Below are 135,259 nucleotides of genomic sequence, written 5' to 3' on the forward strand. Positions count from 1 at the left end.
GTGGGGTGGGGCTGGGGTCAGATTCCAAGGGAGAACGGGGCAAGTTACACGGTAGGCACAGGTCTTTTGCCTCAGCACAAGGGGGAAACTGAGGCAGAAGCCCCGCCAGAACTGAACTAACAAGATGTAGGTGCCTGGCCTACGGCCCGAGGAACCGACAAATCCAAGTCCCTTCCCAGAAGCAAGGCATAGGCTCCTCACCTGCCACCTGGTCAGGCAGGTGAAGGTTTCAGAATGCAGAGCTCAAGGGGCTGACAGGTAGGAGGCAAAAGGCAATCATGGCTAGGTGAGTGGGGGAGGGGGGGTGCTTCAGAGGCAGCACAGACCTGGGGGACTTTCACCACCTCTGTGGGCACTAAAGTCGCTAACAGTTCTTGAGCATGCTCTAGAAGTCAAGCACTTGGCTTCCTGATGTCTTTTCGTCGTTAACGGTGGCCCTCAGATCGGCGGCCATCATTCCCATCTTAGGAGGGGAGGAGACCAGGGCTCAGAGGGGGAGGCCACTTGCTTAGGATGACAACTGACAAGCAGCAAGGCTGCAGTCCAGTGGCCCGTCCGTCTGACCCAGCACCTCTGCCACGATGAGGGTGGGCAGGCAGAGATGGAAGTCGAGGCAGGTGCCACGGTCCCAGACTCGGACCCCAGATTGCCCCGTAGGCTGCAGGAGCTGTGTGTGGAGGGGCCGTGGAGGCTGACCCGACCGCGAGGAGTGGCCAGAGGTGGGAATGGTGGCACGAGGAGAAGGCGGGCGGTAGAGGGGAACGCTGCTCTGCCCCCAGCTTGGGTTACATGGGGACGGGACAAAGTGCCCTTCCTGGCCCAAGATGCAGGAGGCAGGAAGATGACACGGCCAAGATGACACGGCCCTGGGGTCAGATGTCTCTGGGAGGGGTCTAGGGAGGGGCTCTCCTCGTGCCGGATGATCTCGGACGAGTCACTCGACCTCCCTTGGGCCTCAGCCTGACCGTCTGTCAAATGGTCCTCATGCTAGGCCCACCTCACAGGGCCGCTGCAAGGATCAGAAATGATGGTGCACGCACATCACATAGTACAGTGGCGGGCACACCAGAGGGCTTGATGGACTGTCGGCTGGATCTTACTCATTTATTCCACAGTTGGCCCTGCCAGGTGCCAGGCCGCCCTGGCTCTGGAGATGCATAGAGAAAACCCTGGCTGCCCGTCCAGAGGACCGTGGAGGGCACTGGGTGCGTGGGGGCCACCCCCACCCCCACCCGCACATACACTTTGCCTTGGCCCGGCTCCCCACGGAGCTCATCCCCAGCCCAGGGGTGGAGAAGGCGGTCCATCAGACCCCGGGCTCCCGCCTCCTCACACGAGCCACCCTCTGGATTATTTGAAAATAAAACACAGGCGCCGTCTCACTTGGCCCGTAAATCGTCCAGCAGCTAATAGATGAGGAGGACGTGGTTTTCACACCCGCAAGGCCGTCGTCACGCCTCACAAAACATGGCCTCTGTCAACCGTTAGCGATACGAGGACACATTTCCGCTCACCGCGTCGGGCCGAGGGTTGGGACTTGGCTTCTCTCACCTTCTGCGTGGTGAGGGGCTCTCGGGGAAGGGGACGGGCAGATTCCCATGGAGCCCATCACCCTTCTGGGCCGGGGCTTCTTCCTCCCTAAAAGTGATCCATGGGGGAGAGGGTCAGGGAGAGGGGCCGCCCTGGGGGGCCCCCCGCTTGTAGTCACTACAGCAGCACCGTCTGTCTGGAGAGTGTGACCCGGGGCTCCCCACTCCCACAGGACTCCCCAGGGGCCACAGCCACGCGTGTTGGTGGATGGGTGTGAGTGCCTGTGTGTGAATGTGTGTGAATGCGTGTGTGTGGCGGGGCGAGGTGAGCACAGGGCCTCTAGCGGCTCTGGATAAAGTGGGTGTATTTAGAGGGGACTCTGTGCCTGAGGACAGACTGTTCCTGGCTCTGGACAGAGTTCTAGGGACAACCAGATGCCTGACTCTAGAGGCGGCTGCCTGCCCCCAGCAGATCGTACCCCCCCCCCCCCCGCCTCGTCCCCAGCTGCTCCTGACCCTTCTCTCTCTCCCAAAGGCTGTGGGGGAGCCCGGCCCAGGCAACGCTGGCCAGGAAGCAGCTTGGACCGGTATTTGGATGCCTGACCCTGGGTTTCCCAGGCCAAGGAGAGAGGGCAGGCTGGGGCCTGACTCCCTGCTCATCGTGGGACCCAGCCCCAGCTCCAGCCGCTGGGAAATCCACTGGGAGTGTCTCGTCAGAATCAGATATAGCACAGGGTGGAGGTCAGAGTACTCGGCAGAAGACCCCACTTGTCAGTCTTGGGCGCCACGGCGCTCCCTGGGCCTCCGTTTCTCCACCTGCCATGTTGGCAATATTGTTCCCTGTCCTGGCTCCTGCTACGACTGTTAGGAGCACACATGGGGCCACAGAGCCAGGGAAGACATGGGCCTGTGGCTGGCCGGTTGCCTGGCCCAGCCTCCAAGCGTGGGGGCCCAGCGGGAAGAGAAGGGCCATCACAGAGCGTGTCCACTGCGGCCTGCAAGCATGTCTTGATTGCCCCGACACACAGGGATGCGGCGGCCCCACATCACACATTCCGGGAAGACAGTGGTTCTAGGAGCCTTGTCTAGGTCACACGGGGGGCCCAAGGGCTCCCGGTGGTGCTGGAGCTGAGATGGGAAGGGGTAGGGTGGTTGAGCGCGCCTGGTCTCCCTCCCCTGTGTCTGGAGCAGGCACTGAGGGGGCTCCGTGCACCAAGGCCTGGGGGCAGGGTGCTGCCTTGGGCTCAGCCCCAGTTCTGCCTCCACAACCTTGCCCTGGGAGCGAGGACTCGGGGTTCGAACCCTGGCACCACCACGTGCCCACTGGGTGGCCTCGGGCAAGCCTTCCTTCCTGGGGGCCTCAACTTCGCCCAGACAGAATTGTGGGGGGTGTGAGCGCGGGGGGCGGGGGGGAGGGCAGGCGCAGGCCCAGAGCTGGGCCGTCCTCTCCTGTCCCCTGAGGTGGACTCTGCTCTCCCCGGGCCCTTGCGGCCAGCTGCCTCTGGACATGGACATTAAGTCTAACCGGAAATCCTTCCTGTCCAGGGGAATTACTGGTTTCCACAGCTCCGGGAGATGTCGAAATGCAGGCTGTGTTTGCCTCGGGTTTGTTTTCTTTCCACGGAAAACAAAGCAAAACAAACACAGGGGCGCATGCACACTGACACACAGGGCAGATCCCCGAATGTTAACCTTGAAGCCTCAGCCCCAGCACACAACGGGTGCCGAGCGTGGGAGGCTTGGTTCCCCCCTCTGACTTCCTGTGTGATCTCTGACAAGGTGTTTCTGCCTGAGCCACAGACAATGGGAGCAAGAGATCCACGTCCCCAGGGACCCCCTTCCCCTCCCCCCCCCACCGGTGGCAAGCCATGCACTGGGCCTGGTGCTCACTGAGCCATCCTATCTGCATACTATCCCTGGGGGAGGTGGGGCTCAGAGAGGCAGAGGAACTTCTCAGCTTCGCACAGCCGGGGGAGGCGGGGCTGCTGGGCACAGGGGCACTCTGACAGACCAGGACTCCAGTCCTCAGACCTGTACAGATCTGCAACGGGGAGGCCAGCACCCCTCTGTTGCTGCTGGCTGGGGGGAGGGGGGTGCCTACTGCTGACAGGTGAGAACTCTCTCCTCCTCCTACCGTGTTGGGGTTGGGTCCCCTCTCCACTCACCTGCTTGGCTGTAGGGACACCCACCAGCCAGTTCAGGCTGACTCTGGCCCCGCCTGCCACTTCGCTCCCCCCGAGGGCGGCATCTGGGGGTGAGCATGCCCATAAGCAGCAAGAGGAGACTTGGTGGCTTCTGGGACTCACGGTGCACTCCAGATAACACAGGGGGAGCATTCCCTGCTTCTGGAGCCGGGGATCTCTGCTCCTGCCTGCTCCCCGCTCCTCCCCCACTGTGGTCCCCGATCCCAAGGACCCACACTTTTTCTCTGCTCTGTCCCAGAGGCTGCAGTCTGGAGGCAAAGGCTAGCCCACAGACACACGACTTGACCTATGTACTATTTAAAATTTCAGTAAACTTGTTGCCAAAATTTAAAATTGGAAAATTTCACATAACAACCTGGGTTTCCAGCCCAAGTGGTTTATTCTCAGATGGCAGTAATTGGCTGGAGCTGTGGATGGAGTGCGGTGGGAGCGTCTGCCCACCAGCCTCCGCGCTGACATCACCACTGACCCCACAGGACCATGAGGGACCGTTGCTGGCATTTCTTGGCCTTGTACATTGGACTCATCTGGGGGCTTTAAAATCCTGAGGACACAGGCCAATTTCTCAAGCATCTCTGGGGTGGGACTGTAGCTCCCATAGTGACTCTGGTGAATAGGGAAGGGCCCCCATGTGCAGGTGGCTTCTTAAGAGCCATGACTTCCCGTCCGTGGCTCTCAGCAAGAACCCCACCTTGTGACAGCCCGGCCTCATCCTGACCTTGCTCAGAAGAGAGACCCTCTGTTCCCTCTCCTGGGGACTTGCCAAGAGGCCCGGGACACTTCAGATTTCTCATGGTGTGATGCCCAGTGTGTGAGTCCCGAATTCTGGTCTTGGCAAGAAGCCCCAGTGTGGTCACGGCCGTGGGGCCTAGGGCTGCTGCCTCCAAGGGAGATTCACTCCTATATATGGTCACCCGGGAGTCCCATTGCTGAGCTAACGTGTGACCTAATGTGCTGACAATCTCGCCCAGTCTGGGGCCCAACTTGGGGAGGGCCCTCCCTCTGGAGAGAGCATCTACTGTGGGGCAGAGGGGCTGGGAGAAGGCAGATCCACAGCATGGAGGCAGGGCAGGGACAAGATGACCCAGATTCGGGACAGCAGAAAGGCAGCTAGAAGACCCCCCACCCACCCACCCACTTGACTTCACACATCTGTGAAAACGTCCAGCTCCCCACCGATGCTCTGTGTCAACAACAAAACCCATGAGCCTCTCTCGCTTTTAAAAGTTCTTTTAATACAGCATGAAAAGGCTATATTGCTATAGGCAAGCTGTATACAGATTTTCGAGGAATAAGGCACACAACGGAATGCCATCCCGAGGGCAGCCCTTCAGAGAGGCCGGGAGCCTTCTCCACACACCCTCCGAGCTGGGCCCACGGGTTCTGTTTGTCTCTTTAGCTGGACACACACATATTAACAGATACAGACACGGACAGGGTCACCACACGGGAGTGGAGGAGGTCCAACGGCGAGGCTGGCAACAGACAGCGATGAGCCCTTCTGCCACCAGCCCCTGGGGGACAGCTCAGCCACCTCCCTGAAGGCCGGAACGCCTCCCAAACTTCAGGGTTAGTTGTTGCACTGGGCTACAATGTAGTGATGTTGGATTAAATATTCATTTAGAGTAGATTCAAGTCTATTAGATGTTGGAGGGCAGGTGTAAGGGCTCCGGCTGACAAATCCAAGTTCAAAGAGCATGGGGCCCAGAGGCGTGGCTCAGACGGCAAAACTCCAAAGAGGGGCATCCAAAGAAGTCTGCCTCCTGCTTCGTCTTCCCTGCTGGGCCCTGCTGACCCGAGCCCTCCACCAGGCCAAGGAGGCCATCTTCGGCTCTGGCCAATCACGGAGGGGCCGGTTAGTGATAATATGCTGGCTCTGTAATACTGATACGCCCCTCTTCCCCTGGCCCACTCCCTGCCCCCCTACAAAGTTAATAACCATAATAACAAGATAATAATAAGAAGGTGCAAGAGAATGGATTACAATGCTGTGTTTGTTATCCTCAGCTGAAGAGGCTCAAAGGGGTCACTATTCCCTTTTCGGCTATGTTATCTAATAATAGCTTCCCTTAAAAAAAAAGCAATACTTTCCAAAATACACATATGTATAAATACAGGACACGAACATATTAATAAGTCTAAGCACTTGGATAATATGCTTGGCTACTTAATACTGATATTTTCATCCAAGGAAAACAACACAGAATAACAACAATATGGCTTAAAGAATTGCAAAGATTTTTTTTCCTCATCAGAATTATGTACCAACTTCATATAATATTCTATGTAGACAATATTTCCTTCTTAATGTAGTTCAGTTGCATACTTTTTACAGATCAAAGCATAGTAAAAAAAAAAAAATCAAACCAAAAACAAAACGAAACAAAAAACCAACAACAGGAAAAAAGAGAAAAGTTATCACCATAAATATTTTCTTGCAGCTCAACCAGAAAGGTTTGCAAAATACTTCCAGAAATCTTCGTTTGATATTCTACTGCCCTCCTGAAATCTCCAAAGGTTTGAAAATGCCTCTCTTTTTGTTTTTTTTTTAATCTCAAAGATCAAGCAATTATATTTTTTCTTTTTTCTTTTCTTTTTTTTTTTTTTTTTTTTTTAAAAAAGGCCCCTCAAATATATACAGACAAAAATCACTGTCGAGATTTTTCGGGAGAAGGTAACAAATTCAGTGTTGTGAGAAAAATTGGTAACCAGAAAAAATTTTAACATCTATGAATTTTCTTTTCAAAATACACACATAGTATTTTTCTTTAAAAAAAAAAAAAGGAATCGTGTCAAGTATAACTCAAAATAAATACAAATTCACAAGTAGAGCTATCGAATACTTCATACGGGTTAAACACTGTTCTCTCTCAACTAGATCACTAGATCTACTAACTGCCAGCGATTGTCCCTTTTGAACGTACAAACCACACGCTTTCTTGTCTCCTGGGCTCCCAGGCCCTCTGAGCACTTCGTCCTCGCAGTACCCGGCCTCGACAACAGTGGCTTCTGCCGCCCATAGAGAGCTCCCCAGTTCAGCCAGAGCCGTGCAGGAGCAGGGGGTACACAGAGAGGCTGCTTTGGGGCAGGAGGGCCCGGCCCCCACGCCAGCCAGCTCTGCATAGAAGGCAGGGGCAATGACTGCCAGCTGGATAAGCCCACTGGAAAGGTCACTTTGGGGTGATATCCCATTTCCTACTGGCCCATGGCAGGCCCGTGGACTCCAGCGGTCTGGAGCCTGGGTTCTTTTTAGGGTGTGGGCCTTCCCCACCACAGTGGGACAGTCGGCAGGCTCCGGGCGTCCTAGGGCCAGGGTCCCCCTCTGGGGCCAAGTCCCCGGAAGGGCTGGGTCCCGGTCCTCACAGCAGAGACGAGCTCACTGCCCACCACCGCGGACACTACCTTCAGCAGTGCTCTAGAATGACAGCAACAGCTTCTTCCTGGGGACAGAGAGCCTTGGGCCAGGATGACTCCAGCTCACCTTGACATCATGGAGAAGACAGGAGACAGCTGGGAGGGATCCCTCAGTGGCATTCCCAGTGGAAGGGGAGGGTGTTCACAGTCGGTTCCTGGGCATTCTGCCCCTGTGGGCGGCAGGGAGGCGGCTACAGGGCTCAGGCTGGAACTAACACACTCTTGTTAAGTGCTCAGAGGGCATGGCCCCCTGATATCTACCCTGCAGCCCCCCTGGCTGCAAATACACTCACTCCGTCTCTTCAACGTGCTCCCTGGACCCCTGGTTAACACTTCACTGTAACTCCTCAGTCGTACACAGCATTTTCATTTGAAAACAAAAGGCGATTGGGCACCCGTTGGGTGACCTTGAGCCACGGTAAACACTGAATTTCAGGCCCATTTCATGGTCTGATTTTTTTTTTTTTTTTCCCACAGAGGCATGATGTTGGGGCAAAATCAAGTGACCCAGTCCTGACAGATGGCTCTCTCCCTCTCCCTGGGAGAAAGGAAGGATGATGGGACAACAAAATTAGGACTTCTCACCGGGGGGAGAGAGAAGAGAGGGGAGCGTGATCCCTCCCACCAGCCAGGACAGTGTTCTGACCAACGTGACTTGCCCAGAGGCCTCCCTGCTCCCTTGGGAGGTAGGAAATCATTGTCCCCATTTTATAAATGAGAAGTTCTGTAGCTTACATCGGGGTTGCCAAGTGTGACAGGGGATCCTTCTCCCTCATTTTTGCAGGGATGGGGGACCTCAGGCGGGGCGGGGGTGACAGGGGGTGACGAGAAGACTGGCGCCCCTCAATTCTCACCTAAGTGACTGATGGGTGGCGGTGTGCAGTCTGGGACTTGGATGGCCTCTCCAAATAAGGCTCCATGTGAATCCCAGCACTGAAACGGGCCTCTGCTCTCTGGAGTCACTCTCTCACTTAACTAGTGGGGAAACTGAGGGCCGGAGATGAGAAGTTCTTCCCAAGGCTACGTAGTGTGTCAGCAGCAGGGCCAGCATTTGAACCCAGGTCTCCAGGACACCAGGCCTGCGTCTGTCCTGCCAGAGTGCCTTCCCCACTGGGCCCTTCAGCCTCGATCAGGGGGTGGCCCCTAGTGTTGGGGGAGGTGAAGGAAAAGGGTAGGGAATGGGCCTGACAAAATCCAAGCACAAAATCCAATCCCAAGTGGAAAACACGTGTGGTGGGGGGCAGGGGAGGCATTGTCTGATATGCCCCAGGTCACACCGTGGAACGCTGTCCAACATTCAGTGCCTCCCTGTCCCTGACCTCTGGGTCTAGGGTATGCAATGTTAATGATGTCAGAGGCAGTCGGGTTTGGGGCTCATGGTGGGCAGGGGGCAGAGATGCCCACTCCCCAGCAGCTGCTAGAACCGGTGTCAGCTCGCCAGGATTGCTGACACAAACAGGACAGAAAAGTAGGGCTCTCTGAGTGGCTTTGCACTCAGGGCAGACTGGAAGGTTCTGGGTAGAGAAGGAGGCCTGGGTAGTCCTGGGGAGACAGTCCCCTGCAGGCTTTGGGATTCACAGTAAATTTAGTGCACTTGTGGCCAATGCGAGGCTGCTCAGCCCAAAGGGAGTCTCAGAGGAAGGGACCCTGCAGGGGACACCCAGGGCTTTATGGGGTCCTGTGTACTGACCTCCGCTCACCCTTGCCCCTTCTGCACAGACCCCAGGCCCACCTGTAGAGAGTCCCAGAGACCCGGCTTTCTGTGGGGGCAGCTATGTCAGTAACACTGTTTGTCAACACACGCGAGACAAGAACCTAAGGCTGCGAGGCCCCGCCCCCACGCACGCCACACAGGGAGGGGGCGTGGTCTCTGGCTGGCAGGAAGGTGGCTGTGGGCGCAGCGGGCTGGCGGCGGCTCATTGCACTCGGCGGCAGTAGTAGCCCAGCACCTTGCACTTCTCACAGAGGTGCTGGGGGTGCTCCTTGCTCTGGTCGGACACGTCCAGGCCATCGGGCTTCTCCAGGGGTCTCTGCAGAGAGGAAGGAGGGAGTGGAGAGAAAGACAGAAACACAAACAGAAGCAGGGAGAGTGAGACAGACGCAGCGAGGGACAGCACCAGACAGACAGACAGACGGGGAGGGGGTGCCCAGAGAGCGAGCCTGTAGTCACAGAGGTTGTTTGCCTAGGCGCTTGGGCCCTTCCTGCCTCTGGCCTGTTGCAGGTGCGTGTCCTGGGCTGGGGCTGGGCAGTGGGAGGGGCTCCTGTACCCGAGCGACTAGTCTAGACACCACCGTGCCCTCCCCCAGGACTTTCTGAGCAAGCCCAGGACAGAGGTGGGACAGTGGGGCACAGACATCACCCAGGTGAGGAAACCGAGGCCCAGAGCAAGGAAGACCCAAGCCCAGTCTCCTGATTTCCAACACACCCAGTGCTCCTCGCCAGGCCACTTGTCACTCCCATGCTTCGGGGTTAGGGTGGATGAGACCTCAGCTCCGTGAGGTTAGCAGCCGGTGCCCCTCATCCCAAGGCCTGGTACTGTCCCTTGAGTGGCCAAATGATCAGAACTTCACTATATGATTTTAAGGAGCCTCAGTTGCCGCACCTGTAAAGTGGGCCATCACTGCACCTCGTCTGTGGGGCCGTGGGAGGAATCAGATGTCTGGATGTTTGTACGCTAAGCAGCGTGAGGCACGTACGAGAATACGTCTGTGACATAGGGAGCTTCCCGCTCCCTCTCACTCTCCTGTCCTGGTTCTCAAAAGCCAGGAAAGATTTGTTCCCCTGGAAATTTTACGGAGGCTATTAGGCACACCTCTTGAAGCAGATAGTTTCGTGGCTGGCAGGTGAAGCCTCAGCCCAGAGCCCCCTCCTGCAGAACAGTGCCCTGCATGGATCTGGGGGGACTCAAGGGAAGCCAGCTGGGACCCACACGCTGGGGACAGGGAGCAGGAACTACAGGCTGGTGTGAGGCCAGGGAGCCTCGGTGCCAGTGACCGTGACCAGGGATGGCCCTGGAGGGAAGCTGAGGGTGAGCACTGCCTCCTGGGCAGACCACGAACCTCTCAAAAGTAGTGCACTGGCTTTACCCAATACCTGGCCCGAAGCTGACACTCGCAGCGGTCTGGGAAATGGAAGAGTCACGGGGGTCTAGGAGATGAGCACGGGGACTGCGGATGGGCAGGGTTCTGCTCCAAGGGTCATAAAACCCACCTCTGCACTTTCAAGCCTAGAGCCACACAGAGAAAGCCTGCAAAAAAGGACGGGAGCCTTGGCCTTGTCTCAAGGGGTTTTGAGATGACTGGCTTTCCTGGCCAGGGGAGAGGAGAAAGAGTTTGGCTTTGTGTCAGATACGGGCTTGAACTACCTACAAGCTGTGTGACCTTGGGCAAGCCACTGACCCTCTGATCCTCAGTCTCCCCGTCTGCAGAAGGGGGCATTGATAACACTTTTCTCATGGGGCTGTTGTTACATCTCAGTGAGTAGAAAGAGCATAGCAGATAAAAACTATTAATGTTGCTTGTTATGATTATAATGGGAAGGGGATACCACCAGGTAAAGAAAGGGTCACTGAAGCCACGATTCCAAGCTTGACGGCCTATGAAGGCCCCATCACCTGCTCTCCCAGGCATCTCATAAATACCAACAGCACCCCATGGGCGAGCCAGGGCCGAGGACCTCCCTGCTGGCCAAGCTCCCTGGCTGAAAGAAGGGCTCCCTGACCTTGAGCTGAACTCTGGGTCCCTATACGTCCACCTGTCATCACAGCCACACAGGGGCCACACACTCTCCACTTGGCTCCCACAGGCCTGAGAGAGGTAATACTGAGGTCTCCCCTCGTCCAGATCAACTCAGCCTGGTTTCTAGCTCTCCTCCCCAACTCTTCATGCTGGCCGGGGCCCCTCCTTGAACCAGCCTTCCAGGTGGGGCCAGAGATGCCACAATAGGCAGGCCTGAGGCCACTCTTGCCCCCCATGGTTTATACCTTGCAAAGCACTGCCACACAAACCATACCATCCAACCTGACAGCCTGGCTGGGAGGGGCACATTACTCTCCCCATATGTTACAGATGAGGAAACTGAGACTTCAAGACATTAAGGGTCTTGCCCTGGGGCCTGCAGCTTCACCTATCTGCCCAGGGCTGTTGGACAACAACTTTCTCCTCCGGAGCCTCAACGTACCCTTCTGTAACCTGGGCGGGAGGTCAATAACATATACCGTATGCGTGATAGAGAGAGAAGTCGGTGTCTTAAAGCACTGTATAACCATCAAGTCAAGCTCTGCGAGACTTAGCAATTGCTGTGTGACCTCCAGAAGTTCCTTAACCTCACTGTGCCCCAACGCCCTCTTCTATAAAATGGGGCTAATAAGGGCACCTACTTGTAAGGTGGTTGTGAAGAGTAAATGAGTTAATACATGCCAAGTTAGCTGGCACATGAAAACCAAAGTGCTGGCCAGTATTAATATCACATATCATTGTTGCTATTATTAGTATTATGTAGGACTGGGGGCAGGCTGGGAGCGAGGGATCCAGCTGAGTCCCCGTGGAAACGCCCTTGCGACACCCTCACCATCCCTCCTCCTTGGCCGTGACCCTATCAGTGTCCCTTTCCCTTCCCTCCATGGGTCGGGGCTCCGCTGAGTGGAGGAGCGCAGGGTGGGGGCAGGGGGGAGCCGCCAGGATGACTCCCCTCTGTGGAAGGAAAACCTTCAGCTGCTGGGATGGATCACCCCAGGGCCGCCCCCACCCCCCAGCAGGGAGGCAGAGCCCTTCAGTGTTTTCTTCTCCTAGGGGGCAGGGGAGCCGCAGCCGGAGCCTGACGGGAAACAGATGTGGCAGGAGAGGGAGGAGAGGGAACCGGAGGGTTCTCAGGGGATGGATGCCCCACAGGTCAGAGCCCAGGGGGCAGAAGAAATAAAGCAGCTCCTCTCCACCATGGAGGCCTGGGGTGGGGGGTGGGCGGCGAGGGCCCCAAGTCTTCCTCTGAGCTCTTCCAAGGCCCCTGATTGCTGGGGAGTCGGGTGGGGACATGCCCCTCCCCACCCAGCCTGCAACCCCTCAGAGACAGAGGAGCCAGGTGAAAAGTTCGTAGAGCCCAGGAGAGGAGATTGGGGATGCTAGGTGCTGGGACACTGGGTCCTAGGCCCCCTTAACATTGCCTGGCTGAGGGGCTTGCTCAAGCCCTGTGGTCTCTCTGGGCCTCAGTTTCCCTACTGCACACAGCAGGGTTCAACCAATAGGGCTGACGGACGGAGAGGGGAAGAGCAAAGCCACATGTTTCCGGAGGATCCTTCTGGGTCGGGTACCAGTGCGGAGACTGAGCCTGAGTATGGGGGTGCCCGTGGGGGGCTGCGCTGAGACTGAGTGTGGCAGGATGCTCCAAAGCACAGCTGGCCTGGGGATGGCGGCTCCTTCCTCGTGGAAGGAGCGAGGAGCCCTGCCCTGCCAGATGCTAGAGCAATATAGGGGCAGGGGCCGAGGAGGCTGGAGCCACTGCAGGGAGGCTGGCACCCTGGCCTCAGGCCTCTGGGCGAGGCCGTGCCTCTCTGCTCAGGTTGCAGAGGGTATGGGCATCATAAGGACCAAGTGAGCCTCCCAGACCCCCAGCACCGACCCAAGTCCTGCCCTGACCCGCACAGCTGAGCCCCTTGGGGGCTCCCCAGCCCAGCCCGCCACCGTGACGTGGCCTCCGTGCTCCCCTTTCCCTCTGGCCCCAAACTTGATCCCTCTTCATGAAACCCAGCTTCTCTACGGACCTTGAGTCAATCACTTACACCCCTTGCCTCCCTTTCCCCCTCTGTAGAAAGGAAAGACAGCAGTGCTGACCTCGTGGGGTAGCTGAGAGGATGACGGGTATTAAGTACTGTTACAATTTTCCCATCCTTGCCCTCTCCCATCACGGGGACCCACCTGCAGCCTCCTCTCTCCCTCCTGCCCCCAGGAGCACGCTGAACCCTTCGCTCCGGCACACCCAGTGCCTGTGCAGCTGAGCTGAGACACGTACTGACTCCCTCCTGGCCTCAGGCCTGGGCCCCCCAGCACTTCAACAGACCGTCTCCAAGCACAGAGGCAAGTTCAACCCCATTTCCCACCCGGGGACCTTGGGAAGAAGACGGGGCTTCTCAGGGCCCTGCTTCTCCTCCCTGTGAAATATGGATGAACAGAACACCCCATCTGAGGACACAGTATACACGAGGGGTGTGTAGGGACTCAGCAGATGATGCCCAGAGGATGATTCGGGCCAGAGTTTCCCTAAATGCCAGTTGCTAACCCTGTCCGATTGAATCCCGTCGCTGCAGTTGGAGAAGGGAAGGCCTAGAAGCCCTGAACTTGGTCGTCCTTCAGCACCTGCACAGATCTGGCCCCGGAGGAGCCCTCAGCCAAGTGGGTCCATGAGAGAAGGAATGAACCTCTCTGAACAGCACTGGCCATGCCCCAAGTGCCCCTGGGAGCGCGGAGTTCAACCCACAAGGTAGTGTGATCATTGTCACACATGGTGGGAAAGGTGTTTTGGACTGGCGTCTCCGACCTCAGGAATTGCCAGGAAATCAGGAACCAGGACGCCTTGTCTCCTTTGAACTGCCCACTCCTGGCCCCATTCCCTGGATGTGCTCCCCAAACACTAGGCCCACCCACTGGGTCACCAGGCCTGTCTTGGCACTGCTGGGCCTGGGTGCCCCCCTCTTTGCCGTTAGGATGTTAGTCTCTGCCCCTAAGGAGACCCCCGTCTGCTGGACCTTGATGGCCAGCTTTGAGTCTCCTTGCCCACCTGTCATAGTGTGGTTGATGGGAACCACAGAAACCCTTGGGGGAGGGGGTGGGGAGGTCTGCAAACAGAGGCAATGGAGGCCAGCATGAGGGTCATAAAATCACAAGATGTTTCAATCAGGAGAATCCTCTCAGATGGCTCCCACGTGCGCTAACAGGATAAAGCCCAAACTCCACACCATGGCCTCCGAGCCAGTCCCAGGCGCCCCCCCCCACCTCTGCTTCACCCCTCAGCTCCACCAGTGCTCTGTGCCTGACCCTGGCCTCCCCACTTCGCACATGCTGTTCCCTCCAGCTCGGCCACCCCCACGCAGCCCCCTGCAAGCCTCCACCACAGCTCAGCCAACATCAGTGCCTCACAGGAGCCTTCCCCAAGAGCCTCAAAGCCCACCTCCCTTCCTGGCCCGCCTCTTCCACCCCTCTGCTCCTGCCATCCTTCTTGGTGACTCGGCCCACACGGGGAGGACTGGCCCTAGCCCTGGCTCCTTAGTGCCCCCGCGCCATCGTCAACGTGACCTTCTCTCCCACTGCCCCCTTGGCCACACCCTGGACTTGGTCTTCAGACCAAGAGCTGCTCTCTGTGCAGCTCCACCCGGCCTGGGCCCCGCCTCATCCTCCCTTCCCATTAGGGCCCTTCTGGCCTCCCTTCCCGGCCATCCGGCTGACATCCCAGGACCACGCACGATCACACTTCTCCAAATATGCCAGCTCTTCAGCCTTCCTCCCTCTGAATCACTGTCCTGGCAAACCTCTGCCCCCGTCCACTGACTCTGGCCCACGCCTGCCCCGTGACCCTGCTGGAGCAAGTCACAGAACCAGGCTGGTGGCACCAGTTACAACCTCACACCTCCCCGGGCCTGGGACGCAGCTAGATTTCTCTAGGAGGCCCATGTCCTCCGTCCTTCCCCGAGGCCACCACATCCCTCCTCACTCTCATTTCTCCTGAAAACCTCCTGTCCCATTTCAGAGAGAAGACGGAAGGCTTGGAAGTGAAGCTCCTCTTCTTTGTGTCATCAAACCCACCAGCCTTCCTGACCACTCCCACGTCCCCCCCCCCCCCATGCCATGGTAAGGCATCACCCCCTTGCTCCTGTATCATCAGCCCTTTGCTTCCTTCTGGATCCTTCTCACTTGCCTGTAACATGCTCCAGGACTTCCCGTCTCCATAACACCCACCTCAATGCCACCTGCCCTCCTGTGGCTACTGCCCCATATCGCTGCTTCTCTCTACAATCAACCCCCCTTGAGAGAGTAGACAATGAAGCCTGGCCCAACAAACCCCTCCAACCCCCGTCATGGCTCCGCAGCCACGGCCCCAGACAACACGTCCACTAAGAATCGACGTCTCCACTCTGTCCTTATGCCTGACCTGCAGGGCACCGGCTTAGTGGTTCTCAGACCTTAGGTGCAGTTCAACGAGATATGCATGTAAACGAGATATGCAGTTAAACGAGATATGCACGGGCACCCCGTGAAATTTGAGGACCACCTCCGTGTTGCCAAATCTCCAGGGCACTTGGCCATGGCCATTATACCAGACATCTCTGCACCAACCACACCTGCCCACTTGAACGGTACACCACCCACCCCCCGACCTCCAGGACTCCATGCTCCCCGGTTCTGCTCTGTGATGGATCCTTCTCCTCCAGCTGAGCCCCCAGTGCTGGGATTCTCCAACACATGGACTGGGGAATTCTGTCTCTACTTTGTGTACATTCTGTAGGAAATCTCATCCACTCCCTACATACCTCTAAGTCCATGGTACCCGAGTATGTAGAAACCACTGTGACTTCTCATATGAGCTTCAAAGTAACAAATCCGACTGCCTTCTTGACGTCCGGACTTAGATTTTTCAGGAACATCTCACATGTAACATGTGTATCAGAGGACTTTTGCTTTTATCTGGGATACCTAGGTCTCACCCTGCCCTGCCCCCAGCCCAGGATGCCCACCTCAGTAAGCGCACTCCATCCACTCAAGGGTGATAGTTCTCCTGGATGCCTCTCCCTCACCTCCCACATCCAATCCGGTGACATTTGGTGTTGGACTCAGGTCCAAGGCCACCTGCTAGGTTCAGACCTTTCCCAGCGCGCACGGGACGGCATGGCTTTCCCACTGGACTCCCCACTGTTGATTAGCCAGCCCCACCAAGACTAATCTCTGCACACACCCAGAATAATCATCTCAAAGTAAAGCTGAAAGTGTTGTTCCTCGTGGGTTTCGAGAGAGCACCCACCCCACCCACCCTATTCCTCTTGCCCTGCTCTCCTGATTCTTCACTTAGGTTTGGGCCTTGAGCACCCAAGTCCTTAAGGCCACGGGGCATTTGCACCTGCTGTACTGTCTTCTTTGGATGGCCTGTAACAGGTCTGGCTTCCTCCCATCCTTCAGGCACCGGAGTAAACGGGCCTCCTCTTTGCAGCCTGCAGTGAGTACATCCTCCCTGGGAGGACACCTCTGTCCCCCAGGCCCCAGCATGCCCACGTGTACCTTGGCCACCAGCCCCACGCTCAGTGCCTGGTACACTGGGGCCGTCCTGTATACATGAGTCAACTGAGTGAGCAAATGAACGAGATACGTGTTCTCTGGAGTGAGTGCCCTGCTGCCTCCCACATCCCCGCTCATCTCACAACAGCACCCCGAGCTCATTAGTACCGAAGAATTCACCGGGGGTCTGCGGTCTCGAGGTCTTGGTGAAATTGCCCCTTTACCCTCCTTCCCTGGGGAAATGGTGCTCCCTCACCCCCATTTTGGATGAGAACAACAAAGGGCCAACGTGGAGAGATCTGGTCTCCTCCTTGTCATATGAAGGAGTAAACCGAGGCCCAAGAGGGACAAAGTCACCCTCCCCCACACCGGAGGCCCTTCAGAGAGCCCCTCCCTCCGTGGCTCCCGCGCTCCCGGTGCCCGCAGCTCACCTGCTTGTGCGGGTACACGTTGATGTGGCACTTGATGCACTCCTGCCCCATGTTGGCCCAGGAGTTCCCGCTCATCCATTTTCTCTTGCACTTGGGGCACTTATACTCGCCGAAACAGCGCTTCTTGCCCTGGTACGGGGTCAGACCCTCGCCTTTGGGGCGTGCCTAGAGGACAGGAAGCAAACGTAGGGCGTTGGGGTCCACTGGCCCAAACTGACGCCCCTACAGGGGTCGCCCGGTCTTCCCCTTCAGCCTTCACACTCCATGTGCAGACACCTTTCGTCCCCATCCAGGGAACACCGGGCGACCCCCAGATAACACCCGGGATCCCAAGGCTGGGAGAGCCACACAAGGGAGACAGAGAACAGAGGAGACGATGGAGGGTACACATCCTTTCTAGATTTCGGGGACCAAACTGTGTGATGGTGGCCAGGAATTCCTTCTCTGACTCCGATGTCGTAAAAAGGCAGCCAGTGGTCGCATGCACCCGCACACAGGTGCTCTTTGGCCACACGGTGGTGTGGTTCAAAGGGTTATTGGGGGGGGGGGGGGGCGCCCGGGTGGCTCAGTCCGTTGGGCGTCCTACTTCGGTTCGGGTCACGATCTCGCGGTTCGTGGGTTCAGGCCCCACATCAGGCTCCGCGCCGGCAGTGCGAAGCCTGCTGGGGATTGTCTCTCTCTTCCTCTCTCTCTGCCCCTCCTCTGCTTGCGCTCTCTTTCTCTCTCCAAATAATAAATAAACTTAAATGGTTATCGGAGAGGCAACGCAGGCACAACGTGTGCAACCCGGAAGGTGTATCTCCCCTCCCCCTGGTCCCGGCCACAGCTCCCCTCGTGGAGGCCTTCTTCATTTCCTTTACACCACCCTGGGATGGCTTCTGCATTTACAAACATACACACCATATAGACACACACTCACGTCCCCATCCCTCACTCGAGGGACACCTTACACCTTCCGTTCTGCATCTTCCCTTTCTTAGCTATCTCGGGCATATTATTATTGTGAGATATGCAATAACACACCTCTTCCCTGCATCAGTACAAACGGCCCTGCCGTGTTCTGTTTAACAGCTGTATAGTGCAGCGTCTATGCGAGCTCTGCGGCGCTCGCCAAGCACCACGACAGAGCACCTGGGTTCTCCCACTCTTCCGCTATCGCAGTGCAACAATGCATAATTGTGTGTGCATGTGTGTGTGTGTGCGTATCACATTTTGCACGCGTGAGGGGATGTGTGGGGGATAAATCCCCAGAGATTAAACCGCGGCGTCAAGGGGGATGCGCACTTTCAATTCTGAAGGATAATGACGCGTTGCCCCCGGCCCCCGCCCCCACCACCCTGCAGGGGTACCAACTTAATGTCCCATTCCCTCGCCAGAATCGCTGTCACTGTTGCCAGTCTAAGAGGTAGAAAGTCTTCTCAGAGTGGCTTTGACTTGTCTTTTATTGCAAGAGAGAATTCCCCGTGCATTTAAGAACCACTGTGCTTCCTTGGTTAATGTGTCACGTGGGTTGATGTATGTCCTTTGTGATCTTTTTTTTTTTTTTCTGCTGGGGTTTGTTATGTTTCTTGTTGACTTGTAACTGCACTGTACCTATTAAAGAGACTAATTCTCTCCTGCGTGGTGTTTTTGGTTTTGGTTGAAGCAGCTTTAACAAGATATGATTCACAGACCCCACATTTCACCTGTACGAGGTGCACAATTCAGTGGGTTTTAGTACACTCACAGAGTTTTATATTAACCCTCACTGCAATCTAATTTTAGAACATTTGGTTGTCCCCCCCTCCCAAAAAAAGAAACCCTATATCCATTATACCCTTCTCACCCTACCCAGCCCTGTGCAACCACCAATCTCCTTTCTGTCTCTAGAGATTTCCCTGTTCTAGATGGTTCATATACGAGGAATCACACAATAATCATCCTCTTGTGTCTGGCTTCTTTCATTCAGTGTAATGCTTTTAAGGATCATCCATGTAGGCGCACGTCTCAGACCTTTATTCCGACTTGTTGCCAGATACTATCCCATTGTGTGGACATGCTGTATTTTATTACTTATTCATCAGATGATAGACATTTGGGTTGTTTCTAATTTGGGGCTATCATGAATTATGCTGCGATGAACATTCACGTACAAGCTGCAAGGTGTTTTATAAACTTGGATTAGTCACCTCAGTATTTGAAAATGGGACACTTCAGGGGCGCCTGGGTGGCTCAGTTGATTAAGCGGCTGACTTCGGCTCAGGTCATGATCTCGCGGTCTGTGAGTTCAAGCCCGGCGTTGGGCTCTGTGCTGACAGCTCAGAGCCTGGAGCCTGCTTCCGATTCTGTGTCTCCCTCTCTCTCTGCCCCTCCCCTGCTTGTGTTCTCTCTCTCTCTCTCTCTCTCTCTCAAAAATAATAAACATTTAAAAAAATTAAAAAAGAAAAAGAGAACGGGAGATTCCACCTAGAAATTGGGACCACATTCGTCCAGAAATCTCTCAGGTGACTATTCACTGAGGCTGAGGAGTGGCCCCATCACAATGACTGCACATCTCCCGTGTCGTCTCTGTTCCAACCAGCTGCTCCCTGCATTTACGTCACGTACTTGGCACTTGTAGGCTTTGGGTCTGACACAGGCTTAAACACACATTCTCCACTGTGGATATTCAAAGTGTGGGTCCTAGACTGGCATCCGCAGCATTACCTGAGAGCTTGTTATAAATGCATGGTCTCAGGCTCCATCTTAGATGGACTGAATGGGAATCTGCATTCCAACAAGAGCCCCAGGGGACCCATGTGCCATTACGTTTAAGAAGCTCTGGGCTACAGGGTGATCCGTCTCTACAGTCATGTTTGGGCAATTGCCCACTCACAAAGTAGCACATAAAGGTTAAGAGCACAGACTCTGGACTGAAATCCCAGCTCTGTGATCTCACGCAAATTACTCGCAAAGGTAATGACACGAACCACCATCTGACTATTCTGAAGATCAAACGAGATAATACACGTAGAACACTTAGAACAGTGCCTGATACCTAAAACAGCAGTATTCGTTATTATTGTTATTTACGAACATAGAATAATAGCAGCATGTAAAGCAATAATTTCTTCCTTCAGGAACCGTGTCTCTTATTCTCAAGAGCCAATACCACCACTTGGTGACAGCCTACTAGAATTTCAGGCAAATCACTGAAAAGGGACATATTACTGAGTGTGTAAATCTAAATTTAGCAAGTGACAACAATACTGCCCTGATCTTTTGGGGCTGCTGCCTAATGTCTTTAGATCTTTATTGGCCTTCCTGGCGGCCGTTACATCCTGGGGAGGACGTTCAGTCTGAGCTCCAAGGCAGGGCTGGCTCTCAGCACTGGCAGGTCTGTGAGGGAGGCTGGTTATGCCGAGGGGAGCACTCAGCATGCAGTCGGCATCCGGGCTCCAGTCAAATTGCGGTAGAGGGGTCAACTTATGCTTTGAGCTCTGTTGGTCTGAGGTCCGTGGGTGTGCAGTGATCCTTCTGACCCCTTCTGGTGCCACCCTTCCTACCTGGTGCCTGGTACCCGCAGCTTCGAAGCAACTCTAGCTTCTATGGCCTCCCTTCCCAGTAATCCTGAAATAAACGCTAGCTGCACTCTTTCCCTGGTGTCTCCATTCATAAAGGCACCTACATTTAAAAGGTGCCTTTTAGGATGGGTCGGCACGGGGTGCCTCACCCATGGTAGCCTGTGAGACTCCTTGATTGAAGGGGGAAATGTGGGGGCCATCACCAGTCAGGCCCACTCTGGGATCTGGCCCTACAGACTTCTTGATTCAGAAACTGACAGGCCCTGCAGCTGGGGCAAAGGGCAGGGGGCAGGGTATCAGAGGGAGGGGGCAAGGCATCCTGGGGTCACTCAGCAGAGTGAAAGGTGAGGAATGGGGCAGAGGCGACTATTTGGTTCCCAAAGAGTCTCTGCTTCAGAAGGAAACCCACACGAAAAAGATGATACAGAATGTGCACCAAAGACAGAAGCAGGCAGATGAGAGGAAGGAGCGAGGGGAGGGTCGGAAAGCACCACCACACCGTGTAATTAGAAAACCAGCCGTTCTGGAGCCATCCATCAGGGAGCGTGAACTGCTGGGCAGGGCCCAGGGACAGGGGCTACCGCCTCCTGCAGGACCAGATGTCCTCAGCACCCCATTCCCACCCTGCCATCAGGCCAGGCACTGGCACCCCGCTGCGTGGGACATGGCTCACACCGTGGATGCCACGGCCAGGTGCCGGTGATCACATTCTGCCTCTGCTGGGACTATCTGGGGGACCCCGAGTGAGTTACTCAACCTTTCCGTGCCTTGGTCTCCTCATCTGGAAACCAGGATCGTGGTGAGGGCCCACCTCCCCAGGCTGCTGGAAGGATGGGAGGCATTCATGCATATGAAGGTGTTAGCTGACAGCTGGACATTACAAGTGCTCACTGAGCATTAGCAATTTCAGGATGATTTTTCTCCTGGGGCTGGTGCAGGGAGGGGTAGCAGCTGCCTTCGGGGCGATGCAGAGGCTGGGGCTGAGACCCGGGGGGGTGTAAATCATAGGTGGAAAGCTCCCAAAGATGGGAGGGCACCTGGGTAAAGGGTGGGCCCACTATCCCCAAAGATGGAGGAGGTGGCAGGCAAAACAGGGACTGCATTAGGTATTTTCACCTTCTGGAATTTTCAGGGAAGAACCAAGAAAGACAGGGGAAGGCCGCGGAAGCTCTGTGGTGCTGCTGGCAGAGAACAAAGGGAAGAGCAAAGAGGGGAGACGCTTACAAGGGGCCACCTGTGTGCGGGACTTTGCGCTCAGGGCTCCACAGCCTATCAGGCTCCCGCTCGACTCTTCCCATAACCCTGTGGGGCAAGGAATATCATCAACCCATTTAACAGATGGCAAAACTAAGGCACAGGGAAGGGGCAGGACTCGCCAAACAGCTTCCAGCGTCTGAGAAGCAGGACTAGGCCCGGCGGGCTTTTCCACGAGGCTACGTTTGGCTTCCCTTTTCTGTCTGTCACCCCCCAAATGTGTCTCTACCACAAAGCTGAGGCCTGTACTCAGAAGAAACGTCCTCAGCCCCTCTGCTCAGCCCAGCCTGGCGGCTCTGCCCTCCTGCGGGTCACAGGGGGAGAAATGGCCTGCAGGGCAGGGGTAAAGAGGCAGTGGAAGCCGGGGAAGACAGGCCAGAGGGCAGCTCTCAGCTCAGCAGCAAGGAGCCGCTTCCTGGAAGGACTTACTCCAACACTGTTTATGCTTACAGAGCAGGGCAGGGCCAAAGGGAGGAGGAATTTTTGATGGAACAAAGACTTCTCTACCCCCCACACTTTCCCCCTGCCTCCTCCCAGAAAGGCCAGCCTCTTCTCATAAACTTCAACATGAAACAGACGCTGACTGCCGACGGCTCTGCAGGGGCCGCCACCCGCCCGGGCTGGGAAGGATGCCAGGCCTGACCTGCTCTCCTGACCCGGGCCCCTGCCACGTACGGCTCTGGGGAATCGCATCAGCCCCGGGCACAGCTCACTGGTGCTCGACACCACCCTGGTAGCACAGACAGGCCCTCTGGGGGCCGGAGAGGCAAGATGACTGGCTCAAGGACACACAGCAAGCCAGGGACTGAGCTGGGAGGAGGGGTTGGATCCTCTGGCCTCCAGACCGTGGCTGGAATCCTTGCGGAGGGCAGCCTGGGAAGTGGGCAGGGGGGGCTGCTGTGGGGGTAGAAAGGAGAACCTGGGCCAAGCAGCAGCTGAAAGCAAAGCTGGGCAGGTTGTGGGCAAGCCTCCTGCTTGGGAAGAGACACAGATGATGCTGACACTATCTGGGCACGGCTCCCTGTTTTTTTTTTTTTCCCAACAGCTCATGAGATTTCTTATGGTTGATGGTAAGATGGTGAGCTGCCTGTCACTGGTGGTATGCAAGCAGAGGTTGTGTAAACCACTCTCAGGGAGGCTGCCAAGGGGACTTCTGTCTCGGTCAGACAGTTGGACCAGGTTACTGTGAGGGCATTTGTAACTCTTGTTGCTGGAGAGGGCCAACTAGCAGGGGTGGAGACAGGGCACTCCCAGACACCACCGGGAGTGGGGCCAAACAGGTATATTTCCTGCTAGATCCCTACAGCACAGTTTGGTGAACAGCCTTCCCGCAGCTTTTAGAAATGACCGTTCCCCCAGCAAATCTATTTCCGGGCAGCCGTCCTAAGGAAACCATCAGAGATACGGACCAACAGGGTGTTCAAGAATGTTCAGCATTGTTTATGACGTGAACAGCTACAATGAGCTAAACATTCAACACCAATGCCCTGGTGCCCTCAATGATGTTACACCCCTCGGATGAATGACAGCAAAGCCGTTGAGATGCTCATGAGGAATTTTTTTGAAGGGTTTGGGGAAATGCCAATAAAGAAAACAGGACAAGGTGACAGGACATGGGCTGCTCCCAGAGTAAACCCATAAAAAGGAAAAGGGTGCACGAAAAGGGCCAGCAGGAAGACAGAAGCCTTCAGAGGTTGCCTCCGGGAGACAGGATCCTCTATTCTAATTAAGGAATTGTCTTTAATGAGTAGGTGTGACTTTGGCGGTTCATCCTGCCGCTCCCTGGCCTGCGAGCCCCTCCTGCCCACGAGGGGGCGCCCTATGCTTTCCCAAGGTGGTGGCAACCCATCAGAGATGGCAACTCTACCCATACTTGTCCCCCCCTTTGCCCCTGCAGGTGTGGCCACTGGGGCTTGCTGGACCCTGGCCGGCCTGCTGCTGGTTCTGTTGGCCCGCACTCATGTCCATAGGGTGGCCCTGCCCCCAGCCACCCAGCAGACTTCCCACCTCCTAGATTCCATCCACTCCCTCAATTTTGAGGACAGCTGGGAAGTATCCGCACCTGTCACATGACATAGAGCTTGGCTGGTCAGTCTGCCAGTCCCTGCCCCTGTTTCCTGGAGTCCCACCCAGAGTGAGTAAGCCTTGAGGGTGAAGCTTGCTGTCCTCTTGCCCCTTTTAGATGGAGTCCCTTTTGCAGGGAGAGGACACTGTCGCCTTTGGTAGCTTGTGGCAGAGAGTCCCAGGGACCCTGGGCCCAGGAGGGGGCAGCAGGGTGGGCCTGCTGAGGCTATGTCCCCTGCATGTCAGGACTCCATGCCGGGTTCTGTTCCCAAGGATGCACGGGCTCTGCTCCCTGGATATAGGGCTCTGGCTGTGGTCCCAGCTGCAGGCCTCACCCCAGCCCTGGCCGCACCACCTCTGCCTGCCTGGGAGAGCAGCCTACGCCCAGCCAAGCTCTGGGACAGAGTAACAGCCACACTCTGGTCAGGGCCTTTGTATTCCTACAACCCCTACCTTATGAGCTAAGTATGATCAGTCCCAGGTTCAGACAAGAACACTGAGGCACGAAGAGGTCAAAGTAACTTGCCCAAGGCCATACTGCCAGCAAGTGGTGGAGTCTGGATCTGAACCCAAGCCATCTGACTCAAGCCCACTCTCTCAATTGCCCTGCAACATGCCAGGATTACACACAGATAAGGAACCCGCCCAGCCAGGATGGGAAGAAACAGGAAACGGCTGCTACTGTCATGGGTCCTGGCATGCTGGGTGGTCCTGGGGGTGTCCCTTCCCCTCTCTGGGCCTCAGATTCTCCATCTCCAGAGTGAGGGTGGCACTGACCGCTAGGCAGGGTCCTCTCCGAGGTCCATAAGTCAACGTGTGCCTGGCAGGCCCATTCCCACTCCCCTCTCTGCTGTGGAGCTCTAGGCCGGCCCACGGTGCATCCAGCTGAGAGGCGAGGGCCGCAGCCAGGAGGAGCAGGGGGAGGAAATAAGGAACAGATGGGCTCCTAACCGGCTCCCTGTCCCACCCTGTCTGCATGCTTTCTTGCAGCCGGGTGCCTGGGTACTCCTGGCCCAGAGTTGGGAGAGGAAGAGCCCCGGGTCTGAGAAGTGCGAGATGCCCTTCCCCACAGAGGCTGAAGGGGCAGGGGTGACTGGTGCATAGTCCCAGGACCCCTTGTGCAGTTTTGCTGGCCCTTCCTAGATAGTTCAAGAGGGTTCTGGGGGCTCTTTCTGGATGCTAGGGCCCCCCCCCCGGAGGGGGGCACTGCCCCTCTCCTGGATCCCCCTCTGTTGAGCCCCCCAGCCTTTCTCAGGCCTACCCTTTTGCCCTCCCTACTGTCTGTCTCGAGACTGGGACAATGGGGAATGAACAGGGGCTGTGGCCAGACGCCCGGGTTTGGGCCCTGGTCCTCCCATGCTCATCTCCAGTCTCTTCGCCTGCAAATGAGGGGGCTGTTCTGGAGAAGCTGAGACACTGACATTTAGTGAGCACTTAGTATGTGCCAGCTGCTTCCCAACGGCAGCCTCTCCATTTGATGGAATTGCAAAGCGAGGCCCAGAGAGGTCAAGCAACCTGTGAGTCGAGACTTGAACCCAATCTGCTAGCTCCAAAGCAACGCTTTCCTCCTTCTGCACAGCCGCTCCATGAAATGGCTGTGAGAAAGTTAGAGAACAGGCCTGTTCCCAGAACGACCCCACCTCTGACCCCCAGCCCCTGGCCATCAGCTCAATTACTCAGTCATTCAACTAACATCGCCTGAGCACCTACTCTGCGCCAGGCTCGGTGGAACATTCCAGGAAGACAGATGAGGAAGGTTCTCACAGTGGGGCCTGCCAACAGGGCCAGCCCTGCGACCCTTTCTCCAACCGTGGCCCACACTGGTTATGGACACCGGCAGCCACACGCTCTGGCCCAAGTGGGACTCAACACCTGCAGAAACAGTCGTGGACCCATGTCCTCAGGCAGAGACCACATTTCACCCTCCAGGTGACAGGCACGGAGCCAGTGCTCGGCACTGGAGATTATCTCTAATCGATGCGACAGCCCTCCAAAATCATCACTCGTAACCCTAATGGCAGATAAGGAAACTGAGGCTTGGGAGAGGGGCAGCGACTTGTCTGAAGTCACATAATGAGTAAGCAATGGGGCCAGGTTCTGAGCTCAAGTCTGTCCAGTGTTGACACCCACGCGTTTCCTTCTCCTGTGCTCTGGGACACTGCTTTAGGGACCCTCCAAAGCCCCCCACACTCACATGTCCACACACACACACGGCCCACAGAGGCAAGCAGGACTGGTCCAGGCAGCTGCAGGCTCTGCGGAGGCCCCAGAGGAAGCAGGGATCAGAGGGACAGGTGGGCTGGGCCACACGGCCTGTGGGCTGCCGGGAGGGAGGGGGGACGAGGCAAGAGGCCACCCTGGGTTTCCTCTGGAGCCTCAAGGGCCCCCTTGTCTGAGCACAGGCGTCCTCGTCACCTCCCCCGGGGCCCCCTCCCCTTTTCTGGGTTCCTGCCGCAGCACAGCATGCGCCCAGAAAGCCCAGCCTCTTGTCACCCCTCCCACCCCGTTCCCAGCCCAAAGCCACCGCAAAAATGCCATCCTGATTCCACAACACTAGGGTTTGTCAAAGTGCCGGGGAACAATGGAAGCTTTCACAGTGCCAGGAAAAGGTCTCAGGAAAACCCTGGGGAGGGGGCATGGAGTGGGGGTGTGGAGAGGAGGGAAGCGCCGAGAGAGAGAGAGAGAGAGAGAGAGAGAGAGAGAGAGAGAGGAGAAAACAAGGGGGAGGCAGAGAGAGGCAGGGAAGAGAGGTGGAGTGACATCAGGAAGAGGGACAGGGAGGGTGGGGAAGGGTGAGAGTGAGCAGGACGGAGCAGAGTCTGGGAGAGGAGGGCCACAGAGTGACAGGACGAGGTGAGAGAGGAGGCGGGAAACGAACTACAGCGGAAACGGACACCCGGAGACCAAGCCCCTCCGGGCCCCGCACCCCACCCTCATGTCTCCAGCCCGGTGCCTGTGCCCTGAGGAGCCCTGGCAAGGAGGCGGCAGAAACCCCTCTCTCCAAACCCCACCCCGAGGCCAGGCAACGTGAAGTGCTTGTGGGCTAAACTTTTTGGAAAGCCAAGACTTTTTAATCACATGAACAACCACTCCCTGAGTTATCTGTTTCCTGCTTCTGGCTTTCCTCCACCAGCAAACCACATGGATCAGAGCTTAGGGGCGGGGAGGGGAAGAGGGGCCGGTCCAAAGGGGTGAAAAACATCCGAATCATAGCGATTGCAAAAGATCTGGATTTTCCTCCCCTCCCGCGGCTGCAGAGAGAACCACTGCCCATCCCGCGGCCACTGTAGGAGATGATTGTAAGACCCGCAACCGCCCTGCGGTTTGCCCATAGCTGGATGCTACTGAGTCGGACAGCCATTTGCTCCAGGTCCCTGCACGTCCCTGTTTGGGTGGCCCATTTGCTCTGCAAGCCCTTTCTTCTGACTGCCGCCTCTCCCGCTCCAGCCACAACCGGGGTTCAGCCAGGCAGTCTCCCTGTGGTTTAATGACCACAGCAGGCTGGGACACCCCCACTCCCTGCCCATCAACCTGCAGGACGGAGGCAAAACACCAAAGGCTCCTTCCCCATCAGGCCCAGATGACCTTCTTCTTCTTCTTCTTTTTTTTAAAGGTTTATTTTTTTTATTTTGGAGAGTGAGAGCGAGAATGATCGTGAGTGGGGCAGAGGCAGAGAGAAAGAGGGAGACAGAGGATCCGAATCAAGCTCTGGGCTGACAGCAGCCAGCCCGATACAGGGCTCGAACTCATGAAACGGGAGATCATGACCTAAGCGGAAGTCGGGAGGCTTAACCGACTGAGCCACCCAGGTGCCCCCCCCACCCAGATGACCTTCTAACCTCGGTTACTTGGAGGCAGCTATGCCCGCCTACAAAACTTACACTCAACGACAACAAAATCATTTTTTTTGCAAATGCTGTGTCCTTCTTGCTCCCCACCCCCCAGGCCCATGCGTTTGCTCCTACTGTTTCCTATGCCCCAAATGTTCTCTACCTCGTGAATGCCCAGGTATCCTTCAAGGCCAAGCTCAAAGGCTCCTGCCTCCCCACTCCTAGACAGAGTTAACTGCCCTCCTTGAGGTGCTTACTTCATCTTCTGAGTCCCAGGCTCCTGCACTGACAACCCTCCCCCAGAGAAGGCCCCAGCTCCCCAAACTCCCAGGGGACTCTGCGGTCTGCACCACTGGCTTGGCTGTGGGTCATGTCCCGCCCTGACCCTGCCTCCAGCATGCCACAGATTTCATCCTGAATTTAACCATTTCTGCCTTCTTATTTCCCATCAGTCTAGAAGGGTGCCGTGGGGGGCGCCTGCGTGGCTCAGTCGGTTAAGTGTCTGACTTCGGCTCAGGTCATGATCTCGAAGTTCATGGGTTTGAGACCCGCGTCAGGCTCTGTGCTGACAGCTTGGAGCCTGGAGCCTGGAGCCTGTTTCGGATTCTGTGTGTCCCTCTCTCTGCCCCTCCCCCGCCTTCAAAACATGGTTTAAAAAATTTTTAGAAGTGTGCCACGGTCAAGCGGAGCACTCCGTATCTCCTGCTTCCCTCTGAGCACCCTGGGTGGGTCTTAGAGCACATGGACCGCTGAGGGGACACTGGTATGAGCAGTGCCCGTGATGGGTGAAGCATGCAGGCCGGGGCTGAGGTCACACGCCAGAGGTGGCAGTGCTGGGGCTGGGCCTGGTGTGGATCCTCCTCTCCCAGAATGCCCCTCCTGGGCTGCACTGACCACTCTGGAGGGCTGCCTCAGGCCGGCAGCGCCATTCCCATAGGCTGGCTGGTCCCCAGCTCTACATCTGAGGCCGTCCCTGGCAAGGCCAGGCCACATGTGACCAGCCCAGCCCTACCTTGCTGGAGGAAGGCTCTGTACTAATCCTAGGGGAGCTGCTGGGGACAGGAAGGCGGTAGGACACGAAGTGGCAATCTTAACCTGGGATGAGGCTTCGGTGTAAGGGCCACGGCCCTGGGAGGAGGGGACAGGGGAACTCAGCTCAAACTAGCGATGGGGAAACGTGTGGAGGGTGGCTGAGAGCCAGAAAAGAAACCTGATCTACCCTGGCCAGTAAAACGCTAAAGTCAGCAGTTTGGGGTCACTCTGGCAGGGGCCAGGGCTGGGGATCCCTCGGTTGCCTGGAGGGGCTGTCCTCACATCAGCCCCTCCTCTCTCTGGGCCTCGATCTCCTCATCTGACCACAGAGGGGTAGAAAGAGAAGTAAGCTGTCCACCTCTGAGAGCTCAGAGCAGGTGAGTGCTGGGGCTTGAGTTGCTCAGGAGACCACAACAGCCACAGACAGGAAAGGACTGTGCCAGCGCTGGCCATGCACCTGACTTGCAGGTAAGCTTTGTTGTGACCCCGTTTCCAGATGAGGAAACAGAGGCCCAGAGGGGTTTAGTCACCTGTCCAAGGTCACCAAGCAAGTAAGAGGCAGGCCTTGAACCCCGGTCTTGCTGGCTGTTGTCCAATTCCCTCATTGCCAAGCGAGGTCCAGAAGACCATGGTTTCAAGGTCACCTGTGGCAGCTGTGATTGGACAGAGCAAAAGTTAAGAGGCTCCTGGGGGCCAGCCCAGGTATCTACCAGCTTTTACTGGGGTTCCACTGCGTCAGATGGTGTTGGAAATCAGAGAATGGGCTACGGGCGGAAGGGTGGGTGTGCCTGTGGACACGTGAGTGTTTGTGTGCAGGCACGCATACGTGTGCCTCTCCTGGTCGCTGCCAGGCATCAGACCACAGCACAAACCTACCTGTGGTCTTCCTCTTCGGGGTGGGGACCTAGCAGAGGAAGAGCTGCTCTTGTGTGACTTTTCCAAACGTTTACAAGGAGGCAGCAAGCCTTTCATTCCTCACCCCCACAGCCCAGGCCGCAGCTGACCTTGCTTTTCCACCCAGGGACTGAAAAAATCTTCAAAACCGTCCCTTCCCCACTGTCCCCAACGGCAAGGGTGCTCAGCGCAGTGTGGCTCTGCACGAGCTCTGCTTTGTGCCCCCAGGTGCCCCGTTCCCCTCCCCGGGTCCCAGGTTCCCCAGCTATACAAGCCTCCCAGTTCCTGCCTATGTGCAGCGTAACCTCCGCCAGCCGTTCTATCCCCGGTATAACCCCTACAGACGGGGAAGGCACAGAGAGGTTGGGAGATTTGCCTAAGGTTGCACAGCCAGGAAGTAGGAGATCCAAACCCAGGCCTGGCTGACTCCGACAGTGCCACGTGCCTCCCAGAGAGCCTCCAGCTCTGATTTTTTTGGGGTAAAAGTGTCCTTGCGCTTGTCTGTGGGCAGCCCCACAAGACAAATAACCCTTCCGGTGCCCTGAGAAGGGAGGAAAGAGAGTGTGTACCCATGTCAGGAGAGGGGGCCTAGCTACTGGTACTCCTCCTCACGTTCAACTCTGTACACACCCGTCTTGCCATCCGGAACACCTCGTCTCCCAGCCCAATCCAGGGGGGGCTTACCCCCTGGAAGCCTTCACACCTGTGAGGGAATGCGGTGTACCTGTGCCCTGCAACCTGTGCACGGGCCCCTCTGCTAGGGCTCTAGGCCAGATCCTTTGAGGCGCTGACACGGTGGCATGAGCCAGACAGACGAGGGACCTGCCCTCAGGGTGGTGTGGGAACCAGGCTGACCAGTGCTAACTATCTCACTCAATCAGCAGAGTGGTCGGATCATCGACCCATTTCCTTTACCGGGGAACGAAGGCTCCTTTCCAGGGTCACACAGCTGCCTTCCGTTTCCCTGACTCCAGATGCCCAGGCTCATAAGTCTAGAGCACAGGTTGTTCCTCAGGCTTGAGCGTGCGTCAGAGCCCCCTGGGGAGTTTCGTTAGAACACAGGCTGCTGGTCCCAACCCTGGGGGTGCAGAACCAATAGGCCTGGGGCGGGCCTGGGAATCTGCATCTCTAACAAGTTCCCGGTGCTGCTGCTGCTGCTGCTAGGCCGGGGACACACATTGGGAACCGTTGCTCTAGATGCGACTGCTGCCAGTCTGTTAGAGGAGCAGCGTCCATCGACACTGTCTTCTGTACCCTGCCCCCCCTCCCCACAGGCCCCTTCTACAGCCCTGGAAACCGAGGCACAGAGAGAAGGCAAATGACTAGCGCAAGCCATGCGGGGAGTGAGGGTCAGCGCCGGGAATGGAGCGCTGGGCTCCTGACCGCCGGAGCTGGGCTGGCTGCGGGACAGTCAGGCTGCTGGGCTGGAGCGGGGCGACGGCTCTTTGAACATGGGACTGGCGGCGGAGGTGGTGGCGGGGTGCTGGGGGAGGGCTGGCCTGGCTCTCCTGGCTCAGCCCCAAACCTGGGGCTCCTCGGCATCTGGAAACCATCATGGGGAACAATGAAGGGAGCAGGGGGCCTGGCTGCTCAGGGCTCCGGCCCCGTCTGTTCAGGAGAGCAGAGGAACTCGGGGCCTACAGGCATCTCCTCCCCGCCCCCCACCACGGCTGTCTGCCTCGGCCCTGGCACACACAGCTCCCAAGGGGCCCGGCTATCAGGAAAAGTCAGTCCCTGAGCTACAGATGTGGGGGCGGGAGGCCAGGTTGGGTGCCCAGAAGTCAGGAGATTCTGGCTCAGCTCCCTGTCCAGGTTTAAGACTCCTCTGTAAGCTCACTACTGTGGCTCTCTGGGTCTTGGTTTCCCCACAGGAACCTCAAGTACCACCCTGACCGGGCTGGCGGCTTACCATATACTGGCATGTATGTGACCAGCTCAGTGGCTGGGCCCAGGCTGTCCCTGGGGGTCTCACTTGTCCTCTGCAGGCCAGTGGGGGCCAAACAAGCGGGCTCGGAGTGGGGAAGGGACTGAGGAGGAATGGTCTCTGCGTGCATTTACCCCTCTCGCCACAGGGTCCTCCATTCAAGCCCTCAACACTTCATGTATCGAGTGCCAACTATGTACAAGGCACCGGAGCAGGGCGGCTAACAAGACAGCTGGAACCCTGGCCCCCAGGAGCTTACCGTCAGGTAGGAGAGAAAAGACCAGCCATCTCGTTCAAGGAATTACATTTGGGAGAGAGGTCTGGTGCCCCCACAGACTGGAGGCACAGACCGGCGGGGCCTCTCCTTCACAGAGGGGAGCCACACGCCGGGTCTGCCCCAGCCGCTGAAGCCTCATGACTTAGACCGTCATCCCAGCCTCAACACGCCGCACCGACATGCTCTGTGGCCTGAGACCAGCCCTTTCCCTCCCTGGCTCTCAGTGTCCCCCTGTGTCAATGAGAGGAGGGAACAGCACCAGGAAGGGCCGGTGTTGCGTGCTGTGTGGCCGCTCCCACCACCTGCTACCAGAGGACCGTGCTGAGAAGGATTCTGCAGCTGTCCCCTAGCTCCGCTCAACAGGCAAGAATGGCGTGACTGGGGTGATGACCGCCTCGCGATGCCCACGGGCTGGGAGTGACAGGCCCACACAAGTTGGCATCACTTGTGTGCTGGCATTCCTGGACTAGGTGGTCCCTGAAGATCCTTCCGGTGCAAACGTTCCACGGGGAGATAGCGCACAGGATGGAGGAACAGAGAGAGTTCGAGTCCCGGCATGGGCTCTGGCTTGCTGTGAGGCCGAGACCACAGCTTCCTTCCACCTCTGGGCCTATAATAGATGCTAGTCTTGCCCTGTCTGTGCCACGTGGCTGTTGGGCCTTCAAAACGTGACCCCGGATGAAGAAGTGCTTTTTTTTTTTTTTTTTAACGTTTATTTATTTTGAGAGAGAGAGACAGAGAGAGAAAGAGAGAGCACGTGCAGGGGAAAGGCAGAGAAAGAGGGAGAGAGAAAATCCCAAGCAGGCTCTGGGCTATCAGTGCAGAGCCTGCTGTGGGGCTCGATCCCATGAACCTGAGCCGAAGCCAAGAGTTGGATGCTGAACCGACTAAGAAGCTGCCCAGATGCCCTGATGCAGAAGCACTTTACGACGCTTCCTGCAGGAAGCCTTCCCTACCAGCTCTCCCGGCAGACATACCCCTGCCCACTGCGGGCCACTGTGCTTTGCACATCCCTGTTGGAGGTATTTAGGATGCCCTGCTTGGCTGGTGTGTCTGTTGCCCCCTCCTCTGTCCCCTCCCCGGACACAGAGACCGTGTGGGATTCTTCTCTGATCCCAGGGCCCAGCACGGGTGTGGCACAGAGCAGGGAGCCTCTGGGGAGGAGGGTGATGGACAAAGTGACCATTTTGGACATTACTCTCAGCCTGAAAAAAGTAGCTGGAGGAAAAAGTCAGAAGGGGTTGGGGAGACATGGGGAGGGGGGCGGGCAGCAGCCTGGCGACTTCCTGGACAAGCATGCCGGCTGATGTTCCTGGTCCTCAGTGTGGCTATTGTCCCCGCCGGTCCAGAGACTGAGCTCAATAGGGCCTCTGTCCCTCCTTGGGCAGGCCGGCCCTCTCGGTGGCATCCCACCCGGGCAGCTGGGAGGCGAGGGCCGACACTTCCTGTCCCCACTGCAAGTGTTCAGAGGGGCAGGGGGAGGGGGGGTTCAAGACAAGTGCCCATCTATGTCCCCCAGAGGAAGGCTGCCCAGCTGGGGGAGGAGGTGGGAGAAGGGAGACCAGTGCTGGGGACTTGCTCCCTCCTGTGTCTCAGCCCCTCTCCTCCCAACCAGCCCTCCCTCTGAGCTGGAGCTGTCAGGAGGGCCACTCTGGCCTTCCTGCCCTTCCTCGAAAAGGCTGAGCCCTTCCTTGCCCTCCCTCAGGGCCTCTGTCCCTACTGTTCCCTCAGCCAGGACTGCCCTTCCCACAGGCTTCCCCGATCACTTGTTCCTTGCTTCCTCTGTCTCTGTGCAAGCTGTCCCTTCCTCAGAGGGGCTGTCCCTGACGCCTTCTCTGGACCTGACCTAACCCTACAGCACATCCATTTGTATCGATTGTCATCGATCATCCCACAACAGTGGGATCTGTCATCCCACAACTGTGTGAGCTGCATCCTTCTCTTGTGTTTTTGTTCACCACGGCATGTCCCTAGCACCGGGAACAGTGCCTGGCACTCAAACACACGCCAAAATCAACTGATAAAAGTAACACACTTGAACGGTGATCTACATGTTGAGAGATGGGCTCTGCAAGAGTAGAGCCCTGTGTTTGGGGAGGACGGGACCAGGATGGCTGGGGAGGAGGCCACAGGAATTCAGGAAGAGCCAGATGCAGATGAAGTGGAGTGGGGTCCCTGTGAGAAAGGCATTTGGGGCAGAGGGCCGGGGTGGCAGGAAGCACAGGGGCTTCCCGAGAGCCACACCACACAGGGTCCTGGGGCTACACTGCAGAGTTGGACAGGAGTCCAGGAGCCATGGGGCTCCGGGGAAGGGTTTAAAATCAGGGGTGGCAGGACTAGCCTGGCATTTCAAGCAGGTCTCCAGCAGGACGCATGAATAACGGATTGAATGGTGGGGGGAGGGACCAGATGTGGGGACACCAGCTAGGGAGGGGCTGCGGCCAAGCGCTGGTGAGAGGAGTTGCTGGTAAAGTCTGGGGAGGGGTGGCAGAGAGGAGAAAGGTGGGGGGCTCTGGAGACAAACAGGAGACAGGGTCCCCCCTGCCCCACCCCGACTTGGGTCAGCCCTTGGGAGGGAGAGAATGACTCTGAGGTTGTCTGGCCTCAACCATCCTGTATGGCTATGGGGGTCCACCAGGGGCCCCCTCTCCGCTGATGGTTGGGGGAGGGGAAGAGGGAGGGGAGGACCAGGGGAGGGTGATGGCAGTGCCCTGCGTTGACAGTGATGGATGGAAGGGGGACTGGCCGTCACTGGGCAGAAGGCTGTGGTAGATGTCACAGCCTCGTGACAACTATCTGTCCTGGCTCTTTCCCAGAGGCCTACCCTTAAGAGTTGCCTATAAACCTGTCACCTGAGCCTGTGTAAGGTGCCCTCGGGGATAGGGTCCACCCTGTCCCAGAGCTGATGTGGAGGTGGGGCCAGCTACCCCGTGGCAGTGCTAAAATTACACATACACACACACACATACACACACACTCACACGCAGATTCCCCTGCCAGGTGAGCAAACAGGCTCAGTGCAGGAGGGGCCACACTGGAAACAACCAGACCGCGAGAACTCAGGCCCAAGGCGCTCCCACTGCTCCAAGTTGCCTTCGAGGCCCCAGAACAATTGATTCTTCAGAGCCCAGAAAGAAGACTCAGGGGAAGAGGTGTCGAGTCTATAAAAGGGGAGAAGGCCCAGGAGGAAGAGAAAGAGCTGGGGTCCAGAGGGAAAGGCACCCTGGGCCCACAGCCCACGCGGCACCCACAGCAGGTGATCACCGGGGTCTCCGGTGGGGGTGAGGTGACCTCCAGCGTTGCACAGCCTGTGAGTGGCAGGGCAGAGAGCAGACTCCCGACCCGGTCCGGCGCTAGGGGAAAGTCTGAAGCAAACACAGAGAGGGAGGGAGGAAGGGCGGCCACTTGCAGACAGCCCTCCCAGCACCTCCTGGAACCACCTGTCAGCGCTGGCACCCCACCAAGTTCCCTGAGAGGGCCTCTCAGAGAGCCGCCATGCCACAGGAGAGGGCTGTTCAATCTGACACTGGCCAGGAGGGCATGTCGCCCTCCCCAGGGATGACAGCAGGGCAGTAACTCCGTATAGGCAAGGCCCCCAGAAGCCCACCATCCCTGGGCCCTGGAGCTCACCCACGTGTGCTCCTTACTTGGTTCCAGACCACCTCTCCCACCCTCGCCTCACTCCCAGGAGCCCAGAAGGCCAGAATCGCAGGAGTGGAAGGAACCACCCAAGAGATCCTGGCATGTAGGAGTCCTGGAGCAAAGCCTCCTCGCTCTGCCCGCAAAGGCGCATTGAGCCTGCGCACTGAGCTGGGCCCCGGGGCAGCCACACGTCTGCAGACACGCACGCGCGCACACAACCCGCACAGGGAACACCACGTACTGGCACCGCTCCAGGGCACGCACCTCAAGATGACCTGACCTGCCAGCTCCATTTTAAGTCAGTCGACAGGGAAGCGAATGGTCAAGAGGACAGCAGTGGCCCTTTGCTCCAGGACTCAAAGCGAGGCAAGGTCGCCAGGCTCCCTGTCAACCTCCAGCTCCCTGGGGCGTGGTGGCAGCACGCGGCAGGATGAGCCTCTATGCAGTCGCGAGCCCCAGCGCATCGGTGAGGGGTGTCCATGCCGGCGCTCTGTGTATGGGTGCTGGGCCCGGGGGCTGCACAGAGCCTCCTGCTCTATGCCCATCTCCACCAGCTTCAGTGGATCCGGGGCAGGGCCAGCCACAGGCGGCTCTGGATTTCTCAAAATGACAAGAACTGCCTGGAAAATCGAGAGAACCCTGCTGAAGGAAGGAAAAAGGCAACCACTCTTCTCTGTTCTGGAAAATGTCTTTCTGCACCCCGGCTGCACGAGGAGGCAGCCACTGTCTATCTCGTGAGCCAGCCAAGTGCAGAGTGAAAGAGGGTTCCGGCTAGGCAGCTCCAGGCCCTGGATTCGAGTCCTGCCTCTGCCTCTTGCCAGGGCAGCAAGAGCTTCGGGAAGGTTCTGAACCTCTCTGAGCCCCGGTTTCCCATCGCTCAAGTGGAAATAATGACATGTGTTGGGTGGGGAGTTGAGAAGGTTTAATGAGCTTGTGAATGCAAAGTGCTTGGCCCAGAGTTGGAACTCAGTCAATGGTAGACCTCACCACCCTCATCATGACTATATGGACACCTGCCTAAAATCTCAGATGTCCAAGGCCTTTGTACTTTCTCCCCTATCTTGCCAACCTTGTAAAAACCCAGGAGAGCACCTGAAATCCAAAGTCACGCTCCCCCAAGTGAATATAAATGAGCCCACTCGGTCTCCTTCAGCAAACACAAGAAACGGGCAGGAGCCAGGCTCTGTGTGGCAACGGATGGGGCTGCCCCGTCCCAGTCTGTCAGATTCTCCTGTATAGAATCTCGCTTAATCCTTCAACCAAAAAAAAAAAAAAAAATCTTAATCTGTGAGTTAGGATCCACCAGTCTCTAGTGTGGAAAGGCCCAGAGAGGAGCAGACACTTTCTCAAGATCACACAGCGGGTATCTCCACCCCACTACTCCCAGCCCACCCACCTCTGCCTCCTGGTCTCCAAGACTGCCACGCGCTGGCTCATGCCAACACCAGTCCTGGGGGGATGTAACGGAAGACTGTGTGGTCTGGCAGGCAGGAAATGGCCAGGGGAGGTCATGTGGGACAGGGAGAGCCGCCCCTGGGCCTGGTGAAATCTGCCACACGTGTGATCCTGAATTACTGGCCTGGTCCCTGTCACCTTAGAGGGACCCAAAAGTTGACTCTGTCCTATAGAAGGCCAATGATTCTGTACAGAAAGCGAGCCTAAGAACGCCTGGCTGGAAGGCACCTGGCGGTAGCTGGACACTCACAGGAACGCCGGTTTGGGGCACCCGCTCCTTCCGGGCCTCAGTTTTCCCATCTGGAATCAGGGTGTGTGCATGTGTGTGTGTTGGGGGGAGGTGCTTTGGATGTGATAGACTTTAACGTCTGAGCCAAAGCTGACACTGTGGGAAGTGACAGGTCATTTTTGAGATGGGGCCAACGCACTGAGGAAGAAATGTTGCTGCCCGGGTAGCCCGCTGCCCTTTCTGCTGCATGGTCGCACACGCCCTCACATCTGCCCTGCCCTCCACTCCCCCACCGCAGTGACAGAGCTAGAGCCAGCGCACAGACAGCTGTGGGGTCTCCGCTTTCCACACCCCCACTCTTTCCCCCAAGAGAGGCCGTCCAGGCCACACAGGGGAGGGGGCATGCGTCCAAGCCTGCACAATCACCACCTTGTCTTGGGGAGACAAAGGCCAGGCTCCAGGCCTTGGCGGCCAACTGCATGGATGGAAGGACAGATCACAGAGTTGCTGAACTTAGAATTTTTTGAAATGTTAGTACCGTAATAGCTTAGATTCTTAGCGTCGTTAAAAGTCAGTATAACAATGTGTTAGAATCAGAGCGGCAGAGAATCTTCATTTTCAAGGACAACGATAGCAGCACATTGAAACACACACACACACACACACACACACACATAAATGTGGATGAGTTCAAAATCACACAATTCACATATGGAACGATTATAGAACCTCAGACTCTTAACGTCTGACAACCAAGTGTCAGAATCATCCGTGTGGAAGCCTCGTTCTACAGGATAGTAAAACTCCGCAATCACGCGATCTAAGAAAGCTGTGTGACTGAACACCGCACAGTGTTAGCAGGCGGCCCCGAGAATGTTCATCTCCAAGTTTCATGGAATCTTGTCATCGTACATTCCCAGGACCTCAGAAGGACAATGGTGGTTGTCTCACCTGCAGAGGCCCTCCCCCTGCACCTGCCTGAGCTCCCCACCACTTCATACCTAGGCAAAGGTGCTTTTGTTCAGCTACACACCAGAATCACCTGGAGAACTGAAAGAATGCCATGGCAAGGCCTACCCCAGATCTACTGAGTCAGAATGTCCAACATCAAATGTTTAAAAGATCCTCGGGGTGCCTGGGGGGCTCGGACGGTTAAGCGTCTGACTCTGGATTTCAGCTCAGGTCATGATCGCACGGTTCATGGGATCGAACCCCTTCACGGGCTCTACGCTGTCAGTACACGGCTTGGGATTCTCTCTCCCTCTCTCTCTCTCCTCTCTCCCCCACTTGAGCACGCTCTCTCTCTCTCTCTGGCTCAAAACAAATAAATAAACAAAGATTCTCAAGGTGATTCTAATGTGAAATTCCAGTGGAGGACCACTGATCTGGTCAACTTTCTTCCACACTACAGACGAGTAAACAGAATACAAGTAACTGGTCCAAGGACACGCAGCCATGGTCCCTACACCAAGGTCAAGCCCCTTGGCCTTCACTTGCTTCCTCCATGTGGATCCCCTTGTCTCCAGGGGCCCCGTTCCCAACTTGCTGTGTCTGCCTCACAGACCCCCCGTTCCAGGGGTGTTCCCAATGGTCTCTGGAAACTGGGGTCTCCCAAGTGGCCCAGGATACAGTGCGACACCTGGAGGTTGCGAGGCTCACCAAACCAGCCCCTCCCTTCCCCCTACCCTCAAAGCCCTCCACCTTGTTTCAAAGCGGGGCTGGAGGGCCACTTCGAAGATCATCAAGGTCAATCCCCAGCCTCCAGAAAGGCCTGTAATAAAGAAATACCACAGGCATAGGGAGTCAGAAGTCTGGGGTGCTCACTGTCACTGGCCTGTTGTATGGCCTTAGACAAGTCACCTGGCTATGTCAAAATGGTCTAAGGCAATAGCTGGACCAAGAACCTCGGGAAATCTCTTCCGGCTCTGCGTTTTGACCTCATGCAACATGGCTCCACATTTAAGGGCATGAGGGCCTTCATCATCCTGGGCTGGCTCATTCCCAATTAGTAAGTTCCTTCTTCTATCCAACCTGAAACATTCCAGCCACCGTTTCACCCTTTGCCCTTCCGCAGGAAGATAGAGACCATCTGGGCACAGATGCCCTTCACCTGCTCAGAGGAAATCCCCAGTCCTTGCACCCCGGCTGAGACGCACCCCCCCTCCCCTGTTGCAAGCATGGCCGGCCTTGCGGGCTCAGATGGGGGCTGTACTCCTAAGCAAGCGGGGGTGGCCTCGTCAGGGGCTGCCCGGAGCCACAGAGGCTGCCAGAGCCTCTCTGCCCATTCCCAATTTTAATCTGATGTGCTCCCGTAAGAAGGAGTCCTGCTGGGCCAGAGCGTTTCCTACAATGAGATGGGGCTTTCCACCCAAGAACCCCTATCAGGCTATGGGAAGGAGGCCCAAGAGGCAGCCTCAGAAATGGGGAAATGGGAGCCCAGATAGTCCTCAGACCAAACTGTAATGTGCCTAAGGGTCACCTAAAAGCTTATGAAAAAAATGCCAATTTCTGATTCAGCCAGTCTGGGGGAGGGCCCAGGTTTCTGCCTTTCTGGCAAGCTCCCGGTCATGCTCCTCCTGGCCCATGGACCACACTCTGAGAAGCAGGCTTGTAGATGTTCAAAAATAAACATCTTTTTATTCCTAAGAGCCCCTTACTTCTGTTCAGCTTGGCTTTTGCAATTCCTTCCAACTTGTTGGCTCACGAGATCCACACAGCAGCTCTGAGGGGCAGACGGGATACCTATCACTGGGTCCACTGCGCAGAAGGGGAAACTGAGGTGTAGCCAAGAGCAAGGGACTTGTTCAAGGCCACCCACCTCCTATGCTCCCTCCTCTAAACTCCTCCTCCCATGGTTGGTTAGAACCACATACCTTAGCAATGAGTGGCCTCACCCAACGACTCCCTGTATAGACCTACCACACAACTGTATAGACCTGGGGGTAGAAGCCAGCTCCTCTGTCCTGAGGCCTCTCAGGGGTCCCTAGGGGCCCTCACTCAACTGTGCTGAACGACGGCGGGCTGAGGTGGTGGAACGGAGGCTCAGGAATCAGCAAGGCTACAGAGCCACGTTCCTTGGGCTCAAATCCCAGCTATGCCCTTGGCTCCTGTGTGACCCTGGGGGAATTTCTTGATGTCTCTGAGGTCACTGATGATGTGCAAGGAGTCAGCACGGTCCCTGGCACATGGAAGGGGCTCAGCCTCTGTTAGCTCCCTGCCTTCCTTTCCTTCCCCACATTCCAGTTCAGTCTTGTTCATTTCTTCCTTCCTTCCTCACAAATTTATGGCAGCACGGCCTCTGAAGCAAGACTGCCTGGGACTTTACCTGTGCTGTGTGACCCCGGGCAAGTCACTTACCCCCTCTGGGCAATGGGGAAAATGGGCTCCCCAGCCCAGAGGGCTGTGGCAGGAAGTAGATGAGTCAACATGTGTAAAATGACTAGAGCAGCACCCGGACACAGTGAAGGCTCCCTGCACATGCAGCTACTGGCTTTAATGCCCCTCCATGTGACGGCCCCAGCTCTGCGGCAGGTGCTACAGTCGGCAGAGGGGGATACGGTGTCGAAGCAGCAGAAGCAGTTCACATTTGCTGAGCGCTCACTGTGCACCAGGACTCCCTGGGCCCACCGGCCCCTGCCCCGAGATCATAATCAGAATACAAAATACTAAGCTGGACGTGTGAGGATCTTTGGGGGACACAAAGGAGGGAGTGACTGACAGATGAGAAGAGCTCAAAAGGCCTGTGGGAGGAGGGGACCCTTGGCCCAGTTTGAGCTTCGTGTTCCCCAGCAAGGGGCAGAGGGGCTCGGGCTTCCGTCCGCTTTGACTCCTTGTCATCATGCGCATGCCTTGGAAACACAGCCCCCTCCTCACCATCACCCCAACTTGTGGCATGAGAGACACCGGCTCCCAAACAAAGCGTCCCTCCTTAGCCAAAGCCAAGGAAGTGCCAGGAGGCGAGGCAGCGAGGAAAGCCTGGGGCAAGGGCAGGGGGCAGGCTTTCTCTGGAGCCTGATCTCTGCCCAGGTCAGAGCACAGCAGGTGCATCGTGTGTCCTAGTGGATGGACCCGTTCTTGTGGGCAGAGAGGGGCAGTGGGAAAGGCTGGGCCCCTGGAATTGGGCAGACTTGGCCTGATCCTAACCAGCTGTGAGACAAGTTCCTTAACCTCTCTGTGCTGCTTTGTTACGAAACAAAAGAAGGAAGAAAGGAAGTGAGGGAGAGATGAAGAGAGAGAAGAAGGGGGCAGACGGACTGCAGAAACAGTCCAGGCTGGAGTGAGAATCCCGTCAGCCAGTGATGGAGGCACTTGGTAAGCCAGGCAAGAGGGAGGTCTCATGTCTGCCGGCTCCCCACCCCACTCCATGGGCATTCCTTCCCTGCCCCCACTGCCCCATTTCTCTGCAGCCCAAACCTGAGCATGGGGGGCCTGTGGGGAGAGAGCCCAGCTCCTACAGGCAGGCCAGGTCAGCCGTGCCAAGTCCCCAAAACCAAAGCCACGGGATGCAGGAGAGTCCAATGCAGTCTCGGTCCCCAGGTGTCACCCCAGATGTGGTAGGAAGGGACGCTGCTGCTGTCCCAAATGTATCTCCAAGACCGGGCACAGAAGAGGGCAGGGGCCAGGGCAGCCCCCAGGCAGGCATGCAAGCCCCCAGAAGCCCACGTACCCTCACTCACCTCTAACCATTCCGGCAAACATTCTGTAAACGGCTGCTCGCTGGGTAGATGGGCAAACGGCCCGACTTTACAGTTTTCCAAGCATGTTTGCCTGCCTTGCCACCTGGATCTCACAGAGGCCCTGACACGGCTTTCTGGCTGGCCCAGTCATTCAGAGGCTCCAGCAGTGTGTGGGCTCAAGGGCAGGACAGACTGAGCCAAAGCTGAACAGCCACTGAGGGGCAGGCCTGGGACGGGAGCTCAGGACTTCTGACCCCGATGCCCATGCTTGCCCCCTCTGCAGCCAAGCAGACACAGACCCTGCCTGGGGTCAGGCCCCCGGAAAGTAGGAGAGAGAGTTGTGTGAGGACCAGCCCGGGGCTGGGCAGGGCTCAGCAAGGCAGGGGGCATGGAGGGGCACAGGAGGATGCTCAAAGGAGAGGCTACATTTGGGCTGGGCTGGGAGAAGAAGATGGAGAAAACGAGAGTGAATTACCAGCCGAGGGCACGGCACAGGCAGAGTCCCGGGGCCCGGGAAGGCTCGGCAGAGCTCAAACGGCAAACGGACGGGGACTGCCTCCCGGAGCCGCACTGGGGCCACATTCCAGGACTGGGGCAGAGCAGAGCCCGCATAATGAGGGGAACTGTCTGTCCTCTGGGAACTAGACAGAGAGGCAGTACAGGTTGAGAGGCCACTGAAGGCCTGCGGTGGGGAGCTGGTCATGAAAAGTGGGGCTCAGAGAGAAGAGCCTAAGGGTCTAGGATGGCTGGGGAGGCGCGTGAGGGAGGAGGGTTCAGGCTGGGCTCTGAAAGAGGGTACGAGGGAAAAGATTAGGGAAGGGCACTGCTGCAGGGTCAGGGAGGGGGGAACGGCATGAGCAAAGGCAGAGGCTGAGAGTCCCAGGTGCGCATGTGGACATGCAGGTGTGGGCGTGCACCTGTGTGTGTGGTTAAGCGGCCTGGCAGGGGTGAGGCGGGGAAAAGGAAAGAGGAAGGTTCGGTGCCTGTTTCGTCTCAGGCTGCTTCTCATCTACCTCACACCCACCCTGTAAAGCCGGGCTCTTTACAAATGAGGGCAGATAAGGCCCAGGAGGCCCAGCGATGTCCCAGGTAACACTAACAAGAGCTGTCATTTACTGGACGCCAAGCTCTGTATCAGTTGCTTTGCTCACACATTTCCCACAAACACCCCACAAGGTAAGTGGGCCCATTTTACAGATGCCTGGGTGCAGGTGTGCGGTGTGCACAAGGACCCGCGGCCGGGAAAGAGCAGAAGTGTGGTCCGAGCCCAGCTCTGTGAAATTCCACTGCCCTGCACTCTCCTGTCCTCAAGGAGCGTGAGGGGGTCAAGGGATGACCTCGTCAGAACCTTCACAGGGCCTGGAGAACCACCCTGAGCTACCCCAAGAGGAAAACAACTGTATGTGAGGTGCAGGCCAAGAGCCTGGCACACAGGAGGCCATGGGCAGGTGAGGAATTAATGAGTGAGTAAATGGGGTCCTTTGGGCGTTGGGAGGAGAGAGGTCCCTTTGAGCTTGGAGGATAGGAAAAATCAGAGAAGGCTGCCTGGAGAAAGCGACACTGGGGAGCTATTTCGTCCAAGGATGCAACTGCTTGGCTCCAGGCCTCCATCTATTAAGCCCTGCAGGTGGTTCAAGGACCACAGCAGGTCCTGGCTCCCAGTTCTGCCAGCATCCCTGCCCCTCCAGCCCAGGGGCAGAGGATTGAGAAGGTAAGGCCAACTGACATGGCACGATTGCTGGGGGCTCCGAGTCACCATCTGTGGTCCACTTAAAAGGAGAACTGACAGCTGAGGATGTGAAACCAGCCCCTTGGACTCTTTCCTGCCAGGCCCGGGAGAGCAGGAAGGATGTACAAGTGGCTGCCCAGGGAGCCCCCACGCCCTGCACCCCACCCCTCCATCCCTCCCCACCCCCCGCAGCTGCTCCCACTTGTCTGTGCCAGGGCCAGCAGTCGGCTGCCTGGGCCAGAGGGGAGTTGACAGCCCACAGGAGGCCTTGGGCACCTTCCGGCCAGCCCCAGTGACCTCCTCCTGGAGCTCCTACTTGGGCCAAATGGAGCTTCCAGGACCCAGTCCCTGCCTTCCTGCCCCTCAAGCAAACCTGGGTAACCCAAAGTCATAAGAGCCTGCCCCCGCCCCCATCCAAAGGCTCCTGAGAAAGCGCATGCGTGACGATCACACGACCCCAGAGGCAGCCCCCTCTGTGGGACCAGGGCGGGATGGGGGGACAGGGTCCCCTCTGATAAGCCCACAGCCCTGAAGCACTTTCTCAGACCTCTGGAATGTCTTAAAACGGTCTGAAACAGCCGAGCTGGGGCTTAACAATAACAATGGTCAATAACACCACCGCAACCACTAACACGGTGCATGCGAGGTGCCAGGCTCTCTGTGCAGCAATTCAGATAAAAGTAACTCATTTATCCTCACAACATCCCACAATCTTCATCTTACAGAGGAGGAAACTGAGGCCCAGAGACATCCCGTTAATTTTCCCACAGACGCGCAGCTAACACAAAACAGTGCTAGGGGTTCAACTCAGGGGGGCTGGTGTCGGGAGCTGTGCTCGGAACTACCATGCCGCAAGGAAGGGGACTCAGAAGGCCACCACACTGGGTCTGGGGTCCTTCTCCAACGTCAGCACCTGTGCCAGTCGGGAGCCCCAACACCATCCCCCACCCACACCCATCCCGGCTAACATTCCCCGAACGCTTGAGACATTCCGGGTCCTGTGCCAAGCGCTGGAACATCACAGCCCAAGCCCCTTGGCCGCTCAGCCAGCCCCAGGGTTTGGCAGGAACGCTGCGATACCTGTTATGTGCACACGCAGGCCAGCAGCCGTGGGCCAGCCCTTCCTCGCTGGAGTCACAGAATGACACTGTCTTGCCTTCCTCCTTACTTTCTTCCTTCCTCACTCTATTGATCTTTCATAGCATGTAATCCTGGCCCTGTGCTGGGAAACCTCAGTTTCCCCACCAGCACACTAATGGTCTTGAGCCCAAGGATCTGCAGGGAAAATCCTGCGTACCTTCCGTCCCTCTCTGCCTGTCCCCTCTGGGCCCAGAGGAAATCCAGGCTTGCAGTGAGGTCAGGACTGGAATGGGGGGCTGGAAACCCCAGGTGGAGATCAGACATAGGCTGGTGGCCACAGCCCTCCCTGCCTCCTTCAGAACCCCATGGACACCAGTCTGCTCTGGCCTGGGGAGCAGTCCAAGGTCTAGGGTCCAGGAGCTGTAGAGATCGGAGTGGGGGAGAAGGGGGCCTTGACCAACCTTCCCCTTTCCCTTGCCTCTTGTCCCTCACTCGAGCGAGACCCTGAAACTATTCACATCCCGCCTCTAAGGTTTCAGCTATCCTAGGATCGATTCTCTCCCTGCTCTATTTTTCTTCTTCTTTTGCAATCTCCAAGTAACCCGAGCTGCCAGATGGGTGGGGGCGATGATTGTTTTCTGTCTGACATCTGGATTTCATTAGCAGCCCTGGGCATGCTGACTCAGGAACAGCAGCTCCCCTGGGCTCAGGCCCTCCCCAGACCCCTCATGGCGCCTGGTCCTTCACCGGACATGGGAGGCACAGGTGATGGCACCCCTCGGGCCTCCCCCAAAGGTATAAGCAGCCCTCCACCCCCACAAGAACATCGTGGGAGTGACAGAGCCTGAGAGCTTGGAGAATTTCTGCTCATAGCTCAGTGCCTGATGGGAGGCTGCCAGGCTGAGTGTGGCCGGGCCTGACTGCCATGAAGTGTGGACAGAGGGCTTAGAGATAGGACACTGGGTCCTGGCTGTACTGCCCTCATCGACACCCCAGCCTCCGTTCATACAGAGACACTGAGTGGGCCATCGAGGCAGGGAGTCCTGCATGGCCCCAAATCGCAGATACACTTTGGAGAGGAGGAATGGTGGCCCAGAGTGGGCACCATGCCCCAGAGATGGTACTTTCTGACAGTGTCTGGAATTTTTCCCCCCCACCTCCAACCTTTGCTCACCCTCCCTTGTCTAATATCTGGTCTTATCATCTGTCCACGTTACTGGACTGGTTTTGTTTACAGTCTTGCTTCCTCCAGCCCGGCCTCCAACCTGCCACCAGTGAGCTTTCAAAATGCCAATCCGAGCATGTCACCTAAACCGTTGGATGGCTTCTCCCTGCCCTCCAGATAAAGTCCAAGTTTGTGCAGCTTGGCACACAGGCCCTTCACCACCTGCTGTGGCCACACCTCCCTCTCCTCCCCACAGTCACTCAGAGCCCCAGCCATAGCCAAGGGCTCGCGGTTCCCGGAAAGCATACCCTCGTTATTTACACGCTTGCTTGGAAGCCTTCCCCGCCCCAGTTCTAGACTCCTCCCCTCTGAGGTTTCACATGAAACCCCAGGCTGAGCTGGTCCTTCCCTGCAAACCTCAACCATGGCCCTGGTCACCCTGAACAGCCAATAGTGTTTCTGTCTATCCCACTGAGGACAGAGATAGGGCCTTATCTACAACTGGTCTGGCATACAGGAGGAGCTTAGAAAGGGTCAGGCAACTGAAGTGTGGCCAGGGCCCAGCTCCATCCTGGACAGACTATATGTCCTGGGCAGAGGTGGCACCGAGCCAAGCCCCCACTACAAACACACATACTCACGCAGGTTCACGTGCAGCTGGCTCGGAGCAAAATGCTACCACTCACAGCCTGCCACGCTGGTGTGCAGAAGCCAACAGGAGACGCACAGATAACCCTGCAGGTGGGCCCAGCAGACAGCAACCGTGCCTCTCGTACAGCCAGCTGGGATTTTTGCTCGCACCACAGCTGCAGCCCTAACCCACTCCGGCGTTCCTGACAGACTCCCTGGGGCTGGGCCAGCAGTGCGATCTTCCACACACAACAACGTGGCCAGACCAGGCCTATTGTGGCCTCTGCTCATCTCATCCTTGTCCCTCCTTATTTCCAGTAGCCCATCTTTTTAAAGAACCCCAACTTTCTGAGAGCGTGGAGATCAAAGTCTGGACGTTAAGGCCGATAGATCATAGAACCTAATTTAAAAAGCATGGGCTCTGGCATGAAGAAGGCCTGAGTCCCAATTCTATCTTTGCTGTTTACTAGCTATGTGACTTTTGACAAGTCATTGGGCTTCTCTGGGCCTCAGCTTTATCATCTGGCAATTGATCGGATAGAGTTTTGGAGAGAATTAAGTGAGTTAATACATACTGCACATCTAGCTCAGTGGTCAACTCAATGCTTACAGACTATTATCATTGTTGTTAATGTTGTTGTTGCCCTTGAACTGGAGGCCTGGCACAGGGTGGAGACAGCAGCAGGGGCAGGTTTTTCAAGAACCAAATGGCAGACTTTCTTGACTCCTGGACCTTCCAGGGCCAGTGCTGACACTGGCTGGAGAGGGACCCTGGCCCAGGCACAGCCCCACCCCACAAAGAGGGGCTGCCCTTCAGCATCACTGGTAATTGGTTTCCAGCACCTTCCGCATCCGCTTCAGGGGGCTCCCAGTCTTCCTGTAGTGCCCGATCCCCCTCACACTGCCCCTGGGACATATGAGAGGCCCCATCAGTCCAATGGCTGAACTGGACACCTCTCTCCACCCTTAAGGTTGGAAAAGAATCAATTAACAGAGTACCAGGTTCCTGTACACTCAGTAGCATGTCCTGGGCTCAGCTCTGCCCTGGGCAGATTATGTGTCCTGGGTACAGAAGGGGCACTAGGCCAAGCCCCCACCACAAACACACATACCCACGCAAGCTCACATGCAGTTGGCTCAGACAAAGTACTGCCATTCAGGTCTCTGCAGCCTGCCACACTGGCTTGCAGAAGCCAACATGAGATGCACAGATAACCCTGCAGGTGGGCCCAGCAGACAGCAACCATGCCTCTTGCACAACCAGCTGGGATTTTTGCTGTCATAGAGCTGGCAGCCCCTACCCATCCCGGCCTTCCTGACTGCACCGGGGGCCCCAGAGTATCTCCTGGTTCCTGTCCCACCACCCAGGCCATTGGCAGTGAATGCCTTAACCACGGTCTCACTGCTGTCTCACTCGGAGACCGGAGCTCCACAGGCGGCTTCAGGACCTAGGCAGGGCTGCCTAGAATTCTCCACATTCTGCTCCCAGTTGGACCATTTAAGATCTTAAAAGCATCAGGTCACTTAAAAATCATTCCACAAAAGGAGAGGAGAGAAAAGAGCAGAAAAAATATTTGAAGAAATAATGGCTGAAAACTTCCCAAGTCCAGTGAAAAACTTTAAGCAACACATCCAAGCAGCTCAATAGACTCCAAGTGAACACGAAGAGATCCACAAATAGACACATCATAGTAAAACTGCTGAAAACTAAAACAAGGAGAAGATGTTGAAAGCTGCAAGAGGAAAATGACATGTCATTTACAATGGAATTCTAACAATGTTAACAACTGACTTCTCATCAGAAATGATGGTGGCCAGAGGGCAGTGGGGTAACAGTCAGTGTGGTCAAAGATTAAGAAAACAAAACAAAAAAACCCAAAAAACAAAAAAAACCCTGTCAGCCAAGAATTCTATACCCTGCAAAGATATCTTTTAAAAAAATGAAGGGGAGATAAAGACATTCCCAGATAAACAAAAACACAGAATTCATTGCTGACACACACTTTCAAGAAATACTATAGGAAGTTCTTCAGGCTGAAAGCCAATGACCCCAGACATAATTCAAATACACATTAAATAAACAGGAGTTCTAGTAAGATGATTATGTAATTATAAAAGATAGCACATCTGCATATTTCTTGTCCTTTCTTCTCTGATTTAAAAAGCAGATGTAGGGGCACGTAGGTAACTTAGTCGGCTAAGCGTCTGACTTTGGCTCAGGTCATGATCTTGCAGTTCGTGAGTTTAAGCCCGGCATCGGGTTCTGTGCTGACAGTTTGGAACCTGGAGCCTACTTCAGATTCTGTGTCTCCTTCTCTCTCTGCCCCTCCCCCACTCACGCTTTGTCTCTGTCTCTCAAAAATAAACATTTAAAAAAATAATAATAAAAAACAAATGTAGAAAACAGTATGTACGTAATGTATTACTTGTCCTATAACATATAGAAATGTAAGATATTTGCCACTAATAGCACAGAGAAGGCAGGTAGAAGCAAATCTGTCTTGGGCCAAGGAAATTACTCCAGGTGATAAACTGAGTCCACAGGAACAAATGAAGAGATCTAGAAACTGGAAATAAAAAGCTACCATAACAAAAACTGTGAACATACAATTGTTCTCTTTTCTTCTTCCAGCTTCTCTAAGATACATAAAATTATATAAAGTAAGAATTATAACAAGTATCGTTTAATTACAACACACATAGATGTAACATGTAGAACAATAATGCCACAAACATCAGAAAAAGAGAACAGAGCTATAAAGGAGTGATATTTCTATATCTTATTGGAATTAAGTTGGTATAAATCTGAAGCAGATTTTATAGGTTAAGATATGTAACATAAGCCTGAGAGCAGCTTTAAAAAAAAAGTGAAAAAAATCATTAAAGAAATTAAAAAGTGTACATTAGAAAAGTATCACTTAATGCAAAAGGAAGCAGTACAGGAGGAACAGAGGAACAGAGAAGACATGAGTAATTCAGAAAATAAAAAGTAAGATAGCAGACCTAAATCTGACTATATCAATAATCACATATATAAAAAAGAGCATTAATTGTTGATAATATGAATGGATCAAACAATCCAAACAAAAGGCAGGGATTTTCAGAGTACATATAAAAAGTAAACCAAGATCCAACTGCATGCTGTCTACAGGAGACACAACTTAGATCTAAAGATATGAATATAATTTAGATCTAAAGGTATGAACATATCTTCATATGAAGATATGAAGTAAAATGATGGACAAAGATCTATCGTGTACACAGTAAACATAAGGAAGCTGGTTATACTAACATCAGACAAATTTGACTTTAAAGCAAAAAATGTTGGGGCGTCTGGGTAGCTCAGTCAGTTTAGCGCCCAACTTTGGCTCAGGTCATGATCTCGCAGTTCATGGGTTCAAGCCCCGCATTGGGCTCTGTGCTGACAGCTCAGAGCCTGGGGCCTGCTTCAGATTCTGTGTGTATGTGTGTGTGTGTCTCTCTCTGCCCCTCCCTCACTTGCGCTCTGCCTCTATCTCTCTCTCAAAAAGTGAATAAACATTTAAAAAAAACTTTTTTAAACAAAAAATGTTACTAGAGATAAACAGGGACACTTTATCACGATAAAAGGATCAATTCATCAGAAATTGATAGACACAGATGTAGCTAACAAGGGAGCACCAAAATACATGCAATAAAAACTGGCAGAATTGAAGAAAAAAATAGTCAATTCAACAATAATAGAGATTCCAATACTCCTATACTTACAATAATGGATACAAGAATGAGGTAGAACATTAGCAAGGGGACAGAAGACATGAAGAACATCACACCAACTAGACCTAACAGACACCTACAGAACATGCCAACAAACAACGACAGGACTCATTCTCTTCTCAAGTGCCCATGAACTGTTCTCCAGGACAGCCCAAAGGGTATGAAACAAACCGCAACAAATTTAGAAGCACTGAAATAACATAAAGTGTTATTTAACCACAATGGAATAAAATGAGAAATCATCTTTAAAAGATACTTGAGACACTCGCAAATAATGTGGATATTAGACATCACACTTCTACACGACCAGTGGGTCACAGAAGAAATCACAAGAGAAATCAGAAAATACTCTGTGATGAATGAAAATGAAGACACAACATACAAAATTATGAGATGCAGCTCAGAGGAAAATTTGGACCTGTGAACATCAATATTAAAAACGGAAGAGGGGCTCCTGGGTGGCTCAGTCGGTTAAGCATCTGACTCTTAATTTCAGCTCAGGTCATGATCTCATGATTCGTTGAGATTCAGTCCCACATCAGGCTCTGCGCTGATAGCACAGAGCCTGCTTGTGATTCTCTCTCTCCTCTCTCTCTGCCCCTCCCCCGCTCACACGTGCACATGCACTTCTATTCTACAAATAGAAGAAAGAGGGGTGCCTGGGTGGCTCATTTGGTTGAGCATCCAACTCTTGGTTTCAGCCCAGGTCACAATCTGGGCATGGGATCGAACCCTGCATTGGGCTCCGTGCTGAGTGTGGAGCCTGCTCGAGATTCTCTTTCTCTCTCTCCCTCTGTCTCTCTGCCCAACTCATGCTCTCTCTCTAAAATAAAATAAAATAAAATAAAATAAAATAAAAATTTTTAAATAAAATATAAATAGAAGAAAGATGTAAAATCAGTAACCTAACTTTCCATCTTACAAAACTGGACAAAGAGCAGACTAAACCTGAAATAAGTTGAAGGAAGGAAATAATAAAAATTAGAATGAAAAATTGAAAGCAAAGACTCAGATATTTGCACACCCATGTTCATAGCAGCATTATTCACAATAGCTGAAAGATGAAAGCAATCCAGGATAGATAAATAGACAAACAAAATGTGGTCTACACACACACACACACACACACACACACACACACACATACTATTTGGCCTTTAAAAGAAAGGAAATTTTGAAACTTGCTACAACATGACTGAACCTTGAGGACATTATGCTAAGTGAAATAAGCCAATCGCAAAAGGACAAATATTGTGTGATCCCGCTTATGTGAGGTACCTAGAGTAGTCAAAATCATAGGAACAGAATGTAGCATGGTAGTTGCCAGGGAATAGGGGAAGGAAGGAAGTGGGGGGAGATTATTGCTTAATGGGTACAGAGTTTCACAAAATAAAGAGAGTTCCACGGATGGATGGCGGTGATGGTTGCCCAACAGGTGAATATACAAGTGACCCTTGCACAGTGTGGGGGCTGAGGTGCCAACCACCAAAATAGTCACAAATATGTGTATAACTCTTGACTCTCCCCAAACTTAACTACTAATAAATAGCCTTACCAATAACATAGTCAACCTATATTTTGTATGTTACATGCATTCTATACTGTATATAATCAAGTTTGCTAGAGAAAAGAAACTGTCATTAAAAAATCATAAGGAAGAGAAAATACGTTTACTGTACTGTATGGTTTTTACTGAAAAAAATCCATGTATAAATGGACCCACACAGTTCAAACCAATGTTGTCCAAGGGTCAACTGTATTTCATGCCACTGAATTGTACATGTAAAAATAGTTAAGGTGGTAAATTTTATGTTGTATTTATTTTACCACAATTTTTTTAAAAGATTACAGGGGAAAGTAATGTAATAGAGAACAGAAAAAACAGTACAGGCAATCAACTAAACCAAAAGTTGGTCTTTTGAAAAGTTTAACATAACTGACAAACACATAGCTAGATTGACCAAGAAAAAAAAAAAAAAAAAGACAGAAAAAGAGAGAGAAGGCTCAAATTACATGAATCAGAAACAAAAGAGGGGGACATTATAACCAACTTTAGAGAAATGAACAGGATTATAAGAGAATATTATGAACAAGTGTATGCCAGTAAATTCAATAACTTAGATGAAATAAACAAATTCTATAAAGAAACAAACTACAGAAACTGACTCAAGAAGAAATAGAAAACCCAAATAGACTTATGACACAAAAAAAGACTGAATTCATAATTTTAAAAATCTGCCCACAAGAGAAAGCCCAAGTTCAGATGCCTTCACAGGTGAGTTCTACCAGACACTAAAGAAGAGTTAATAGTAATTCTTCACAAACTCTTCCAGAAAATAGAACAAGATGGAACACTTCCCAAATCATGGAACTGATAAATGCTATTACATGGATGAACCTTGAAAGCAATATGCTAAATGAAAGAATCCAGTGACAAACAACCACACATTATATGATTCTCTCTGTGTGAAATGTCCAGCATAAGCAAATCCTTAGAGATAAAAAGTAGATTATTGGTTGCTAGGGGTTGGGGAACCAGGAGGTAGTGATAGCTTAAGAGTATGAGGTTTCTATTTGAGATGATAAAAATGATGTAGAGGGGCACCTGGGTGGCTCAGTCGGCTAACATCCAACTCTTGATTTCGGCTCAGGTTATGATCTCACCATTAGTGAGTTTGAACCCTGCATGGGCTCTGCGCTGACAGAGCAGAGACTGCTTGAGTTTCCCTCTCGTTCTCTGCCCCTCCCCCGCCTGAACTCTCTCTGTCTCTCTCAAAATAAATAAATAAACTTTAAAAAAATGTTCTCTAATTGGGGTGCCTGGCTGGCTCACTTGGTAGAACATGTGACTCTTGATCTTGGGTTCCTGAGTTTGAGCCCTACATTAGGGGTAGAGATTACTTTAAAAAATACGACCTTTTAAAAAAATATCCTATAATTGATTGTGGCAATGGTTGCATGGCTCTGTGAATATACTAAAAATTACTGACTTGTCCACTTTCAATGGGTCAATTATAGGGTATGTGAATTATATCTCGCTAAGCGTGTTACCAAAACAAGCATTCCCATTCCACTTTTAAATATTTTATATATGCTGAACTCATAGTATCCCATGTGACAAAAGCCTTGCCCACCCATTCTGCCATTCCAGAAGACCTGTACTGAGCACCTGTGTGTGATATCTCGGGCCAGCATGGCGGTAGAGAGATGAATCTAGCCCAGCACCTGCCCCTGGAGCTTGTGGTCAGGTGAGGGATGGGAAGCATCTAATTGTATTCCAGCCTGCCAAAATACGTAGTACCTTGCCAAATCCCTTACCTGGTACCTCTCCACTGTGACCCAAGGGAGAGAAAAAAAAAAATAATGCTAACCAACATTTATTGAGCGCTTACTGTGTGCCAGACATTGTGCTAAGCACTTTCCATGCATTAGTTCCTTGAATCTGCACAACAATCCTATGAGTTAGTGTCCTCATCAGCTTCACTTTACAGATGATAAAACTCTCATGAAAGGTAGAGGGAGGTCCTCAGGCCCGCAGGAGTCTCTGATAGAATCCGGTTTGAGAGGGAGCTGGAAGAGAGCCTTGACCCGCTCAAGAGGGAAACTGAGGCCCCACAGGGCCTGGGCATCTCAGCCTGGGTTGGAATGAATGCTCAAGAAAGCAAAGAGCACTGGGGCGCCTGGGTGGCGCAGTCGGTTAAGCGTCCGACTTCAGCCAGGTCACGATCTCGCGGTCCGTGAGTTCGAGCCCCGCGTCAGGCTCTGGGCTGATGGCTCAGAGCCTGGAGCCTGTTTCCGATTCTGTGTCTCCCTCTCTCTCTGCCCCTCCCCCGTTCATGCTCTGTCTCTCTCTGTCCCAAAAATAAATAAACGTTGAAAAAAAAAGAAAAAAGAAAGCAAAGAGCACTGAAGTCCCAAGACTGGGGTTCTCATGTATATTCTGCCCTCTCCTCAGCACTTCACCTCTTTGAGACTCGGTTTGTCCAGCTGTAAAATGGGTACTCCTACTAAACTGTAAGATCAGCACTCCCACTTCTGCAGGCAGAGTTCAGAGCCCCGCACGGGCTAAGTGAATATACTGTGCAATCCAGATAAAGGAATATAGAGGAAGAACCAGGTTTTTCACTGTGCTGGAAATCGAGAGGCACTGACACCGAGGTCAGGGACACTCTGCCCCCTCGTTAGAAGAGTTCTGGTGCCTTCTGGAGAGAGGGTTGGGCATGCGCGCGCGTGTGCACACACACACGTTCCTCCACCTCTGCCTCATCATCCCTTGCCTTTGGATAGTGGTCACCCTTCTTCCACCAACCCGCCAACCCCACTCAAGCCCTCCTTCTCCTGGAAGCTTTCCCAGGCTGCCAGCTCAGCACAGGCACACCTCCTTAGAGCCCCAAGAACCCCTGTTGGGGTCTGAATGCCACCTGCCTGCCGGGGTGAAAATTCCAGCTCCTCCACTGACTGGCTCAATGATCCTGTGTGAGTGCCTGACTCACACAAAGCATCACGTAACATGAGGCTAATGAGAGACCTGACATGCCGGGTAGTTGTGAGCAAAGGCTGTAGGCAGGAGATGATGAGGTACGGTGAGTGACTGAGAGTGCTCTCACAGGGGCGCAGCTGGGGAAGTTACGAGGGGCCGCTGCCCGGGTGGGCCATGGGCATATCCTTGAGGAGCAACCAGATCCTTAGCTGCCTGTTTGCCCCTGGACCCATCCAGAGAGCCTCTAGGGAGTGGGGGCCTTACCCTCTGCTGAGATCCCCTCGTGCCAAGGGCCCCTGGCTTACTGCGTACGCTGAGGCAGACGGGGCCCATTGGAGGGTGGGTCTGGAGGACAGCCGTCATGGGCCGGCCCCCATCCGCAAGGTCTGGGGTGGGCCTCTCTTAACCAGGGGTGGGGGGAGGGGGAGATCACTGGTATCCACAAATCACTGGGGATTTTACTAAAATGCAGTTATGTGGGGGGGGGGGCACCTGGGTGACTCAGTCGGTTGAGCGTCTGACTTCAGCCCGGAGCCTGGAGCCTGCTTCGGATTCTGTGCCTCCCTCTCTCTCTGCCTCTCTCTCTCTCTCTCTCTCTCTTTCTGTCTCAAAAATAAACATTAAAAACATTTTTTTCATAAAAAAAAAAAAAGATTCTGCATTTTTAACAAGCTCCCAGGCGACACTGATGTGGCTATGCCTGGCCACACTTTGCGTAGCAAGGACCTAACGCGGGGCACGGCTGTTTCTGAGAAGAGGAGGAAGCAACAAGCCCGTCTCGGCCTCCCACTGGTCTGAAGGCACCCAGCCCCACCCAGCCACTCCCCAGGCTTCCAACATCTGGAGGGTAAGACTGCATGGATTTTCTGAGTTTCCAGGATCCCATTTCCATCACATATGTAAAATTAAAGTAAAAATACACATTATGAAAACATTAGAAAGTACGAAAAATAATAGGAAAAAAAATCACGGACCACCTTGTAACGTATTTAAAACAACGCTAACCTCTCTCCCCAAGATGCCAAAACCATGTCGGTCAGAGAGTCCAAGGTCGTCTCGTGAGTGGGATCTGACCCGCCCCGTCACAGCGAAGCACTGAGTGGGAGACAGGGGCTGCTCCCCACACTCTCCACCTCCTGGCACCCTTCCCACCCCGAGAGAGAGATATGCCCAGCCTGCAGTGCCTGAGGCCTTCACCCAGGCCTACCCTGGGGGGCACAGAGCCGGGGGCAAGGCCCTCTCAGCTCCCCGCTCCCAGGCAAGAGACTGAGGAAAACTGCCACAGAGGACGGGAGAGGTGGGGTCGGGGGGAGGGGGTGCACATCTGGATTCCTGGCCCAGAGCCCGCATTCCTTCCCTGTGAGTGTGAGGAGATGGGGGTCTCTCTCGGGAGAGCTGCGAGGAGGCGGCTGGCCCCGCTCCTGCCCCACTGTAACAGGACCCACCCTGGCAGGAAGACTGGGGACGTGAAGGCCCAGAACCTCATCTGGGGGCCCTTTACCCAGATTGCTCGCTAGATGGTGCAGGCTCAAGCTGGGGCTCTGTCCCATCCACACCAGCCAGCCCTGCCTCAGACATACCAGAGGGGACAAAAAGGTGGGAGACCAGAGGCCCGCGTGGCCACTGGTTCGTGGAAGGGGGCTCCGGGTGGGGGGCGGGGCACTGTTCTACCCACAGAAGCTGGGCGGCCTTACCTGGGGGCAGTCCTTGATGTAGTGTCCTTTGTTGAAGCACAGGTGACACAGGTAGTTGGGTGGGGGCCGCTTGCTGGGCTTGCGGGTCTCAGAGGTGAGGGTCAGGTCAGAGAAGTGCTCGGTGAGGGAGCTGAGGCCATCGGCGATGTTGTTGAGGGAGCCATAGGGCGAGGCGCTCTTGTACACACTGCTGCTCAGAGCCTGTGGGGGACAGAGGCTGTGAGGGCTCCCAAGGCCTGGGCACACTCGTTTGCAGCCGTGGCCTCGGGGGGAATTTCCGTGGGCATGTGCACTCACATACACGCTCGTGAATTCACACTGACTCTTTAGCTGCCCCTGGGCTCTGGCCGCCTGGAGCCTGAGTTCCGTGGGCAAGCCAGTTAACCACTCGGGGCCTCAGTGGCCCTGTCTGGAAAACAGGAATAATGATAGGTACCTCCCAGGGTTTCTGTGAGGCTAACACGAGGCCACAGATGTAAAGCACTTTCTCTCCCACCTGGCGCTTAGGAACCCCTGAGTCCATGCTGCTGACGGTAACGACGATTAGAGTTAGTTCTTTTACACACTGCCAGGAGGTAAGAAGGCGTAGCAGAGGGCAACCTGTTAGATTTGGGGCTTTGCCACTTCCTGGTGGCGTAACTTTAGACAAATCACTTATCTCTGAGCTGACTCAGTATCCCCTTCTTACAGGAAAGTGGAGCACCAGCTTACAGCATTGTTTCCATTGTACAGAAGAGAAGACTGAGGTTCAGCGCTCTGCCTGGTCTCCTGTGGCACGAGGCCTGTGCAGACTGCGTCCGGGGAGCCCTCGGGCCGGCCCAGGCCCGCCCTCTGGGAGCCCAGGAGGAAGTGGCCCACTTCTCCCACCTCCAGCTGACAGGAACCAGATGTCTTGCCTGGCTTCAAAGCAGACACGGCCCAGGCCCCCTCCTGGTGTATACAGCCTCTATTTATAGGAGTCACGGGCTCTAGGCAGCCAGGCACACTGGAATGTAGCAAAGGTAGGGCCTGTGGTGAGGCTGGCAGGGAACAGCCACGGTACCCCCTTCCCGAGGCAAGGCTGAGGCTGGAAGGAGGCAGCTTCCCCGGGAGGGTCAATGACAAACCTGGGCATGGGGCTTGGGCATCCCCTAACCCCAGCTCAGGTATCAGGAGCTCCAGGAATGAACTACAGACCTCGGGGAGCCTTGGATCTAATAGGAAGACAGCCTTATTCCTAGAAGTCCCCAGGCTGCCAGGGGAGGAGAGCCCCTGAGAGGAAGTTGCCTCAGGCTCCCTTACAAAGACGGGGCAGATGTGGGCCCAGAGTGGGGACAGTCCTTTCTGTGTTGCCTCAGTGTGGGCAGGGAAGGAGATGAGCTGAACGCAGGCCCCAGGGGATCAGGCACCCCTCCCCCCAACCAGGACAGACGTCACTCCTCACACGCGTTTACCTCAGCCCCCCTACTGGGTCTGTCTCTGGGGGTCTGGCACCCCCCCTCCCCCACTCCTAGAGAACACAGCCCTCGCCATCTAGGGGCCACCACTCTTCTTGCCTCCCTGGACACCCTGCTATGTGGACTGAGGCCAGCCCTTTCCCTCTCTGGGCCTCTGTTCCCTCTCGTGTAGGTTTACGCTGGGGCCTGGGGGGAAAAATGACACAGACACCACATCCAGGGCAGCGCAACTAAACACGCCGTCAGCCTATGGTGCCTGAGCACGGACCTCAAAGTCTCCTGATGACCACCTCTCTCCAGTGCTACCCAGGACCGGTAGACGATACCACGCAAACTTGCATTCAGTGTGAGGGTGGTTCTCCAGCTCTCAGATGAGCCAAGACAGAGTGGTTCATCCTGAGAGGCAGAGCCCCCCCCCCCCACCATCCCTGGAGGTGCGCGAGCCAATTCTGAGCAATCTTAAGGGGTGCGGGGAGGGGTCCAGTGGCAAGGGGATTAGATACCAGTCACATCTACTGAGCGCTTACAATGTCCCAGGTACTGGAAACTTTACACATATTAAGATAGCTGGTGCTCAGCACAATCCCATGAGTCACTGTCCCCATTTTACAGATTAGATGAGTATGTCCAAACGTGTGTTGCATGACTCGAGAAACTTTTAACAAATACGGAGTACCGGGCCCCACCTCGGACCTACCAAGGCAGTCACCTGGGACCAAGGGCCTGGAATCTACACCGTTCTATTGTGGTTAAGATCTACGTTACAGAAAGCCAACCGTTTTAATTATTATTTTTAAAAATTTTTTAATGTTCATTTATTTTTGAGGGGGGGGGAGGGGCAGAGAGAGAGGGAGTGACAGAATCCGATCCAGAGCTCCAGGCTCTGAGCTGTCAGCACAGAGCCCGACGAGGGGCTTGAACCCATGAACCCACATGAGATCATGACCCGAGCCGAAGCCGGACGCTTCACCGACTGGGCCACCCAGGCGTCCCCGTTTTTATTATTTTTTAAGTGTGCAGTCCAGTGGCACCAAATACATTCCCATTATTGGGCAAAATCACCACCATCAACTCGAGTACTTTTTCACCATCCCAAACTGAAACCCTCTCCCCAGTAAACACTAACTCCCGGCTCCCCCTCCCCCCAGCCCAAATCTGCTTTTTATAAGCTCCCCCAGGCAGTTCACTACAGACGGCCCAGCCCTACCTGGCCTTGGGAGCACCTGGACTTTCCAACCACCGAGGTCTCTCCTTAGCTTGACTCGAGGCCTCTCCCCACCCGAACCGGCCTGAGGGAGAACAGCATCACCACAGCCTCCCAGAGAAAAGTTCATCCAAACAAGAAACTCCAAGCTCCAAATGGTGTGACTCATCCTCATGGCTGGGAAACGCAATTTCACAAATAACAACCCTCTTCGTTTCCCCCCCCCCATTCTTTCTTTTCTTTCTTTCTCCCCTCCCCCTGCCACCCCCCTCTGGAGAAGATTTAAGCTAGTCCACAGGAATCGGGACTGTTTTGGTAGCAGACTGTCCAGAGGAAGGGGAAGTTTGGTGGGTGCCAGAAAGTACATTAATTACACCCTGAACAGCCTCTCCCCCGTTTGTGGCCACACCGTCCTGCCCACGGGTGACCCCGCGGGTGTTCCTGGGCAGCCAGAGGCCTCTGAGCAGCCTGTCCCGTCCCTGGCAGCTTGACGCCCCCACCCACCAGCTCAGGCGCTCACAGCTCGTGTCGCGCCGGCAGCTCCAGGTCAGAGAAGCGAGGTCAGAGCTCCTCACAGCCTCTCTCACCCCTAGTGTGCCCTGGCCTGGCCCTCCTGGCTGCTCCAGCTCCCTTCCCCCAGCCCCGGTTCAAGACGACACCACCTGAGAGCTGAAAGGACAGAGCAGGCAGCTGACTTGGCCACTCTCGTGTTCCAGATGGAGAAACTGAGGCCCAGAGAGGCCCAGGGGCACAGGCGAGGGCACACAGCCAGGCCTGAGGGCCAGGAGTCCTGCTTGCCGGCTGGCTGAAAGGGCGGGTGAGGCTGCAACCTGTTTCCTCTCCAAAGACCCAAGGAGCTGGGGCCGTGGAGGTGAAAGGCGAGTTGCCTCTTCCACAGCCTATGGCGACTGGATGGAGCAGAGGCCAGGACACGCGGTGCCCCCTCCCCTCCGGCTGCGGAGCGAGGCCTGGCCTCTTGGGCTTCCCGTCTGTAAAATGCAACATGGAACAGGGAAGGCGGGCAAAACTGGTGATCCCTGCAGTCCTACTTCCTTAAGGTCCAGACACCAGCTACTGAAAGACACCCCCGGAGCCCGCACACAGACGGCACTCAGTCGCCGTGGGCCCACCTGTTCCGAGTCCTGCTGCCTGGAGCTGGAGGGCAAGGCCCGGCAGGAGCAGCCCCTCGTCAGTCAGCCCCTAACTCCCAAACAGCCCCAGTGTCCCACGGGGCATCCGCTGTCCCCCCTCTAGTTCTGCACTTACTATCCCCACCCCCGGGATGCCCTGTCTGTGTCCATCCAAACCTCCTCCAGGACCTGGCTCCCAATCTGGTTATAACTTTAATGGTGTGGCCCTGAACCCACCCCCTCCTCCTACTCAGGCCTTGGGCTCCACGGGACAGTGTGAAAAGCACAGACTGAGGTGCTCCTGAGAGACGCCCTGCCTCCTCCGAGGGCCTCCTGGACTCCCGGCCGTAGCCCTGTCTGTCAGGACTAGGCCTGGTAGGGATCACCCCATGACTCAGCTGCCCTCGGCTGAAGGAGCTCTGAGGTCCCTCTCTAATCTCTTCACGCAGTAAGTCTCTTCGCTTCCCCGCGAGGCTGGGCATATCCAAAGGCAAAGATTCTGCAACGTCCCATCACCCCAGATTCCAGACTGTTCCTGCCGCTGCTCATACCTACAACTGTCCTGGGTGCAGATAATCACAGGCGCTGAAGGGCCAGGGGGCCCCACTTGACAGAGGAGGTAATGGATGTCCTAACACCTTAGAGATATAGGTTGGGGTGTCCAAGTTGCCATGGACAAAGTGAAAGACACTCTCACCCCAGATTAAGCTGCTCAGGGCACTGGTTGAGGGAAGCCCCACTACTGTGCTGAGTGGAAGCCTCTGGGCCCAGATCACCATCCTGGAGGAAGAGACCACCTTGCCCTCCCCCCTCCTCCCAGCAGCCAGCAGGTAGGGTGGGGTTTTCACACCATATCTGGGGGATAGAGCATCCAGCTTCCGCCCATTGCTAGAACTTCCCCAAGGCTCTGGCATGGCTGTTGCAGAAAAACAGAGGGGAAGATGCTAAAATCTATTCTGATCCTGCTTGTTTCGTACACTCGGCTGGATCCTTCCCCTTTCTTGGTTTTCTTATACCTGCAAGAACACCATTTGGATGGGCATTTTTGGCTCCGTTTTACGGAGCTGGACACTGAGGCTCAGAGAGGCTGCGTAACTTGCTCAAGGTAAAACAGCCACCATGTGGCTAAGGGGAGATTCACACCCACATCAGTTGGCCTGTTATATTTCGGCTCCCACATGGCCTCCAAGGCTTAACTTCTCCTATGTTAAGGAGAGCCAGAGGAAAAGAACAGGTGTGGACCACTCTCCTTGGGCCTGTGACATCGTACTGTCAAGCCTCTTGGCCCTGGCAAGATGAGACACCAGCTTTTCTGGGCTACGTGAGGGGTCTAGGTCCTCAGGCTGGGGGTTCTGCGGGAGTGGAGGCAAGGATTTCCAGGGCTGACTCCCCACTCCCAGCCCCCAGGACAGTAAGAGGGCCTAGCAGGAGGGGGGCAAACAGGAGTCAGGGCAAGTGCATAGAAGCTTCCAGAGGCAGCCTAGAAGGAGAGGAAACCAGTGCAGAGAAGAGAGGAGAAACAGCCAGCAGAGATGGAACCATGCCCACAGAAAACAACGCAGCGATGGGCAAGGGCGAGGCAATGAGAAGGGGAACATCCGAGGAAGTCCTGCCCCTCCCAGGCCAGAGATGGCCCTGAAGTGGGGGGACTCTCTGATCCTAATCCCCAGCTCTGTGGGGGTTCTTTCAACAGCTAGACAACTGCTTTCTTATCCCCAAAAGCCACCCCTATCCCCTGCTTCCATACACACAGATACGTGCATGAAAACACGCGTATCCACGTACACATTCACACCCCTGTCTTTAACACAAGAAACCACTCATTTCACAAGTGACTCCGCCCCTTCTCCAAGGGGATCCGCACTTCTTCTCCCCCAGGGTCTGTCTGGGGCTCTCGCCCCCAGAGTCCCACATGAACAGGGAGAGGAGACAACCTGTTGATAGGATGGGGACTTGGCCAATGGAGAGTGAATTCACATGTTTACTAAAGATTTCTCGGGTATGGTGAGAGCCCAGACCTGCTCCTGTTTCCAAGGTCCGAAGCTGACCTGTGGGCCAAGAAGGTGGCAGGCCTAGCCATGCCAGAGCAGCAACCCCTCACCCAGAAACCCCCAGGGCGCCACGGCCTCCCGGAGGCCCATTCACCCACGCGTGCAAAACACAATCCCTGTCCACAGCCAGAGCTCAGTGAAAGATTCTCACTTAAGGAAACAGTCCATGCTCTTTTTGGCAGGGCGAGTGGGGAGAGAGAAACGGGGAAAGGACCTGGAGAGGGAGGAGCACAGTGGCAGCAGGGCTCCGCTGAAAGGACCCAGGAAGACCCTCCCTCCCCATCCGGTCCCTCCTGCTCCCGCCCAGGTCACCGCTCACCTCAGAGGTGCTCCCATTCTGCAGCCATAGGCACTCTGTACAGCCAGAGCGTAAGCACTGGGGACCAGCTGTCTCTCACTTCTAGAATGCACTCGTGGAATGAGCACAGAAAGCATGAATTTGACAACCTAAGGACTGAAAGGCACCCTAATATTTAGCCAGTCTGGGAGTACCACCGAGGCTTGCAGCCTCTATAGAAGGGGGCCTTGATCTGAGATCTATTGTCGGCACGTGGGTGCCATGATCTCCTTGAAATCACACGCAAGGGCGCGTGTCTGTGTGTGCCCGCATGCCTGTGCTCTGGGCACTCGCACCTCGGAGAAGAGCTTGCGCTGTCTCCGATTCTCGAAGAGATCCACTACCACAGAAGGCAAAGAACCATGAGCACACCTAAGTTTCTGCTCGGACACCTCTAGCGACAGGGCTTTACTATCTCCCAAGTCAGCTCTTTCCAAGTAATCAAGCAAAATCCATAAACATTTTCCCTGTAAGGCGGAACAGGAGATGAGGTACGGGGACACACATCATCACAGGTCTAGAGAGGGAAGAGAGGGGGAGTAAGTGCAATGCAAATCATCCATCCACCCATCCACTCAGTGACCGAGCACCTAGTAAGTCCCAGGCGCTGCCTGAGCATCGGCTGCTAGGACTTACAGGTTCGAGAAGCGTGCTGACGACGTAGCTGTCCAGACACATGCAAGTACAGAGTAGGTCCCTCAGCAATAGCAATGGTCATGACAGCCTCCCCGGAAGCACGCACGGCGTGTCTGCCACGGGCCACAGAAGCCAGAGGGAGGTGTGCGCCCCGTGGCAGCTGGGGAAAGCCTCTCGGAGAAGGGGCAGCCACGTGCACCAGAAAGAAGTTGGAATCTGCCAAGGTGTTGAGGGCAGGCAAGACCCAGGGCAAAGCTTAGCGTCTGCACTAAGCTTCCCAGCATGGCCAGAGGAGGACAGAATAAAAGATTATACACCACCACACCCACGCCCACATATACACAGCGCAGATCAAGCCTCCTGAGACCTGAGCTGGGGCCCTGGTGCTGTCACTGATCCCCTGATGGTATCATCCTCCTGTTGGAGAGCCTTTTCCCCACCTGGACAAGGGGGACACTGCACACAGGCTATGATATGAGACAAAAGTGTTGCCAAATGCTCCGTGCCCATCGTCTGACTCTCGCGAGCCAGGGCTCCCTTGGACTTCCGTCATGGCTTCAGGGAGCCCCGTGCTTGGTTTCTGGGGAGCGGCTGGAGCAGGGACACAGCAGGAAACCTGGTACCCGTGACCAACGCCTACCACTGCTCAAAAGGTTCGGGATCAGGGACAGAATATCAGAGGCCCTGCGGCTTGACAGAACGCCTCTGGAGACTGGCCGCCCTGCACTGGGGCCCAGAGAATGATCGAGGTGACAGCCAGCAGGATGAGCCACAAGGGACAATTGTAGCTGGAGCATGGAAGAGTTCCAGACGCAGCTCTGCCACTGACATGCTGGGTGACTCTCCAGGCCTGTTTTCTCTCCTGTAAAATGGGAGCTATGAAAAAAAGAGATGCCAAGAAAAAAGCACTCCCCAAGAGTAAGGGATGGCTACTCGAGACCATCTTCCCCTCAAGGCCCCCCTTTCGGTGCTGACAGGGCCTGGCCCTCTGCCTCTGCTAATTACAAATTACTAATCCTGCCTGCTTTCCTCCCTCCCACCTGACTCAGAAGGTCCACAAGGTGTGGCCTCCCCTCTGAGTCCAGGCCTGCCTAGTCAACTCAATTTGATGGAGGGAGGGCCAGGCCACCTCAGCCTACAGGCCCTCGGATGACGGTCCTCCTTGCCTGAGTCAGAGCTCCTCCCAGGACTTGGTGCTGCCCCCTCCCCCCACCACACGCACACAAAGGCCACAAACGTTGCTAGGAACCAAGAGCAGCTCCAGAAGCCCACTCTCAGTTCCACTGAGACAAACTCCATCCTCACACAGATATGTGGCTTTGCCAGGGCAGCACAGGTGACACACAAAACCTTCAGAAGACTGTCAAGACCTGGGGGCCCTTTAAAGCAGGACACCTTAGGTGCTCCTCTGAGGGTCTAACAGCCAGCCCTGTCTGCAGAAGGGCTGAAGCCCTGTCCACAGAGTCTTGTGATAGCATTACTGCTGATCTCCAAACTCCAGTGGACAGACCAGGGCAGTGAAGGGGGAGGGGGGATCTCTGGTGCCGCAGAAGTTAGTGCCGGGACCCGAGGTGGGGGTAGGAGGAGGGCGTGGGTTAACAGCCAAAACCTCCTAAGGGTTGGAAGAGATGTCCTTCAACAGAGCAGTCCCTGGGCCGGGAGGTGTTCAGAAAAACGCTATCAAAGGTTCTAGGCCGAAAGCATTCTCTGGTCAAATAGTGATGGAACTGTTGGGTTGAAGGAAAGTGAACAAGTTTCACACCACGGGGCTTTCTCAGCGCCTTCATGGTGCTGGGGGACACTGTGCGTCTCCAAGGGAAGGACAGGCCGCTCTGCTTTCCAAACGTATTTGACCCCAAAGCCCTGCCCCCGGCCTCCACAAACCATCGTTTGACTGTAGGGCCACATCTATCTCTCCCTGGAGGAAGAAGGAAAGATAATGGCCACTCTAGGATTCTGACCTGGAGGGGGACAGCTAGATCTCCTCTTGAGGGGGTACAGGGACTACCCAGGAGGTGTTCTGGACATCCCTCTGAGGGGCCCAAGAGCTAATGCTCAGCAAGGAGGGGTACCTCCCCATTTCTGGAGGTGGAGTCCCACAGCCCCCACACTGCTGTGAATTTAAATTCCAGGCTAAACTTGGCAGGGAAGATCTCCCCACGCCACCCAACCCCCACTCCCTCTACGAACAGCCCTCCTTCCTCGGGTAAGAGAGGAGGGGTTCAGCCAGGAGCCCCAGGAGTCTCCCTCCAGAGACATATAGTTGTTGCTACAGATCAGGGGTTGGAACCGAAGTGCACAGGGCCCAGACTCTAGACCGAGGCCTTTTTAAAAAACTGCCCCAAAGTGCCTGTGCCTGCTTTGGCCTGGCATCCTTACCACAAGCTGAGAAGCTGAAGAGCCCCCACCAGCGCCCAGGTCACCTCCTGGTGCCCGCTCCTGGACTTGTACATGAACTCTGCCATCTCTCTCTGCTCCCAGGGCCACTGTTCCACTCAGAACCCTTGGCTTATCTTCAGCTTCCAGAGCTGAGGTTCCAGGGGCACAATGGGCTTCTGTGCCCCCATGTCCTCAACCCCCCCGCCCAAATCCCAGCTGCATTCATGGTGTTTTGCTATTGTGGTGGGAGCAGCCTGGGGGTGGTGCAGGAGGGGGTGGGCTCTTGGCACAGGGACTGGTGCAGACAGGCCATGGTCAGCGGTCAGCATGCAAGTCACATCCGCAGGCACTGCCACCAGGCCTGCCAGGCCTTGCACAGAATGGCGATGCTCCTGAGTCCCTGGGTCCCTTCATAGAGTCCCCTCTGGCCTGCCCATGATTTGCTTCTTCTCCAACCAGCCCCTTGGTGGCATTCAGGTGGGGGGTATTTTTTCATGCCTTCTCTGCCAGTTGCTATTTTGGAGCCATATTAGGTCACTGGCTAAGCCCTGGACACAGGAAAGCCCAGGAGCACAGCTGGGGCTCCAACAGGGTTTAGGAGGCGAAGCGGGTGAGGGGTGAGAATGAGTGAGTCTGAAGCCAAGAAAGCCTTCCGGAAGTCAGCAGGCACAGACCTCCAGCCCCTCCAAGGAAGCCACTGGCCTGTGAGTGTAGGAGAAGCCCCTCTGACCTGTCTATTTGCATCTCTCTCAAATCCCACGTAGACCACCCCAAGGGACAGCAGAGACTAAATTCAATGGATGGGTAAACCGAGGCCCAGACCAAGAAAGACAGAGGGTTCCCCCAAAGTCAGGTCATAAGAGACTCTTTTCCACCATTGCTCTGCATAACTTTTACCAGCTGCTTTTACACTTGTCCCAGAGAAGGAATATACTGCTTCACGGGGAACCCGAGGTGAGTGGTAGTGAAGTGACTGGAGACGGGTTTCACTGAGATCCAGCTGGGATCCTGGATGTCAGACATTTCCAAGAGAAATGTCCTACTCCTGCAAGAGACTCTGGATGGCCCCCAAACTCCCAGGCCTCTCAGCAGGGACCCACATTTGGGGAAGAAAGCCACCAATGGTAGGAACAGAGGGAGGCCTCTCAAGGCCGATTGGGGACCCCCACTTGACCTGTGAGAGGCGAGAGGTCATGGTCATGTGGGTCATGATCACCCTTCTCCCTTGGGATTTCCACAGCACCCCCATGAAATCACCTACCTTTCAAATTGTATCATCTCATCTGTCTTCTAATCTGGGGCCCCCACTGGCCTGTTCCTGATTCCTAAAGGCCCCACACATCACTCAACAAATGTCTGGCAAAATAACAACTAAAAAGACCCAGGCACTGAAGAAACATCCACAAACTGTACCCCAAAGTCACTGGTCACCGAAGCCAGTTCCCCGAAGAGATGACAAGGTCTCTTATGAGAAAGACAGATTCCCAGCCAAGAATGATTCTTCCCGTGGAGAGCGTGCTCTATAGTTTACAAAGAGCTCTGGTATACAAATGCTTTTGCCTGGCACCAAGGGCTGGCTTTTCAGACTCATCTCCCGCGACTATGCCCAACTGGCCCAACACAGGCCAACCAATCCTCGTCTCAGCTCGCCTGGTATTGGCCCACCTCTAGGCCTTAGGCCAGCGTTTTATATGCCCATGTCCTCCCTAGTCGGTACTGGCAGAGTTGAACACATTATGGGACCAAAAAGGGAGACCCTCTGCTTTCCCCCTCCTGTCCCCAGCACACTCACGCATACACAGGCCCTTCTCCCCGACCCATTCAGAACCCTGCCTCTCCTAAAACTAACTGCTGTGCTCGGGTCTAGAAGGAAAAGGAACCCTCAAGTGTGTCCTCTCCTCCACCCCTTCCCCCCTGCACTTTTGCAGGGAGAGCTTCCAGAAGAAGGATGAGTGAAGGCCACAGAAGGGTATCTGCAATTCCCAAAAGAGGTATGAGTAAATGGGACTGGGGGAGGAGGAGGAACCCAGCTGAAGAGACAGAGGAGGGGTATCTAGGAAAGCTCTGGAAATGACCCCTGAAAAAAGGCTCGGAGGTCCTGGCAATCTGTGTATTTATCTGGCTGGGGAAGATGCCCTGCCCCTTCCACTTTGTAACTGAATCCCCCAACAGGCAGACTTTGCAAAGCAGCCGTCCCAGGTTTCTGGAGAAGGCACTGGGCAGCTGAAACCTCTCCCCCTGGCTAGCCCCCCTCCAAGAGCTCAAGAGGATTTCCCTTTCATTTCCTTCCAGGCTGGGAGGGCGGGGGACAGCGCAGTCTGTGGGGTCAAGCCCTCAAAAACCACTTCCTATGTGGCTGGGGGAGGGCAAGCAGCCGGAGGATGTATCTGGGGGTCCCTGCGTAAGAACAGCAGGAAAAGCCCTGCTCTCCAGGGTGCCCCTTGGGTCGGCCACCACCGAGGTCGGCGGAGGACAAGATTTTAGGCCCCTGCCGAGGAGCTCTGAGCAGAATCTGCACTCCCGGTCCCAGCAAGCGGTGGCCAAGAGGGGGGTGGGGTTGGGCGTGGGAAGGACACTTGGAAGGGGCTCTCCGCCCTGGCCGCGCCCCGGCTGTCTGGAGAGAATCCGGAGCCCCCCGCCCAGCCGGGACTCCCCCCGGGCCCCTTTCAGCAGGGCGCTCCAGGCTGGGAGAGGGGGCAAGAGGGCCCCGCCCGCGCCTGAGCTGCTCCGAGCCGGGCTCAGCCGGGAGGTGACGCGCTCCCGGCGCCCCGGGGACATCGGGCGGCGAGTTTGGCAGAGCTGAGCGAAGCCAAGCCAAGCAGGGCCGGGCAATACGGAGCCGGGCCGGGCCAGGCCAGGAAGAGCGGGGCGGATAGGAAAAGGCCCCGCGCCGTCGACGGAGGGCGGGGGCGCGCGGGGGCACCCACCTCTCCGCGCTGCAGCTGGAAGAAGCTGTTGAGATAGCTGGAGTGCAGGGGCGAGCCCAGCTGCTCCGGGCGGCCCTTCCCGAAGGCCAGCTCAGGGGGCGCGGCGCCGGCGGGCGGCTCCGGCCGGAAGGCATCGAAGGCACTCGCCTGGTGCGTGTCCTGCAGCGACAGGTAGACCCAGTTGAGCAGCTGGGCGGGTTGGTACACCGAAGCGGCGCTCGTGTCGATGGCCGACAGCAGGCTCATTTTGCGGCGGCGGTGCCGGCCCCTCCCCGGGCGCCCGCTCGCGCCCCCCCCTCCGCAGCGGAGGGGCGGGCACCGGGGAGCCTGCGCCCACTGCCCACCGCCCGAGCCCCGACGGCGATCGCCCAGTGCCGTGCGCCCAGCGCGCTGCCCGCAGCCGCCGCCGCCGCCGCCGCCTCCCCCCGACTGCGGCCGCAGCGCGCGCGGGCGGAGGAAGGAGGCAGCGAAAGTTGGGCAGGAAACTTTTGGGCCCGCCCCCTCCGCGCCGCCCGCCCCGCCCCGCCCCGCGATCCGCTATCTGCCTCAGTGCTGACCCCTCTGGCGGCCGCTCCCGAGGTGGGGTCCACGGAGGCCCCGCCCTTTCTGCACCGTCCTCGCCTTCCATTGGCCGCCTCATTGAATATGGAGTAGTGGGGCAGCGCGAGGGGGGAAATAAGGCACCCCTGCGTTTGCAGTATTCTGCTGGCCCGCCCGTGGGCGGTGCCCTCCCAGGCCCCACCCCGCCCGGCTCCCCGAGCCTTCGGGAGCTCAGGGCAGCCCCGGCCTAATCAATCTGCTCTCGCTCTGCTCTGCGCTCTTTGGTCTCTCGTTCTTTCCAAATCCTCTGCGATTACTTCATTTTTACTCGTTTCTCCTGTCCTTTTTTCCTTCCTTTCTCTTACTGTCTCCGCTCTCTCTCGGACGAATACCTCCTGTGCCCCAGTCTCTGTCTGGCTCGTCGTCTTTTTCTGTGGTTCTGTTTGTCCAAGTGTGTGTGTGGTGTGTGTGTCGTCTTTTCTATTTCCGTCTAGTCTGGTGTGTTTGTCTTCTCCCCCTCCCCTCCCAGACACGCGCGCGCGCGCGCGGGCACACACACACACACACACACACACACACACACGGCTCCCGCCCCCCCCCCCCGCCCCTCGCTATCACCGTAGGACCCTCCCCCTCCCACTTAATTCCTTCCATCTGCGGAATCGCTTTGCGGGCCAGCTCCGCCTAGGGGGGCCCGGGTTCCTGCCCCAGGAAGGACTCCCCGCCTCCTTCCCTCGCGTTCCCCCCTCCCCCTCTCCCTTCTCCTATTTCTGCTCTGGGCCGGCCTTTTCCTCCGCCCCGACCCCCGGCCCCAGCCCAACCCGTTGCTTCGGCGGGCCGCCAGGACCCCAGATGGGGCTGGGGGAGCTCGGGAAGACGACTGTCACCCACGGTCCAGGGTGACCCAACTATTCCGAGTATGCCTGGGGGATCCTCCGCCTGACACAGCCCAAAACCCCGGGGCCTTCACCCTCTCAGTCTGGGGTAGTCATCCGGCGCCTGCGCTGTGCCATCGCCAGGAACCTGGCGGCTAGGCGCCTGGAGGGGACCGAGTCACCTCTCCCACCTCACCCCTTAGCTCTGGAGCCGTTCCGCCCCGGCGTTCAAGTGTCAGGTTGGCCACCCTCCAGCTCAGTAACCTCGGTATGGCACCTAACCTCTGAGAGCAAGCCTATTTTCTCTTCTGTAAAATGAGGACCGTAACCGTCCTACCTCTGGGTTTGTGAGCTGTTTGTAACCTGATTAGTGTGCGTTTGCTAAGCAGAAGACATTCCATAAAAGCTCTCCACCACTCCCCTCCTCCAGGATTTCTCCCACTACTGCACAGACAACATCTGTGGGTGCGTGCTTGGACCTGAAAGGCCTTCAGGGATGTGCCCCCCTTTCCCACCAACCAAGAACCCCTTCCAAGCTTTTGTCTCAGATCACTTGATGATGTTTTCAAAGATTCTGTCTATCAAAGAATTTGCAATTATTAATACAAATGATAGTGCATATGCCAGTCACATCTCAATGTATTTTTATTCGTCAGAGACCTACGTATACAATACCCTTTATATTTCAAATAAGTATTAAATCTATTTGTTTAAACAGGGGTATTATATTTCAAATAAGTATTAAATCTATTTGTTTAAAGATTTGTTAAATCTATTTGTTTAAACAGGGGGTACACATTTGTTAGAAATAAGTGTGATAACCAGTTTACTACTGGAAATAATTGGGGTCATCTCTGGAACCCTGCTGCTGTCTTTGAGGTTCTGAGATGGGAGGAGAAAGAATAGGATTTGAAACCACTGGTTTTGATTTTCCCTGGACATTTTAGAGAAAGCCGCTGTTCAGAGAGGGGACATGTTCAATTGCACAAGCAAGCAGTTGGGGAGCCCAGATGAGCCTACCTAGGCCCAGCCCAGAGCTCTCTGTCTCTGCCCCCCTCCCCCAACTCTCCTCCTTGGTGAAAGTAGTCTTGTTATGTTGCGGTGCTGGCATTTTTCCCCTAGTGTGGATGGCAAATTCACATGGCTCGAGGGGCCAGGCAGGTCCCACCAGGTATAAGGCAATAAATGGGAAGCAGTGGGGCCTGCAGAGAACCTCGGTGCTAGCTACACAAAACCTTTCTGTCACTAGGCCTGAAACTATCTCTGTCACCTGCCTGGAGAGACGTCTGCTCCGGGGTCCCCTGTCTCTTAGTGATTTGATGCTGTGAGGGTTCTTGTCATACCTGGCAACCATGCTGGTGGCCTCTGCCTCCTTTACCCCCTGCCTCCCCACCCCTGTCCCATAGTTCCTACACAGGGCCTGCTGCATAAAAAGTAGGTGATCCAGAACTGTTTGCTACATGGATGGCTGGATGGAGGGTTGGAGAGGTGGCCAGATTACGCTCCCCTTTGGAGCCTGCATGGCTTCTCTGGCTTTACACTTTGCTTCCTCCTCTTGCCTGCAGCACACGTGCCCAACACGTGGACTCTATACCCAGTAAGTAATCAATAAATTTGAGCAACTGACAGGCAGTTTGCCGGGGTAGCAGCTGATTGATCTGAGGTCAGCCCCTCAGCCAGTCCCTCAAGATTCCCTGAAACAGCACTTCCTGTGGGATGGGAGGTGATGGGTGAGGATCACCAGATGGGTATGGGGGGCCTGGCGAGCAGGCTCAGAAGACACACCCAGGCCTAAACTCTGTGCCTCCCCTGTCCCCATAATGTGCACATCAAGAAACCTTGCATTTAAAATGTCAGAGGTCCTGGCCCAAACCTTCACTTCCCAGAGGAGGAGGTCCCATGGCCCAGAGAAGGAAAGGGACTTGCCCAAGGTCACCCAGGAAGCCTAATGGCTAAGCCACCTGCTCATAATCTGCTCCACATCCTCCCTCTCCCCTCATTGGTCCTCTTCTGGAAGTCTTCTGGTGCGGCGGCCCTGGCCCCAGAAACACAGGGAAGACAGGACTTCCAGGTGAGGCTTGGGTCCCTGCCCCCTTCCCTTTCGGGCAACTCTGTTACCTCATGGTCTCCAGAATGGGACAACGGTGAGAAGACAGGATTTGGAGAAAAGAGAGCTGGCCAAGTGGCCTTGGGCAAGTCTCTGCCCTCTCTGTAAACCTCCATTTTCTCAATTACCGACTGACATGGTCAAGTGAGGGTGTGAACAGGAGGAAGGTGCTTTGCTAACTGTGAATAAGCAGTCATTTGAAAGGGAAGCGTGGTTTTGACAATTTCAACAAGAGGAATACCCAATTTACCTGGAGTGGTTGTCGGGAGGAAAAGGGCCCATGTAGGGAAGTGTCTATTCCTAAAGTCCCAGACAACAGTCTGATAGATGTTTGGGGAAGTTGCAAACCAAGGGCTTTGAGCTCAGAGAAACAAGAGAAACTTTGGAAGGAAGAGCAAGCAGAGGTCTTCATGGGGGAATCAGCCTTCGGTTTGGGCTTGAGAGACACCAGACACGAGCAGAGGAAGAAGAGGGGGCTTCACGATGCTGTGCTCATTGATGCTGCTGCTTTCTTCAAAATGCATCACATCGTGACTTACAACGTGAAAGAATCCCTAACCCTCTTGAACCTGCCCACACTCCATGCCTCAGGAATAAACAGCAAAGTGCACCCTGGGAAGGCTGAGTTTGGCCTCTCCTCTGGGCCAAGGCTAGGCATTGGGTTCCTTTGGGCTGTGTGTTGACACAGAAGGTGTCAGCTTACAGCAGTGATAGCAAAATGGCAAATACTCTCCCTGCGGGTGCCACTGCCCCATCCCCCATCCAGGACAGAAATCCCTGAGTGCAGAACTCTTCCCCAGACATGACTTCAGATTCCTTCTCAACACAGTGCTCGGCGTCACCACGAAGGGTGGAGTTGACTCAGAAGATGAAGACTATTTGCCATCTCCTCTTCCTGGGGACGTAGCATCCTTGTGGCCCCGGGCAGAGGACTCAGCGACTGCCAGTTGGATTTCAGCATCTTTGTGCAGTGCTCTGATGGTAAAACCATAGGGACCGCCTGACCACTCCAGGCCCCACCCACGGACTCTTGACCATAAGAGAACCACAAGAAGTGGGGAGATCCCTGAACCTTAAACTCAGCCAGCCACTTCATGTAGGTTCTGAGTGGTGCAAAGTGCCTGGGCCTTTGGAGACTGTCCCTTTCCTAGCTGTGACTTCGGTGAGTTGATTATCCTCTGCTGGACAGTTTGCTCATGTGTCACATCTTCCCACTGTTGCTTGAATCTCAGGACACAGGAAAACATTGGACCCTCCAATGACCTTGGCCTCTAGAAGGCCCTCAGAGATTGCTTGCTTGATTTCAAAGCTGGACACTGTGCATGGGCATGCGGGGCAACGGCCTGGATGTCAGAAGCCTAGAGTTCCCTGCCCTACCCTTGTGCATGGCCTGGGGCAAGCTTGCAGAAGGCCCTGGACCTCTCATTCCTAGAAGTCATAGGGAGCAGGCCGAGCAGGCCCCTACTCACTGAGGAATGACCCTCAGAAAAGTGCTGGGGCAGAGATGGGCCCTTCCTCATGCAGCAGCTATGGGAAACCATGACTTGCCTCCTCTCCCTCCAATTTCACCTCCACTTTAAAAAACAATCCATGCACATTTTATCAATAGCCCCTCAGCAAACCTCAACCACGTGGAGATACCCTAGGTCTCCAGGGCTGGAAAGAAGATGCCTGGTCACTCTGGACCAGTGATCGAAATGTGGTCATGTCTCATTGTGGAGCACGTGGCAGAGAGGGGAGGGAGGGGTGTGGCCCTGGAGTTCCCATGTATTTAGGCTTATGAAGCATCTGTTTTAAAAAACGGGAATTAAAACACTCCACCTAAAGCGGAGTGCACAGAGCTCTCTACGTCGTTTTGGGGAAAAGTCCTGTCTACATCGAAGAATGGAAGAAAGCTTGCTGACGGAGACTTTGGGAGGGGCCAAAACTGCCTCCCCACTCACCCTGTGGCCTTTCTTGCCTGCTAAGAAAATCTTTCCATGGCTGCCCACTGAATACAGTCCAAACACTTGAGCGTGACACATGACCTTCAAGGCCCTTTTGACCTCTGACTGCTGACCACCTTTCTTTTTTTTTTTTTTTTTTTTTTTTTTTTAAATTTTTTTCCCAATGTTTATTTATTTTTGGGACAGAGAGAGACAGGGCATGAACGGGGGAGGGGCAGAGAGAGAGGGAGACACAGAATCAGAAACAGGCTCCAGGCTCCGAACCATCAGCCCAGAGCCTGACGCGGGGCTCGAACTCCCGGACCGCGAGATCGTGACCTGGCTGAAGTCGGACGCCTAACCGACTGCGCCACCCAGGCGCCCCTCTGACCACCTTTCTGTGCTAATTGCAAGTACAAGCTACCTTCCCGCTCCTGTACCACATGTGTACCCCACCCTCCGGCCAAGTGAAACAACTGGCCTTTCCTTCTCATGCAAGGCCTTCCTTGCCTCACGGCTTCACACATGCTGTTCCCTGCCAGGAAGAGCCTCCTCTTTTGCCTCCCTGGCAGTCAGTCTTGTCTCACCTTTCAAAACCTCACGGAAAAAAAATGACTTTCTCAAAGCCACCTTTTGTAATCATAACCCCACTCCCACCCTCATACCCATCCATTCAATATTCTTTTTTAGGGGATGTTCACATGGCGTTATGATATTCGTAAAATGGTCAGTCCTCCCCTCCCACCCCCTTCCAGCCAGCAACACCACTGGGCTATGTGCTCCTTTGGCTGACCCAGCCCTGGAGCAGAGCAGGCTGCCTATTTACTTAAGGAATGAGTGAATACACTCAGAAAGCCTTTGTGGTTTGTGGACTTAGAGACAGGAGACTGTCGAATCTGGTCTGGAACAACTCAGAGCCTCGAGGATGGCCGAAACACAGGGGGGCTCTGGCAAGGAGGGTCACTGGTCACTAAACATCCATGTCCTCCCTCCATTTCCCAGCCTCCTTTGCAGCTGGGGACGGCATGGGACTTGTTCTCAACAATGGGACCGTGAGTAGAAGCAGTGTGTCTCTGATGAGGCAGAAAGAGTAGGCGTGGGTTCTCCGTGTTTTCTCTCCCCCATTCTTTTTTTTTTTTAATTTTTTTTTTCAACGTTTATTTATTTTTGGGACAGAGAGATACAGAGCATGAACGGGGGAGGGGCAGAGAGAGAGGGAGACACAGAATCGGAAACAGGCTCCAGGCTCCGAGCCATCAGCCCAGAGCCTGACGCGGGGCTCGAACTCACGGACCGCGAGATCGTGACCTGGCTGAAGTCGGACGCTTAACCGACTGCGCCACCCAGGCGCCCCTCTCTCCCCCATTCTTGAGGTGGGACGTGAAAGACTCCAAGGCAGAAGAGGCCAGATCGCTCAATCAGCACTGCGGGAGATCTGCGGCAGAGAACCTTCCAGACTGTGATGTGCACTACAGACAAGCCTTCTGGTGTTCAGCCACGAGATTAGGGACTTATTTGCTACAGTAGCGGATCCCGATCTAGCTCAGCTAGTAGAGGGGCTCAAAGATGATCTAGTCCCCAAACCTCATCTCACCCATTTGAAAACTAGTATTAGGAAGAGAAAAATCGCATAGCTTCTGGTTCTGGGGTTTTGAGCTGGCCCCCTGAAAAATTAGCTGGTGGCAGCAGTCAGGTCTTCTGATGTCCAATGCCAACTTTGTCCCTCTCCCCCAGCCCAGGTGCATTGAAGGGCTTTGACCGTAATCCTCACTTTGTAACATTATTTTGTGATTAAATATTTATGAATATAATAAGCTCCTGTGAACAAACCAGCTAACATAAAAAAACTAAAACCTTGGCAATAACATATGTATATATATACACATACCTATATATATATATAGGTATGTGTATATATATATATATATACGTATATGTGTGTATGTATGTATATATATATGTATATATATATATATATAGGTGTGTGTGCGTGTGTGTATATATATATATATATACACAAATGTGTGTGTGTATACACACACACACACACGCACACACACACACACACACACACACACACCTATGAGGTCTACCCCTAGCCAATCCCCCCCAGGACCCCCAACATGACATAATCACCTTCTGGAATCATTTCCCTGCTTTCCTAATTGGATAGTTTTGTCTCATATATGTGTATTCTAAAAACGTATCTTTGATTTGTTGCTTAACATTATTAAAAGGGCATCGTGCAGTTTGAAATCTTTGTGACTTACTTATTCCGCTTACCATAGTACTGCTCAACTTTAATCATGCTGAAGTTATGCTACCACTGTAAATTTGTTCATTCGGATTCCTGTACTCTATCCCATCGTGTAACTATAGCACGGTTTAATCAGCCACTCTCCTATAATGGTTCTTGCAACAGTGCAGTTAGGACTCTTCCTGACATACATTCATAAGAGTCATCTCTTGAGTATATGTATTTGCTGCATTGTAGGATACATAGGTGTTCACCTTTACCAGATACTATAAATGTTATCCGGCATAAGGGGCCCTGTGGGCCCACACCCTCCCCAAACTCGATTCCAAACTTTTTTATTTTGCCCAATGTGTATGCAGGTGGTTCTCTGGACACTGTGGCAGGCTCCCTGAATTCCCCGGACCTCAGTTTCCAAATCTGCTGAAGGGAAGTGATACTCAGAGTGCCCACAAAGCTCCCAAACTGAAGATGATATGGAGACAGGGTGATGTTCGTGCACGAGACATGAAGCCAGGGAGTAGAAAGTTGGCCTTGCTTCACAGCAGACAGCTACTCCTTCTGATGCTGCAGGACCTGGCAGGATAGGCCATTTCAGAGAAGGAACAACTGAGACTCAGAGCTATGTCATCAACGTGCTGAAATATGGGAAGCAGAAGCAGGCAGAACATGAGCGGTCAGGGCTGGGAAAGATTCAGGCCCTCCAGAGTGGCCAGCTCCTCAGAGACCCGTGCCTGGCGGGGGGTGGGGGGAGTGGCGGTTTCCTGTTGGCTCATGCGGTGATATTAAGTCAAGGGGATTGTTTTCCCTGGTCTCTGCCATTGATAAGACAGAGGAAAACAGCTCCAACAATAACACTGATGCCGCCAGCCCTTCCTGCCACTTGCCTTCCTGGTTGGAGTCCTTCTCTCCTGTGCTCTTTCCTCCCTCTCCTTCCAGAGACTGTGATTTGGGTGCAGACACCATGGGGGGGGGGGGGGAGAACCAAGGAGCAGAGGGGGAGGTCCGTTCCCACCTTCGTGACCTCATTGGGTTCGCTGCCCCTTCTTACCTTGGACCTTCAGCCTGTCAGAGCTCAAAAGGCTCCAGGACAGTGGTGTCCTAGAGCCAACTCACACAGACTGGCTAGAGCTGACTGCTGCATGTTTACAGGCTCTGTAAGCCAGTGGTTAAACACAGCATTATTAAATGTTAAATTATATCCAATTACAATTAACTTACTTTGGAAAAAAGGTAATAAATACTCAAAACTCATCGAGTCCTAATTACTTTGTGACATTTTACTGTTATCCATGCTCTTGAGGCGACTTATGTGGAGTATTTTCATGGCGGAAATGCTACATGATACTGTGCTGCTGCGCCTCTCTTCCCAGCGTACGTCTGTCACGACATACCACCTTGAAACTGCGGGCAGTATTTATACCCTGGAAATCAGTGAAGGCTACAAATCGAGGATCTCTCCCCCTCCTAGAGCCAGTTGTTAAACATTAACCAGGATGCCGCTGCTCCTAGGCATTCCCTCAAACCTCCCTCTGAGGCCCTGATGGTCCAGAGAGGGCTTGAGATCTGCCTAAGGCCACACAGTGAGTCATATACACAATATACATATACATATGTACATATACATATACAATATATAGAGTACAGCAATAAAAATTATGTGTGTGTGTGTCCATACACACACACACACACACACATAATTTTTACCAAAAAAGCAGATCAAAACCGGCATCTACTGTTTACTGTCTGAATTCTGCCTTTGTGTTTCAACTCCGCAATATAATGTGGACATCTCTTCAAGTCAAGATTCATCCTTCTCCAAAAGACGGAGTACCTCTTTCCTTAACAGAGGTACATTTTGCTCAGGCAGACTTGCTTTAAATCTCAGCTCCGGCAGGTATTTGCCATGTGACTAAGGATGAGGAAAGTAACCTCTCTGTGCCTCTTCTATAAAATGAAGACAATAGTAACACCTATTCCATTGCATTGTGCTGCGAGTGAAATGAATAAGTGTAATGCTCTTAACACTGCCTGGCACAGAGTAAGCTCTGAGTAGCTATTAACTAAGTTTTTTTTGTTTTTGTTTTTTGGTTTTTGGTTTTTTTTAACCTTAATGTTTCACCATGGGTTGCTTTCTACCTGTTGTGTCCTTTCTTTGGAGCTGATGCTAAGCCTGGAGCAGGAACAATTAAGAGGAGTGAAAGCGTGCTGAAATTAACATCGCCCCAACAGAACTCTTGATTACCTGCAAATCTGCTGCCTCCCCATAGTAACCCCTGTCAGTAATCAGCACTGCTGTTCCCCAGCAATCCAAGCCAAAAACTAAGTCATTACTAATTCCTCCCCCTCTCTCCTTTTACATCGAATTCATTAATAAGTCCTGTCCATGCTGCTTCTAAAATATATCCCATGTCTGCCCATCTGCCTCTGTCTTCACCGCCAACATCCCAGTCCAATCCTCTACCCTTTTGTGTCCAGATTTGTGCAACACCCTCCTCACTGGTCTTCGGGCTGCTCCTCTTGCTTCCCCTCTCCCCCGACAATGTATTTTATACCCAAGGGCCCGAGTAATAGTCTAAAAGCAGGGTAATCTATAGGACACAACCAATTAGTGGGCATGACATCAGTCTATGGGTCATGACCTGATTTTCATTTTAATGAAATAGAAGAATTGGGACTAACAGAACACGTTGCACAAGATATCTATTGTTTTGTGATACTTTTGTTTTATTTTAACATGCTTAAAACACATATGTTTGTATACATACCTGGTGTACCTGCTCATTATGTAACATGTACTCCTTTTATTTTCTATTCTTTCCTTTTCTTTTTTTGTGATAGGAACACTTAACATAAGATCTACCCTCTTAGCAAAATTTTAAGTATACAGTATAGTTAACTGCAGGCACTCTGCTGTCTGGTAGATCTCTAGGACTTAGTCATCTCCTATACCTGACACTTTGTGCCCATGTCCCCCTCCTCTCAGCCCCTGGCAACCATGATCTTCTCTGCTTCTATGAGTTTGACTATATTAGCTTCCTCACGTAAGTGGTATAAGCAGTATTTGTCTTTCCGAGCCTGGTTTATTGCATTTAGCACAATGTCCTCAACATGTATTTCTGAAGCCACTGTTTTAAAACATCTATCAGATGCTATTACAGTGCCATTCAAAATCCTTCAATAGTTTCCAGCCCACTAGAACAAAGCCCAGATTCCTAACCCTTTCCACAGGCTCTTAAGGACCGCCCTCCCTCTTTCAGACACCGGTCTTCGTTTTGTTCTTCTAACACATTCAGCTTGTCTGCTCCTTAGGGTTTCTGTACTAGCCGTCTCCACTGCCTGGACCTCTCAGCCCCAAATACGTGCCTGGCTGCCCAATTCACTTGGGCTTCAACTCAAACATTGCCTCCCCACTCGTGTTTGTTCACTTATTTGTTGTCCGTCTCTCCCCACTCCACCCACCTACAAACCAGGATGTAAGCCCCATGAAGACAGACACCTTGCCCAGCACACAGCATGCTGCCTGGCACATAGTGGGGCATCACTTCATGTTGGTGAGTCAATGAACTGACCCCAGCACCTAGGGCAGCACTCGCTGTCTCCTTACAACCGGAGATGAGCTAGAAGCTCTCCCTGAGCCCCTCCTCAGAATCGCCCTTGTGAACCTTTACCTAACTCACCCCCTCAGAGTGATAAGAGATGCCATAAGGTCACTGAGGGAGTGTACAGAATGACGAGAGCATGACACTGTCCCCTGCTGCCCCCGGGCTCCCCGGCCTGGAGCCAACGGCTTTGTTCTCGAGCCTACTTCGGGCCCCAGCCCTGTGGGAGTTCCGGCTCCCCTGAACCTTTATCGGGTGGTTTGGCACCTTTATTCCTTTTGGCGCTGGTATTTTATTTTACTGTATTGTATTTTATTTTGTCTGTATTTCATTTCACTTCAGCATTTTATAATAACAATCCACAGCTCCTGTGTCCTGGCAAAGGCAAATGATTTACTAGCAGATCCTGAGCTTTGGTCATTTCTCTACTCCCTGCATCTCCCTCCCTCCCCAGTGAAGGCTCTCTCTGGGCGGATTCCCCTCCTCCTGCATCCCGCCTGCTTGGGAAGTAGGCACCATGCTCCCCTCGGGCCTGCGGGGTGCGATTTGGGGCTTGCCACTGCTCCCCCGCCCCCACCTTGCAAGAGCCGATGCCCTCCCCAGAGACCCCCATTTGTGGGCCCCAACTCCAGAGCCGCACAAAGCCTCCCCGAACTTCGGCTTTCTCCTCGGCACTTCGGGTATTGGGACCTGTGCTGTGCTACTTCCTCGGGCTGAGAGGATCCAATGAAAATGACAGGTGTGAGCACCATTTGTGGACTGAGGCTCCAGCTGTTTGTGAGCAAGTGTGAACAGTCATGAGCAGAAAGCATTCTTGCTTACCCCCCTGATGCTCCTGTCCAGAAGCTGACTCTGCTGCTTTTTTTTTAATTTATTTAAATCCAAGTTAGTTAACATAGAGTGTAATAAATGGTTTCCAGAGTAGAATTTAGTGATTCGCCACTTACATACAACACCCAGTGCTCATCCCAACGCATGCCCTCCGTAATGCCCCTCACCCATTTAGCCCGTCCCCCCATCCAACACCTCTCCAGCTACCCTGGAGTTTGTTCTCTGTATTTAAGAGTCTCTTATGGGTTGTCTCCCTCTCTGTTTCTACCTTATTTTTCCTTCCCTTCCCCTATGTTCATCTGTTGTGTTTCTTAAATTCCACATATGAGTGAAATCATATGATACTTATCTTTCTCTGACTTATTTCGCTTAGCATCATACACTCTAGGTCCATCCGAGTCATTGCAAAAAGTGATTTCATTCTTTTTTGATCGCCGAGTAATATTCCATTGTATGTATATACCACACCTTTATCCATTCATCAGCCAATGGACATTTGGGCTCTTTCCATAATTTGACCATGGTTGATAGTGGGACTTTGCTGGTTTTGAGCCCTTTCCCCAAGCTGGCCACTCTCCTTGGTGGATACTCTTCTCTCTGCCTGGCTCAGACTTGGCCCCGCCCTCGCTGCCTCCCAGGTCATTAACCAGGCTCTCTGATTCATACGGCTACTCATCTGCCTTCTGGATCACCAGGTTCAGCAAAACAAAACAAATAAACAAACAAGTGAAAAAAAAAAGAGGCTGCCCAGCTCGTTTGAATTCACATGAACAATGAAAAAAAAATTTTTTTAGTGTAAGTGTATCCTATGCAATAACTACTTGTTTATTTGAAATTCGAGTTTAACTGGGTGTCCTGTATCTTATCTGCAACCCTACTTCAGGGCTTTCCTGAATTTGCTGTGGGGTCAATCAACTAAGTCACACCCTGTCTTGGTTTCATTTTCTGAAAGGGAAACACAATAGATAACTCTGAAGAAAGTTATGAGGCTGAAAAAGAAATGCTTGAGAAAGTCCAAAAAGTATGACTCATGGAGGAGGCTGAGCAAATCTCATTTTCCACCAGGTCTGGAGGTATCGCCTGATCTTCCACTGTCCCCAGACGAGCTTCCCATGCAGACTTCTCTGTCTTTAAAGCGCCTGCCCGGTGAGCTTCTTGGCATTGGTCATGCCACCTCGTCCCACTCTGTGTTCAGCTGCCTGCGTGCCCCATCGGTCCCTAATGGCTTTACACTAGGCACTTCTACTCCATCCTGAGGCCTGCCAGAGGCCTGAGTGGCTGAGCATTAGAATGATCACATGTCGGGGCGCCTGGGTGGCTCAGTCGGTTGAGCGTCCAACTTCAGCTCAGGTCATGATCTCACGGTCCGTGAGTTTAAGCCCCACGTCGGGCTCTGTGCTGACAGCCTGGAGCCTGGAGCCTGCTTCGGTTTCTGTGTCTCCCTCTCTCTCTGACCCTCCCCCGTTCATGCTCTCTCTCTGTCTCAAAAATTTAAAAAAATTAAAAAAAAAGAATGATCACATGTCTCGGTTTGCCCAAAGAAAGCCTCCTTTACCTTGCAAAAGTACACAGTAAAGTACCTGCTGCCCCATCATCACCCCACCCTCTCAGTTCCTTAACTGTTTAATCTCCAGGGACTGGTCACTTCCACTTCCAGTTACTTCCACTGCCCTCCAGTCCCCACACTCTGGCCATGTCACCCGGGACCACATGGCCTCTGACATTGAAAACACAAACATCTCTCTTTGACCACAACTCGGTGGCCAGCATGGGGAAAGGACTCATAACCAGCAAAGTTGCGTTACCACTATCTCCTTCTGACTGGGTGATAACTCAGCTTCTCTTACTCCCCTTTTTTCCTTTCTTCCTCATCTACTTTCCATGTCTTGGCACATCTTGTCAATCACTCTGGTAAACATCCCTCTTGTCCCATTGGCCTGCCATCTCACCTGCGTGAGAAATTTCCAGTACGGATCCATCCGTCATCAGCCTTCTCTGGACTGGCCTGGGCTACCAAGGGATGCTGGAGAACGTCACATGATCGCACAGTCTGAAGCCACTGAATTCTTGGTCTTGGAAATGGCAGGATGTGCTTCTGGAGGGACGCCCTGGCTACAATGCAGAGCATAGACTGGAGAGGAGGGCCTAGCAAGCAGGAAACCAGAGAGGAGTTACTCATTCACCAAGGACTTTACTAAGTACCTGCTTTTGGTCATTATCGTGATCATCATTAAAGCTTTCATTAATTGCAAGGGCCATGGGACCAAGAGGGGAGGACGCAGTCATGAGTTGTCAAGGAGGGTTTGGCAGGATACAGGGCATTTGCAAGAGCAAAGCTCTAGGGAAACACCCAGCTTTCTGGCTTGGGTCACTGGCTGGATGGTCAGGCCTTACTGAGACTGCAAATATGGGGAGAGAAGGGAAGCAAGTTTTCGGGGGGTGGGGGATGAGGAACGCAGCATGGGCAGGCTGAGTTTGGGGCACCCTAAGGCCCAGGTGAATGGGTGGACAGATCTGGGGCTGATTGGCTAGCCAAATCTTCAGGAGAGACATCTGGGCTGAGGTGCCAATGTGGGAGATTCAAGAATAGATTAGAGCAAGACTGGACTGAAAGTTGGCTCTGCAGTAAATGATTACGATACCTTCCATTTATCAAGACCATCCCATCAGACGTTAGACACTTAGAGACCACACTTCCTTTGCTCGCACGGCCACCCTATGACATCAGTGACATCATTTTCCCAGATGCAGGGGAGACATGCAAAGGCGTTAAACGACTTACCCCAAATCAGACTTGGATCAAGTGGTCATCCAACATGCAAACTGTTCTGACACCAAAACCCAGGCTCTTTCCATTGCCTCTGAGTTTAGTAGGGACATGGGACGCTTGATCCAAACACCAACCCAAACACTCACAGTGTTCCGGGCCAAGAGCTGAGGTCCAGGACAGAGAGCCCTGTGTGGCCTGGCACAAGAGCATGGTAGGAGCTTTCTAAATGATGCCAGACTGGAATGTGCTAGTGAGTCTTGCCAAAACCCATGGGTGTGGGCAGCTTGGAATCTGAGGCTGGTCAGCTGTGGTCCCCATCCACCGGCTCAGAGCTGGTTTGCCCTGGCATGGCTTAGGAAGATCCCCAGAGACAAGAGTCCCACAGGGGTCAGCTCTAAGTCAGCTGACCAGAAAGAGCTGTGGCCACAGAGGGTCTCTAGAGACCAGGAGCCGAGCAGAGAGCTGAACAGGGAACCCTGTTCCGTTCTCTTGTCTGCCTGACTCAACCGTGTTACGGCCCTTAGCCTGAGCTGAGGGCGCTAGAGTCTTGCTCTTGCCCAGGGAGCACAGTTTACCCTCTTGGAGTAGGAGAGGCCAACTCTCAGCCCCCATCTTCTTCCCAGCACAAACCGCTGCCCTTGGCCTGGTGCAAAGCCAGGCTTAGTGGAAATTCTTTCTACTGGTGGGCATGTTCCAAGCAGGTCAGCCACTCCTGACCCCCTCCATCGTGTCCAAGGGTCTGCCCCTTCTCTGGGGCCTTCATGTCAAAATCAGGTTAGACCCAAGGGAAGACTTACTGGCCCCTGGATCATTATCATCACCGTCATTGAAGCTTTAATTAATTGCACAGTATAAACTTGTTTTTCAGAATTGGTCACTGCCCTGGGAATTTGTAATCTGAGACAGGCTTGTTCAAGATGCAAGCAATAGAAAAGACATTTACAAACCTCAGACAGAAATCAGAACGATACAGATGGAAAGACTCTCAACTTAAGGTTAAAGACTGAGTTTATCTTTGCTATGCCACCAAAAGCATAAGTAACAAAAGAAAAAAAATAGAAAAGTTGGACTTCATCAAAATTAAAAATGTTTGTGCTTTAGAGGGCACGATCGAGAAAGTAAAAAGGCAACCAACAGAATGGGAGAAAAACACTGGCAAGTCATACATCCGATGAGGAATCTGTATGCAGAATATGCAAAGAATTATTGCAACCTATTAATAAAAGGACAAATGCCATTAAAAAAAATAGGCTAAGGATCTGAGTAGACATTTCTCCAAAGAAGAGATACTAATGGCCAGGGAGCACATGAGAAGATGCTCCACATCATTAGTCACCGGGGAAAGGCAAATCAAAACCACCGTGAGATGCCACCCACCAGAATGGCTGTTTTATAAAAAAGGAAAATAACAAGTGTTGGTGGGGGCGTGGGGAAATTGGGGGTGGGAATGGAAAATGGCGCAGCTGCTGGAGGAGGAAACAGTTTGGTGGTTCCTCAAAGGCGTAAACACAGAATTACCATATGACCCAGCAATTCCACTCCCAGGTGTACCCCGGGACAACTGAAAACAGGGACTCAAACAAATACTTGTACACGCATGTTCATAGCAGCACTATTCCCAGTAGCCCAAAGGTGCAAACAGCCCAAATGTTCACCGGCTGATGGATGGATAAGCAAAATGTGAATAGTACTGGGCCATCAAAAGGAATGAAGTGAAGATACATGCTACAACGTAAACCCTGAAACGTGTCTCTGAGTGAAAAAGCCATACACAGAAGACCTCACTTTGTATAATTCCATTTATACGGAATGTCCAGAAGAGGCACATGGACAGATATTGAGAAAGCAGTTTAGGGGTAGCCAGGAGCTGGGGAGAGCAGGGGCGAAGATGGGGGATGATCACTAACGGGTACGGGGTTTCTTTTCCAGTGATGACAATGCCATGAACTGGCCAGCGGTGATGCTGACACAAACGTGTGACTATACTAAGAAACCACTGAATGGTAGACCTTAAAGAGACGAATTTACGTTTGTGAATTGTAGCTCAACTTTTTAAAAAGGCTGAGTGTGGGGCGCCCGGGTGGCTCGGTCAGTTAGGTGTCCGACTCTTGATTACGGCTCAGGTCGTGATCTGGCGGTTCGTGGGATCAAGCCTCACGTCAGGCTCTGTGTTGACAGCTTGGGATTCTCTATCTGTCCTTCTCTCTCTCTCTCTGCCCCTCCTCGGCTCATTCTCCACCACCCCACACCCCCCCCCCCCGCTCTCTCTCTGTCTCTCTCCCTCAAAATAAATAAACTTTAAAAAGGCTGAGTGTAAACTCCCAGGTCCCGTAGGGACACCTTCTCCCCTGCGTTGGGTGAACCCGGGCTGCGTTGACAGAACAGGACAGTGGAGGAATGGGGACCCTATCAAAGCAGCTTGAGCAAAAGGGAAAATATTCCAGGGAGATGCTACCTGAGAGCAGGCAGTGCAGGACTCTGGAGGAGTGAAAACAGGAAGGGAAAGCTGTGGGGAACCAAGACAGGCTGCCTCCCAGCCTCCCTGGGAGCACTGCCCCAAGCTTCACCTCCGCTTACGTAAGAATCCTCATGACTGCCCTCAAAGGCTCTATTTACCTCCAGGGCTCAGCACTGGCTAATATCTTGACACTGACCATCTATACTCCAATTCTAGGAGACACAATTAGATTGGACCGATCCAGTTTCTGGATTGATTCCCCCAGGGGTCAAATGCCCACCCACAGTCCAATCAGTTGGACCTCAGAAGAGGCTGGGAAACAACGGGCTTCTCCTTTGGCATTCTGAGGATGATTCACGCCTCTAAGGGGTGGGACAGGCAGGGCTAAAGGGCACCTGATCCAGGGACCCAATCATACTGTGTCTTTTATCTCTGCTTCTCTCTGTGTGTCAGCTTTGTTCTCTCACTGCAGGCTGGCGCTTTCCACGTGGCTTCCAGCAGCTCCAGATCTACACACGTTGGAGGAAGGAAGATTCTTCCACTTCCAACATGATAAATCCCAGGGAAGAAGCCTGGTTAGCCCAGCTTAGGTCATGGAGAAGGCCATGACCTTCTCCATGAGAAGGAGGTCATGGAGGTCAATGGAAACCCAGGGGATGAGTAGTCATCAGGCAAGGTGCTCCCTCTATACACATGTGAAAGGGGTCGGGACAGTTCCCAAGAAGAGAGCGGGAAGTCAGAACCCAGATGTCTTCTATGGGGTCTATAAAAGTTAGAGGCTGGGAGTAGATAGGACCACTACCCTATCTGATCAGTATATGAGGGCGTCTTGGAGGAAGGCAGGAGGAATGCTTCCATGATAAAAGAGTTACCATCTGGTGCCTTCAAAGTTGCAGTGTTACTAGAACAAAAGATTAGTAAGCATCTCCACAGAGTCTGACAATCTGGGGAGGGTCAAGGGAAGCTTTCACCAATGAAACTCCATAATACACACGTATGTTAAGAACCCAGTGTATTCTGGGTACGTTCACATCCCCAAAGCACCTCCACGAATGAGTTCCTTCCCTGTTTTTCAGATAAGGGAAACTGAGGTTCTGAGGGGCAAAATCACTCGCCCCCAGTGGAGCACAATCTTTTGAAGGACTCCTGAGTCGGGCTTGGATTCTTTCCATTGCTGTGTGCTTCTTCTCTCTTTGCAGACCCCTGAGGTGAGGAGAGGTCAGGACAGGGGCAGGGTGTGGGGCCTTGCTGAATGTGGCCTGATGGGACAGGCCTAGACCTCAGGGGCTATAGCCACAGGGCACGTGGCCATTACCGGGCACTTTAGAGCTCCCGTGGGAGCTGCTCGGGTGGGAGGCTGGCAGAGTGTTTGTGTGTCTGCGAGGTCATATCCTCTGAGTAAACACATCCATGAGGGAACCCGGGCTCCTCCCTGTGACTGAGACCATTTGATTTGCCTCTGAGCAGTAAACTGTGGCTGACTTGCAGACTGGTTGATACTTCTGGAGAAGAAACCCATCTGATGCTCAACCGTCTCCAAGATGCCTGCCTGACGACCTCCCCCAACCCCCCACTCCAGATGTTGGGGCTCTTCTGTGGCCACCACCTTGGAGGTGACAGGCCTGGCCGTGGTCAGCTTGTTCTAGAGAAGTCCTGCGGGAAATGTAATAACTGTTTACGCATCCCAGTGGGACTCAGATTTAGGGCAAACGAAGCAGATGTGTCCTAGAAACCCTAGAGAAAACACAGAAAGGAAGATTCCAACCTGGTACGATGAGAGTCTTCTAGTGGTTAGAGATGTCTCTAGGACAAACGTGGGGTGCTGGGTGAGTAGCGGGCTCCCTATCGCTGGAAGTGTATGGGCTGAGATGGAATATCACCTTGGAGGACAGACAAGGAGCAGCACCGGTGGAATATTCTGTGTGACATTCAAAGTCCTCTCCCCGCCCTGAGCTTGCTTGCAAGTTTCTTTACTCCTCCCCTTCCAAGCTTGATTTCCGTTCCATTCCTTTTGTTCTAGAGAATACTCATGTGATGAACTTTGTCGTTTGCTCCCCAGCATCCTCCCTCCCTCCCAGCTTTCCAGAACAGCTGCCATTCTGTTCTGGTGGAACTGGCCCCTCCCCAGCCCTGAGGGGGGAGACCCTGGTTCCCCCCAGCCAATCAGCGTGACTCTATCTCTTGCCACATGATAGGTTGCCGGGTGGGCAGTAAGTGAAGACAAAGGCCATCAGGCTGGAGTATTCTCCCGGGCGCAGGTTCAGGTTCAGGTGTGGGCATGGGGGCCCAGCAGGACAAACCCGAGTGCACCCCAGGACCACGGCGTGCCAGCTGTGGAAAGGACCGCTCCCTCCCAGGGACATGTCTGAGGAAGCACACTCTTGGGGTGACAGATACACTCAGCACCCTCCCCGTGTCCCCTCCCTGTCCCATTCCCAGTTGCCAGCTCTTGCTTGTTTCGGTCTGGTTTGGTTTGGGTCTGAGGCTTCTTTTTTTGGCTGCCGGAGCCTACTCTGCCTGCTCCCGGGGCAGGCCGGGAGTACCAGGGCCACTCGGGGATAACTCTGTACATGGTTCTTCACCGTTCCCCCAAATTCCTCAGTGGGCCTGCACTCCAGCCCTCTAAAGTTACTTTTCTAGAAAACCCTTTATGGGTTCTTTCCCTTCCCTATCTTACTTTTGCCATCTTCCTGCTCCAGTTTCCTGGAATCACTTCCCAAATAAACTACCTCAACCTACACCCTCTTCTCAGGATCCGGGGGAAATCTACCCCATAAGTACCTGGACTGCTGCTGACGGCCCTCCTGAGACCTCATGAGAGCCAGTGTTAGTTTGAGAGCAGGACCATGAAGAAGGAGGGGCAGGAGAACGAAGAAAAGTGGGTCCCTGCGGGCATCAATGAGCTGTGGGATCCATCCTTGAGGGAAGTCTGCCTTTCCTCTAGACATTTCATTTCTGTGACCTGCACATTTTCTTTCTAGTTTAAACCGGCTGGAGTTGGGGTTTCTGTCGTTTGCACCCAAGAGCGTCGTGACCTACATAATTCACAACATGGAGAGCCCCAGGCACAGCCTCGCAGGTGGGGATGGTGGACAGGGAATGCCGGATGAGATGGAAAGAGCGTGCCGTGGAGGACAGAGCCACATGGGCCTCTCAGCTCGGCCACATAGCACAGCCACTCCCTTGTCCTCTGCAAGGCTTGCTTCTTCGTCTGTAAAACAGGAGGGTGCTGGAGGAGAAGCAGGCTTGGAGGCCGTGCGCGGGCAAGAGTCAGAAACCGGTTGGAGCTCTGAGAGGTCCTGTCATTCTAGGAAGATTCTTCAGTCACCTCGTCAACCGGCACAGATGTTTCTCTTTCTTCATATGATGAAGATCAGGGACCTAAAATCTAAACTTCTCCGAGAAAGCTAGAAAGGCACTGTTTGTCCCACTGGAATGGCGGGGTTGCTAAAGTTGTTGCTATGGGCTATATAAATTTAAGAGCAGGGGAAATACTAAAACGTCTGTTCATCTGATGCACATGCATGTGGCAGTCCAAGGCTTGGTTGCGGCGTAGTGACTCTTGGGACGGGCTATTCCATGTATAAGGAATTCTGGGCAAAGCCCAAGCCTTAGAAGAAGAGACTCTGTCTTGATTTCATTGGTGGTGCTTGCTTGAGACATCTCATGTGGCATTTATATGTTTATGTTGAAAATAACTCATTTGAGGGGCGCCTGGGTGGCCCAGTCGGCTGGGCGTCCGACTTCGGCTCGGATCATGGTCTCCCGGTTGGTGGGTTCGAGCCCCGCGTCAGGCTCTGTGCTGACAGCTCAGAGCCTGGAGCCTGCTTCAGATTCTGTGTCTCCCTCTCTCTCTGCCCCTCCCCCGATCTGTCTCTCTCTCCTCTCTCTCAAAAATAAATAAACATTAAAACATTGGGCCGCCTGGGTGGCTCAGTTGGTTGAGCGACCGACTTCGGCTCAGGTCATGATCTCACGGTTTGCGAGTTCGAGCCCCGCATCAGGGTCCGTGCCGACAGCTCAGAGCCTAGAGCCTGCTTCAGATTCTGTGTCTCCCTCTCTCTGCCCCCCCCCACTCATGCTCTGTCTCTCTCTGTCTCAGAAATAAATAAACATTAAAACATTTAAAAAAAATAAAAATTAAAAACGTAAATCATTTGAACGGGTCAGACAATAACATGATAATTTAAATATTGGCTTCCTTTCCTGCAGGCTTGATTTGCTTGGTGACCAACTTACTAGTGACTAGTTAACTAGGTAGGTCATTCAGGCGAGTCAAATTAGCACAAAAGAAACATGTCGCTTTTAAATATACGTGACAGTAGTAACACATGCACTTTCTTAAACTCTCCTGCTGAATTTAAGTGCAAAGAGGACAATCGCCAATCTTAAAGTCCTCCCAGTTGCTGCAAATCATCACATGCTTTTGAGGTTATGTCGGAATCCTGTTTAATTTAACATTTTTCTGCCTGTTTTGCAGACTGACCGCGTACTTCAGTTTTTAGGGCTGGTTGGCTCTTAAAGAATCCTTTCAGAGCAGTGCTTGGAATATAACATTATAAGCTTCTCCACAACCGAAAATGTGTGTGTGTGTGTGTGTGTGTGTGTGTGTGTGTGTGTGTTTAAACCAAACCTAAAAAGCTGATAACAGCTGCTTAGAAGTAGTATTTATTTCAGAATCATGCGTAAACGTGAGAATAACTTAAGTATGGGTCCTAGTTTAGTTTTTTATGTAATTGCACAATTATATTTGTGCTGCTGTTGTATTAGAAAAAATTTTCAATATCACCTTGAAAGAGAAATGTGTATTTTAAGTACTAAGGCAAAGGTAAATGAAAAACACTTTTTAAATTCGTTTTTAACGTTTATTCATTTTTGATAGAGAGAGAGAGGGAGGGAGGGAGGGAGCGTGAACGGAGGAGGGGCAGAGAGCGAGGGAGACACAGAACCCGAAGCAGGCTCCAGGCTCCGAGCTGTCCTCATACAGCCCAACTTGGGGCTCAAACCCACAAACTATGAGATCATGACCTAAGCTGAAGTCAGACACTTAACCCACTGAGCCACAGGCACCCTGAAAAACACTTTTTAAATGTATGAACTTTGTTTATTTTTCTTCGTAAGAATCATAAATGTTAGCAAATTACCTATAACTGAAGTGATTAGCGATTTATCAGCAAGGTGGTTTGGTCAGATATTATACACAAATTTTGGTGTGCTCTGAAATGCTTTATTGCACTTGTGACATTTTCTTATCTAACCTGAATTTACATTCCATGTTGCTAACATGGTAAATGTAGTATTATTAAAGTAAGTGAGCACATCAAAAAATAAACCAATAAATCAATAAATTAATTACTTAAAATAGGAGGGTGTTACCAGCCTTTCAGGATTATGGTGAGTTTTGAAAAAAAATAACACCTGAAAAGTAGCCAATATGTAGCAAATATTCAATGAACAGTAGTTATCACTGATAATAGAAGGAGAAAGAGAGAAAGGAGAAGGAAGAGTAGGATTTAATCTTAAAGCCCTTGAAGACTCTACGGCGCACGCACAGAAGGTCAGGGTTGGGACGGAAACCGGGAGTGGTCCGGTCTGACTGGAGAGAAGGCTCTATCTTGGGACACACAGGAGGTAAGGAGAGTAGGGGACAGCTGCAGACCACTTTCTGAGCACTATTCTAAGCCCTTGTCACTTACTAATTAGGTTAATCGTCATGAAAGCCCAAGAGGCACACGCCATGATGACCATCACTTACCATTCTCCAGAGAAGGAAACAGAGGCACAGAGAGGTTGGGTAACTTGCCCGAAGTCTCACAGCAAGTGCACTGGCAGAGTCGGACGGGAACACAGGCACTCTGGCTTCAGAGCCTCCGCTCCTCACCTCGGTGCTCCACCAACTGCAGCCCCCAAATAAGGGTCACACTGAGTGGCTTTCATGACAGGACTGGGAGTTTCTATCCCACAGACACTGCAGATTTACTGGCACAGGCCTGGGGACAGTGAGAACATTGCATAAGCCCCTGGTCATTGGTGAAATAGCTGTGGAGTCATCCTAGGAACCAGATTTTCATCCCATATCTTCCCATGGGAACAGAACCTCCTGTGTATTTTCCAAAGGGGAAACCAGAGAGCCGGGAAACTGTATTTAACCCCACTGAGAGATGAGCTAATGGTGCAGGAGAAAAAGTGGAAGTTAAACCAAGCTCCAGGAAAAACTCGTACGTGTTTGTGAGACCCTGAACTGCGCTGTCGTAAGAGGCCGGGAAACCTCCTTTTCCAAAGAAGGCGGACTTTCACTCGCCTTATGACGGCTGAGGGGCTGAAGGAACACACGAGCCCCTTCCAAAATGAAGGTGTCTCCGGGAAAGAAGGAATGTGTTCTTTCAATTTCAAGTCACACAGCTGTCTTGCCCCACCAAAGACCGAAAAAATCATAGCAAAGACATTTCAAAGCTAACCAAGAAACACCAACCAGTTCTCAGAAACAAAAGGACAATATACAAGTGAACCAGAAACTTGGAGGGATCCTTCAGAAACGCAAACAGATGATGGGCTCAGATCTGAAAAGGGACAGTGTGGTGCAGAGCACACGCACCTACGATACCTGTGGCACACTCAGGGCAAGCCATCGCCGCTCGGCTAGACTGTAGGAAGGGGACTGTGGCTGGAGCTACCACTCGGGGGTGTCCTCAGGAAACAGTGCGGGCTGTGAATGAGGACACGGAGTAGAACGACTCTCCAGGGAGAAGGTACTCCAGGTAGAGCGAAAAGAGATAAGGGCAAGGTTACTAGAGGATGGGCAGAGGGAGGTGATTCCATTCAATGACCATTCAATTTGTTGACCATAACCCTGAACCTCACCACTTCGGTCACATCCCCAGAAGGCTTACTGCAAGACACTGCTTGTTGTGGAGAGGAGGGAGGATGTGCCAAACAGAGAGCACAAGATGTTTAGTGTCCAGGGGGCTCTTGCTTTCTTTGTCCCTTCCCTGCTGTCCCACACTGGTGTCATTTCTCCAGACGAGACCTTGCTCTGAGGCCTCCGGCTCAGAATGCTAAGCCAGCCACCGCCCTTCTCCACACGTGTGGGCCTTCAAAGCCCCAAGGCAGAGATCAGCCAGGGTGGTGGCTGGGACTGAGGCCCTCAGGGGGACAGGCCCTGGGAGACAGATTTGGAGCAGAGGGGTCTTCTCCGGTAACTGAGTTGGTAGCAGCCATGACTTGACAAATATGGGTTCCACCCACTCAATGCCCAGGGAGATCCAATGGGAGGCTTGGAGAGAAGAGGGGAACGCCTGCCGGTTGTAGGTGGTGCGCTGGACGCTGACACTAGCTTTCACTCCCTCGCACTAAAATGACAGCGATCGGATCGCGAGAAGGTAGAAACCCACGAAAATGATGGGGGAAGTAGAGGGGATGAAGCAACATCATAGTGTGGGCTGGAAAGCTGATGGAAGAGTGTCACAGGCTTAGGACACCAGCGAAAAGCTGAGTGATAACGTGGGCAGGTAGAGAGCCCCAAAGCAAGTGGGTTTATACCGCGGAACCCCCAGAAGCTTGAGAACAGGCAGCTTCGCTTTCCTCTGGAAGTGGGTGTGAAGGTGGAGCCAAAAGGAAGAATGATTGGTCACGGGTCTGTTGAATGACCCAGCCGATTTGAAAATCGGATGCCCACACAAAACTCTGGGTGCAAACGTCTACAGCAGCTTTGCTCGTAATCGTCCTGGACCGGAAGCCACCGAGATGCCCTCCCATAGGTGAATGGATAACCAAGCAAACAAAATGGTGTATCCACATGATTGAATATTATTCAGTGATGAAAAGAAAGGAGCTATGAAGCACGGAAAGGACATGTGGAAACTTAAACGCACACTGCCAAGGGCAAGAAGCCAGTCTGAAAAGGCCTCATACTGTGTGATTCCAAATAGATGGCATCTTGGAGAAAAAACACAACTCTAGAAGAAGTAAAAAGGCCAGTGACTGCAGAGAGTTGGGGAGGGCTCAATAGGTAAAGTGGGCGGGGGGAGCTTAGGGGAGGGGGGCTCCTAGGGTTGTGAAACTAGTCGGTATGATCCTGTAGTGGTGGATTTGTCAAAACCCATGAAACTCATTCACACGAGGAATGAACGTTAACATATGCAGATTTTTAAAAAAATCATCTAGGAGGTCATCAGATCCCGGGACGGAATGCAGAATGTGACGAAACGATCTCACTGCATTACACATGCATGAACGAACCTGACTGAAGGGGTTGGGCCAAAGGTGCTGACCTAAGTAATTCTGGAAATGACAGAACATAAAGACAAAAGGAGCCATACGTAATCACTGTGCTCTAGTCGTGCCCGAAGCCCTCCGCACTGGAGCACAGGCAAACAATCTCACAGTTCCTTACACGGACTTGAGTGCTGAGGTAGATGGATGGAGACTGGCTTCTCGCTGCCGGAGGAGGAGGTTACAAATACGCAGGGAGAAGAGTCTAGAATGATCCATTTCTTCGGGCGCCTGGGTGGATCAGTCGGTTAAGGGTCCAATTTCAGCTCAGGTCATGATCTCACAGTTCATGGGTTCAAGCCCCGCGTTGGGCTCTGTGCTGACAGCTCAGAGCCCGGAGCCTGTTTCGGATTCTGTGCCTCCCTCTCTCTCTCTGCCCCTCCCCCGCTCATGCTCTCTCTGTCTCTCAAAAATAAATACATGTTTAAAAAGTATTTAGAATGATCCATTTCTTAATGGATCTGAGTGGGAAACAGCAGTGTGAATGGATATTTAGCTTCTGTAGATATCATACAGATGGCTACCTAGAGAAATATTTTATAGGTATGTATCTACACATGGCATCGTATACACACGGATGGGTTTTGTTACTCTATCAGCGGAGCAGACCTGGGAGCAACAACATCCCAACATCCATGCACACACCCAGTGCCCAGATCCTGGTCTCTAACACTGTCCAGTAAAAGGAACAAGGACTTTTCAGAGAAATGGCTGATTCTACAACTGGGGCAGGAAATAACACAGATGAGCCAGGAGCATCTTGTAGTGCTAAAAAGTAAGTGTTCCCTCTCTCTCTCTCTCTCTTACACACACACACACACACACACACACACACGCAGTGATGGGGGCACAGGAACCAGGTGAAAGAGCTCCTAATAGCCAAAGCTGGAACGATTTGTCCAACTAAATAAAGCAGTACTGGATTACAACTCAAGGTATAAAATAAAAGCCCATGGGTCCATACTGCTATAAATGGCTAAATAAACAGAGAATAGTCAAATCTCCTGTACCGAAGAGTTCCAAACAGTTGATGTCGAAATCTGCCCTCGTGGAGGTGGACAATAACTCCCCAGTTCTTAAATACGGGTTGTGCACGGTGACTTCCTTCCGAAGATCACAGCATGGGGGATGGGAGGAGGTGGAAAGAGCCACTTTAGGGTGGAGAAACCTGACCAAGAGCACCTCAGCCAGGTGAGCAAAGTTAACACCATCAGTGATAAGCCGTGTTGATACTATGTGATCCGGATAAAACATGATGAAAATGGCGCTGTGTTTCTGTGGTCTTTCTCTCATAATTCCTTTCTAGTCAATAGAAAGACAGCAGAAGAATCCCAGTTGAAGGACAGTCTACAAAATACCTGACCAGTACGCCTCAAAATTGTCAAGATAATCAAAACCAAGGAAAGTCTGAGAACAGTTACAGCCAAAAGGAGACCAAGGCGAAGCGACTGCTAAACAGAAAGTTTCTTTTTTTAAAATCCACCGAAACAATAAATGCTAGATAATGTTAGCTAGAACCCGGAATATTCCAAGAATCGACTCAACGAAAAACTATAGAAATGTTTTCTGATAGGAGCGTTTTGTTCAAGTTCATTCATTGTAAGTACAGACCAAGGGTAACACAAACTGGATTTTTGGATGAACATATGACAGAAAAGGATACATTTTTAGTAAAGTCTTATCTTGGAATGACAGAAATAATTCCATCATATTGTTATTAAAAGGGAGTTATTAGGGGCACCTGGGTGGCTCAGTCAGTTAACATCAGACTTTGAATCAGCTCATGATCTCACGGTTCAAGAGTTCGAGCCCCACATGGGGCTCTGTGCTGGCTTTGGATTCTATGTCTCCCTCTCTCTCTCTCTGCCCCTCCTCTACTTGTGCTCTGTCCCACTCTGTCTCTCAAAAATAAATAAATGTTGGGGCGCCTGGGTGGCGCAGTCGGTTAAGCGTCCGACTTCAGCCAGGTCACGATCTCGCGGTCGGTGAGTTCGAGCCCCGCGTCGGGCTCTGGGCTGATGGCTCAGAGCCTGGAGCCTGTTTCCGATTCTGTGTCTCCCTCTCTCTCTGCCCCTCGCCCGTTCATGCTCTGTCTCTCTCTGTCCCAAAAATAAATAAACGTTGAAAAAAAAATTTTTAAAAAAAAAAAAATAAAAAAAAAAAAATAAATAAATGTTAAAAAAAAATTTAAAGGAGTTATTAAAAATTAATGTCAAGTACATATACTCCTTTATCATCACTTCTGATTTTAAAATTTAAGTCCACATGGGGCGCCTGGGTGGCTCAGTCGGTTGAGCGTCCGACTTCGGCTCAGGACATGGTCTCGTGGTCTGTGAGTTCAAGCCCCACATGAGGCTCTATGCTGACAGCTCAGAGCCTGGAGCCTGCTTCCAAGTCTGTGTCTCCCTCTCTCTCTGCCCCTTCCCCACTTATGTTCTGTCTCTCTTTCTGTCAAAATTAAATAAACATTTTTAAAAATTTTTATAAAATTTAAGTCCACAAACACTATAAAAAGATGTTAGATGCTATTCTTGTAGAATAGAAAACACTGGGGAAGGGGCACTTGGGTGGCTCAGTCAGTTGAACATCCAGCGCTTGATTTTGGCTCAGGTCATGATCCCAGGGTCCTGGGATCGATCCCTGTGATGGTCTCCATGCTGAGCATGGATCCTGCTTAAGATTCTCTCTCTCTCTCTCTCTCTCTCTCTCTCTCTCTCTCTCTTCCTCTGCCCCTCTCCCCCACTCACGTGCTGTCTCTCTAAAATGAATAAAAAAGAAAAAAAATTTTTAAAGGAAACATTGAAATGGAATTTTCCCTTTGGAACGAACTCTATTACACACACACACAATCTCTAAGAAGTTTAACCCCAAGATACATTCCCTCCCTCACTACACAGGTTGGGGATGGTCTGTTCTCCACCTCAGCAGAAGGCTGAGGCTTCATTTTCTGGAGACAATAAAACGAGAACATCCAGACAAGAGGACAGCAGCATGGATGGGTATGGAGTATCAAAATGGGATTAAAGGTAAGTTTACTTAATAGATGTTGAAACCTCCAGTCCTCTTCCCCAACTCAGATCTCAAAGCATCAGCAGCGAGGCTTATCAGACCCAGACCCAGATGGTGTAGGCACTCCCTGACAAAATGTCTGGCCCGATTGCCTAGAGAGAAGTTCATAGTCACCAAGCAGCACTCCCCAAAGACACCCGCACACACATGCCCGCACACACGTGCACACACGTATACAAGCGCACAGCATCCAGTGAAGATGTGGGGGTCCTCCTCAGACAAGAAGACAGCCAAGAATCTCTTATCTTTTGAGGAAAGCCTCTCCAAAGAAGCAAACGCAACCTGGAAGATACAGAGGCTGTGTAGGGAGAGGAGAGCATCAGGAAAAATGGCCCTGAATATCTTCAGAGAGATCGGAAGGAGTATGGCATACATGAAACAAAAAGAGGAACCATAAGAAAAATATCCAGAGAACAAAAATGAGCCCTTAGAAATTAAACCTGGAGTCAGAACAAAAGTTCAGTACACAAGGAGAATGAAAAGACATGCCCAAGATGAGAGAAAATATTTCCAAAACACACATGGCTAAAGCCTTGTATCTAAAATACACAAAGGAGTCTTGGGGCGCCTGGGTGGCTCAGTCGGTTGAGTGACCAACTTCGACTTAGGTCATGATCTTGCAGTTCATGAGTTCGAGCCCCCCGTGGGGCTCTGTGCTGACAGCTCGGAGCCTGGAGCCTGCTTCCGATCCTGTGTCTCCCTCTCTCTCTGCCCCTCCCCCACTCACACTCTGTCTGTCTCTCTCTCTCTCTCTCTCTCTCAAAAATAAATAAACATTAAAAAATTAAAAAAAAAATATATATATATATATATATACCAAGAAGTCTACAAAGAAGTCTTAAAACTGAACAGTAAGAAAACAAACAACCCAATTAAAAAATAGGCAAAATATCTGAACAGATTCCTTCTCAAAGAAGATATACAGAGGTCGAGTAAGCATAAGAGAGGATACTCCACATCACGTGCTATTAGGAATTATAAATGAAAATAACGAGACGCACTACTCGGTTATTAGAATGGCTAAAATCCAAAACACTGACAACACCAAGTGCTGGCGAGCCTGGGGAGCAACAGGAATGCTCGTTCATTGCTGGTGCGAATGAGAAGCGACGCAGCCACTTTGGAACGCAGTCTGGAAGTTTCTTAACAAAGCCAACCACAGCCGACCACACAATCCAGAAATCATGCTCCTTGTATTCACCCAAATAGGTTGAACACCTGTGTCCACACAAAACCTACACGTGAATGTTTACAGCAACTTTATTCATAATTGCCCCAAACTAGAAGCAATCAAGATGTCCTTCAGCAGGTGCATTTAGAAAGTATCAATGCGAGCAAGTTATTTTGAAATATGGAAGTGAATACCATATTGTTAAGAAGAACGGGAAAGAACTGTTAAAAAGAGTTGGAAGTCATTGCTTTGGGAGAAAAATAAATAGTGAGGGCAGGGTGGGAAAGCTGTTTTTGTTGTAGCAAAAGAACAATTGGCTTCCTTGACTATGTCCATGGATAACGGTGATAAAAATAAAAACAGGAAAAAAGAGAAAAATAGAAAAAGAACTGGAGAGGGAGGAGAAAGCTCATACATAGACTGAGCACCGCTGACCCAGCACGGTTCCAGACACCTCCTCGTGCTTTTCCTCAATGAATCTCCCCACACCACACCACATGCCCCAACCACAAAGCATGCATCACCTCTTGTAGGATATAGGTGATACATGAGCAGCCCAGAGGCACCGAGATCCCGCCTGGAGATACACGTCTAGTGAGAGAAACTCAGTCCGTGCATCTCCCTGTTCCCACCCCTTTGGGCAGCTCTTACCAGCATGTTATTTTTCTTCTGAGGTAGTTCCTCTAAGGAGTCAAGGTCTGGTCCCTTCCCCAAAGCCTTCCTCCAGCCCCTGCTGACTTGGGAACATAACTCTGTCAGTGATTTAATTCAATCCAGATGGAGGGCTCCACTTGGCTCTTCAAGCATGCCTTTCGGGAGTGCTGAGATTTGCAGATAAACCTTGCGATGTCAGAGAAGAACAAGAAAACAGGAGGGTGACAGCATATGATGGTTGGGGGTGGGGGAGTCATTTAGGGATGAGTTTGAACCTGAAGGAGGAGACTCCTGCACAGCTGTCAGGCCTGTGGCCAGGCTTTGGGCCTTGGGCCACCAGCCCAGAATCTTCGAGGCAGAAACTCGTGTGCTCCACCCATTCAGAAATTCCCCAAACACTTTTGAATGCCCTGTGGCAGGCACTGGGGTGGGAGCTCAGGGTGCAGCGTTGAATCAGGCACAAACCTCTGCCTTGAGGGATCCTCAGTCTAGCAAATGAGACGGTAAGATGGGCAGACATATGGGTAACCAAATATTTATGATCCAGTGGGATCAGAAATAAACATTATGGTAGAGTCAGGGACAGTACAGGAAAAGAGAGAGTCATAGTCTCGAAGGAATTGACATGGCGCTGGGTTATGGAATATGAACAGGCACATGCCAAGGCAAGAAGCTGGGAGGCACACCCCAGGCAGAGAAAAGAGCAGGTGCAAAGGCATAGTGGCCTGCATGGATGGTGAATCATAGAGGCAGGGTGAGGAAGAACTCTTGCTTGGAACAGCCCCATATAGCTCAGAGGACCGGGTGTCATGAAATATGGCCTCCATTCCTGGTCCTTCCTAGTGTTATCACCTAAGGAAAGTCACCTCCTCTTCAGAACCTCAGTTTCTTCACCTTTTTAATGACGAGGGTAGTTTTGAATTTAAAAAAAAATATGAAAAGAATATATTACATTGTGTTCTTAAAAAAAAAAAAAGAGATGTTACATACATGTGTGTGATAAAAAACAAGTCTCTTGGTCCAGTCCTCCCTCCCTCTGACTTACCTCCCCAAGGCAAACTCTTTTAATCATTTATGTTTTTGTTTATTTAGGTGGTTAGCCTCTAAAAATCTAAATCAAATGTTTATGGATCTGTTTCTTGCTTTGCCAACTTTAGGTAGTCTAATGACTTCATGGTGTGATAAAAAAGAATTTGGTTCACAGAAACTCCCTCCTTTGTCCTTCTTCTCTGTTTGTTCTATCTATCTATCTATCTATCTATCTATCTATCTATCTATCTCTCATCTATTTATCTATCATCATCATCTAATTCTGTCTTCTAGTGGTTACATTTGAACATTGAAACATTGTACCTACTTCTATTTCTTGTTTTCTCAACTTTATTCAGTAGCTCAACAACTCGGAGAATTTGACTATTAACTCCTCTGGTTTTTATTTCGTTGTCCCCCACAACTCCAGTCTTCCATGGACTCTACATGTATTTTTTTATATTGTCAAGATGATTAACACTAGTATCTGTCTTTAATCATCACTAAGTTTCTATGCATCGTCTACAAGTTGTTTTAAAAAATCAAAAATAGGGGCGCCTGGGTGGCGCAGTCGGTTAAGCGTCCGACTTCAGCCAGGTCACGATCTCGCAGTCCGTGAGTTCGAGCCCCGCGTCGGGCTCTGGGCTGATGGCTCAGAGCCTGGAGCCTGTTTCCGATTCTGTGTCTCCCTCTCTCTCTGCCCCTCCCCCGTTCATGCTCTGTCTCTCTCTGTCCCAAAAATAAATAAACGTTGAAAAAAAAATTTTTTTAAATAAAAATAAAAAATAAAAAATAGCATTTATATTGTTATGACTGTATTAATATCATTTATTATGGAATCAAAAGTATGCTATAATTACATTGCCTCTATTGTTTTTCTTGCCTTTTTTCCCTGGAGTTGATAATTGCCTTTCTTCCTTGCATTGCCTTTTTTTTTTTTTTTTTTTTAGTGTTTATGTATTTATTTTGAGAGAGAGAGGGAGAGAGCGTGAGTGGGGGAGGAGCAGAGATGGAGAGAGGGAGAGAAAGAATCCCAGGCAGGTGCCACACTGTCCGCGCAGAGCCAGACGTGAGGCGCGATCCCACAAACCACAAGATCATGACCCGAGTTGAAATCAAGAGTCAGATACTTAACCCACTGAGCCACCCAGGTGCCCCCTTCCTTGCATTGTCTTATTTTGTCCTATCCCTAAGTTCTAGTATCACAAGGATAATATAAAATCTATGGAATTTCTAGATTGTAAGCTCCACCAGGCAGGCATTTTTATCTGTTTTGGTCAGTGCTGTGTGTCCTCAATCTGCTATCTTGAACCTGAAATCAGAATGATTTTTATCTACCTCCCAAAACTATTTAAAAGTTCAGTTGTACCGGGGCACCTGGGTGGCTCAGTTGGTTGAGCGTCTGACTTTGGCTCATATCACGATCTCGTTGTTTCCAAGTTCGAGCCCCGCATCGGGCTCTGTGCTGACAGCTCAGAGCCTGGAGCCTGTTTCAGATTCTGTGTGTCTCCCTCTTTCTCTGCCCCTCCCCCACTCATTCTCTGTCTCTCTCTCTCTCTCTCTCTCAAAAATAAATACAACATTAAAAAAAATTTTTTTAATTCAGTTGTACCAAAACAACTTTTGTTTTTTTTAAACTTGATTTTTTTCTTTAAGTGTAAGCAATCTCTACACCCAACACGTGGCTCAAACTCATGACCCGGAAATCAAGATTCTCACGCTCTTCTGACTGAGCCAGCCAGGCACCCCAATAAACTTACTATGTTTTAATTTTATTTTTTAAATTTTATTATTTTTTTTTGTAGGCTCCACACCCAACATGGGGCTCAAACTCACACCCCCAAGATCAAGCATTGCACGCTCTTTTGACTGAGCCACCCAGGGGCCCCTTCAAAACAACTTAATAAATGTCAAGTACTATAAACGTAAAATGACTTTCATTATTTCTACTTAATTTCCTTATTTTTACTCAAATGTAGTAATCCTCTCCATCACCTCCCAGGCTAATGGTGATTCAACATCTGTGTGCAGTAATGAGAACCTCACTTTCTATATTTGGGCATCTCTGATTCCGAGAACATCTTTCCTCTGTCCAGTTTAAAAGGATCTCTCTGTAATTTCTTGCCACTCTTCTTTCCACGCGCTCTTCTTTCCAAGGTCTCTGACTGTCAGGCAGCCTGTTGCTTCCTGGGTCAGCTGTTCAGAAATAGGATCGCTGTATCATGACCTTCTTTGGGCTTATCTCTAAGAAAGCATTTTACTACAACTCCTCCCTTCCTTCCACCCACCATGCAGGTTCCCAACCTTCAGCATCTAACCACGCGGCCCAAAGGGCGGTGTCTCCAACTGCCCACAGGCTCAAGGCCCATTTCAACATTTACAGTAAACATGTGACTGAGCCGAAGTCAAACACTTAATGGACTGAGCCACCCAGTTGCCCCCTTAAAATTTGTATTTGATCATTTTATTAAATGATGAGTGATTTCCGGGGCACCTGGATGGCTCAGTTAAGCATCTGACTTAAGCATCAGGTCATGACCTCACAGCTCATGGGTTCGAGCCCTGCATCGGGCTGTGCTGACACCTGTTTCAGATTCTGTGTCCCAGCCGCCCTCCCCCCCCGCCACTTCCCTGCTTGTGCTCTGTCTCTCTCTCTCAAAAATAAATAACGATTAAAAAATGTTTTTTTTTTTTTTTAAATGATGAGTGATTCCCATGTAAAGGCTCCAGGAACATTTTTGAGAAAACCGAAGTGCAGGTCAGATAATATTTTAATGGGTTTCTTGGAAATAATAAGTTAGGAACCTCATATAGTCTTCTAGATTGGAAACGTGGGGGTGGGTTTGCTTATAGGCCCTCGAAATCCAAAAGCCAGGAGCAACCGGGCTAAATAAATGGGTGGAGAATGGGAATCCTGGCGGTCTCCGACTTCCGGGGCAATGCCCTTAGGTCCTCTCCGAGCGGTTACCTTCGCTGTTCTGGAGGCCAGCCCAGGGCAGGGGCGAGTGAGGCAAGGCAGCCTTGATTGTTGAGATGGTGAACTGGGAAGGGACCGGGGGCCAGCATGCTGGGGCTTTGGCTACAGAATGGGCTCGTCTTGTGCAGGACTGGAATGAGCCTGGTCTTTTCCTCTCTTGGAAGATGTCCTCCAGGAGGTCCTGTGCCTGTACTTCTCCCCAAGAATGGAGGGGATAAGTTTTGTTATACTAAGATAGGCACAGCAGAGCATCTAGGAAGTGACAAAAGAGAAGATATAAAGTGGAGTTATTTGCCAGAGCTCTCAGACGCCCCAGCCCTGGGGGTGGGGGTGGGCAGTGTTAGAGATCTGGGAGGCCTTCCTGGGGAAGGAGGAGTCAGTTGAAGGCTGTGTGTCCAGGTGAGAGTTAAGGGGAGGTATAGAAGTGGCAAAGTGCATGATGTCCACAGGGACTACGGAGGCAAGAGTCGGGTCTGGCCTGAGGGTAGGTTAATTTGGGGAATGCTACGTTTAACAAAGTCACGCAGTCTTCTTTACCACAGAGCTTTTAACATGGTGGTATGACCTGTGAATCTCCAGGTTTCAAATATTCCATGTTCCCCCAGTCGTGGACCCTTTATTTAGAAACTGCTGCGGAAACTAGGGAGAAAACACGAAGAGGCTTGACGGGCTAAGATCACGACAAGCCTGACTGAGGTGCTCGGTCTTTCCTGTGTACGAGGAAGGTGGGCTGAATACTAAACATGCAGATTCCCGGGCCCCATCTCTTGATGAGAGCTGGGGAGCAGGGCCCAGGAGTCTACGTCTAACAAGCTGATGCCCACGTGAGGGTTCTAGTGACCACACTTGGAGAACTGGGAGTACAGATGAGACAGTATCAATGCTCAGAGGGCCTGGAAACTACAGCTCAGACGGCAGTCACGGATTCAAGCCTCTGTCGGGGTAAAGGGCTGAGAGCTGAGAGCCTGCGGTCACTCCACCTCCCCCTGCTTTAAGGGATGGGGGTGGGGAGAGCTGAGCTGCCTACCTTCCGTAGAGCAGAGGAGGTCCCAGCAAAGCCACTCGTCTCCCCCCTGGTGTCTGTGATCGGGTACTGCAGGTCAGGGCTCACAGACCCAGAGAGCACCCGCAGCAGCCCCCGGAAAAGTAAGCGGACAAGGCTCCCCTCAAACCTTGCTTCTTCCAGGAAGCCTCTCCTGACTTCCTCCTCCTTTCTACGCTCCTGCAGTGCTCATTTCTGAAACGCACGATCTCCCTTGGCTACACCTCTTCCTGATGTCTCTACAACGGTCGTTTTCAAGCTTATGCAAACACTGATAGCTTTGTCTCATGAAGCGGGGAGCCTTAGGGATACTGTCGACAGCTGAAGGTCTATGGACTGCGGTTAGAGGTACAAAGACAGCAACCGAGGGACAAATACCAGCGATATAGCTGGCCAGGGAGATGGGGGAGGGGAGTCAGAAATCTCCCATCCATTAGGACTCAACTTCAATAAAGTAGATTAATTAAGAGACAGCAGAGGGGCGCCTGGGTGACTCAATCAGTTGAGCCTCAAACTCTTGGTTTCGGCTCAGGTCACGACCTCCCAATTTGTGGGTTTCAGCCCCACAGGGGGCTTGCTCTGACAGCACAGAACCTGCTTGGGATTCTCTCTCCCTCTCTCTCTGCCCCTCCTCCACTCATGTGCACACATTCTCTCTCTCTCTCTCTCTCTCTCTCTCTCTCTCTCTCTCAAAATAAATAAACATGAAAAAAAATTTTTTAAAGAGACAGCAGAAAGGCTACCTATTGTCAGGCTCATTTATATGACATTGTGGAAAAGGCAAACTCATGGAGACATACATTAGCTCAGTGGTTATCAGGGCAGATTGGGGGATGAACTGAAGAGAGTAAATGCTTTGCAGTCAGGCTTGGAGGCAGGAGGAGGGGTGGGTTAGAGAAGGCTCCAGAAAGCACCCTACCTCCATAGACCACATGACAGTAGTGGAGAAAGATCAGCCTGCTCAGCCAGCACACAGAACCCTCCCAACCCTGCCCTGGCCACTGACTAATGTCTTAGGGACGTGACAGGCCCAGAAAGTACACTGCCAAAGATTCCTCGAGCAGTGGGTCATAGGATCTCGGGGGGAAAATGAACTTAACAGTAAAAGCAGCTGACTTGATTAGAGCTTCCCATGTGCCAGGTGTGGTGTGCTACAGGCTTTACATATATTATCTCATTTAACCTTCACCACAATCTATGGAGTTATTATGCCCCCACGTAACAGAGGAGTGGACTGGAGTCCAGAGATGTTAGGTGATCTGCACAAAGTGACACAGTTAGTAAGACAGAACGGGATTTGAAATCAGGAACCTCTGGCTTCAGAGCCCTAGGCCTCAACCACTACTGCTCTTTACTGCCACACTGGCCACCTCCCATCACTGCAGTGACAGGGGAGTCTCTTCCCCCGCCTTCCTGCAGGGCACCTATCCTGCCTTGGTTTGCACACATCTATTGGCGGGTACTCACTATTTTCCCAGGAAGATCATGCCTAAATGAACTTAAAGTTGACTTCTGAGTACATCCACCCACACTCAGTCACCCCTTTGGGGCCTGAGATAGTTGTTGGTGCTGCCCGTCAAACATTTCCACCTGCTCTTGGGCACTGGGTAGGATTGTACTTCCTGGCCTCCTGAAATTAGGTATTCCCACATGACTTCCTCTAACCAAGGAAATGTGAACAGACACTTTAAAAGCCAGTGTAAAGTTCACCACATTCCTATGCTGCAGGGTTTGGGGGGCTCATGTCTGTCTGGAGGAAAACCCACTTGGCTTGGACCCCCCTCCAAGTGACCAGGACGAGCAGAGCCCCCCCCCCCTCAAAACTGCCCTGATCTGTGCTGGGTGCAAGAAATAAGTCTTAGCTGGGTAAGCCTGAGATTTGGGGATTGTTCGTTACAGCAGCAATGCCTCGCCTATCCTGGCTGACTGGGTCCCACAGAGCAAGTCAATCTGCTCGGGGCCAGCAACAACCCAGCCTCCCCCAAGTCTTGGCTAAGTTATGTAGCCCCAGTTTTTTCAGCTGAGCCTCCCATGACTTGGTGAGCGGACTTCTTACCTACCTGCTCTTTTCCTCTGGACACATCACGATGTGAGAACTGGGCACAATAGTCCAGGAGCAATTGGCAAAGCCTGTTGCCTCCTCCCTCGTCCTCAGTGCCCTCCCCTAGTGTTGCAGCCAATGGTTCCACTGGGCCTTCATCAGGTAGATAAGGTAGTCCCAGCCGCCGATTCTGTTCCCACCTGCCTGGTCCTAATTCTTTGGGCCCTGGATAAAGAGAAGGCTCAGGATTTAGAATTAGACTGACCTGGCTTTTAATCTGGACTTTGCTACTAACTTAACTGGGTTACTGTGGGCAAGTTACTTAACCTCTCTGAGCCTTTTTCTCAAACGAAGGACAGAAATAACAAGACCGACCTTGACATAGTTTTAAGTATCAGGTAAAGTACCCAGAATCCCCCTGGTGTCCAGTGGGTCTGTGCAGATACTATTTCCCTTCCTTTCCCCCTCACCTCCTTCTCCTTCAGGCTCCCAAGATGGGGAAAGGGGAAAGCATTTCTGGAATGAGGCCCCGGGTGATTCCTATACCACTGCTGTGCCCTAAACCAAGTCTTAGACCAGCCAGGCCCCCCCCCACCCTCCCTTTTCCAGGTCGCAGCTGTCTGCCCCCCCAGTCCCCATTCCAGGGGGCTGCCCCATGGGGCTGGGAAAGAAGGAAGTGGACTCTAGGCTGCAGATGTTCAGAGCTCAGAGAAGGCTGCTGAGCTAATCCCGAGGCTGCTGGCAAGGCTGGGCCAGAGCCTCAGAAGTAGGCTTCCAAGAGGCCCTCTCCTGCCTGCCGGCTGCCTGTGGCTCGGCTCAAATTTCCGAGGCCCCCAGCTCAGGAACAGCTGCGTGGCTTCCCCTCCCTGCCTCCGTTTTCTCTTCTCTCTTCCCCCGACATGAGTCAAATGGACAGCGGAGCAGCGCTAGCCAGGGGTCTGGATGGCATCCAGACGTCTCCCAGCCACTCGACCCAGTTCTCTGAAGCCTTAAGGAGCTCAGACCCACGAGGTTTTGGGGGCCTTTCAACTGGAGGACACATTTCCTGCTGCTCTTCGTTTGGCGGGAAACCTCGGGCCCAGCTTTGATGCTCGGATTTTTGTCTGCCCCTCTGCTCCCTGGCTGGGTGGGCTTTTCAAGATAAACTCTAGCCAGTGTGGTGGAGCGGAACTAGGCTTGGAACTGGGGCCTCTTAGTTCAACAGCAACCCCACCTCTAAGCCTCCCCAGCTTCCTCCTCCCCCCAAGTCTCTGCTTGCCTCTTCCAACTGCCTCCTGGGGTGCTGGCCTTTTGACCTCTCTTCCCCATCATCACCCCATCATCACCACCCCCAGCAGAGGGGTGTGCATGTGCGTGCACGTGCTCGTGTGTGTGCTCACTACCATTTTCTGGATGCTTGTTACATGAAAAGCTCGCTTTATTTTATCCTCCGTCATCTCACTTTTTCTCTCTGACAAATACGGAAATGGAGAAGAGAGGGTGAGAATCTTGACTTATTCATGGAAATAGGAAATGACAAAGCCAGGGTTTGATCCCAGTTTTGGTGTTCTGATGACCTCTGAGCCCACTATGCCCTTTCTCCAGCCAACCACGGGGCCTGGTAAGGACCAGGTCAGTCACCTGCCCGGGAGCATGCAGGGCAGCTGCGTGATTTATCCCCATCCGGATACTGAGCCCACATCAGCCACAGATGTGTGTATGCCCTTTCAGGGTTGAGTCCGAGGAGATCCTGATTGAGCTAGTGGGGGGGGGGGGGCCCACCATCCCAGTGCGCCGGGATGGAGCGTGTGATGGGGTGGCAGAATCTGTCGTTCTCGGCCAGGTCCCCAGTCCCTGGCACAGGACTGTCCCTTTTTGTGCTGGGAGTGATTCCAAATGAACATAAGGGGACTTTTCATGAGTGACCTCATCCACCGAAGCTGGTGTCCACCAAAGAAACTGGGTTCTGAGCCAAGGCGGGGGAACGCCTGCCGTCATGGGTTTGTTGAAGGACTGCGTGGAGGGGTCCACCAGGTGTCTCCTAAGCTGTTTTCAAGGGTAATTTTGACTCTATGCAATCTCTGCCTGTAATTACAAACTAAGTCCAAATATGAAGAGCTGTCCTTTCCTCCCAGGGAACTTGTCTCTAATGGTGGGATCCCAGGACAGGGGAGAAGTCCTAAGAGGGACTGGAGACCTGGGGTCTTTAGAGAACTGGGTCCCCAGAGCTCCCTGTTGCTTCTCCCCATCTAGGTTTTTGGTGTGGGGCAATGAGGGAGCATTGGACAGAGAATGGGATCTGGGCTCCAACGTGTCTCTGCAGAGGGACCCTGAGCAGGTCACTTATCATCCATCTGGGCCCCAGCTTCCCCATTGGACAGACAAGGCTGTTGGACGAGTAATCCTGCTGAGATGCTGGGGCCCCTGGGGGCTCCTTCTGGGATGGGCAGGGCCCTGAACCCCGGCCTAGGGGGGCAGCACTGACTCTAAGACCGCTGTGTCTTCCCTGAGGCTCCCAGAAGCCTGTGCCCACTAACTGGTGCTTGCTTCTGGTTCGGGGCCGGCTGCTAGACCTGCTTCCAGCGACGGTGTCATCACTTCATTTTCCAGGTGAGAAAAACACCTGTGTTGCCTCTGGGGCCTTCCCCTTCCCAACACCTCCATCCTCCCTCTGTCCCTCTGTTGTGATGTCTCCATGTCCTGTGTCTCGTGTCCTAGCCAGGACTGCCCTTCTGCAGAGCCTCAGGTCCAGGTGCCCGCAGGACCCCCCATAACCAACTAGGCACCCCCATTTCCTCAAAGAACTGCCCTCTGCCCTCTCCCTCTGTTTCAAAGTCTACATTTTGGCTTGAAATAGTCATGACCCCAATTATCCTTCAATACCAACCGGGTCACCTTGAAAAAGTCACCTCAACTCTGAGCCTCAGCTTTGACGTCTTGAGATAGGGGCTCTAATAATAATAGTAATTCCAGCAGTGACCTCGTGTTGGGTGCTTATCATGAACCAGGCTGAAAATCAAGTCTTTACATACAACTCAACACCAAAAACACAAACAGTTTGAGGGCACCTTCGGTTAAGCACCCAACTCTTGATTTTGGCTTAGGTCATGATGTGAGATCGAACCCCAATTTGGGCTCTGTGCTGACAGCATGGAGCCTGCTTGGGATTCTCTCTCTCCCTCTCTTTCTGCCCCTTCCCGCCTCACAATACATACACATTAAGAAAAAATCTGATTAAAAAACGATCAGAGGACCTGCATAGACATTTTTCCAAAGAAGACACAGAGATGACCAGCAGACACATGTCAACATCACTCATCATCAGGGAAATGTAAATCAATTGGCCACAATGAGATGTCACCTCACACCTGTCAGAAGGGCCAGACTCAAAGCAACAAGAAATAACAAGTGTCGGTGAGCATGTGGAGAAAAAGGAACCCTTGTCCACTGCTGGTGGGGTACAGCCAGTATGGAAAACAGTAGAGAGGTTCCTCCAAAAATTAAAAATTAAAAAAAATTAAAAATAGAATTACTATATTATCCACCACTGGGTATTTACCCATTGAATATAAAAATACTAATTTAAAAAGATACATGCACCCCTATGTTTATCACAACATTATTTACAAGAGCCAAGATATGGAAGTAACCCAACTATCCATCCGTAAAAGAATGGATAAAGAAGTTGTGTGTGTATATACACACACACGTGCACACACACACACACACACACACACATACCGTAATATTACTCAGCTGTAAAAAATAATGAGTCCTTGCCACTTGCATCAATGTGGATGGAGCTAGAGGGTATTATGCTAAGTGAAGTAAGTCAGAATGCACAGCAGCAAAAGCCAAAAGCCCCTCCATCATCAATCAACCCTTGGGGTGAGCAGAGTCCCAACCAGAGTCCTCCCCATAAAGTGTTAGTCCTCTCATGGGGACTATGATTGCGAAGGAGCACATCACCTGCTTGCCGGGGCAGCGGCTGGGCAGTGCGTCCTGGAGAGTCTGACTTGCTTTGGCCTTTATTCAGATCCCATGGCCCCGGGGCTGAGGGACAAGGATATGGGAAGAGAAGGAAAGTGGGAAGGAGGAAAAGGGTGAGAACAAGCTCCCGTGGGAGCCTCTGAAGCTCCATCACATACTGTGATGTATGAAGCCTAATGTGCCTGAGCCCCCACCAAAGCCCTCCTGAACACCATCAACTGGACAGGGCTTGACCTGTTTAGGTGGGGAAACTGAGTCCCAGGGATCAGCAGTGGCTTGCCCAATCTGCAGCCGCACCAGGGATCAAACCCAGATCTTGTGATTCCCAGTTTGGGCTCGCTCTGCCTTCTTGACATCAGCGTGGCGCCTGAGTGCAGGCTTGGAGGGGATGTTCTGCCTCCCCTGTGGGCCCATTCTACAGCTGGGGAAGGAGATGAGTGGGTCGGTCTCCTTCCATCAAATGGGCAGGGGACGGAAGAGCAAGGGCTGGAGCTGGGGCCCTTGTTCCAGCTGCCCCCTACGGCCCCTGTAAGCCTATTCTGCCCTAGCAGCTTCCCTCTCCATCCTTAAAATGGAAACTTTATCTCCCTGGCAGGTGGTTGTGGAACCCAATGAGACCAACCATACCTACGGAAGGGAGTTGCAGGCTGTGACGCCGAGGGGAGACAGGCATGCTGCCTCCTCTGGCTCAACGTGGCCCTAGGGAAGGTGAGGTCAGGCTGTCCTGTGCTGCTGGAGGAAGGACTGACCCAAGTGCGTGTTTACCTCACCCATCTCTGCGGTTGGCTTCAGGCCCCTATGGCCAGTAACACACTTAAACCAAACCCTGGCTCCTGGCCGCGGCCCCCAGCTTCGGGAAAGAACTACACACAACGTGCCTTAATCTGCCCACCTCCCTGGACTTGGGCTAAATTAAGTGCATCCCAGGCAGTAGTTCCGTCCCTAGAAACTGAACACGCTCTTCTTCCCTCCCCCCTCCCCCCACGCACAGCTGTCCCTTCCATCAGGCCAGGTGGCTGCCAAGTTGACAGGCCTCCCAGCCCCGGCCCCGGAGGCTGTCCTCTGGCCCCTGGCTGTCCCTGGGTGGTGAGTGGGGGGACAGCAAGAGGAAGGGAGCTACCCCCATACCCTCACCGCAGCCCAAGCCCAGGTGGAATGTTGAGGCTAAGCCCCGCCCACCCGCCTTCCCCTCTTCCTTCCACACATACTTTTCCAGCTCCTTCTGAACGCCAGGGCAGGCTCCTCCAGGCACGTGAAAGACAAAACGGATCCCTGCCCTCACGGAGCTTATGTTCCCCTGAGGGGGACCAAGAGGGAGCACACTGGCTATAAAGTAAGCAGCATTAGAAGGTGCAAGTGTTACTCCGACAAAAGAAAAAAAGAAGACATCCGTGAAGGGGCCAGGATTGCGGTGAGGCGGAGGGGGCAAGCACTGCAGGCTGAATGAGGGAGGTCTGGACAGGCTTCCCAGGGAGGAAAACAGCTGAGGAGGCCTCCGGACCCCCCCCCCCGAGCCCCCACAAGCAGGGTTAAGGTTGGAGATGGCCGGCATCTGGCGGTAGTTCTGACTTTTTGCAGGGGTGGGAGGGACATAGAGTTGTTGACATGGCTATTCTGGGTCAAGCTAGGGGAACAGCTTCTCCGTGTCCTGGGCAGGGAGGAGGCTCTCCTGCGGGTATAAGAGCCCCTGGAGCTCAGGTGGGCCCAGAGGGAGACCCGCGGTCGGGATGAGGCCAGCGTGAAGCCCCCGCCCGTGCCAAGCATTTGGGCCTTATTTAAAACAAAAGAAGCCCCTGTGGACACACGCTGACACAGGCCTTCGCTGGGCACGCCGAGCCACGTGGTGGGGGGGGCGGGGCAGCCACAACACAGGTGCTGCGAGAGGCATGGTGTTTGTCCCAGACCTGCCCTCCCCTCCTACATGCGCTCCTACACACTGTACCGCACCGGCTCACACACATGGCACAGCACACACCCATCCACACGATGAGAACACGCCCACCACACACATACCCACGCGTACCGCACCACCAGACTCCGAAGGACCCCCTGTGCACACTCACACAGACAAATGCCACACAGCGGAGACCCACAGCACATATACACACGCCGTATACCCACGCACAATACGCCACAGACCCATCACACACACACACACACACACACACGCACAGGTCTACACAAACACACGCATAACCGCACATCACAGACCCACCTCGTATATCCACCCACTGCCACAAACACACAGGCCACCCCCGGCCCCTCAAAACACTTTGTCGTACATAAAGCACAGGCCGAGAGCATCTAGACTAGCTGTCCAAAACTTTCTCTGTCACTTGCGGAGCCGGGCGGGTTCTGACCTCCTGACTGGCCCCGATGAGGTATCCATCGGGCACCCACTGTCTCTCTGTTCCAAGGCAGCACAGAGGGAGAAGGTCAGAATTTTCTATGTGTCACTTCATAAAATGCCCACTCATGAGGGACCTTTTCTTTCATCACGTGGGGCTCTCTGGGACAAGGGGAAGGTCCTCCGGCATAAATACCAGAAATCAGGTTTCACTCCTAGCCTGTTGGCTACTGGGTACATGTGTGTGTCACTGGGTAAGATACCGTCCTCCTCTAAACCTTAGTTTCTCCACCTGCAAAATGGGAATGGAATCTGCTTCTGCCAAACTTCTCCGCCGGGGTGAAATTCCGTGTGAAGTTGCTTTGCAACTTGAAGAAATACCAGTACAAAATAGGATTGCCAGTAATTTGGGCAAATTGTACAGGCTTTGTTGCCTAACCAAGGCAGGAGGCTTGGGGGGGGTGGGGGGGGAACCTATCTTCTTTTCTTCTGTCTCCCCTGCTGCTTCTAGGGGGAGGCTCACTGGAGCCACAGAGAAATTGAGATGGTTTGCAACGCGGGCCATCTCTTCTCATCTCGGCACCCGGCAGGAAGTGATTCTTGCCAGCAGTCATTCTCCCATGGGCTGTGCAGGGCAGAGAGGTTGGGGATGGCGAGGACGCCAAGGCAGGGCAGAGAGCCCAGCTGAGGAGGAGAGACAGAGAGCTACAGCATCACCAAGGCGCGGCCTGCCCACCCTGCTCGGGGCTGACACCAGCACTCTGCAGAAAGCACTGGAAGGACGCCGGCGCTGGAAGAGAGCTTCTTAGTGCAAGGTTGCAGTTGCTCTGAGCGGTCTCGGGGCTGGGGGTCCTAGGCAAGAAGGTGACTAGATCCCTGTGGCACACTGTAAAAACATGCAGGAAGCTCTTAAAGCTTCCTGGAAAATGGGGACTCTGTCCTTGTCAAAAGCCACAAAAGGTTGTAATAGTCTGGGTGGGGGGCCCAGGTTGGCAGCTCTGAGCCAGCACTGCTTTGTTTGGGTCTCTCTCCTGTAACAATCCTAATGGTACCCTCTGGAGAGAGGGCAGCAGTCCTGGGGCTTTGGGGACCAGGCTCACTCATTCTAGTTTCTCTGTCTTGTTGAGGTCCTGCCCTCATCTTCTGATGTGTCTGCATTCTGGTCCAGGAGATTGTGGGGCAGCCCGTAGCCTCTGCCCCAAAGGGTGGGGAAAGGAGCCCTCTCGCTGGCCATTCTGTTTGTCACCCCTCCCCCCACGTCTCTCTTCCCCTTTCTGCTATGAACTTGGGGAGGCTCATCCTTGTAGACTGAGTCTTCCTGGCTCCTCTGCCTCTGCTTTCTGATCAGCTTGACCAAAAGGAGGCCCGGGGGGGTTTCTGGAGGACAAGAGGAGCAAGCCCTAGGGGTATTCCTCCCTGGCTCCTCTCCTTCCTCACAAACATGTCTCCATTGGCAGATGTGACCTCCATGATGGCAGTTCCCTCAGGAGACCCCTCCTCCATGGCTCCGGCTCTCAAGGGGTCCAGAACACAGTTTCCTCTTCTGATCCCAGCAGCCTGGGGGTAGTAAACGCTTCCCACTGTGGCTAGTCTCTGGAGCCTCTCCATTTCCTGCCTGTTTCCCTCCCCCACCCACATCTCTGTCAGTAATCTATTATAGCATCTTCACGGGTGTCACCCGAGGTGACTCTGTGTCCTATGGAGACCCTACTGGATACAGCCCTTAAGGGAGAGTGATGTATAAACAGCTGGTCCAGATGGAGTGAGTTTACTGACTCTTGGTGTCTAAGCTCTGGATCATGAGCAGCAATCCCTCTCCCTCTTCTCTCCCTATAGATTCTGCTTCTCCCACTGTCTCTCTTTCTAGACGTGCCGTGTGACACCAAGTGTTGGTCTGAACACCTTCTATTAAATCAAAAATGGCTATCTCAGCGCCTGAATGAATTGGCTGAGAACCTGAGGCGACGAGACTGCCTTTCTCAGCCTCAGTCAAAAGTGTAGGGACCCCAGAGTCAGCTGTCAACATCCTTCTTAATGCAAGAGTCATGTCATGATGGCCAGCCGAGTTCTGCTTGTGTACTTCCAGAGACGGGGAGCTCGGTACTTCTCGACGCAGTCCACTCTATGTACAAATGGCGTGCCGTAATAACAAGCTAGAAGCAAAATCTGTCTCCCTCAAATTTCTGCCCACAGGACACAGCCGTGACCTTCCCACAAGTCTGCGCCATCTTCCACACAGCACAGCAGCCTTTCAAAGACTTCAGTAAAAACCGTGTCCTCCTGAACCTTCTTTTCTCCGGGCACTTCGTGTCTAATCCACCCTCCATGCGGATCTTGATTTTGCGCACCAGCACAATTCACAAGGGTTTTGGTCACTAAGCCCCACATCTGACCAGTGAAGGCTACACCTTCCCCTGTGACTCCCAGGTGGAGAAAAACATACTCCATGGCCAGCAAAACACAGCAAATTCCCCTCCTTTGAAGGCCCGCTCTGAACATTTCTGTCACCTGTCTCTAACCTCAACTAGATTCCAAGACACTCTCCCATAATCTTGGACACACAGTAGGTGCTCAAGAAACGTTAGTTCCCTTTCACCTTACGTGATCTCAATACCTACGTGTCATCGTTAATTCAAAGAAATAACATGCTTCCAGTACATTCTAGTTATTTTTTTTAAATATATTAAGGCTTCACCAAAAGAAAAAAAATTAAAAAGATATGTTCCCTACCAACGGAGAGCTTAAAATAAGACATAAATAAGCAAATGAACAATAAGATACTATAATAAGTGTTACATAGTCCCTCCTTCCAAATTTTTGAAAATTATTCTACATAATTAATTTCCCACAACATTGTGGAGAGAGGCAGTGTTTCAGTCCTCCGAGAGGTAACCAAAAACGGAACAAGCATTTGTATAAAAAAAAGGATCACTAGGTTGTAGATATAATATATATTATAATATATCTTGAAGTATACCATGATTATTTTTCCTAATTTGTACATATAAAAAATTTCCTTGGAGTCACTAATTTCTTCTTTATTGATTTACCATATTTTATGCATACTTAGAAATTTTCATCCCCAGAAGCCCATGGAATGACACTTTTAAAGTGTTGAAAGTAGGGGCGCCTGGGTGGCTCAGTCGGTTAAGCATCCGACTTCGGCTCAGGTCATGATCTCGCGGTCCGTGGGTTCGAGCCCCGCGTCGGGCTCTGTGCTGACAGCTCAGAGCCTGGAGCCTGTTTCAGATTCTGTGTCTCCCTCTCTCTCTGATCCTCCCCCATTCATGTTCTGTCTCTCTCTGTCTCAAAAATAAATAAACGTTAAAAAAAAATGTAAAGTGTTGAAAGTAAAAAAAAAAAATCTGCCAACACAGAATTATACCCATTGAAATACACTTCAAAAATCAAAGTGTGCGGTTGTAGGAAAATGATGACAATGACATCATTTTTAAATCTCCCCTAATCGTCACAGGTAAACAGAGCAACCAGATAGCAAAACCAAAAACTCACGGACAACACAGCAAAAATAGATGATAAAACTCGAGCAAAGACAAAACCAAAAAATTCTGGCAAGACTGATCAAGAAGAGATCAAAATTACCAATATTGGGAATAAAAAGAAGATAGCAGTTAAACCCTACAGATATTAAAAAGATAATAAAGGGGGCACCTGGGTGGCTCAGTCGGTTGACCTTCCAACTCTCGATTACGGCTCAGGTGGTGATCTCAGGGTCGTGGGATTAAGTCCTGTGTCAGGCTTTGCACTGAGTGTAGGACACGATTAAGATCCTCTCTCTCTCCCTCTGCCCCTCTCCCATACTGACATGCTCACTCTCACTTGCTCTCTCTCTCAAAAAAAAAGGGGGGGGCGCCTGGGTGGCTCAGTTGGTTGAGCATCCCACTTTGGCTTGGGTCATGATCTCACGGTTCGTGAGTTCGAGCCTTGCATCAGGCTCTGTGCTGTCAGCTGGGAGTCTGGAGCCTGCTTCGGAGGCTGTGTCTCCCTCTCTTTGCCCCTCCCCCGCTTGCACTCTACCTCTCTCTCTCTCTCTCAAAATTAAATTAAATAAACCTTAAACATTTTTAAAAAGATAATAAAGGAATATTATAAACAACTTGATGTCAACAAACTTGACAACGTAGATGAAATGAATTTCCTTGAAAGACACAAATTACCAAATCCGAATTGTCTTATATCCATTCAAGAAATCAAACCAAAGAGAATCTACAACTGAGTTGTTTGAATGAATAAGAATATTTATCAAGGTTGTGGGCTACAAAATGAGAATATAAAAATGGCTTGCATTTCCATTCACCAGTCACAAACAGAAAAGATGTATTTTTAGAAGATGCCATTCATAGTTGAAATAAGAGATAGAAGGTACCTAGAAACAAATTTTGGGAAAGATGTATAAGTGGAAAAATTGTAAGTCTTTAGGAAAGATAGGAAGGCAAGTAAAGGAGGCATAGACCATAGGCATAGATTGTAATATTCAGTATCTTAAAGATGCCAATCTCTCCTCCAACTGATTTAGAGGTATAATATTATGATTCCGATATAAATCCTAACGGGTTTTCCTATGAAATTTGATAAACCGTCTCAAATCTATTTGCAAGAGCCAAAAGCCAAGACACTCTTGAAGAACAAGATGGGCACATTATTTCACCAGACATCTAGAATTACTAGAAAGCGATAGCAATTAACACAGTGTGGCTCTGTTGCAAAGATAGACAAATTAACAATGACACAAAATAAAGAGGCCAGACACAGACCTTCGTTTGTTCGGAAATCGCCTTCATGACCAGACTGCACTTGCAGATCTATGAGGAAATAATGGACTAGTCAATAAGTAGTCTCAGGACAAATTTTTATCCAAAGTGGGGAATAAAGTAATGGAGTCCGAGCTCTACTTCACAGCAAGGGGAGAAATCAATTTTAGGAAGCTGGAATACTTAAATGTGAAAAAGCAAAACTGTAACAATCTTAGAAGAGTATCTTCACGACCTCGGTGTAGAGAATGATTTTTTTTAACTCAGAAAGTGAGATAAATATAGGAAAATGCTGATAAATACAACCACTGTGTTTGTTTTCTATTGCTGCACAATAAATTCAGCAGAGCTGAAAAGCACGCCCATTTGTTGGCTCACAGATGAGTTGCCCAGAAACCCACACACGGCATGGCTGGGTTCCCTGCTCGGGGTTTCACAGGCCGAAAGCAAGGAATGGACTGGGCTGTGGTCTCTGGGTCCTATGGCACTCTGGGTCCTCTTCCAAGCTCATGGAGTTGTGGCAGATTTAGCTCCTTGAGGTTGTAAGACTGAGGTCCTTGGGTCCTCGGTGGCTGTCCATCAAGATCTATTAGTTTCCTGGAGACCACCTGCATTGCCATGGAGCCCCTCCATCTTCAAAGCCAGCAAAGGTACATCAAATCTCTCATGCCTCGAATCTCTGACCTTTTCCGTTTCTGATCTCTAGACTCAGGCTTGAAGGGACCATGTGACTTGGTCAGGCCCAACTGGATAACATCCCACTTGGTTAACTCATACTCAGCGGAGTAGTAATCACAGCCGTATCTGCAAAATTCCTTTTGCCACAGACTAGAACATGATCCCCAATGATACCTATCATATTCCATAACTCCAGTGGGGGGACATTATACCCGGGTGATGGGCATGGCGGTCATCTTAGAAGTCTGCCTGCTACAACTGCATTACCATTAATAACTTCTCTCCTGCAAAAGACATTTGTAAGAAGGTGGAAAGGCAAGCTACAGAGTGGGATAAACATTTTCCAATATACAGAGGTGATAAAAGAGTTGTATCTCAAATATATTTTTAAACTCCTACAGATTAATAAGACAAAACAGAAAAACAGAAATAAGCATTTCAGAGAAGGAATGCAAAAGAACAAATGTAAGAAAACATGCTCATTATTGATTGGGGAGAAATGAATGAAAAAACCCAGTAATACACCATTTTGCCCCCACCAAATCAGCAAAACTGTAGAAAAGCTGATAGCATCAAGTACTTGCAGTGAATTTGGAGTAATGGGAACTTACACACACTTCCAATGTGAGTTCCCATCGCTGCGGTCTCTTGGGATAATGAATTGTAATTAACCGTAAAGTTGAAAATGCACATGGTCTACAACCCAACAATTCCACCCCCTGGGTCATACTTGACAGAAATATATGTGCATGGATGTCCAAAGCAGTAAAAGCCTGGGAACAATAGGAAACAATTCAAATGCCATCCACAGCAGAATGTATAAAGAAATGATAATATATTCATATAATGGATGACTTCAGAGGCAACTATATGGTTCCATTTCTTAAAACTGGTGGGGACAACGCAGGCGTTGGTTCCAGTCTTCCTTCAAGAAGTCTTTCTGACTCCACTGTCCCTTCCCCTGAACAGAAGTCAGAGGAGGGCAGGTGCTTAGCGATCTGGAGCCTAGCCCACGGTGTCACAAACACGGGCACCAGGGAAGAGGACATCTGTCAGACTTTCCAAGGGCTTCTCTTGATGCCTTCCTCCTTTCCTTCCCAGTGCCCATCTGTAATAGTCTCTTCATCTTTCAAGATCCTTGGAGACCATCCTAGTCCACGCACCTGATGAGAAACCTGAAGCTCAGAAAGGTCAAAGGGTGTGCTTGAGGCACACAGGCACAGGGAGGCGGCCCTGGCTCCCTGCGGTCCGTGTCCTCCTTATTGGCAGCATCCAGGGCTAGGTCATATCTCTGTTCATGGCATCCTTGAAGATAGTCCATTATAACCAGTAGGTGCTCAGCAAATGCCTCCTCCTCCCTCCAGGTCCTTAGCTAACTTTGAACGAGAGCTTTGCAAAACTATTAATTTGATGCTGCTACACAGGAAATGACCAGCAGATGACAGCATTTACCTTTCCCGGCTCCTCACTCTTCCCCCAATTGCAAGCACAAGAGGAGAAAAGTTGGCTTTTCCGTTCTCCAGACTCTGCGTCAGGGCGTCCAGAGTGCCCATTGCTCCCATTTGAGGCTCTCTTCTACTCCTTTGCTGAAATCAACATATATCTGCAGAAGCTCCAGTTTTAGCTACAGAAGGAGAGCACAAGGGGTATGCAACCACAACACGAACGCTTTTACTCTCTACGGAGCCTTGTGAAATGCTGCGATACAGTGGGCGGGGAAGGCGGCTTACTCAAGGTTCCCATTTTCATTCGGGGAAACTGAGGCTCAGAGAGGCAAGCCAATGGGCTCAAACTCACACAGCAAGGTCAAATTTCCTGATTCCTACTCCAGCGCACCATGTTCATTTTACCACATCCGTTCTCAAAGGCAAAACCTTCCCTGAAGGCATTTTTCAGCTCATATATACAGACAGGAGATCTGAAAGTTAAAAAAATCATCCAAAACGCTATATGGTGACTAACAAAGGAACAGCACAGAAAAGGTGTGGGGGCTCAGAGGAGCAAACCTTACCCTTTTCAGGGTGGGGGCGTGTGAAGAACTGTGAGGTCAGGGACGAGCTCCTGGAAAGAGAGGAGCTCTTACTCTTGAAAGCAGTCAAGACGAACAAAAGGAAAGGAGCTGTGGTGCAAGTTGTAGATCAGGATGGCAAATGTGTGGCCTGGGTCTGCTACTCTCCTTGTTCTTCCACACCCTCCAGCACCCATGCCCATGGCAGACATCATTAATCAATTGCGGGACTCCCCCCTGAGCTCAGTGCCTGCCCAGAATCCATTTTAGCACAGGGCTCCAGGCATCCGCTACCAACCCACAGCAGATGGAAGGCAGATGAAGCCTCTTTGTGCCTCCCCATCCTGCTCTGTGGCCTCCCTGCTTGCCCACTGTCCTTTACTGCGCACTTAACTGGGTGCCTGGAGCTGTGCGGAGTCCTTTACACAAGCCTTCCATTTAATCCACTTGACCACAAAGTCCCAGTTTTACAAATAGGCAAAACTGAGGTATAGAGGTGCTAAAAACCTCCAGGTGGCAGCACCAGGATGCAACCCCGAGCCTGTGTGTCTCCAAAGCTCATGTTCTGAAAGTGCCAGAGAGTTGTGATAAGCCACTGGGGGGTGGGGGGAGGGGGTTGCAGGGGGCTGTAATTGAGGCCCTTGATGGGAAGGTAGTGACAAGACTAACTGGTCTGGAGTGGACACTGAGTCCCACAAAACACAGGGCATCGGAGATGCTTTGTTTGTTCATGCATTCCTGGGACATGTATTTATTAAGCACCTACTATATGCCAGATACCTTCTATGCTGGGAGCAGAGCGGTTAACAAATGTAACAAGACACCTCACCATCAGTTGGGGAAGTCCAACAAATGAGTGAATCGGCCTTACTATTTGTCAGGTGCTGTGGGGAAAAATAAAGGGTGGAGAGGGCCATAAAGAGCTATAAGGGCTTTCCAGTCTGGGAGATAAGGGATGGCCTGGGGGCCTGAACTGTTTGGAGCCACTGAGGCAAATCAAAATAAAGCCTTAAAGATAAGATGGGTCCTGATGCTCTCTAGGCAAATAATGGTGGTGAAGAGTAAGCGTGGGGAGGAGAGATGAGGGCCTTCCAGCAACATGTGGAGCTCCTAAGGCCTTCTTCACTCTACCAAAGGTGATGTGGCTGGGGGAAGGGCAGTCTTATTCAGAACACACAGGCTCCTGGGCCCCCTTCTGGCTCTGGTAGATGTGGGATGGAGACAGGGTTCCATTCATGCGTCATACATTTGAGCACCTAATGGAATCGATTTCATTCTTTGGACATCTCTGACCACTGCCAACATCCGGCCCTTTCGATGAGGTTGGAGCAGGGCGAGAGATGAATTTTCAGCCTCTGGGCCCTTACTCTCAGCAGGGCCATGAGTGGGAATTTAGTGTGCCACGAACAGTAGAAAGTATGGAAACTGGCGTCTGTCACTCCCAACAAGTAGCTTGGTGTTTAGTTGGTGGAGGAAAATGACTGGCCTTGAGTCTGTGTAGTAACCCAGGAAGCCTGATGTTCAGAGTACAATGCCCCCTGTGTGCCCAAGCTGACAGATTAGCTAGGGGTTGGGGGAAATGAATATGCAAATAAAAAAAAAAAAAGGCCTTGCCCTGCTGGAGTCTTCAGGTCTCCCTTGGGTGCATGACCAATACAGAAGGGAATGGAGAAGGAGGAAGAAATGTCACCCTCCATAACTAGGACAGGGTTTTGGAAGTCTCTTGGTTGATTCTTGCATGCCACCTTGCCCCACCTCCCCCGGAGAGTTAGTTCAGTGCTTTATGGAGGCTTTCTTGTGGCTGTGGGGAACCACGAGTGGTGTTCTTCACTTAGGGTCTGTGAACATTCTAGAAGTATCCGCCCCCCACCCCCACCCCACCAAGCAGGGTGGATTAGTACACATATATGCACACGCATGAACATATGTATCCACACGTATGTGTTTCCAACTTTCTTCAAATGCCGCTGATTATCAACTTACTACTTTCCAGCTCCAAATTCACCCAAGAATATGTGCTGTGTGATAACGGGCAGAATCCCCATAAGCATCTTTCCTTTACAGTGAGCCTTCTCTGCAGAGGGTACTGGGAGAACTCTGCAGGAGAAGGGGCTTCTGCTGCTGGTTTTGGCAAGTGTAGGACATCCTATGGTGCCCTTCCCCGGCTACGTGCCCAGGAGGTCCCCCAGAGACCTTAGAGTCCTGTCCAGCCTGGTGATCACCTTCCCATGACCCTCCCGACACTGACACTGTGTGTTCCGTGCTGCCCATCTAACACTGCTGCCTGACTCCTTCTACATGTCCGCAGCCCCACCTTCCAGGTTGTGACTCACCTGTGCTCCCGCAGGTTGCTTCATCCTTATCTGGCAACCAAAGAGCAGTTGCGGCCAATGCACCGGGAAATTTCTCCGCCGTCCAAGGGGCTGCCACGAATCCTTCTCCAATAAGGCCTGATCCACAGTTTGGAGAGGTGGACCCCTTCCGAGGTTGTCCTTCCTTGGGAAGCCTTCCTCAACTGTAGGGAGAGTAGCCCTGTAAGGCTCTCTTTACATCCTATAATTACTCTTTCACCATCGCGTAATATTCTTTATATTACACGTCCATTGCTTAAACCCCTATGTGGTTTCTGTCTCCTGACTGGACCCAGACTGATACAGCACTGGTGGCTCCCAAAAGATCCACCACACCTAGTCCCAGGTAAAACAAAAATATAGAACTCTTAGCTCATTGTTGAGCACAGAGAAAATAATAAATCTAAGTGGTTATGTTACCAAAGTACGTTAGAGATGGACATCAGTTCCCCTGTTACCAAAGTGCTGGCAGCTCTGGGGACTCTCTCTTAGGCATTTCCTCCTGCCTGCTTGACTTGAGCAACATTCTCTCCCGGGGCGGCAGTAAAGTAAGAAATTAGAGCAATCATTTGTAGACCACACACTTCATATTAAATGGTGTGTTAAGAGTTTGATATGTACAGGGGCACACCTGGGTGGCTCAGTTGGTTAAGCATCCAACTTCGCCTCAGGTCATGATCTCACGGTTGGTGAGTTCGAGCCTCTGTGCTGATAGCTCAGAGCATAGAGCCTGCTTTGGATTCTGTGTCTCCCTCTCTCTCTGCCCCTCCCCTGCTTGCTCTCTCTCTCTCTCTCTCTCTCAAAAATAAATAAATATTTAAAAATTTAAAAAAAAGAGTTTTATATGTATTATTTGTCCCATTTGGAGACAGAAAAAGATTAAGGACTAAAGAAGTTAGAAAGTTGCCCAAGGTTTCATAGCTGGCTCAGGAAGAGCTGGAATTTGAACCCCAGTATATCCTATTCCAAAGCCCAAACTCTTAACCACCATGATGCATTTCTTCACAGCAAACATCTACTGCTGCGTCAAGCTCTGTGGCAGATGATTCACAGTAGTTACATAATGTGTCTCCGTAACAACCGTGTTTGGCAAGCAGTGTTTTCGTTCCTACCTTACAGATGACGAGACATTTCTTACCCACGGCCACTCAGCTATTGAGCATGGAGGCAGAATTTGAAATTGGCCCTCTGACTCCAGAGCTACACTTTCAACATCTACGGTTCCCTGGCTCCCATAACAGAAGTGAACACTGGAATCTAGATCTGGAGACCGAGGTGGGTGAAGCATTGGAAAGCAATTGGCCCCTAACTTCCCATATGGTGCCCATTTGTTTCCAACCATGCCGTGTGTGATAAAAGATAGAAAGCTGGTGAGGGAAGAGGGTAGAGAGCTAGATGGGCCTCTCTCCCCATGTCATCGCCCCACTATACCTGATCCTAACCCCAACCCTACATGAGAGGGATAATCTGCAGGCACTTCTATAAGATGGTTTGGAGAGACCTATGTTGGTCTCCAACCCTTGTCCAGAGGGGGGATTCCCTGACACTCAACATGGCAGGCACATCCCCCAGAGAACCTTGCCAACACCCGTGCTCTGATTCCATTTCACCAACTATGCCAATGTGAGTAATTAGTCCCCTTTGTACAGTCTCACGCTTGTTTATCAACCTAGCTCTAAGACCTAGCAGCAGAGGGAGATGTGACCTATTATAAGGGGACGGAAATATGACCTATTATAAGATCCAGAGTATTTGCAAGTTGCTAAAAAAAAAAATGCAACTATTCCATAATTCCAGATACATGAGACCAATTAGTGCATTCACTTCTACAAATGGTCCTCATGGAGAGGCCACTGTGGGCATGAGAAGCAATGTGCTCAACAGCATCCCTACAACAGACAACGGATCAATGTTCAAAGCCATATTTTGCATAATGTCCCTCAGTAGAGGTTGAGGGCCATTGACCCAAACACAATCCACTAAAAGTCGGTCGTCAAGAAGCCAAGAGAGGCAGTCAACCACACAAGTCTGATGCTCTGGCTGAATTGGTGATATATTTAAGAACATGTGTCTAGAGACTGAATAAAATACATATTTTGTAGGCACTCATCCACAAACAGCATTTCTTTTAACCAAGCTTTTTAAAAAAGTACATTGTGGCCATGAGGTTGAGATTCTACTTGGAATGTTGGTACTTTCCATTGCCATTTAAGACATGAGCCACATGCCTTCATAATAAATGGAGCTGGAACTTCGATTCAAACCTCTTATGAAAACTCAAGTGCCAGCAAGAACGTGTTCCTCGAGCAAAGGCCAACACACATCCCCTCCAAAGTGTGTTGTCAAGGGAGTCCCTGCTGGCAGAGCCACGAACTGCTTTAGGAGAAACTGAGAGTTCCCTAACAATGCAACAAGTGAGTAATTGAGGCCCCGCAGTTCCACATCATAACGTGTGTTGGCAATAAAACTCAGCCTGGAGAAACTGTACAGGAGATGGGTAACCATACACCCTATTTGGCGACACATATAAAAACCTGCAGCACATTTCGTTTTGAACAACAGACCCTGCTAGTTAAACTGGTTGTGAAATGCACTCCCAAGGTAACTAAACAAGGTAATTTACTATTAATAATTCTTTTCTATAAATCCCCTAAGGTTGGAGGGTATCTATTAAAATGATTGTTTCAGGGGCGCCTGGGTGGCGCAGTCGGTTAAGCGTCCGACTTCAGCCAGGTCACGATCTCGCGGTCCGTGAGTTCGAGCCCCGCGTCAGGCTCTGGGCTGATGGCTCAGAGCCTGGAGCCTGTTTCCGATTCTGTGTCTCCCTCTCTCTCTGCCCCTCCCCCGTTCATGCTCTGTCTCTCTCTGTCCCAAAAATAAATAAACGTTGAAAAAAAATAAAAAAAAAAAAAATAAAATGATTGTTTCAGATCCAAAATCAGTAGCCCTTGTATTTGGAGGTAATAAGATAGCAGTATCGATTGCCTATTAAGACCATTCTGAGTTCATGATGTCAAAAGCAGATAATTTGCATCCCAGAGAACTCCCGGCTTTCTGTTGTCAAGTACAGAGCAGGGTGGCACAGTACTACCACATTTAACAACCTGTATGGCATGGATGCTGACCCGTCGGAACCCACACTGGCAGGCGGGCTGCACCGAGCTAGGTAGGAAAACATACCTCTAACCCATCCAAAAGTGGTATCAGGTGGTTAACGGTAAAGTTAAAAGTTAAAGAAGCCATCTTTGATCCAGCTTTGTTTTACCCACCTGGCAATTACAAATAGCATAGTCTGTATTTTCCCCTATATATCATGTCAAAGGCTGGAAAAGGATCAGCAAAAGTCGCGAACCATTTAATATAACTTTTGGCAGATTTTGCCACCACACCCTACAAATTATAGCAGATGACTGTGCTCACAGGCTGTGAGCTGGGCAAGTGGGCCAGGCTTGCAGATTATTAAGCAAAAGCCAAGCATATGGATCTTACTTATACATGTGGAGTAGGGCGACCAGCTCATCCTGGCTTGCCAGACACCTTCTAGTTTTAGTAAGGAATGTCCCATGTCCTGGGAAACCCCTTAGTCCCTGGCAAACCAGGACGGTTGGTCACCCTCTTCAGAGGCCTTTCTCCCAGGATGGTGATCCTAGGCTGGACATTCGCATTTAGGGATGAGGCACACAATGGTAAATGGAATCTGCATGGCTGTAGGGCTTGTTGACCAATGGTGTTCACTGGAGGGTGTTTAAGCATCAATCAGCTTTTGCATTGAGGGAATCAGCAAATATCAGCCACTGGAGGACATTTGTCTGGGCGGCTCATTTTCTCCCCAGGGGAATCCTTCAGTTCCCTGTTTGCGGATTGCCTCCTTCTTGGAGACTAGGGTCCCAGCATTCAATATGCAGATTTTTGTTGGATCCTTGTTTAGCCCCATACTCTACTTCCTCCTCACAAATTCATTGTGCCTTGCATGTCCCATTCTGCAGTCCCCACAGTTCAATTTATATGACAAATGAGTCCCCTTTCTCCATAGGTGGGGGGAACCTCTGCTGAAGGGGGCAGGGAAAATGAGTAGGGTTTCTGCCTATGTCCCTGTTCCCATACTCATTGCAGCCTCATACTCTAGCTTACATCTGTAAGGCTAAGCCTGGCTGAGATTCTGGGGGTGGGTGGGGAGAATCAGCTGACTTCTTGATTTCTCCCTCTAGTGCACCCAAGTAAAAGCATCCTCCATTCTATCGAATCAGTTACCACTCCTCCATATAATTTCTGTCTTCAAAAAGTGTGTTGAAATTTTGTCTACCATTTTCTTCTCTCTTGTTCCTTTTGTTTTTGCAGGTTTCCTCTATTGCCGTGGTGTTGGGATTTGGGGAGGGAGAGGAAATAAACTTGTGTTGCCAATCAACCACATTTCATTGGACATCCATTGCCCTAGTCTCTTTCTGCAACACCTAATGGATGGATCATGGCCCTTCTGGAACTATCTTCCATGTCTGTTATCTTTTCTCCATTCTATTTATTAATCCCTTTCTGTTTTCAGGGAAAATTGCTTTGTCCAATCTGCTAGTTCATTCGTTCTTCAGCTGCATATGTTCTACTACTTAGCTCATCCACTTGGCGTGGTTTTCTTTGTTTAATTATAAATATATTTTTGGAGATGCCTGGGTGGTTCAGTCAGTTAAACGTCCAACTTTGGCTCAGGTCATGATCTCACAGTTCATGGGTTCGAGCCCCATGTTGGACTCTGTGCCGAAAGCTCAGAGCCTGGAGCCTGCTTCAGATCCTGTGTCTCCCTCTCTCTCTCTCTGCCCCTCCCCCACTCACGTTGTCTCTCTCTCTCTCCTTCTCAAAAATAAATAAACATTAAAAAAATTTTTTTAAATAAATATATTTTTCATTTCCAACATCTCTAATTGGTTTTCATCTTCTCTTATTTGAGAAAATTAGTTATACTTACTTCAAAGCTCAGTACCAGTTGTCCTATTTGCTTTTTTTAATCTTTGACTCTGGAGGCAGGAAGAATTGTATGGCTGTATGGCTGTAAAGCTGTATGGCTTTGCAGGAAGTTACTTAATCACTTACACCTTAGCTTACCCCTTTGTAAAATGGGATAAAAATAGTCTTACCCTAAAAGATTTCTGGTAGGGTTAAAGTTTTTACATTTTTTTCAATGTTTATTTATTTTTGAGAGAGAGAGAGACAGAGCGCGAGAGGGGAAGGGCCAGGGAGAGAGGGAGACCCAGAATCCGAAGCAGGCTCCAGGCTCTGAGCTGTCACCAAAGAGCCCTATGCGGGCTCGAACTCACCGACTGTGAGATCATGACCTGAGCCGAAGTCAGACGCTTCACTGACTGAACCATCCAGGTGTCCCTAAAGTTTAAATACATGTAATACGGGGCACTGTGGCTGGCTTAGTCGGTTAAGCATCTGACTCTTGATTTCGGCTCAGGTCATGATCTCACGGTTCATGAGTTTGAGCCCCACATCAGGCTCTGTTCTGATGGTGCAGAGCCTGCTTGGGATTCTCTCTCTCCCTCTCTCTCTCTGTTCCCCCCTCCCAAAACAAGTAAGCTTAAAAATTTTTTTAAATAAATATATTCAGTATGTTTAGAATAGTGCCTGGCATATAAATGCTCAGTAAACATTAGCAATGATTATGTTTCTTCAGTTATAAATCTTCCTTTCATGGTGTTGGTGCTTCTCAAAGGGTATTTAATTTTTTGGTAGTGAACTCATGTTTGGCCATGAGATTTCCTGCAAAAAAGATCTGTTTGCGTAACTTACTGTGATGAAGGGGTGAAAGCCACTTTGCAAATGTGTGCACCACACATTCAGAATGTGCAGGATGGGCAGGATGGATCCTTGGGTGGATGCTCTCGTACTTGGTCTTTGGAGCTTAGCTGCTACCCTTTCTTCCTTGGCTTTGCCATCCATCTGGGCCTTGTCCTATCTTCACTCCTTCATACCTAGAGACAGATACTCCTGTCACGGCCATCTTGTCTCCAAGGCTGGATTTAAGGAGATGTTGAGGAGTCCACTCATCTAGCTGCTCCCGAGGGGGTGCTTATCTCACCTGCCAATCAATAGCCCGTTAGCTCCTTCTTGTCCCAGGCCTCCCCCACCTCAGGCATGGAGTGTCCTTGTTGCTGCTCCTGCTTCTGTAATATATAGTACAGTATACACATTCCAGAATATGAGGTGTAATGTACAGTACAGGATACACACTCCAGAATATAAGCACCGTTTGCTCATGTGCTCGGCTGAAATGTTATATCTCATCCTGTCTACTTTCAGTCTCTCAGAAATTCCTCAGTGCTTCTGCTCCTCTGAACATTCCTTGTCCTCTTTTTTAAAAATACCAATTTTTGTCCTTTCCTCTCATTTTTGGAGTTTGGGGCTGCGGAGAGAGACGAGAGCAGGTGTTCAGTCCACTAGGGTGAAAGAGGAGGTCAGAGAGCTTCTAGAAAAGATGACAGTTAAGCAGAGTCTTGGAGGATGAGTAGGAGCAACCAAGGTGAAAAGTGGAGAGAAGGCTTCTGCAGGCTGAGGGGACAGCATGAGCAAAGGTATGGGGACATGACAGGGTAGGACGGGGAGGATGGATTGTAAGCAAGTTGACATTTTGAGAGAGGCAAGACTTGCATGCATTGCAAAAGGAGAGGCGGGGCATGGGCTGATGGGGCAGGGTAAGAGCTTAACCTCATCCTGGAGAGCTCACGATGGGCCTAAAAGAGTGACACAGTCACATGTGCATCTTATACCGCCCTGGAGGACAGATCTGAGGAGAATGAGACTGGGGCCAGTAAGAGCAGTTAGAAAGGCCCTGCAGGAGTCCAGGTAAGAAACCACAAGGGCCTGGAAACTACAACAGCGGTGCTTAAGGGGCGGAGAGTATGGGTCAGACGCAAAAAAATGCAGAGAAATCTATCTATAGGGAGGCTTTTCTGATAGTGTGTTTTCTTCCGTAGAATAGAAAGGGATGCCAATCTTCTTCTAGTATGGTCATATGGTTGTGTAGAATTTGCACAAGTAAGCTACTTGAGTTGCAAACAATTAATACTGCTGGTAGAGCAATGTTGTAGGGGTGAGGGGCAGGCTGCCCAAAAGGTACCCCAATGGAATATAGATTATTTTGAGCTGAAGCTACTTGGGAAGCAGCAGGTGCAAGACACTTAGACCCTCCTCCGTCCCCCGGAGAGCAGGAAACAAATCTCCCATACAAAAGGTACCCTCCCTGTGCTAAGAAGTAAAAAGACATCCTTATCACCAGATAGGAACTTTAAAGCCAAGAAGGCTATAGAAACAAACCTTGTTACTTCTTTATTTTTATTTTTTTTTTTAGTAGGCTCCACGCCCAATGTGGTGCTTGAACTCACAACACTGTGATCAAGAGTCATATGCTCTACTGACTGAGCCAGCCAGGTGTCCTGGGCCAGGAGATTTCTAGGCATTTTAAGTTTTCTTGTGCAATGTCTAATCTTAAATATTTCTTGAATCGATACGTATTTTCCAGCTTGTCGTGGATGTTCTTATTGTAGTGGTAAATTGAGTTTTGTATCATCCGATGTAGTTCATATAAAAGTCACCCTAGGGGCACTTGGGTGGCTCAGTTGGTTGAGCGTCTGACTTCGGCTCAGGTCACGATCTCTTGGTTTGTGGACTGAAGCCCCACATCGGGCTCTGTGCTGTCAGTGAAGAGCCTGCTTTGGATCCTCTGTCTCCCTCTCTCTCTGCCCCTCCCCCACTTGCGCTCTTTCTTTCAAAAATGAATAAACATTAAGAAAAAAAAAAGTCATGCTAAAATTTTGTCTTTCTTGGTGCACGCATCTAGAATTTACAGACTCCATCAGTATAAAACACATGGCATAAATTGAGATGTGACACAGTGAGGTGCAGAAAGCATTTAATTCACACACTGCACTCCTACAGTTTGTGCCTTATTACACAGAATTCTAGTAAAATATATATTTTTTTAAATTTTTTTTCAACGTTTTTTATTTATTTTGGGACAGAGAGAGACAGAGCATGAACGGGGGAGGGGCAGAGAGAGAGGGAGACACAGAATCGGAAACAGGCTCCAGGCTCCGAGCCATCAGCCCAGCCATCAGCCCAGAGCCTGACGCGGGGCTCGAACTCACGGACCGCGAGATCGTGACCTGGCTGAAGTCAGACGCTTAACCGACTGCGCCACCCAGGCGCCCCTAAAATATATTTCTTGAAACCGTTTTTAAAAAAGACGTATTTATATCTGTTTGTATATTACAATTTTCTATGTTGCCTTATTGAGTATATTCCCTATAAGAGAGAGCTTCCATTTTAAACAGGTGTGGAGTAGAATAGACTTACAGGCTTAAAACTCCATACGTACAATGGTTGGAAGAGTTTTCCATAGACTAGTTTCTGGTTCCGAAGATGTCAAATCTTGTTTCTGCATATTTCTGAAAACAGGTGTTACAGGACATGTTTGTTATTGAGCCACCTCTGGTTCTGCTGGCTGAATCAGAGCCACGTCCATAGAAACCATTTTCTACATGGGAAGATTAGCAATAATGTTAAGTACACACAGAAGTGATTGCACACGGCATAAACATTTCCTACTAAGCCCTAACTAAGTGTATCTCCAGCTCACTTTATTTTTTTATTTTTTTATTTTTATTTTTTTTAGCTAAATCCCAAAAATGCCTATGGCCCCTCCAACACGAGAGGGTTTTGGAGAACTCAGGGTAGAACGAGCCAGATGTCTTAACTGTTTGTACTTAAAATAGCTTACTTTTGCAAACTCTACAAGAACATTGGACCACAGAAAAGTTTGCTAAGCCTCTCCCATGAGGAGCCCACAGACGTGAGGGACACTACTGTGGTATCTCACCAGAGATACAGAACCCAAGAAGAAAAGCAGGTTGAGGGGAGAAGATGGTTCATTTTTTGACATTATAGATTTGAATTTTTTGAGGGATATCCTGGGAAGGGTGTCTTGTAAGTAGTTGTTTATTCATACATTTTTAATTCTAGTATCACCTCTCTGTTTAACCAAAGAAAATTCAAACAATTCAAAGGGAAGTAGGAAAGGAGAAAGTGTAATTCACATGATATTCAGAATATTAAGCCACCTGCATGGCCCGTTTGCTGACCAATTAGAGAGTTGGAAAAGGTGCTGTAGGCCCCCTCTGATAAGCATTGCCCCTTTAGTTGCTAGGTCAGGGGAATGTCAGGGGTGGGGGCCCTGTGAGGTCTCAAGGCAACAGCTATTTACCAAGCAGGATGGAAGAATTTCAATTTTTTTTACAATTTACAGCATTTTATTAATGTGTTTTAGGTGAATATCAGCCCTGAGTGTGTGTGTGTGTGTGTGTGTGTGTGTGTGTGTAACCAAAACAAGGGGCAGAAATAAGTCCAAATATTTCTGTAATCATTATTCATATAAACTAAACTCGCCAATTAAAAGCAGATACTCAGAGGGCACCTGGGTAGCTCAGTCAGTTAAGCATCTGACTCCTGATTTCAGCTTAGGTCATGATCTCGCTGTTAGTGAGTTGAACCCTGGGTTAGGCTCTGTGCTGACAATGTGGGGCCTGCTTGGGATTCTCTGTCTCCCTCTCTCTCTCTTCCCCTCCCTCTCTCTCTCCCCAAAACAAATAAACTTAAAAAAGAGCAGATACTCAGATGGATTTTTTTTTATCATTGGTACAAAAAATTGTATGTCATTTCCAGGAGACGAACCTAAAGAAGAGTAAAGCCTGAAAAAAGAGAGGAAAAACATACGAGACAAATACTATCTTAGATAGCAATACTGATATCAGGCATCATACTTTTTCAAGGAGAAAAGCCATAAAAGAAGATAAGTCATCAAAAGATAAAGCAATTATGAACTTATGTGAACCTAATAATTCGTTCTCAAAATTATAGTGCAAAATGAGACCAAATTATAGAGAACATTGGTAAAGTACAATAAAAGTAGAAAACATTAAATCGACTCTCTCAGAAATCAGCAGATTGAATGGAAAAAAGCCTGGGGTATAAACAAGCTAAATAAATAACTAGATTAGCAAACTGGATGGAGAAATACTAGAATCTTGTGCCTTTACAAAAACTGGGACATTAAAAAAAAAAAAGTCTGTCTCTCAGGTCACAGAGAAGTCTCAACAAATTCTAAAAAGAGCACATTTTCTCATCTCCAAGCATTAAAATTAGAAACCTACGACAAAATGTTTTCTTAAAAAGCCATGACTGTGAAACAAAAATGGAAACACACTTCTAAATAATCCATGAATTAGGGATAAAATCCTAATGGAAAAAAAAAACCCACCAAAATATTTATAACTGAGAGATAACAAAAGCATGGCATATTAAAAACTTGTGATATGTAGTTAAAGCAGGATGTAGAGGGAGATTTATAGTCTTATATATATTTATTACAAAGCAACAACAGAAAGATTTGGAAAACAAATGGCCCTAAAGTTCAACTCTAGAAACCAGAGAAAGAGCACTAGGGCAAATCCAAAGAAAGAAGGAACAAACCCACAAAGATAAAAGCAGAAATGAAAGCAATAGATACTGGGGGGGGGGGAGAATAAACATGATTTTGAAAATTAAAAGTCGATTGAAAAGTCTGGCTAGACAGATCAGAAGAAGCCGTTCTGCATCCCATCCTCTACACTGGCTGCTCATCCACCCAGAACGATGCTTTTTACAAGCCTGTATTTTGTGAGGTATTTACGATTTGTTTCCCCACATGAGAAGAGATGGGAGTCTAGAGCAAGAGAATTTCCTTTTGTCCCTCTCTGTGGCACCCAGCATAGGGCTGTCACATTGGCCATACTCAATCATTGTCGAATGACTCAATGTAAGAACGATCAGAAGAGTCTCCTACTATTATTCGGGGCTGTGCAGCCCCGGACTTATCATAAGGCACTTACTCTCCCTTACCTCATTTGATGCTTGTTAGCAGCTCCTTTCAGCGATGAAGCAGTGATTACAAGTTTTCATAGATCATTTTGAAGATTTTCTAGGCGAGAAAACCAAGGCTCAAAGAACATGTAACTTCAAGTGACAGAACCCAGGTGCTTGCACACCAAACCTAGAGTCGTTTCCCCCACCCGAGTGTTCCCACCGAGTCGGAGCTCCACACACGTTTGTTGAAAATAAACGGTTGAGTCACAGTAAGGGGAGCACAGTGGTAGCTATTCACCATCCTGGCTTTGAAGAGCTCAGTTCCGATGCCAGAAAGTGTGTGCTACGTGCAGAAGGAATTCCAACCCTGATTTGTTTATTTTTTTTTTTTAAGGTAGTATTTAAAGAGGCAGTCGCTCATCTATGAAAAAAGTGAGCCATTCGAAGAAGCTTGCCTTTGAGGCCGCCGGGACGCGCGGCGCCGGGGCAGGGTGCCCAGGCAGAGGCCTGGTGGGCGCCAGGTGACTTTCCCCGACAAAACCCCCGGCCCAGAGCGCGCCGGGCTTCGACGGAAGCTTCCTCGGAACCCCGCGGGCTCGGTGGGAGCTTCACCCCGACGCCCGTTCCTGTGTCGCCGCGGGCGCCCCCACCGCAGTAATTCCCAACCTTGGCAGAGTCTCCAGGTGCCACTGACCTCGGCCTCTCTTCTGCTGGGGGTGGGGGCGGGGCATTTCCTCCGTGTCGCACTGGAGCCTTTGGCCAGGGTTTCAGGCTCACCCGGCCACTCATCTCTAAAAAATGCAGTCCAGCTCCGAAAAAGGGCCGCGCCTTGCTGGGAGGGGTGTTGCAGAGGCCGTGGAAAATGACTGGGTCCCCGGGGTTCGGAGTCTGGAGGCAGCAGGCTGCCGGAGGGCGCGGCTGCCGCAAGGCACCCGCACCCCTGCCCCCTGCAGAGCCGAGGCCAGAGTCTCCCCTTTGGCCTACTGCGCCCAGCCTTTCCCACTCCGTGCGCTCTGAAAAATGGAAACAGGACCAGCAGCGCTGTTTGCAATAGCCCCAAACCTGCAGCAACCTAAATGTCCTTCCCTAAGGAGCTAGGTGACACGCACGATGGCGCGCACCATGCAATCCTTAGGACGAATCAAGTAGATCAAGGTACGCTTGCGGGGAAAGACCCTGCAAGATGCAATGAGTAAAACACATTGAAAAAAAAAATTACTGCAATTATCATTTTAAACAGTACATCTAGGTGAATATATTCACCTAGAGTAGAAGTAGAGTGTTGCAGAGAGAAGGATCTGGAAGGGCACGCCTAAAAGTCTTGGGAGGGTAAAGAATTTCAGTTTCTAAAAACTGCTTTTAAATTACCATTTGTTCATTTATTACCTGTGTAACATTTTTTTCAAAAATAAACTTTAAAAAAATTTTTTAAGAATTTTAACTATTCTTTTTAAGAATGGTTTTTACATTGGGGCACCTGGGTGGCCCAATCGGTTAAACGTCTGACGTGGGCTCAGGTCATGTTCTCACAGTTGGTGAGCTCGAGCTCTCCCCCAACCTCCAAGCATGCTTCGGATTCTGAGTCCCCCTCTTTCTCTCTGTCTGTCCCCTGCTCGTGCTGTCTCAAAAATAAACATTAAAAAAAAATAGTTTTCTATTTACAGAAAAAAATGAGAAGTTAATACTTGGTTTCTTCTATTATTAGCATCTTCTATTAGTATGGTGCTTTTGCTACAATGAATGAGCCAATACTGATGCCTTATTAACTGACGTCCATACTTTATTCAGATTTCCTTAGTTCTTACCTAATGTCCTTTTACCAGGATCCCATCCAGGATACCACACTACATTATTTTCCTATCTCCGTAGGCTTTCTTGGCTGTAACAACGTGTTTGCAGACTTTCCTTGGTTTTGATGACCTTGACAATTTAGAGGAGTATTGGCCACGTAGTTTGTAGAACATCCCTCAACCAGGGTTTGGCTGGTGTTTTTCCCATACACTGGGAATATGTATTCTTGGGAGGAAGACCACAATCGGCACCTACTCTCACCGCTGATTTCTCTCTCTTGATGTTGACCTTGATCACCTGGCTAAGGTAGTTTGCTGGGTTTCTCCACTGTACAGCCACTCGCCCTACCCCCACCATTTCCATACGGTTGCGTGGCCATTTTAGCGTGCAAAGTGTTCTTTACCTTAAGGAGAGTCGCTAACAACGGTACACAGGCTAGAGGGGGCTTGGGGAACGCCCGCCCCGAGATCGCGGCGCAGGGCGTGCCCGGCGGAGAGCGAGACCGTCGGAGAAGGAGGGCGGAGTTGCTACTTCTCGCCGACCTCCGAGAG

General features: G+C 51.7%; 1 protein-coding gene and 1 pseudogene across 1 annotated transcript; one reads left to right on the forward strand and one right to left on the reverse strand.

The window, feature by feature from the left end:
• Window positions 1–4,947: 4,947 nt before the first annotated feature.
• On the reverse strand, window positions 4,948–68,650 carry ZCCHC24 (zinc finger CCHC-type containing 24). The gene is made up of 4 exons (XM_047073048.1): window positions 68,287–68,650; window positions 56,187–56,387; window positions 16,834–16,998; window positions 4,948–9,177 (listed from the first exon to the last, which is right to left on the reverse strand). Exons 1-4 carry the CDS (start codon window positions 68,530–68,532, stop codon window positions 9,064–9,066), a joined length of 726 nt encoding a protein of 241 aa, XP_046929004.1. The 5' UTR covers window positions 68,533–68,650; the 3' UTR covers window positions 4,948–9,063.
• Window positions 68,651–88,494: 19,844 nt separating this feature from the next.
• On the forward strand, window positions 88,495–89,263 carry LOC124507307 (HIG1 domain family member 1A, mitochondrial-like; annotated as a pseudogene).
• The last annotated feature ends 45,996 nt before the right edge of the window (window positions 89,264–135,259 follow it).

The sequence above is a fragment of the Lynx rufus genome, unplaced genomic scaffold (genome assembly GCF_022079265.1).
Source record: "Lynx rufus isolate CCGP_SWC_20201006 ecotype Redwood Valley unplaced genomic scaffold, mLynRuf1.p SCAF_11, whole genome shotgun sequence".
In the NCBI taxonomy this organism is placed as follows: domain Eukaryota; kingdom Metazoa; phylum Chordata; class Mammalia; order Carnivora; family Felidae; genus Lynx; species Lynx rufus.

Bases quoted from the DNA above. Each gene is read 5' to 3' on its own strand.
- ZCCHC24 (XM_047073048.1), bottom strand. From the start codon at position 68,532: ATGAGCCTGCTGTCGGCCATCGACACGAGCGCCGCTTCGGTGTACCAA. The intron at 56,388-68,286 runs GTGGGTGCCCCC...TGTCCCCCACAG, and splicing joins TCCAGCTGCAGCGCGGAGAG to GCTCTGAGCAGCAGTGTGTA. The intron at 9,178-16,833 runs GTGAGCTGCGGG...TCCTCTCTGCAG, and splicing joins ACGTGTACCCGCACAAGCAG to AGACCCCTGGAGAAGCCCGA.